Source organism: Haemaphysalis longicornis, unplaced genomic scaffold (assembly GCF_048455015.1).
Source record: "Haemaphysalis longicornis isolate Haplotype H1 unplaced genomic scaffold, Haemaphysalis longicornis Haplotype H1 scaffold_5, whole genome shotgun sequence".
Lineage (NCBI taxonomy): Eukaryota > Metazoa > Arthropoda > Arachnida > Ixodida > Ixodidae > Haemaphysalis > Haemaphysalis longicornis.
In genome coordinates, this window is record NW_027526385.1 from 62,216,433 (window position 1) to 62,322,642 (window position 106,210).

The following is a 106,210-nucleotide window of genomic DNA, read 5'->3' on the forward strand; positions in this document are numbered from 1 at the left end:
ACAATAATTCGATATACCCGTGTTCGATATATCCGTGTTCGACTGTATATACTAGAGGGAAATCTGGCGCTGCATTCGCGGGCCGCCGTGGGCGGCGCCATTGTAGCTAGCCACGTTCCTCGCCTCCTTGGCTTGGTTAGCCACATGGCTTCTTTTTCGTCTTGAAGCCAAAAGGGACAACATTGTTTTTTTGTTCATCTTCCATGAAGCTTCTAAATAATCCCTGACAAATAAATCTTTCTGAAGCTTTAATTTTATAATAACAGAACAAATTCGAATAACTCTCTGCAGCAATATTGCTGCACTTTTGCAGCCAAAGCCAACTTCTCAGCCTGTTCGCGAGCCACGCCAAGGACAAGTGGAACGTGCCTGCCCGGTACATGACGGCACGCTCGCTGAAGCGCGGCTCCCCTAGACAGTGGCGCCAGATTTTCCTCTAGTATATATTAGTATGAAACTCTATGCCAAAACTACCATTGGCTGAGACGTTAACCATCCCGCCCACATTGCTTACACACCCACTCAGCTGTACTGTCTAGTGACGATGACAACTGCCGTCCCAGGCTCGTGGCCAATCCATCAATGAAGAGTCTTTTGGCACATCGTTCCGTAGCGTGACGCGCCAAATACGCTATTTAATGCACTCGATCTAGCCTAAATTTAACCAATGATAACTATCTTTCCCTTAATTTAAAACTTGCCTAAGCAAACCAGATTGATTTTATTCAACCATTTCTTATATTTTATTTCACCCACAACAACGTAACGCTGTTGAATGACCTCCCAAGAAAATTCTCCCTACCCCTCGCGGTATCTTTAGTGGCGTCTGAGAGTACCATAAGTATTCCACTAAAGCGACGTCAACCGGCGTTTCTTAAAAAAATAAATCCCGCATCTAGCACTACCTCGCTCTCCCTAACATAACGCAACATAGATTAACGTAACGTAAACCTTAAGGGGACTCTTTAACACTACCGATAAAAGCTTTCCCTCTTTCGTTAGCGTCTGGAAGCACTGCGAAAGCTACAGTTATCGCCATCACTGAGCTCGATTTGCTCATGTGATTTGCTGGTCGCTGTAGGTGCGCCTACTGTTTATGCTTTGCTTTTGTGACATTTTTTAAGGAGCTATCGAATAGACGCTACTCCGTTGTAATAACGTAATTCGAGCGCCCGAAGAACGCCAACAAATCCTCTGGGCGAGTTTCGAAGTTGTCTGATGGGCGTAGAGCTGTAATTTTTGGCTGGGGTACTTAGTGAACCATATTCTAAGTACTAGATGTGTTTGTTCCCTTCAGTCTGAAATCATTTATTATTTAGAGAACAGTTGAGGAAAGTGTTCTAGGGTCCCTTTAAGTATTCACATGTCGTCGGCCGGCACTCTGGCAATTGCTGCAGCACTAAGCTGGAGCACAGTCGGACGACACCATAGACACTGCGTTCACCAATTCCCTATGGGCTGTGACATTTTCATACCCAACCACAGTTTTAAAGCGTAGCTTTCTATGCCTCTTTGATGGCGACCGTCCCGTCCCCTAAAGGGACTGCGGGAAAGAGAACTTTACACAACGGGTTTTACAAAAAAACGATGATGTAGTGTCCCCAGATCCCAACCAGGAAGCAGAGATAATTAGAAGGATAGGAATGGGGTGGAGTGCGTTCGGCCGGCATTCTCGGATAATGAATGGCGGCCTACCATTTTGCCTGAAGAGAGAGAGAGAGAAACACTTTATTGAAGAAGACCTCTAAAGCGAGGGAGGTGGCCGCCAGCCGGAGCTGTGTGGCGACCATCGTAGCCCGAGCTATGATGATCTTTTCCGTCTCCGGGTCAGAGCAGCTCAACACTGCCTCCCAGAGCTCCGAGGAAATGATGTTGCACCGTTTCCCGGTCTCCGCATAGTGGGGAAAAAGGCAAAGGATAAACTGAGGGATGCATGTGAATGAGGAGGGCTCTATTTGGAAGGGATTCCGTCAACGGGAGCCTCCATAGTCGTCCTTCCGTGTAAGTCAGTGAGGGGTGGATCGCTGCGTATTAGAGGCAAGAGAGACGGCAATGAGTACTGATTTCATTGTAGCTCGATATGCTCTATCGAGCTGATCTGGCTCCGTGAGAGGCTACAGAGGTAGGGCACGCCCGGGAGGTGAGTGCTTGGGCTGTCGTGTGTGCCACCTCGTCACCCCTAGAGTTCCTGTACATAGCTCCCGCAGGGAGCTAAGAGTTGCGCGACCCTTTTCCACGCGCCGCCGTGATTGCGACACTCCGGTTATCCACGCCGCGCAGAGAAGCCCCCACTACGGCTGCGCCGCAGCCGCCGACGCGGGCGGCACCGCGCCCCGCCCAGGAACAGCAGCAGCAGAAGCGTGAACGAAATCGCAGGAATCCAGCGTAGCCGCCTTAAGGCGCCGCCGACCGAAGCGCCCCCACCGCGCGTCGGCCGCCGTCGGAAGCGTGGCGGCGAGGCTCCTTCACTCGAGACGGGCAACTTTCCCGCAGCAATCCGGATAACAAAGATGGCGGTCGGTCGCGCAACTCTTAGCTCCCTGCGGGAGCTATATACAGGAACTCTAGTCACCCCCAAGCCAAGTGTGAGCAGGAGTCGAAATCTGCTCATCCTGGGTAGTAGGTGAGTTTTAAAGGAGAAGCTTTAGGGCCTGGGGTGAGATGGTACCCGCCGCATAATTTCTAATGGCCGTTTTCGATTCAGAAAATACGATTGAGGGTAGTGGCTGACTTGCAAGGGCTACTTCAAATGCCTCCTCTTCCACCGTGAACGGTTCTGCCGTGCGGATCGTGAGAGAAGTGACAGGGGGTGGGGGGGGGGGGGGGGGGGGGCATTGATATCTGCTATTGAGAGAGAGTGCATTGCGAAGAAAGTGTATGACAGCTGCACCTTACCGGCACTCACCTACGGGCAGAAACTTGGAGGCTCACCAGAACGGTTGCAATTAAATTGACGGCAACTCAGCGAGCAATGCAACGGAAGATGATAGGCGTAACATTAAAGGGGCCCTAAACAGGGTTCTAAAGGTTACGATTGTACGTGCGCAAAAGCTGGAGTACTATCCAACAAACGCCCTGCTGCAAAAATGGTTTATATGCGTTGATTGTAAGCCGAGTTATAGTTTCTTAAAAAGGGCCAGCAATGAGGCCTGAAGCTCTACCCCTCTCATCGCGCCTCCAAAGCACTGTGGAAGCGGTGACGTCACCAACCAGGCGCAAGACCGCCTAGAGAAACAGGACAAGGCTCGAGATGCGCGTAGCCATTTGCTCCGCTCGGCGGTACGTCACGCTTTTTTGAGCAGCGCACGAGGCGCAGGCTCCTCCTTCAACTTCCAAGGGGCGCCAGTCGGGCCGCTCGAACTACGACCGCGGTCCTCGCGTCGGCCGTGGTCGCGTCGCCGCGTCAGTTTTAGAATAGGGGAAACGAGCGTTTGAAGGCTAGATAGGGGAGTTTCAAAAACAACATGCTCGTTCACGACAGTAATTGAAGATTTACACCGACGACTAGCGACACGCTAGCATTTCTGCATGCGGCACTGTCGCGGCGAACAGGTCCCTCCAAGGCCTCGACGGTCGGAAAAGGCTTATTATCGCCGCAGTTATACAGTCACCGCTTTACGAAGCCGCGCCGACGATGATCACCAGCGCAATCTGTCACTCCACTATCACCCCCTCTCACGCACTTATAAACTGAATTTCAGCAAAAGTGTTGCTCTGCCGGGCGGTGACAAGTTTTAGCTGCTGCGGTGTACGCTGTGTCGTGCATACACCGCGCAGTGGGCTCCTTGTCAGCCGCGCCTGCAGATGCTTGCCGTGGTTCCGCCTGTAGCGATGTTTTCGGCTGCAGCGAATGTCCGTGTTTTTCAGCGTTATTCACACCTTGTAAACGACGCGCTATATATCTACAAACTCAGCTAAGCTCGTGTACGTGACGGATAGCGACGATCGACATTCGTCCCTACAAGAATACGCGCCGTGCCTCTGGTGCCGGAGCACCGGTCGCGGAAGCCGCTCCCGCGTTTCCCCCAGAGCCGGGAACGCTGACTGGCTACAGCATTTGAAGGGCCCACCTATACCAGCGGCGTAAGGTTGTTTCAGTGCTTCGTGCGTCATAGCGGCTGCGTCATAGCCAGAACTACGCCAGAGAGAGGCAGTATGGCGGCGAGGAAGCGGTAGGTGAACAAAGAAAGAAAGAAACGACCTTTTTTGCGTATTTGTGCGGAATAACATTTGGTATACGTTGTTGTGAAGGGGTACTCTGGCGATCCCGCGATTGAAACGGTGACCTTTGGAAGCTATTTAGGGCCCCATTAAGGGACAAGAAGTGAGCGGAGTGGGTCAGTTAACAAACTCGGGCTAACGACATATTTGTAGAAATCAAGAAGGAATGGGTGTGGACAGGGCATCTAATGCGACTGCAAGATACCCGTTGGTCATTAAGGGTAACAGTGGATCCCTAGAGAAAGCAAGCGTTGCAAGGGGCAGCAGAAAGTTATGTGGGCAGATGAGATCGAGAAATTTGCGGGGATAAATTGGTCGCAGTTAGCACAGGACCGGGATAGTTGGAAATCTATGGGAGAGCCATTTGCCCTGCAGGGGGCTTAGACAGGCTGTTGATGATGATGATGATGACTATGATGGTGGTGTGATGATTAATATGACGGTTGTGTGATGATGACGATGACGACGACGACGATGATCATGATGACGATGATGACAAGCTAAGCACATCGAAAAAATACTCAAGAGAAAACTTCCCGCGGTCAGAATCGATCCCGGGTGCCTCGCGTTAGGATTTAAAGCGAAGCTTTCTTGGTCTGACTAATAGCGACCGTCCCGTCACCAAAACTCCGTGACCCCTAAAATCCCACCGAAAGTGAACGAGTCCCTCACGAGAAATTGAGCATTTCAACCATCGTTATGGCAACACAAAGGGGCGTTTGCGTTTTCACAGCGAAGCTTGCTTTGTCTAACTAATGGCGACGTTGCCCGAAAACGCACTGCAGAAAGCCAACTTTTTTGCGGTGATGATGATCGTGAGTGAAGTGAAATATTGTTACAATGCGAAGCATTGTCACGTGTAAAGCCAATGTCTTCAAAATTCGACGTCAAAGTCGAAAATACGAATCTTTATGTCCAAAACGCACTGCAGGAAAGGCAAGTTACACAACCGGAATTTACAAATGCACATCTTATTAAAAAACGCTTCCAGTGGTCGGAATCAAACCTGGGTCCCTCGCTTGATCCAAAATGCCACTTTGGATCATTGACACAACCTGCCCAAAGGCGGACTTTGTGAAGGAGTTACCGCCTTCGACTTAAAAAGCGTCTACAATTGGTGCATGCACATCGACGTACTAGGAGTTTGACGTTGCCTGGCCCGTCGTTCGGTTCTACGACAAGGCAACCACATTATGATGATGAGGAGGATGATGATGATGACGACGACGACGATGACGATGATGATGGTGATGATATGATGAACAACTTTATTTGGTCAGAAACTAAGGCAGACAGGTAGGGAGTGAAAATTCCCACAAACGCATCCCGTCCGCCGACGGTCTTCACGGCAGCCCGTAGTCGTTTCTCACAAGCGGGGCCAGAGGACACTTGGACGCGAGCTTCTTGAATGCTAGCATCGGAGCAGGGCAGACATGTCTCCCACTGCTCTAGGGAAATGATCTTAACGGCTGATCTAAGCGTGGAGAGACAACATATCTCCAAAGTTGGAATGTCCGGGATTTACTACCGGCTGTGCTGCATTCGATAGCGCGTATAGATCGCATTTATTGCACGACTCACGAAAAGTGCTTAGGTTTCCTCAAACCAAGGAGTGTGCGCCTGTAGGCAACGGCTGGGCAAGTTGCGCCCCGTTCCATAGCACGTGCATCGAATTCTGCGAGTCTGCAGACAGACAGGCCACTCGGCGCGACAGTACATACAGTAGACGCTATGGAATCCAAACCATCGACGCCATTGTTGGCCGCAACCTCGGCAGAGTTGAAACGTGGCCATCCATGCAAGTACACCTCAGGCTACGTGAGTGAGCGGAAGAGCGCTGCGAAATGAGCCAATATTCATGTAATGAAATCCCCCATCGCACTGCTTTAAAATAAATGCAACCGAATTGCTAGCAACACATTTTAAATGATTGCGGTATACAGACCTAGTGAAACGTTCCGTATATACGTACGAACTTGATATGTAGTGTAGCTTGCTGGGCCAGGTGGTGCATTCTGACATTTTGGAAAAACCAGCGAAAAAAAAACGAAGGCACGAGGCGAGGAACGGACAACACACTCCCAGTTTCTCAGCGAGTGTGTTGTCCTTTCTTTGCGTCATGTCTTCGGGGTTTTCTTTCGCTGTTTTTTTTTACGGAGCATTACGCACCTAGGCGTAACTAGTGCAGATAGCCTTGTCAAAAGCAAAACAATGAAGCCATTTGTCATAATGGAAACTTGTGGCCCAGCTTTCGTGTTCCTGTCCTAAGTTAAAGTCGAGGTACGGCACCATGTGTTTTCCTTCTACTCTGTATGTTCGGAATTCATACGGACCACAATTTCGCGTTTCTGGCAGTCGTAGAGAGAATAAACTAGTGTCAATTTTGTAGCGTAGTACCGTATCCTATTTGTGTTGCGGACACGTATTCTCGTTTTTGTTCAGCCGGTCCGTCAGCAAAAGTAAAAATTTTGTATTTCTATATTTCCGTACATACTGAACGTTCAAGGAGGGAGGCAACAAGGTAACATGAAAATTCCGAAAAGTAACCCGCACCAATTCCTTCCCAAAGCTTGAAAACGTACGTCCCGATACATGTCTAAAAAGCATGACCCTCGTCGAAAAATTCGAAGTTGCCCTCAGTGGCGTTTAATTAAATTTTTCTCCACATTCACAACTGTTCGTTCCTTTGCGTTTGTTCCAATCCTCCTCCTGAATCTAAAATGTTCGTTTCATACCCATGCGCTACTTCTATCATCCACATGGTTCCTTAAGATGACCTAAGTTATCTTTTATGGTGTCTGCAAAATGTTCCCGTATTTCTGCTCCATAAATCCTTCCTGCACGTGCACACGTATGTCATTCTTTAACGCTAACCTCGGAATTGTTATGACCGCTTTACACAACACAAAACAAAGTCCAAAGAATTTCTCCCTTCTTCTCCCACAACCTGAGTGCTAAAGTACGCAAGCATCGTACCGAGGGCGTAAACTTCCGAATCCCTCACACTTGCCCACCGTAAGATTCAATTCACCCACGCAGGGTGCAGCACATGTGAACCTCTACGCGACAAAACAGTAGTTCGAACCAGTCACACATATCGAAAACACCGCGAACAAACACCAGAAGACGTCGCAGTAAAATACCCTAGAGTTCCTGCCAGGCACTCTGTTCGCAAACCTGCGTCGGTTCCTATTCCAGTGTGAAACTCCTTATCCCGTAGTTCCAGGATGACCGCGTCAATTAAGTGACTGGGATTGGTTGAATCATTCACAGTAGTCTTTGTGAGAAGTAAAGAGGTTTAATATTTTTCTCTTTCTCCTCCACCGTACCCAACCACGTCGCAATTCAGGATGGACTTTTTTTAACGCATACATTGCTCCAGGTGCGTCTGAAAGTCCCTACTCGTGTTCAGCCAATTGGGCCGTGTGGTTGGAATGAGGCCTACAGTGACCAACGCCGCCAGTCGCAAAGTTCTCTTCCGGGTTGTCCAGGGTGCATTGGTAGTTTTCCTCGCACACCTCTTTACTCAAGCTGTTGCAGGTTTCATTCGCGCACTGAAAGAGAGAATGTTGCATGAAGGTTGCATAAGTTTTATTATGCCGATGAAGACTGAAATAAACATTTGCTTTACAACACAAACTACTGCTTCGAAATAACGCTAGGCCAAATATTAACACAGAATTTTAACAATTAGGCTATGATAACCGCTAATTAGGTGGACGAGTGGGCGCTCCCCATTTCGCCAACAACTTTCTCTCACAGCCGCTATGTCATCACAGGGATTATTTTGGTGGTAGGCTGCTGACGACAAAAGCTACCACCGTGAACATGTACTGTACAGCTGTAATGGGGTCTCTATTTCAACACGAAAGTGTTTAGTCCTGGATACACGAACATTTTGCTGATGTCATATCCGTTACGGAAGTGACGCCAGTACAACGAAGCAAGCAGACTGTAAAGGGTGCACCCCCGCACGCATCTTCTCCTTGCGGGGAAGCAACCTTTGGTGCTAAAGAGTACGTTATACTTAAGGTTGTTCGTCTTCGGTTTTTATATTTTAACACGAAAGTGTTTTATGTCGCGGTACCCCAAGTCATATCCGTCACGGAAATGATGCCAATAAACCTTTGCCGAAGCGACCCGCCGGCAGGACATCGCTCGCCAAGCACAACCACAAGGCAGCCGACGACCGAAAATCATGCTCAGCTGCAGATTTTACTACACATTTCACTTTCGCGTTTTACTGAATCCTATGACAGAGGAATCAACCACAATTTTTTTTATCACACCGCTTGAATGCTCCCATGACATTTTCTAGCTGGCTGTACCGCTGTTAAAACCTTCTCGCCCCTCTCCTCCTCAATTACGCCGCATTACGGGAAATTTGATTTTTTGGTGGTGTCGACATCCTTCAGCGCTGGAGTGGGGTTGAGCGAGCAGGTTTTAGCGATCCCCGTGGTTTTAGTGGGTGCCGCAGGTGGCCCTAAGGAATTTCTCGCTTACACCAATTTTTTTATCACAGTCCATGGCCCCGATGACACAGGCTCTTTTACGAAAAGACACCCGTAATGTTACGTTTGAAAGAGAAAACCAAGTGCTTAGGGGAGAGCCGACTAAAAGCCTTGCTCCTGTGTACTGCCATTCAAAAATGATATTCAAGATTTTTATTTTTTATATTGGTAGACGTCTAATGACCCGCCTTTTTTATCTTTGATCAATGCGCATATTTTTCGACCTCATTTGTGCGTAAAATCTACGGCATCAAGTTAACGACACAGTCAAAACCGAGACATCTCCTCAGTGCTTTTCGTGCTGGCTACTTTTGTTTCCCAGGTCAATTCCGTTAACCCAGCTGCACATCGAAAACGCTACAGCAGTTGTGTGGCGTTATTTATCGTCCACTCACCTTGTAGCAAATGTCACAGCATCCGCAGATACCCTTGTAAGTTCCGCAGGCACATGCTGGCCAAGGCCGCGGACAAGCCACTTCGGAGCACGGGAAGGTATCACAGTATGGGACAGATGTCGCAGACACACTAAAAAAAACAATATATTGGGACATTGCTGTGAAATCATTCTAAAAGCTAGAAGCAGTACAGCTCCAATTGTTAAAAAAATTTGTGTCTTTGTCTGCCAGTGCCTCTAGCAGGCAGTATGAGGAACAGAACGTGACCTAGCTGTTTATGACGTTCCTGAAATTAGTCGGGAAAGAGAAAAAACTTCAATACCCTTCATGAGAAGCCAGATTGTGATCCCACATTTTAGGTTGCTGTTCACGGCAGAAAAAAAACATGAAGCCCTCGTAGCCGCTCGTTACTGCAGCCCGTGTACTTTTTCCTGAACCGCTTTCTAGGTTCACCTCAAAATAATTCGTGAGCGGGCCAATTTTTTTGCATCTATTGCACGATGGGCTTCAAAAACGGTTATACGAAAAGGGTACTTCACTTTGAATGGGACAATCAATGTGCGCCCAAGGTGATATTCCTGAGCAGCATCCAAAATGTTGCCATCATCAAAGCCGCTTTGACGTTCTTGACGACTTCACGTTGCCCATACCCCTCTGTACAGATTGACGAACGGTGTTCACTCCGTCCCACTTCCCTGGATTTGAACATTTTAACCGTTAGAAATACCTCATTCATACCACTACGGTTTACGTGGACGCCGCTAGCTATCGACGGCAGGGCGCATACGCCATCTCACTAATTCGGCGCATCACCAACCTTCCTCTAACTCTCTAACACATCTTGCACACAGGCTACCTCCTTCAGCCATCCTCTAGAATTCGAAAACAGCCATTCAAAATTTCCCCAGTGGCATGATTTCTCCCCTGGCACTCAGAATTCTCACTCAAAAGTCCTCCAACCATCTCCATCGTGCACATCTGGACTCCGGCCCACACGGGCGTGGGGGAAACGGGGCAGAAAATAAGGCCACTCGAGAGCTCACCGTCGAAACAAGCCCTAGCCTAGAACCCTTTACGGAGCCCTATCAGCTCCAGACAGTCTCTCAACCTTTCATGCCGCAATGGCACATTACGACAACCGCCTGCCTTCTTCCTGCACACCCGGATTCATCCAAGACCGAATAACAGCTAAGACGACTAGTGGAAACCCAACCGTCCCTTTTCACTACCGCCTGCACAGTATCTATCCTTCCATCTACACCTCCCCCAATTGACCTGCCTGTGGAACAATGGGAACACTCGAACATCTCCTTGGAATTGTTCCCACAACCCCTTCCCCCTTACCATAAGGTGGCCGCTTCGCTGAGGCTCTGGGCAGCTCTGACCTGACCACCCGGGTAATTACGGCGAATTCAGCTGAGGTTACCTGTACGCCGGTCCCAACGCCTCTTGAGGGGACATGAAACGGCTCAATGAAACGTTTCTCTATCTGTCTAGCTGAACAAGTAAACAGATGCCGGAAAAAAACATATTCAGATTACGTTTTAACCCCTACTCCCAATGCAAACCAGTGAGAGAACAATGCAACGCCCATGGAAATCTCCGAGAGGGCAAAATGTCGCAGTCTCGCTGCTTGATGCTCACTAGTGCGTAGTAACCCCGTCACTACTTCGCCCCACTGACGTTACAATTGCTTACCTGTGACTCATTCCGTGAATCCCGTTTCTGTCACTCATGGGTTAGGGCTGAATCGCCAGCGTCACGTACACCAGTGAAGCAACAATAATTTAGGGACACATAAGCAAGCAGACCCCTCAGCTCATTAGTGAATGACTTACAAGTGAGTCAGCTAATCCTTTGGCGGGAAGCTGGTGACTCACCAGTGATTACTGACCGGTGTTCCACTAGTGTTCCACCGCAATACTTACTGGTGCAGGTTGCACACCAGTGACCCACTAGTGAGTCACAAAAGTAACTAGGGTACGTTTTCGGTCATCACTCGTGACCCACCAGTGATGACATACCGGTTGGCCACTAGTGGCCCACTAGGATTGCTGCGGCAGGTTGTGCACCAGTTGCCCACGAATGAGTAACAAGTAAGCTCTAATGAGTCACCGGGGGACAACCAGTCCCAACCCCCCGGTGCGCCACTAGTGCGCCACCTGAATACTTACGGGTCCATGCTGCACACCAGTGACCCACATGTGAGTCCCAAATATAACAGTGTAAATTTTCGGTGGATCCTTGTGACCCACCAGTGATTACAAACCGGTGAGATCGCTAGTGGGCCTCCAGAATGCTCACTGGGGCAGGCTGCAGACCAGTGACCAACGAATGAGTCACAAATGTAACTAGTGAAAGTTTTCGTCGGGTCACTGGTGATCCACGAGTGATGACAAACCTGTGGGCCACTAGTGGGCCACTAGAAAGCTTACTGGTGCATGTTTTACACCAATGACCCACAGGTGAGCAACAGGCGGGTTTGTGTTGTTCCTGGCGGACAACCAGTCACGACACACCGTTGGACCACTAGTGTGACACCAGAATATTTACTTACGCAGATCGTACAACAAATGGCCACGGAGCCTGTAGCACAGAAATTACGCCGAGTTCGCTCCAAAATATTCTAAGAGGGAAAGGTGCAACTAAATGTCGATTTTTTCTAGTATCTACCTTTTGTGGGTCCCTGGTGGGTCAGTGCCGGTGCAGCGTCTAGTGTTAGTATCTACTGGATCGGACTTTTCGTTGTGTCTGGTTGCCGAAAAGTCGATCGAGAGTACTCAAGCTGCATAATGGCGAAGCTAGGTTTCATTCTATTAAGATATAACAAGATAAGTAGCTAAGTAAGCTGACTCGAGGAAAGCATAAGCGAGAACACAAAATCCCATTTTCGTTTAAAGTTTGAGCAGGGAAAAGCGAGTGCCTTCCTTAGATATTTTAAGATGTCTATAACACCATACATGGCGTGTATATACACCTGTTCCTCACGTTGCTTTCCAGCGTAAGAATATCAGTTGCTTGAAACGTTATCGCTTATGAAACGCTATCGCTCCGTTTAAAACAGCTGTACTTAAGCGACAAAACAGCACAAGTTCAATTACTTCCAAAGGCTCCCCGAAAACTGGAGCTCTTAAAATCGACAACCCAACAGCTTACGTCGCCTAACAGGCTTGCTTCACTAATTCAACAATATGCAGTGCAACATTCTGTTGCATGGATACCCCAACTAATTGAAACAAAATGCATTCCGCGGCATTTCTCCTCCGATTGCATTGATATACCCCGCTTTAAAATATGGAGGCGTGACAACATAATTCCTTAATTCACTGCTGCCTGAAGAAAAAAATGTTTCTGATAACCAGAATACTTATAGCTGTGCCGTAGAAATTTTGAAGACAAGCATGAATTATAAAGAACGATCGTCTAACATGTGTGTTCAAGCTCGCCAATAAAATGATACCTTTGTTCCCCGTTTCAGCCATCACAAGGAGATTGTGGTGTCAGGCAGTGCTTAAAATAGCAAAAACTCATCTGTGTCCTTTATAACATTAACAATTTTGTTATTGCACAGACATTTGTCTACAGGTTCTGTACGTCAGTAAACTCTCTCAGCATGAAATGAAATTTCAGCACTGAAAGCGCGTATGCAACGGCAAACTGAATAACCTCTTTCATGGCTACGCCAAGATGTCCCTCCGACGGGTCGGCTTAATTCCGGACCTTTCATGTCACCCTAGTCCCATCTTCTTGCCCGTAGTACCAAATAGGGCTAACCATTTAGCAGTAGCCGAGAGATAGGGAGGCAGACAAACCGCACAAGGAAAAAGCCAAACCAAATGCTTCTAAAGTACCAGAAGCGCTTCCGTATCCCTGTTGCAAGGGTTCTGCTAGCTAATAATGCAGTGCAGCAGCACACGCGTACAAACTAAGCATGCTGCTTCCAGTAGTAGCAGGGCAATTAAAGAGACCTCAGCGAATTGTTGTGGGTACTCACCCAATAATGGCAATGGCGACCGCCAAAAGAATTACTGTAAACGCGTTCATCTCCCCTGCAATTGAGAGGCGTAATGTTAGCCATGTTGCTGAGTAATACATCTAAATCCTCATGTGTTTAAGAAAGTGAAGGTGCACGAAAAATATATTGGCCCTGAGGAATGTCTGTCTCGGGCATCGTCACATACGTACCAAGCGGGTCCACGTTGGTGACAATTTTCCTGGGCCTCCGTGTGACGTCTGGCTCACTGGGGCCCTCGCAATAACGGTTTGGGTAAACTCCAAGCCGGAGATACTACTTTTTATACAGTCTAGTAATCATACAGACCCGGCTGGTGCCTTTAACTTGGAGGGCCCAAACACGACCAGTTTAGAGTCGAAAAACTGCACGTCAAAGACAAGGCTATTACAATGGTGACAGGACGGGCGCAGAATTGCCCCCGTCCTGTCACCATTGTGCCAGTCTTGTCTTTGACTCGCAGATTTTCTACTCTTAGAATGCTGTACCAGCTAGTCCAACAACATGATGTACTAGCAGTTCAGAGCAGTTGGCCTGCTCTCTTCACCCCACGCGGCCTCTTACGCTTTCTCAAGGGGACCACCTGTCTAATTGGACGAACTGACAATCTGAAGTTTGTCCCAGGCAACAAACGCCCTGTTTTCTACTCCCATTTCCCCCCACATGACCTAGGGTCCCCTTCTGCCCAAGTGAAAGCTATCTTCTCCCTCGAGACAAAATAACGGAGCTGAAAACGGCCGAAGTCATGGCAAAGCACATTCACTTAGAAGTAAGAACCAATGCATGTTGACCTGATCTCTCTCCCTCACCATCATCTGACCTAAAGAGTACTGGCACGTACCCGAGGGCTGGAGTAACCAGGGCTTTATACCTAGTTCTTTGTGTTGTAGCAGTCCACGTTACTACAGACGCTTTTGGCCGCAGTCAATGCTGAGGCATGCACCAAGTAATTCGTTAATCAGTAAACCAATTACTTAAAGCTCAATAGGAGGTGGACCACCATAAATACGTGCGCGTGCTCTCAAGCCTACCAACCTGTCACATAGCCAGACAGTAGACATACCGACAGTGGGGCAGTGGCAAACGCTTTAGAAGCAGCAGTCGGTGCTGCCTTTGCATATCACGTTATTTGCACCCATAAACCCATGTGTCATTTTTTGCAAGCATCCCAGTATTGCTTTCGCCGTAAACAATGCCGCCCTATTACCATTTTTCGACTAATGGCGAGAGGCTTACCACGTTGTTTTTCCTTCGTGCTCACTCCTTGGTCAAAATATTTTTCTTGTGCCCGGCGCTTCGCTCTTAGACACTGCCAAGAAAATCTGTCGCGGGGTATTTTCAGCTAGCGCTTATAAAGAACTCGCCACCAAGTGAGCGTTGTAACCTGAGGTCGGAGGCGTATCTTCAGCGTGTTATTTACGAGGCCCTAAACGCAACTTGAGAAGCCTGGATTCCTTTTGACACAGATAGCGAAAGCTGCGCAACAGTCGCGGCTTTCCAAAGTGTCTACACGAATGCTGCGTCCCCGCTAAAACAAAACAACATGTGTCTTGCTGCGGTGCTACAAGGACGTATCCTTTCGCAATCAGAAATTCCCAAGCTGGCTAGATATGCAAATTTGCCATCCAAATTTTACGCCAAAAACCACCTCTTCACCCCGTGGTCTTGTGGGTCCCCGCCCATACGGGAATAGGCGCCAACGAGGCAGCCAACCGAGAAACTCGAGCTATGACTACCCGAGCAGGCCCTTCGTTGGAGACCAACCACGGCCTTCCCAGCTCCCGGGATATCCTCATCTCGTACCGGGAGATCACACAACATTACCGCCTCCCCCGCCGCCACTATCCCCCCCACCCCCCCACACCCCAGCCTAACAGAGAAGGAGACCAGAACCTGGCGCCTCCTCCAAACGCACTCCTTACCCTGCAGAGCCTTCCTCTCCGACTCACACCCTTCTCTCTTCCCCTCCTCACTCTGCCCACTCTGCGGCGCCCGGGACTCTCAACTACACTCTCTCTGTGACTGCCCGCGCTCCCCTTTTCCCCCTTTCCCAACACCCACCAACTGGGAGCAGGCCCTGCGGAGCTCAACCCTGGAGACCCAGACCACCCTCTCTAGGACTCAACAGGTCGCGGAGATCCTTTGGGCCCCCGCCACTTCCTCCCCCTGACCCAGCCGTAAAATAAAGTGGTCCTCTCTCTCTCTTCGCGGTAACTTACACAGAATCCCGGACCCTCGCTTGTTTGCGCTCTTATTTCGACCTTCTCTGTGTCACTCAAGTAACGTCGGTGTTGGTGAAATGTTGTCTTCCAACTTTGTTATTTTGCTAGGTTTCCATTACGTGAAGCATACTTGTATACGCCTCGAGCTTTGCGATCGCTGAGAACCAGAGAACCAGAGCACTGCATAATCCGTTCTCCGCTGCGCTTACGGGATGACTGCTGCGCAGCTGAGAACGGATTATGCAGTGCTCTGGTTCTCTTTCGCTTCTTTTTGCCTTGCCGCGCCCTAAACGACTTGTCATGGTGATGTCTGTAATCAAATAGTACGTTCAGGGCACTTCAAAAAACAGCTGCGTCCTGATAGATTGCTCGAACGCCAAGAGCTATCCGGGGACACGGAACTGCACGCTTCTTCGCCGCTCTTACGGCCGTCGGCGACGGTAGCAGCGTATCACCACTCTCACCATTGAATACTCCAGGCAGAATTGCGTTCTATTGTCGCCTTGTTTAGACCTAATACTGGCACAGTGAGAGGTTGGTTTCGTTTTGCAGCGCGGACAACGAATGCGGCTTTGGTTCGATTATATATACGTCGTAGAAAAATATGTTTCGGGGATGTGATTAACCAATACCTCACAATAACTTGGGCCTTTTATAGGAGTATAAGACACGCGAAACTGTTAAGCATATTGCAAGGCTCTGCGTCGGGAAATGTTTGCCACTCGTGCCTTATAGCAAGAATCTAGGAAAGCAATGAAACCACAGAAAAATAAATGGTATGCGTCCGAAAGAAACAGAATAGCTCATACGGGAATAAAAAAAACCCGTGCCACTTCGGAAATGCTAGAGACGTTCGTCTTAACAGCAGGTAGGACTCGCTAGACCAACCAGGTGCGAAATGCACTGATATTTTCAAAGACAGGTGGGGGGAGTGGAGGGGGGCGCTTAACTATCGTTGTGTACAAATGCGGAGCGAAATCAAGTAATGACCGTTTTAGTAACCACACGCACAAGCTGCGCGTTCACTTTTTTTTTTTACTTTAAGGAAAGGCTGATCACACGGCGGACACATTTTTTAAATTATACAGTAGGTAAGTGCACATGCGATTAAAGGTGTCGTTGGAAGGGTGTGGTATCTGATAAGGCGCTCTGATTTCACTTTTGTGCTAGATTCTGCAGACTCACTGTGTCATATGACGATGTTTCGAGGAAGCGTTTAGTCGCGGACGCGGATATAAGCAGAGGATATATGTAACAGATGAATATTTGCGAGGGCTCACCTCACGACAAGACATCCCAGCAGTAAATTCTTTGTCGTGTGCTGACTCCCGCATCTAATTTTGCATTATTCATCGTGCATATTACGTAGAATTTCCGTGAAATTTATGCCAAATTGGCTTGTTCAGGGTAGTGATACATATCTGAGATATGAAGCGTAACTGGCGTGCTGCCAGATATGAGTGGTCCGCTAGATTATGCAAGCACACGAAACCGATTTAAATCGTAGTGTATAGCCGTAGCATAAGCATCTGAACGAACGCTGCTTGCGGAGGTACTGTTAGTAAATTCCAGGGCAGTGGAATTGCAATCGGCTCCATGCATATTCCGGTTTTGCGACGCCGGGCTGTGACACACACCTGGCGCTTATACAGCCCGAATGGAACACACTAAGATCGCATCCGAAGCATTTGCACTTTCGTAAATACACCACATTTGTGAACAGATTGATTGCTCCACATAAATATTTATTTTCAACGCATGCAAACGGAAAATATCAGTCGCGAACGTGCCGCAAAAGCAACGGCGACAGTGGCGAGCGGGCTGGAGACTCCCGCGACTGCTTTCTAAACGGGCCGCTAGGGGGATTTCAGTGGCGCCCCTACAGGCCGCGCTCGAGGCGTATAATACCGAACACTCGCAAATGTTCCACCGTGGTTAGAGATAGAAAGAGGGGGGGGGGGAGAAAGAGAGAATAAACGCTCGATAGGGCAAATGGTGGTTATTGAGCCGTTACAAGACAGAATTGGTTAGCCTCAATCCAGTTGCTTTTTGCTCTTGGCTACACCCTCAGTATGGATGGCCCTGCAGGTTTGACCAACGGGGTCGGAGCTGGTCAGCAGGTCCTCCCACTACTCTGGAGAAGAGCCTGAAAGGGGGGTGAGAGAAGGGGTGTGTTGGCAAGTTCGCACTAGCGTGACTAAATAAGCTACGCTTAAGAGTACCGCCACTTCGTGCCACGGAAGCGTGTGGGGCCCTTTTGTTTCTGGCTTTCAGTGTTGCCATCTCTCCCAACGAAACTGCCACCGGTTGTGACGGGCAGAGTGTGACCGGCGGCGTTAGCGTCCGAGCAGCAGAGAGAGAGAGGGGGGAGAGGTGCCCAGAAACAAAATGGCTGCGCCAATATGTAAACAAATATCACGTGGTGCCGACTGACCAATGAAAATCCTGGCGGCACATCACAATGAGAGAAAAGAGTGCCGATACTCTAAAAGCCTTGATTTAGTGACGCTAGTTCCCACCATGTGGAAGGTGGCCTTAGGAGAGGGCAGAAGGGACAGTGACAGGGGCATAGGGTGGGGTAGATAGACTATAGGATTTGTGCGTCGTTTGTAATTGACGCCGGATGAATGCTTCTTTCCTCGTTAGTTGGCTTGAATTTTTTTATGACTGCGACAAATGCGTAGGCAGCGGTGGGAAGAGAATTCAACATCAACGTACTTTTTTCGTAAAAGGCACGTTTGTACTTTCTCGGACGTCATATCACAAAATCATTTTAGTGTCCTCGAACAAAATCTCGCGTGCATTGGCCGAAAAAATATGAGCAATACAAGTAGCTAAACAGAGGCGCACAATCATGTCGGCCTACTTGAGCAGACCTGTATATATAAGAAGTGTGAGCGCGAAAAAAGTTCATGAACAAAATTTCGGCCCGAGCTCCCTATAGCAAAATCGGCGCATACTGCGTAGCATTTATTGTTGAATTGTCTTCGATGCATTTTCCCTTCGGGTGGCGGAGAGAAGTTGGCCGGATTTGCAAGCAGTTGTATTATTTGTGTTGGTTTAGTTTGGCGCCGCTCGCGACAGCGCGAGGCAGAATCTCTTGAATGCGCAGCATTTCTCTGTGGTCTCGGCGAGAAAAACCTCTCTGCCCGTCTGTAACGTTTCAAGCGTCACATTTTCCCCGCCCAAAAACAATGATCTATAGAAAAAAAGTGCGCCGGCATTGAGATTTCAACCTGCGTCTCTCGGGTCTGAATCCAGCATTCAAACCGTTCTCGAAAGTAGCGTAGAACTTCTCCGCGTCTATCGCGTTTCCAGATCGTAGCAATTCTGTAACCAACCATAGCACCGCTGCACCCATAGCAGCCAAGGCAACCATGGTGTTACAGTTGAGCGCGATCATGTCATTTGAGCTCCGCCGTTCACGCAGCTAGGAGTGATTACGTGGATGAGGTAGGCGCAGCCGCCCGCTGCATACCTGCGGAAGCTATTCGATCGTCCCCCGACCTTGTGGCGCCGCCCGTGCTCCAGTTACTTCAAATGCACTGAGCCGACCATGGACAAACGCTCACCAGTAAAGAACGAAGACGCGTAGAAATGCCCAGCTGAGCCAGCATGTCGTCTGAGAAAAAAACTTAACGGAAGGAGGCAGAAAACGTACCGTCTTTTGCCCACAATAAAGGATTTGAAGAGGAACGGCGGTGTTTTAATGCAGCCAGGGAGGGGTGCCTTACGGAAAGCAGCAATGCAGAGGTATATACAAGCGCGCTATACTAAATACCATCTTGACGCATGAGTTCGCTTAGATAAAAATGAGGCACGATCGCAAAATATGCTGATCGCAAAATAGAGCGAACAGTTCAGTTAGTCCACGGGTGTCAAATCCGCATAAGTGAGCGGGCTGCGGTCACAACATAGCAAGGGCCGAGACCGCAAGGAAGGTTGAAACGAAAGGGCGGTGGGGTAACAAAATCACATCTAATGCTGCCATTTGAAAGAAACGGAGTCATTTCCCACGTCTTGTAAATATATCTGGTTACTTATTAATAGAATTTGGCGTCAGAATTGGAGAAACTTATCGGTACGTAGCACCTGGATGACTAAAATCTGGACGCCGATTCCGAAACACAAAATACTTGTTCCACGGTGATGCTTCAACACATGGTGACCGCAATGGGTGGCTCACGTGCTTGAGGCGTCTGTGTAGCTTACCAGGACAAAGCGCTATTAATCGCAATAGACGAGAGACTAATGCGAGTACCTGTTAGGAAAGCCACAAAACTTTATTCCTTGAGAAGCGCAATATTGTTCTAAACATGCTGGCTTGATGCCTGGCAACGATTGGCTACGACGAGGGAAGAAATGTCCCTATGAACTTCTTGCACAGAGGCAATCATCATGGTCGATCGCAGGTGTTCATCAAGCGCGAGACACACGCACGACTGCGCCGTCGTATGCGATGCACGACTGGTCGGAAATTTGGCGGCCGTCGACTGGTCATACGCCTGACGTTGAGACACATGGCCCGATGAGTGGGTGCGATGCGCCGTCGTCGTCGTTCCGCCCACTGTTTTCGCTCCGCGGTTGCGTCCCTGTCTAGAAACGACGAACTGAAATCTAATGGGAACTTCAGTCAACCCCATGGCTGCTTTGCATACTACTCAGGGTTCCCCTACGGGAAGATGGTGTAATTTTTTTATAGTGGACTACGCTGACGTCAGCCCAAACGCTGACGGGGCTGAAGAGACGCGCATGCGCAGTAGAGTGCGGACGGCGGACAACGACAACCACAAAGACGGAGGGAGGAATACAGCCCCGAGCATGAGATACTTCGCATCTAAAAAGCTATTAAACTGAGCGTGCTTTTAGCGTGAGAAGTTGGTGGCCATTGTTATCAACCCAGCGACGACCGAGGCGGCCCTTGCGATCAGGGAGATCTGTACCTCCCGGTCGTGAGATGTCAGTACTTCTCTCCACTGCTAAGCTGTCCAGCCACCCTCAGCTCAACTGCCCAGCCACCATACCCCACACAGAATGTGGGGTAGGGTGGCTGGGGCTGTGCAGAAGGCGCAGTTCAGGGGTGGTACTTGTGTTGGATGGACCCTACCCCACACAGAATGTGGGGTAGGGTGGCTGGGGCTGTGCAGAAGGCGCAGTTCAGGGGTGGGACTTGTGTGGGGTGGATTAGGTGCAGGTGGGTTGGTCGTGGGTACGTGTTTGTTTGTACGATCCTCCAGTCTTGCTCTTAGGCTGTTGTGAGTCCCGGGTGCGGGAGTGGTAGCTTTCGGCAGCAGAGGCTGTAATGTTCCGTAATATCGGTATATTTAAGGAGACTGTCTCTGGATGACCTTGCCCCGTGGGATGGGTCGGGTGCCACTCCAGCTCGGAGGGTAAGATCTCGAGCCTGAAGAGAGTGTGCGGTTTCGTTCCCTTCCTGTCCCGCGTGAACCGGCGTCCAGAGTATGTCACTGGGGTGAGGGGGGATTCTTCTGAAGAATTTTGAGTGCCAGGGATGAAAGGTTGCCTTGCGCACAATTTTGAATAGCGGTTTTGGAATCTTAGATAATTTGGGGGGGGGGGGGGCGTTGCGTCAGTGCTACGGCTATTGCTGCCTCTTCCACCTCTGCGGGGTTTTTTGTGCGGGTGGTTATTTCATGCACTGGTGGTGCGTCTGTGCCTTTTGTTACAACAATGGCGGATGCTGTTTTATGTCGGTATTCGGCGGCATCCACGAAGATGGTGTTTTGATTTCAAGGGTATCTTTTTTGTATGTATTGTGCCCTACGTTTTCTTCCATATTGGTGATGTGTTGGGGGCATATGCTTCGGCAGTAGTTTTATGAATAAATTGTATCTTATTTCTAATTGAATGGGCTCTCTCTCACCTATTATTGCCGGGGTTTGATTGTGAGCTGTTCTAGTATATGTCGACCTGTGGAAGTTTTGGTGAGACGGACTGATTGATTAGTTAAGTGTGCTTCAATTAATTCCTCGCAATTTTCGCATATACCTCGCACGTCGAGTCTAGCGTTAGATGTACTATTATGAGCAATATGAAAGGGAACACAGGAACGCGGGGCAAACAGCCTCGAAACAGCGATACGCGGATGGCGCTGTGAAAACCAAAGGGGGAAGAAGGGCGCTCTTCCACTAACTGTTGGCACTCCCACCACGCTGGCATTCCAACAAAGCAGCAGCTTACACCATTTCGCCGATAATATAGTATCGTCTGAAGGCCGATAAGACGCACGGCGGGAATGGGAACAGTCGTTGAACAGCGTCGCCCTTTCCACTTTGTTTTTGACGGCGGCCGCTGCGTATCACTCATAGCTGGGGCTGAGGGTGTTTTCTAGGCGTTCCTGTGTTCCCTTTCATATTGCTCATAACAGTACTTAATGGTATTCGTAATGCTTCTTCGTACGCTTTTCTAATTAGTGTATTTATTGTTTTCATATCTTGGGTGCTTAGATGGAGGTAGGGGATGGAGTAAGTAATTCAGGTGATTACAAATGCTTGAATCAGGCGAATTCGGTCTCGCTCCTTAAGTCGTGCTCTTCGATTGGTGATCTTTTTATGAGGCATATTGTTCTGTTTACATGTGTTGAGAGATTTTTAATGTGTATTGTGTTTGAGCAATTCGCTTGTATGGGCAATCCTAGTGTTCTGATTGTTTAACTATGGGTATCTGATGTTGTTGAATGTGGACTAAAATCTGTGGAGGTGTTTTCTCTTTTTTTGGGGGGTGGCAGGAGTAATTCTGACTTGCAAGGTGAGCAGGTTAATCCTGCTTCGTTTTCAGCTTTTGAGACTGCCTCTACTCTTTTTTGAAAAGTGTGTTCTATGTGAGCGTCGCTGCGTCCACGTATCCACAATGTGATATCATCCGCGTATAAAGTGTATTTCAATGTGGTTATTTTGTTTAATTCTTTTGGAATGTTTAGTATTGCTAAGCTAAAGAGGAGTGGTGATAGCACGGCCCCTTAGCTGGTAGTGTTTTTGTCTGACTGCACATCTCCTACTGATATTGTTGCTGTTCTAAAATTTTGGATGTATCTGTAAGTTCTTTGTCCGGGGTTTGTTTCTTGTAAGTTGTTTAGAATAGGTGAGTGTTTAATGTTGTCGAATGCTTTGTGGAATTCTAGGGCTAAAATTGCTGCTGCGTCAAGGTGATTTGCTGGGGTGATTATTCCTTGTTTAAGTTGCAGTAGTATATCTTGTGTGGAGAGTCCAGCTTGAAAACCTATCATGGTTGGTGGTATGATTTGAAGTCTGCGTATGTGCTGTGTCAATCTGGCATGTATAATGTGCTCTAATAGCTTTCCCAGGCATGACGTTAGTGATATCGGTCTTAGATTCTCAATTTTGAGGGATTTTCCCGGTTTCGGTATAAATGTGACCTTTGCATATTTCCACTCTTGGGGTAGTGTTTCTGTTGTCCAATATGCATTAATAAGGGCTTTGAGGGTTAGTATTGAAGTGTCGTCTAGGTTTCTGAGGATTTTGTTTGTGATTGTGTCTGGTCCCGGTGCGGACTGTGTGCGTAGTTTGTGCAAGGCTCCTCTTACTTCCGATTCAGTTACTTCTTTCTCTAATTCGTAGTTTACTTCTCCTTTGTAAGGGTGTATTGGTTCTGGTAATGCTTCTGGGAAGTATGTATTTTTAATTTGGCGGATGAGATCTTCCTGTCCTTTTTTATGGCCTTGTACTAAGTGCGTTATGTTTGTTGTTTTTGATTTAGTGCTGTTGGGGTCAATGAAAGGTTTTAAAAATTTTCATGCCCAGGTTTTCTTGCATTTGGTTGCATATGTCATCCCATTGGGTTTGTGCGAGTTGAGCTGTGTCCTTTTGTATTGCTTCGCCCAGCTTTGCTAGTTTCCTGCGTAGGCGATGGTAGAGTTTATTTTTCCGCCATCTTTTTTGGGTGCTCTGATATGCTTCTCTAAGATGTAGGAGATGGGGGTCCATTTTTTCATCCGGGAGTGTTTCATCTGGCGTTTTCGTATGTAGCTTGACATCCTCTAGTAATTGCTGTGTCCATCTCTCTAGAGATGTCGTTTCTTGTGATTCCTGTTGGTTTTGTCTATGAAGTCTGAAGTTTGGCCCGTCTATTATGTTTGGTGATTTGCGTAGTTGTCTTAGCTTATAACCTATGGGTATTGTTATTTGTATGATGTAGTGGTCACTATTTATTGTGTGTTCTGTAACTTGCCACATTGCTTGTTTTATGCGGTGGATGAAGGTGAGATCGGGTGTAGTGTCTCTCTGTACGCTGTTTCCTATTCTGGTGGGTATCTGGGGGTTCTTTCGAGTGTTAGATGTAGTTTTTGTACCTGTTCCCATAGGTTTCTTCCTTTTGCTGTGTCTGTAGGATAACACCAGGCTCGATGTGGTGCGTTGTAGTCTCCTGTTATAATTAGAGGTTGTGATCCCGCTGCATTTTTAGCTAGTGTGAAGAGGTTCTTAAAATTTTGATGGTGCGTTTTTGGGGAGCTGTATACGTTAGTGTGGGGAGAATGTCTTCTTGTTTTTGGGTGGAATGAATGCTAACAAAGTCGTGTTTGCCGTCTGTGTTTTCGAACTGTTCCCTTACTGCTGAGATGTTGCGGTGTAGCAGTATTGCTGTGAGTGGACTGTTCCTGTTTTGAAATGCTCTGTACCCAGGGAGAGAGACCGTTTTGCCTGTATCCTGTGGCGTTATAATTTGGGAAGGGGATTGTTGAGCTTGGATGTGCAACTCTAGGCGCTGCTTTTTTTTAAGTATCCTCGGCAATTCCATTGCCATAGCGTTATATACATTTTTCAGGGTTGTCCATTAGGAGCAGGGATTGGCATCTGATCTTGGCACATTATTGTTTGGATTGTTTTGAGTACTCGTTTAATGCCCTCGTGTAGTTCATTTCATAGTACCTCAAGGTTGGCTCTAAAGTTGCTGCAGGTTGATTTACATTCTGCCTTCTGTCCGTAAACTGTTTTGTAGGTGTTGCTTAAGCTCTTCTCAACAACGGTAATTCGATGGTCAAGTGACGGTTCGGGTTCGTTATGGAGTGGATCCGCCGCTTTGCGTTTTTGCGCGGGAGGGAGATCTGTGTCCATTTGTGCGTCTGGTTGTTCGTTTATAGCTTTAAGAGTGGTTATTTCATTTCTGAGAGCTTGATTATCTGCACAAAGTGCCTGTATTTCCCGGCACATAGCCTTAAGTTCTTGGAGGAACTCAGGGGGTATCGCGGCTGGTGGTGGTGGGGGGGTGGTGGGGGTGGCGATGAAGGTTGGGATGTGACTTTGAGGGCTGAGCAACAGAAAGAAGCAACTGTGTGGCTCACCTCCGGGTCACATAGTTTGGTGTAGGTTGAATGCATAGCTGATCTTGAGGGTTTTGGGATATTTGGGCTGCTTGAAGTCCCGTATCTGCTAGTGCTGCCGGCGTAACTTTGCGAAGATCAAGTCCCCTTCCCCCCCCTCCCTCTCGTGGTCGGAGCACTATCTTGATGTCGTCGGGCGGCAGCGGAGCGGCCGCAAGGCCACAGCGTAGCGGCTTCTGCAAGCGGCGATTTTCCACGGTTGAATTCTTTGCAGGTTCTTGAAGAATTCGCTGTCTGCTGTGCATAGTATTCCAATCCTCGTGAAGAAGTTCATCCGGGTTGATGGGCTCACCATCGACGGCGATTGCCTCCATGTTGGTAGCGCTGCGCTGAGGCTCGGCGACGAAAGGTCGGGCGAGGCCTAGGCGTTAAGCCTAACCCCGGCGTGGTCTTGGGTCGATCGGCGATTCCGGCACGAGAGGTGTAGAGAGCCACCAAAAAGGATACTTGGGGTGGTCCTGACGCCTTCCGAAGTCTCTGGATGCTGAAGTCAGATGGATGGGCCTGGAAGTTTCGGCTCAGCGCATGAAACATGACGGAGCCCATACGAGGCACTCCGAACAGATTGAGCGATCGGAGGTACCAATCGTCCTTGCTTACCATTACAAAGGCTTCATGTTAGTAGGCGAAACGGGGAGAAGTTCGTCGAGCGAAACAATGTCGACCGCACTGCCCGTAAAGCTGCGGGTACGAATTGACGGTGTTGTTACGCGGCGACAGGACAACTGAGGCGAACTAAAGTAGATGAGGTTGAAGAATAAATGGGCGTTTGTGAGAATGAGAGTACGAGCCGTGCTCCGCCCTGGTCGGCACCTTTTATTATTCGGGGGGTATGGCCTGGAAGTGGACGCCGCTACCTCCCTCTGCTTCTTCTCGTCACAATATTCCTTGTGTTAGGCTTAACGTCACACCAGCACATACCCGCACTTTCATAACCAGGCAAAAATATCATTTAGCGGGAACGTGCTTTGTTACCTTCTGATTAGTACTTCAAGGCCTTTGCCCTGCAGTTGGGGTAGACAGGCTGGTGACGATGATGATTAGTACTTCTATAATAAACATGCTTAAATTGCTAAGGTAGACCTTTGTACGTGTCTGTAACACACGTTACTATATCGAAGGCTGCATCTCATTCACTGGACTTCCGTCAGTGGGAGCCATCGAGAGATATTGGCTTTGAGCATGAGACTGGGTTCCATTCACGCTCAGCCAGAATTTCCCTTTTTCACTTTCAACATTTTTATTTATTTTTATTTAGTTTACGCCATGGGCCATTTTGTCTGAAATGATACGGTGGCGATGACGCATGACATCTCAACTTCGATCCACCGGGTGATCAAAAAATTTACTATTCCTTTCTGAGGAAAATTGAGAAAAGCGCGAAAGCTTGCTCACGTCAAAACTGCGTCAAAAGGACGTCAAAACCTTCGCTAAAAGTGCGTTAGATCGGTCGTCAAGCCCTCAAATACCCAAATAACAAGCAAAGAACGAACCCATGCGACGATTGTTCACGCGGTATACGTAAACTCTTCTACGAACGATCTAAATGTATACTGATATCTGGTGTATGAGATAAAGGTATACTATTGTCTCGCGAAGACAAAGGAGGCCGCAGTATAGGGCATGCGGGTGTGGGCCCGACGATGAACGACTACGGAGCGGCTTGCGGGGCGTGCAGCCTGGGCGAACGCTGTGTAACGGTTCTCTTGTAAATAATGTAAACACACCATTTCGTCCTGTAAATAGATCGATTCATCGTCAACCATGGTTCGCGTCATCTGTTCTACCGCCACGTAACACTATTGTACTCTTTCTTCGTGATCTATGCGTGTGTTGTCTAATTCAGAACCGTTACTTTTTCTCGATTTTCAAGTATCCGTGTTGACGTAACGGAAGCCTGGTTTCACGCACGCGCCGTGTGTCCAGAAATCTTACCAGAGCTTTTCGGTCGACCAACCGATCTATGAGGAAGTGCTTTAGTTTTTTTGGCAGGACGTGCTTGGTCTGACTAAGAAAGCTTTCCGTTTAATAATGCTTTACCGTCAAAGCAAAAGACAAGGCGCAGACGCCCGCGCCGCCGGCGGATCATCCAATGAAACGAATGACAATTCAAAACAGTTTCTTAGTAGTGTGTTTATTGAATGACTAGCTACACAAGTGCACAACTATTCGCTCAGCAGCCGACCTTTGCCGAAAGAGCTTTGGGGTTACAGAAGAGGTGCGTACTATTTCCTCCCTCACACCGGTCATGTATTTCATGTAGGGCTCATATCTGGACACCCCTCAACGACATTTTATGGGGTATATGCCCGAAAATCGCGTACCCCTTAAGCAAATGCTTTATTTAAAGCGGCCCATCTCCGGGCTGCTGAATATGAGGCAACCACTGTTGACGTGTTGTTTTCCATTCGTTCCGCTGAAATTATTGCAGGGGCCTCAAGCTAGGTCTCCCGCCCGTAAATTCTATATTTTAAGGCTACTGGTTGTTTGGTTTGTCTACTTTGGTCTTGATTACGTTGAATAGCAACGCTTTTTCAAACATATTAGGGTGTGAATTTATTTTTGATGAGCCAGACGACTTTTGTAACAGATAATCACTTGTTATTCGTTTATTACGCTACAACTCAAGCAAGGCTAAAGTGAGGTGTCCATTTTTAGCGCTTTCGTGTGCGCTAAATGTGAGATAAATGGGTATAAATGGGAGATAGGAACAACGTAACAATGGGGCTAGGCGACAATACGACCACTCTTCCTAGCCCCAACAAATATAGAAGTCCTGTGACGGCATACAGCGCGCGGGCGCCTCATTCAGTGGGGGGAGGCGGTGGTAGCGTGCTCGTCTTCGTGGTGGTGGTGTTCTTCGTGCACATGCTCGGAGTCGGGCGCCCCGGTACCGTGGGCAGCGGTAGTGTCGTGATGATCGGTGTGGGACTCAGCCGCCTCACAGTGACCAGCTAAGGTGTGAAGGTCGGCCTCACCAGTCGCTTTCTGCACGCAGTGGAATCCCTCGGCGCACCGATCATTGTGTTGGGGATGGCACTCTTCGCCGGCGCACTGGAGAGAATTCGAGATCAAAATTAGAGCTTGTACTCAATCTACTGCAATTTATATTTCGTTCAGATTAGTTTTCACAAAGAAAAATGTTCGGCATACAGGTCTCGGCTGAAAACTGAGAAAGAAGAATTTCAGCAATAGCTGAGGAGCTAAAATAAAATTTTAAGGTGCAGCAACAAGCACTCGCAAACCACGAAAAGTTTGAAGAAGGTCTTGAATGGCAACTACCGAACCTTTTATCACTACAGTCGACTCCCGTTAATACGAAGTCCACGGGGACCGCAAAACACGGAAATAACAGAACTTCCAATCAAACAAAATGCACACTGTCCTTAGTCCACCACACATCTCTCTTCTTTATTTCGTTCGTAATCTCGACTTTCGTCGCCAAGCCGCCGTACGACATGGGTTGCCCTGATAGCTAAGATTTATCGCCAAAATCGAAGCCTGAAGCACCCACCACACAAACTGCTTACTTAACGGTGTACGCAACAACGATGTAGTTGTTAAAGCGGTGGCACAACTGGCTCGCCGAATAATCAACTGGGCGCTGCCTTAGTGGCGATGGCGCTATTTTGTTAGTGCAAATGGCAATAAAGAAAAAAAGTGACGATGACGCCGATATAGCACAGACCACGGTGGTGCTTTGGTTCTTGAAAATTTCGGATTTTTTCGACAAACGACGGGCACCTAGATGCGTTTTTTTCTCGAAACACAATACAATGAGTTTTAGCTGGGGATTATTGAGCAATTTCTATTGAATTGCATAAAGTATTTCCAGGACCAGCACAGCACTTCTGATTAACCGATAATTCTAACAAGCCGACTTCGAATAATGGAGAGTCGAGTGTAATATTTCGTGGGAAAGTGACCTGGGGGTGTGCTTGGAGAGCAAGGTGCAAAAGTCAGCATGTACTGCATAAATTCGCAATAAATACTTGTCAAATCATCCCTATTATTTTGTAATATATACAACGAAAGGTATGTGACTTAAGGCCACATTTCCGTCCATACGGCCACCTTTTACGCCTACGCTGACATTCTTAGGCAACCTGGTCCGTTTATGACCTTATGGGGAACAATAAAAGTCGACGTTGTCCTCATAAGTTTGGGGAATGGTATTATGCTTGTCATGTGAGAAAGTGTACGTTTTTTGTAAGAACTTCCAATGAGTAATGGTGTAGAGGAAAGTAACTGCTAGCAACATTTGCAAATATAATGGAATTTCTCCTTAGAAAAACATTGGAGCATTTATTAGTCTAACCAGCATTGGAAAGCTATTTGGGGTTGACAGAAATTGATTGATTGATTGATTGATTGATTGATTGATTGATTGATTGATTGATTGATTGATTGATTGATTGATTGATTGATTGATTGATTGATTGATTGATTGACTGACTGATTGATTGATTGATTGATTTTTAATAGAAGGAGGGAGGAACCACCGGAAGCACACACATAGGAAGTTTCAAAGCAGCAACTGAAAAGCCAATCTCAATTTTCCCTCTCACCCTTACTGACCAAAATGCCGCTTTTGGCTGCAGTTGGAACTTCCGAAGTATAAGTGCTGTCATACGATAAGGGCGCGACGATGCAGAAAGCTCCGTGTCCAGGTTTCGGATTGATTGTCCAGAAAAAAGCCAATCTGCATCGTTTGGCATAGGCCATTCTCAGGAAGAGATCACCGGGAAGGTAATTGAATGAACGAAAAACTAGAAGGATTTGTAGATAAGGATCGAGTTCAATAAATTCTATTGGGCTCTGACTTGAACATTTTACGTTCTTGTGGTGGAGTACGCACAGAGAGAAAACCAAGTCTATCATCACCATTCCACTCATTTACATGAAAATATGAAGCGCCATTGTTTCATCGAAACACCTCCATTCCTTTCTGTCCCGTCATTCCTCAAGCGGCTTTGCGAGATTTAGCCAACAAAACTGACCACATCTACGCGCCTAGAAGATCACACCAGTGCGTATACACCTTGCGTAATACACCCCATTGTATACCTTGTTGCAGAAATCGCAGCAGCCGCAGGCATCCTTGTGGCTTCCGCAGGCGCACTCAGCCTTGGGGCAGGTTTCGGGGTCACAGGTCACGCCCTCGCAGTGTGGCTCCGACGTTGCAGACACGCTGCGTAGATAAGCGGCAGTGTAGCGAGCATGACTCGTTAGGGGCTAAACTCATAAGCATAATTTGCCAGCAACCTCATTTTTCCTAAAGAAGTTGAATGACAAGAGTGTACTATGGTTCAGTCGTGAGCCTCATGAATGCAGTAGATGTCACACTTATCAATGCGAGCCGGCCTAATTGGAACTGATGCATCTTGACAAATAGCGCGACAAACGGTACAAGAAAGGAAACACGGACAGGTGATGTTAACAACTGAAATGTTAATTGAAAAACAGACTTTTTATAACCAAGAGTGCTGCGCACAACAATGCAAGAAACCATTAGACGTCGCCGACATGAAAACTTGTCCACTTTCTGGGATTTCATAAGCACGAGAACAGCAATGACATCTTCTTATCTGACAATGCTGAGAAGGGGAGACTTACGCCATATTCATTGTGAAGGAAAATGCTGATTGATTGATTGATTGATTGATTGATTGATTGATTGATTGATTGATTGATTGATTGATTGATTGATTGATTGATTGATTGATTGATTGATTGATTGATTGATTGATTGTAGGGTTTAACGCGCCGGTGCAACGCAGGCGATGAGACACCCCATAGTGGAGGGCTCCGGATTAATTCTGACCACCTGGGGTTCTTTAACGTGCGCCGAAATATCGTACACACGGGCGTTTTTGCTTCTCGCCTCCAGCAGAAAAGCGGCCGCCGCGGCCGGGAATGGAACCCGCGTCCCCGTGCTCAGCAGCGCAACGCCTCAGCCACTGCGCCACCGGTGTGCAAAGGCTTTAGAATTTCTCTTCATATTTTATTAGGGGGCATGAACAGGATGACAGTGTTATCAAAGAAGAGTGTGATTCCACACCCTTTGCAATGTGACGCAAAATGTGTGCGGGGGCTTCTTTTTAGGCTGGACAATTGCTCTCTTAATCTTGCATAAATAAGAAAATTACAATGTCAAAGTGGTCTTTTCAGCAAAAAAAGCAAAGTAGAAAGTGTTTGTCGCACGGTAAAACAAAAATATGAGAGCAATTGACGAAGTAAAGGATGAATGTACTGTACGCCGTGACTACATGTTCGTTGGCTGTGTAAGAAAATGTTCTGTACAGGGTGCCGATGGCGTGCGGTGACATGTACGAAGGGCAAACTGGCGGGTGTATTAATACAATATTAAGAGGACACTTGTCCATCCTGAAAGGCATAGAGTTTCATACTAATATATACTAGAGGGAAATCTGGCGCTGCAATCACAAGCCGCCGTGGGTGGCGCCATTGCAGCTAGCGACGTTCCCCGCCTACTTGGCTTAGCTAGCCGTATGGCTTCTTTGTCGTCTTGAAGCCAGAAAGGTAACTTTTTTTCTTCTGCATCGTTCATAAAGCTTCTACATAATTACTGACAAGTACATTTTCTTGGAAGTTCAATTTTGTAATAACAAAACAAATTTAAAGATACTTTTAGAGTAACATTGTCGCTTTTTTGCAGCCAGAGGCAACTTTTCAGCCTGTTCAGGAGCCATGCCAAGGACAAGTGGAACGTGCCTGGCCGGTACATGACGGAACGCTCGCTGAAGTGCGGCTCCCCTAGACAGTGGCGCCAGATTTTCCTCTAGTGTATATCAGTATGAAACACTATGCTGAAAGGAAGCCCGTGCCCACAGTGATAACACTGTCATCCTCTTCGAACACTATAATAAAATATCAAAAACAATTAGAGGCTTTTAACATTTTCCTTGACAATGAAGATTATGTAAGCCACCCATCTTTAGCCTTGACAGACAAGATGTCATTGCTGTCCTCGTGCTTATGAAATTTCTGAAAGTAAACAAGTTTTCATGTCTGAGCCGTCGAATTGTTTCTTGCGTTGCGGTGCGCAGCACTGTGGGGTACGCACCATTTCATCCGTTAATCTTAGTAAGATCTACACATGTACCGGGCTGTGTTGCGCATGCGAAGTGACATCTTCCTGTCGACTGCGCCCATTATAGGGCTGCTAGCACAGCCCACTGATAAAATGGCAGCGCCCAGAATGAAGAAGATAAAAAGGTCTACAAAAAGTATGCTTTTCGATTAAAATTGCAGTCGTTAAAAGTGCCTGTCCGTGTTTCCTTTCCTGTCCCTGGTTGTGTGCCATATTTGTCAAGACGTTACATTTAGTCGGCCTATTGACGCAACAAATTATTCGACCATCCAAACAAATATATTTTGATGTCGTCAGAGTAGAATTCCTCCACGGCAAGAATTGAGGCACAGAATGACTCGGCAATTTTTGCTGCCCTAACATTACACCTTAAAACTTCCTACAGTGGTGTTCGCAACCGAATCTAAAAAATGAAGGAAGGCTATGAGGATGTATATCGTGCTCGTTCACGTCTATATTGCTTCCTATTTTGGCATAGACCCAATAGTGTTAGTTTTTACTGAGGCTTGTGAGTCCCACACAACTGAAAAATTATCCGACTATGTCATTTCAGCTATCTAAAGCTCTCCGAAAAGAATGCAGAGTGGCAGCTGAAGGTATTTTTTTTTTCAACTATCTCTGACACCTCTAATGCGGAATGATTAGCGCTTAGCTTCAGCTAGACATCGGGACGCATACAAGGTATACCCCCGCAAGCTACGTGCTCGGGTATTACACGTGTGTGTGACACTGCACGTGAATTGACGTAAACAGCAACGCTCAATTTCGCAAGAACCAGGCATTTTTTTCCTAACAAGTTAGCCCAAAACAGCAAGAGAAAATGTTTTTCTGTGACGACAAGATAGTTTTTTTTTTTTATTTCCAGCAATGTTTTTCGCAGCATTCATAGACAATACTACCACCTCCCACGCACCCGATATACGGACGCATCGCCATACCGCCACAAATCTGCACAACCCGCTAGCGCGGTCAATGCCAAAGGAACTGAGCTTATTCCTGTCACTGTTTTCACCAACTCCGTCGAAACAGCTGAAGAGGTTGCCATCGTCCATGCCGCCACAACAGGCGAAGAATTTTTAACCCTTATTACCGACTACCGAGTCGTTTGCAGGAACAACCTAAAAGGACGCATATCGCCACCAGCCTTGACAACTCTACAACAAGCGAAACCACTCCCAGAACTGCAAATAATTTGTTTGGACTCAAGGACACCAGTCCCTCGGGGGTAACGAGGCGGTACACACAGCTGCCCACGCTTATTCACACCGGGCCGTTTCCAACGAGGGCCACGAACCCCCCTTTCAAGCAACAGTTAAGCCCACCCCACTGAAAACATACGCAGAAATACTCGCCCACTATAGGAACGAGCGCAGCGAATACCCATTACCCCACCCGAACCTCTCTCGTGATGAAGCTACTACCTTTCGACAACTACAGACTAACTCCTGCCCACATAACACCCTTCCACATGCCATGTATCCTACCTTATACTCTCCCACATGCAAATCCTGCCCCCAACCAGGCACCCTGTACCACATGGTATGGGAGTGCCAGCAATCCCCTACCCTCACCCCTAACGCCAACCCTACCTATGAGCAGTGGGTGGGGCTGCTGACCAGATCCGACCTCTCACATTAGCGACGATTGGTGGAGAGGTCACGGATGGCCAGCACAGTCCAAGGCCTCCCGTACTACGGAAGCCTCCCGCAAGGCGGCTGGCTTAACATTAGCACCTCGACTCAAATAAGGTTTATTCCTCATCATCATCACCATCATCTAGCAATGCTTCTAAAATCTTCGTAGTTAACCGTCCCACCTTTGTTAAAGTAGGGGACTTTTGTTACGATAGGCGCAAACAAAAGCGCTGACTTTAACCAGACAATGCCGATGACCTGACTCACCCCACCGCTGCGACAGTCACAAGAAGGATGGTAACCAGAGCGATCTTCATCTTGGCACCGAAATGGGCAACAAATAGTTAACGTCCTTGTAGCAGGTCTCGTAGTTTTCGTATCACCGCGCTGTAATGTGCACATGTTACGTGTTATATTCCTTACAAAATATTTCTTGCCTCTTAGGAATAAGCGCAGTTCATGATTTTTGCGATGTGGGAGTGCTGCAGCGAAAAAAGTGTGTATCTAATGCAGATTCGTGTTAAAGACATTGCACATTTACAGCCAATATTTGATACGATTTTGAAAATTCAGCAAAATTTTCTGCGCAGTGAGCAGTTAAAGGATAAAGTATTTAGAAATCCCACTTCAAAAGGCTTCTTGTGCAAGTTTCGATAACCATTTTTGCAGACTAGCAGCTTCGGTTCAAAGCTAAAGGTTGGCGCTTCGTGCATAAGTGAGCTGCTTGTTCACGCGAAAGATGGCTGTCTGAAATGCGTTTAATTTGCTTTTGAAAAGCCTGAAATTAGGGGTAACCTTAAATTTTGTTTCACTCGTTCTTTCCTTCTGCGTAAAGCTTCAGAATTCAAGCACTTTGCTCACAAAGTGTTGCAGTACCAGAACCTGTACACAAACTACAAAAATTTATTAAAGTTCTCTTGAAAACATATCGCTACAAATAGACTTTTCGTGGAAAGGCCAATAATATAAGATTGTATTTTCGTTAAATCAGTGTATATTATAACTGGCTTTGGAGCTTTCGTCATCCATTACTGCCTGAGTACGGGTTCTTGAAAAAAATTGTTTTTGTCGCGCCGAATAACTGAAGCGAATACAGAACCTACTCAACATCATGTGCTTACGAGTCGAACTCTTTCAAATCTGAGTGCTAAGAAAACAAAAATTTCAGACTTACGTCTCCAAAGTTCAGGAAATTCAGTCAGATCGGTACCGCGGGGTGAAGACAACTGGTTATGCGAAACAAGCCAACCGCCTTTTATATAGCGACACTACGCATCAGTGTCACTCAATGGGAAATGCCCTCCAAGAGCTTTGCGATAAAGATGTCCACACCCACGTCATCACCATCTCGATAATCTACAAGGTCTCAATAATCCACAACATCTCAATAATCTACAAGGTCATAAAGTGAGTAGCTTGCGAAATACAACAACAGAAACAACCAACAACATAACGGCGAAAAAATGCAAGGCTACCAGCCCTGTCGTCTGATTACGGCGACGAGGTCTCATGTCACTGGCTTCGTAGAAAGCTGAAACCTGAGGCATCTGACGCAAAAACAAGTCGCCCTGGGGCAAGGACAGCGGGACTTCTTTTAAGATCGCAGAACAGCACCCAAGATATTGAACTAGCTTCGCCGAAACCTTGTTTGTTACGCCTTTCTCTCGGTGCTCTAATACAGCACGTCTAATACAGCACTCTTCTGAGTTGCCAAAACAGTAGGAAGAAAGTATGGATCAAGCTGACCAATTATTTTACGAAAAGAAAGAAATCGTAGCGAGAAAACATATGGGCTTCCTTACTTGACGGTACCACGACAAAACATGGGCGCGTATTTTTATCTTGATCCGCACTGTTTTGGTGATTACTATAGGAGGGTTGAGTTGCTCTTTAACTGATCTTGTTGCGAGGACACAACTGTGACCGTGCCAGTAGCTGTAATGCTTTTATTTTTGTCTGTTCAAGGACAACGTTCTTGGTGGTTTGTGTTGTGCTGCGTCCCTCCACAAAGACTATTTTTTAGTTCAATAAAACGCATTCTGCATGAAACGTTTGCTATGTTGTAGATATAACAACTTTTTTTCCCGCAAGGCGATTTCTCGCAAAGAAAGAAAGAAAACGCCCGGCCTTGTCCTTTGCCCAATTAACGCACTCGGTTCCTTAGGTTGGCCATGCTGGAGGGCGATAAGAACTCCGACTAACAGGGGCTAAGAATAGTAGAAGCAACAGGACTCGAATTTAATTGGAGGCTAAGGAGAATGTCCAAGCGAATAACAAAAGTAACGGCGTGTTTTTTGCAAAAAGCCGTTATTTTAAAAACATCTATGGAAGAAAATATCTTCAGTTTCTTATTTTGTTGATGCATTAGGAAAATTTACGGCCCTTGTTCAGAACAACAAACGTTCCGTAAAATTTGTTATTTTGTATAAACGAAGTAGCACACATTCGGTTTCTCAGAACAACCGCCTGCCTACATTTTGCATTCTGAAACGGTAACGGTTGCACTGATTTTACTATCAGTTTTCGCAAAAAACGTCACAGCCCAACCTCCGTTTATTGGCGTTGCTAAACGGGTTACGTTTCGCAAGTTTGCAACAACAAACACTGTCTGTAGTTTTGAGATACCGAATAAGGAATTCCTTTTCACCATGGTGCGGAGAGATGCTGCAGTCGTACGAACAGGATGGGTTACGTGCTTCTATGACATAAAACATATTCTGTATTCCGGTTATATAGCGAGTACATGATACGGGACATCTTTGTGGCAACAAGGTTCGAACGCGCTTGCTGTACTTCTCAAGCATTTATTTTCTCATGGTTGATATGTTCTAGATTTTGGTGGTACATTTCAATGTAAGATCTGTTTTTATTACGCCATATATTTGGCCAATAGTTTTCACTTTAATTGCCAGTGTTGTTTCCTTTTCGAAGGGCCTCTATTACGATTTATGGGTGGTCTCGCCAAATTATCTGAATAAGTTCGGAGTTGTAGCCGTTTCCTTTTAAAGGCGTCATGGAGAACAATTCGAAATATTCGTGTTTTATAGTTTTCCCAGCGCTTGTCCGGCAGCAAATTATGCCGTCTTCACTGAGAAATAATCAAGTTAGGTTAAAATTGTGATTCTAACGCTAAATCGTGTGTTTACGTGACGTCCGCCATGAAGTCATAAGTGCGCGTATTCAAACGAACTTCCACTGCGTCATTCGCTATGCAGCCTTGTTTGCCTTCAGTCCTCCCAGATGACGCTACCATACTCAGCCACAGACCGTTGTCCCCCGTTGCAATGTTTTTGACTGTATTTGCCCCTGGCTTCGTTTTGTTACGGTAGAAAGTAATCATTTCGTGAAACATGGGGTATGCTTGACAAACAGGATCACGCAAGACAATGTCGTTTACGCCAATCGGCCAGTGTCGTCTGAGACAACCCCAAAGCGGCGGACTGCTGTGCAGCTAAAACAAGCATAGTGCGCCCAGTACCAACAGCAGTGCGCATTGGTACTTCTATGCTTACGTGTATTTTCGCCGCTTTCATTATTTACCGCACCATTTTTACTCCTGTAGAATTAACATGCATTCATTTAAGCGCAAGTAGCTCGTTTGGCAAGCTTATAAGCCCTGCCTAATTTGCGTTTGTTTTTGCCGGCCTCAACCAATCGCGCAACTGGGCATATGACATCATAGGTTCTGTTGCCGGAAATGAGCCTGTCGCCATCCCCTTTTTTCCAAATTATATAGCTTATTTGAGCGAAGTGCGCGTTAAAAGTGGTGCCAGTATAATTCTAACGAGGCACTCTTTGCTGTGAACCAAACTTGTGTTCCGTCTGCATGGCCCCTTCAAGTTTTATTCTAATTTGCGAGCATTGTGAGCGAGTAAAGTTGCCACAAACGAGAGGCTTTTCAATCGTCCTCTTTTTGAAGCTGTTGGTGATTTATGCTCTCACTGCACAATCGAAATGGCTCAAATGGACATTTCTCGAATTGAAAATATGCTCATTCCACACAAGCGGAAAAAGCAAAAACTAAGCTTGTACGATTGATTGATTTATTGATTGATTGGGAGGTTTAATACACCGGCGCTATACTGGCGATGTGCCGCGCCGTAGTGAAGGGCTCCGGATTAATTTTGGCCACCTAGAGGTCTTTAACGTGCAACAAAATCTCGAACACACGGGCGTTTTCGCCTCTCGGTCCCATTAGAAAAGTGACCGCCGAGGCCGGGAATTGAACCCGCGTCCTTGAAGAACCAAGCTTGTACAAACACGAGTGAACGTCAAAATTTAAAAATTGGGATAACATAGGACACATTGCAAACTCATGGGTTGTCGGTGAGGTAGTTGTTGTGGGATACCTGGTACTTTAACACCTCCCGAGCTCTAAAAACAAACTAATGCTTATGGCTGTGCTATATGGTGAAATAACGTATCGCCTGAATTGAGGTACACAATTATGGGGGAAATTAATTTTAATAAACGTCTTCAGTGTTAGTTTTATAACGCACACAGTGGTGCTCTTGCCAGCTATAATGCTGTTCTGGATGGGTTCATACGGCTGTCGTAAAACATTCAAATTTTAACCTAAATGTTTTTAGAAATTTTAACTTAACATGAAAAATTTTTACATTAACATTAAAAACAGGCTGTCGAACCGAAAAAAATACCGGTTCGATTACGGTTCGGGTTCGGGTGAAATAATTTCGTTCCGGTTCAGTTCCGGTTCGACAAAATCACGTACCGAACCGGTTCGCGAACCGGTTCAAGCTCCCGAACTGGTTCGCGAACCGGTTCGATGAGTTGAATTATCACTGAAATTAGAAACAAATCACTTAGTAGTTTAAACGACAGTCAAATCAAAACACAAACAAAAATTCAAAATGCTGCTGTTCCCCAAAGGCAGCGGCGCAATTGCAAAGCAAACTTTAAACAATCATGATATATTAGAAAAAAAAATTGGCCGCGTATCTGCTTCTTTCGTTGCAAATGTCGTCAAAATACGATAGTCTTTATCGACTTTTGCCAAGTAAATGCCTCCCTTCGCTTTCCCGCTCACCTCTCATGTTGTTCCTCTTGCGTCGCGCTCCCCAAGGTAAAGACGCCAAAGGTTTGCTTAAATAATTTTAAATTTGCCGCGTTCCACTGCTCCAAACCGGGTGTCTCGATGCCAACGCTGCCGTACGGCGAAGACGCGCGTAAATCAAGGCGCCCGACTTCAACGTTTATAGAACCGCGTTTCCCTACTCCACGTGCGTTGCAAGCAGAACGTGGAACCTATCTAGTGGAACCTTTCGTAACTGTTGCCAGTTGATTCCTTAAAATGCCGCAAGAAGCTATAGTGGCCCGGGCGACAGCAGGCGACAGCGAAGTGATTTTTTTGTCTGGAGTTGATGAAGTATTTAATTTCGCCAAAGTCAAGCATGTATGATTTTTTATAAAGGAACACTGCAGACATCACTTCTGTATAAATTTGTTGTCTTATATTTGCGTAATGTCTTGTTCTTCTTCAACAATGTTGACAGGTATGAACATTACACCGGACGGGTAGATTGAGCTGTGACTATATAAGACTATTGCGCAGGCGTAGTTTTACTTTGGCCGGGTGGCTGAATCGAGTCACAGACAGACAGACGAGCAGACAGACAGACATACAGACAGACCAAAATTTCTGGGTTTAAGTAGCCCAAGAAAGACTATCGTCTTTAAAAGATGAAGCGGCGACGATTCACCCCCTACTTTCTAGCTCAGACTTTATGTTGTCCTAGCGACTATTCATAAGGCCACCGCCAAGAGATATGACGGTGGGATATATTTTCTGCCCCTTCCTTTTTTGTTGAAATCGCAATCGCCACTATGAAACCGCCCATCACGTTAACCTTGAAGCCTTAAATTTAGGCCTGCGTACTGGTTCGTTCAAATGCCAGTGCGTGCTTAATACCAATGACGCACATTTTTGATATTTCTAACAAAACAGAAAAATCCTACAACAGGCACATAAATACTCCTAATGAATTAGATTATTTGGTCACCCTGAATAATTTGTTAGCTGTCACCTTATCGAATGTGTTAGCCACACTTTTGTTAAAAGTAAGCTTTAGTTAACGCTCAGTCACTACATTATTGCTCTGACCACTGCAATTCTTTTTGCGATAGCTATACCGGATGCGTGCATTACAATCTGTATGTCATCGTACCGCCTGACCCCGGCCATCGTTCCGTGTGCTACATTGCGGAATCTTATAACAGATTATGCTGTTACAAAATGAAAGGGAAATTTGACGCGCGGAGTATGGGATGGAACTTTTTTGTTTAGGCGCTCTTTAATTCGCGCACAGCAGTACTCCCCTCCGGAACGAGTAGCAGTAGAAGTAATGTAGCGAGTTGGGCAGTCAGTACAAGTGCACCTTCGAAAAAAGCAGATCTGAAAGAGACAAAACTGCAGAACAAGCAGAAAAAATGATCGCTGGGCGAATGGGACAGTGTGAGGTACCGGCCTGCCTTTCTGCACGTGTCATCTGCTTTGTTACTGTTTCTGCTTCCAAGACAAGGTCGAGGGCTGCAGTTTCTTGCCAAGGGATTAAGTGCGCACCTTAACAGTTTTCCCTGACATATCTGTTGTTATTTTCATCTGTAAAAAACGGAACTTGTTCACTGTACTGTCCCCAAAAACTGACCACGGAAGTCACTTTCTTCGCATTGATGACACGTTTGGTTGTGAAAGGCAGGGCAAAGAAAAGTATAGAGCAACATCCACGTTTTGGAGGTTTTTTTTTTACATATTCGGTTTTACTTACTTTTTGCTTAATATTTTAAAACAACGTGATTCGCATTTTCCTTTTTGTTGTTTTCCGCGTAAACACATTAAAAAAACTGGCGAATTTGATGCCTCGTGCTATATCTCTGCTTCGAGGCGCAGCTTATGTTGCAGGCCAGCAGACTTATTTTAACCAGCTGGTGATATTAAACGTGGATCGAAATCTCGATACACCGACGTTCTCGATTTCCATCTACTTCAGAAAAACGGTCGTGGGAAGGCAGATCGAGGCCACTTGTGGTCAGCAGCAAACGGCTTAGCCACTGAGCAGCTCCTGCGGTCACACTTGTCAAGTATTAACAATATGCAGGTGTCGGATCTTTTATACAAATTATGAAATGCAAAAGGTTTGCACACATCGGGTGTGTGCTTTCGCTGTTGCGCAGTGCAGCACTCCTGCAACCTGATTGGTCCGATAAAGTCGCAGCTAGGGAAGGACAAAGTCGTTTTATATCCCCTGCAAGCTGCCGAGAATTAAATTTCGTTTGGTCAGCTTGCACTATGCTCGCGGCTTTAGCAGTAACAGACCATTGCTACATTGTTTCATAGAGCGTGATAGTGCCCAACTGTCTGGCGTGGAATGTGCGCGAGCGTTTACGAAGTTGATGGTACGTGAAAGAAAAAAGACCTGAATTGCATTGACTGTGCAATATCAAGAACTGAGGGTCGAACCGTTTCGGCATGAACCGGTAACCGTTATTTCTTTTTTCGGCTCAGTTCAGCGTGCTTAGTTCAGTTCAGTGGTTCGGTTCAGTTCAGTTCAGCGTGCTCAAAAAATAACGGTTCGGGTTCGGGTTCAGTTCCGGCAAAAATACCGGTTAAGTTCCGGTTTTCGGTTCGGTTCCGTTCCGGTTCGACACCCTGATTAAAACATTAAAATTGACACAGTACCAGGTAAGATTAGAAACCCCACTGGTTTTTTACTTTTGGAATAGCGTTTGTTTTTCTTCAAAGGCCTTGTTGAAGGCGCACTGCAAAAAAATCAGAGCCAGCGGGTACAAATCCTTGCATATAAAGCCTTCGAGGGTGTGACGGTGTGGGGACAGCTCCATCTTAGTCTAAACAGATGTTGCCTGTAGGGCTACCACATCCACAAGCCACAAGGCAATTACATTGGTTCTGTAAAATACTTACAACATCAAAGTGTAGGGCTAAGGGGAAATGCCCGCGAGACCGTGTAGCGTAACAACCAAAAATCTTGTAGAGACGCCAAGTGAAAAATATCATCAAACAGTTCGGCCAAAACTGCACGACAGAGTATACAGGCGCAGCCTCCCACCTCGGACGAAGAGCCATCCCCTCTGTTGTGACTAAAACTGAAATCCTCCTCAAAAGAGCATCAACGCCTACCACCCACGCCCTACAGGCACAAGATGTGGCCATAGCAATTGCCCAAGCCGCTGCGGAGATCATTATCACGGACTGCCAACAAGCGTACAGGACTTTCTCGAACGGCTTCATCTCACAGCCCAGCATACCAATTCTACCGCAGCATTCTCCTCAACACTGCGTAAGGATCACTTCGGCTCCAGCCCATGCCGACGCGCCTGGCAACGAAGCTGCCGACCAGCATGCCCAAGAGCTGACACGCACGGAAAGCCGCGTTCGGTGAAAAATGGTAGGCCTGTCGCCTCTAGTCCTTCGAAGAAAATCACGCAGCATTATCGCCAGGAGCGAACGATATATTCCCCTCCGCACAAACACCTCACGAAAGAACAAGTCTGTCAACTCCAGGGCATACAAACCAACACTTTTTCCAACCCAACTAGAGCCCACATCCTGACTCCTACTCAATGCTCCTCTCCACGCAACGCCGCTTCTGCGAGCCTTTCGGTACCCTCTACTATGATATGTGGAGCTGTGATAAAAACCCGCACTTTATCCCCTATTATTCTGTACCTGCTCTGAGCACTCGGAGAAAGCCCTGTACAGCTCGGGCCCTGATGATTAGCTTTATCTAGGAACGAAATCCCAAGACACCAGGCGGTGTCAAGGGGTCCTGGCTTAAGGTCACTTCCCAATAGCTTAATATGCTCCATAGAGGCGTTTAGTGGTTCCCGACAATATTCCCTGCTTAATATCAACTGCCAGCCTTGTGTTTGTTCGGGAACATTTTTGTAGATTCCGCCAGCAATGTATGTAACACAAGCTTGTGTTATCTCTACGTGTATAGTAGACACACATTATGTGAGGAAATCCTAAGGGAATCGGCGTGAAGTAAACAAGAACTTTAAATAAACTCGTGTGTTTTGACTAACCACCCATCTATGCTGGAAAAAGGTCAATAACATCGGCTACAGTTATTAAATGTTCGCAGGTTCCCACACCATATTTCTAACATGGTAATTGTGCAAAAGATATAAATCGGAATTGTATTGGTTTAACGTCATATGTATGCACACGTAATTTATGTAGTTTTTCAAACATTTATAAAACCTAACTTGTTTTCTTTTTTGAAGCAGCTCGCAATGTCAAGTATGGGTTTTTTGGCGGAAGGCCCTGCCAGCGCAAGAACTACGGATGTGCCATTTTCCCTTTTGAAAAAACAGGATAGTATTACCCGCAGTGGTCGCTGTTTTGTTAAGACATTGCGCTGCTGAGGCCAAGGACGTGGGTTTGATCCCTGCTGTGGTGGCTGCTTCACAGGTGGAGGCGGAAAGCGAAAACGCCTGTGTGTCGAGATGTCGACGCACGTTAATGGTCCTCATGAGGTTAAAGTTAATCTGGAGCCCTATAATACAGAGCGCCTCGCGGCTCAGGTGCAGTTTCGGCGAGTTGACCACAATTAATCAGTCAGGCAAGTTTCATGTCCCGCTAGTCTCACTGACACGAGCAGTAGATTGAGGGGTATGGATGTCCGAGCTCGCGTGTCTGGTATCCTATTATATGGTTGTTAGGAATGCTTTACAAAAAGAAGTTCACCATAATTTCTTTTATTTGTGAATAATCTCCGCCACGCCTAAGGCGTTCGTACGCTCTTCTCAGGCTTCTGTCGACGTCTTGAAAAGATGTGGGGAAAATGGCTGCTCCTTTCGTTGCAAATGTCACCGAAAGACGTTAGTCGACTGGCGCCCCTGCCAAGTAAAGGCGTTCCTTCTCTTTCCCGCTCACCTCTCTTGCTGTTCCTCTCCCATCTCGTTCCTCCCAAGATAATACGCTAGAGGTTTGCTGAAGTAAGTTTAAATTTACCGCGTTCCAAAGCTCCACGTCGGGTGTCTCGGTGCCAGCACATCCGTACAGCGGTGACGCACATGAATTGAGGCACCCTACTACAACGTTTACAGAACTTCGTTGACCTGCTCCACGAGCGTTTTAAGCGGAACGTGGATCCCAGCTAGTGGAATTTTTCGTTGCTATTGCCATTTCATTTCTAAAATGCCGCCAGGAGGTAGCACTGGCAACAGCAGGCGACGATTTTCTGCCGTTGATGGAGTATTTCATTTGCTCTCGCAAAAACCGAGCATCCATGAATTTTTTTAATAAAGGAACACTGCAAACATCACTTATGTATTGATTTACTGCCTTATATTTGCGTAATGTCTTGTTCTTGTTCAACAATGTTGACTAGTATGGACATTGACACCGGACTTAAGCATTTAGATTTGGCTGTGGGTATATAAGACTATAGCGCATCTTCTGTTTCACTTTGGCCGGGTGGCTGAATCAAGCCACCGACAAACACACCATAATTTATGTGTTTACGTAATCCAAGAAAGACTATCGTCTTTAAAAAGTAAGAGAAAGAAAATTGACCGGCGACATGCATGAAGTTTTATCTTCAGCCTTTATTTCGTGTCTGGTTACATGGTGGGGCGACACTTCAAGACGCATCGAGGTGGGGAGGATAACAGAAGGTGGAAATGGAAAAGGACTCCCGGTCGCAAACAGCGGCGTATTGTTGAGCTAACCTTTTCAATTACTCCAACAAACCAGCGACAAATCAACCCCTCAAAACCTCCTTGGCGCCCCCTAACTATTACACCCTAAAATCAACTTAAGGCACATTGACTTCAAGGTTTTATGTTTCTGTGCTTCTGGTTTCCAGCTCCTAAAGAGGCACTCGAGCCATCTCATATATACGCGGCGTTTATTTTTGCATATTAACTTGAATAGGAAGAGCGCCAACAAACAGACCGTAGGCTTTGGCACTGTCACAGCAAACTACATTTTCACACATACCCCTCCCGCGCATCTCCCCGCTTGAGGATATGTTTAGCGACTTTAGTGACGTCATGCATAGGCCGATATCCCATGGGCGTGCTGGTCGTGTTCGGAGTGGCCGTTGTTCACTGGATGCTCTCCCAGTCAGGCGGGCCCCGGGCATCACGGTTTAATGATGTGTGGCTTTGTGAAGAACATCCCTGGCCGTGCAGCGGCCTGGAATGGCGTTGACGTCCACCTCGCCAATCACTGACCGCACGCAGTCCATCCCATCACCGCAGCGCTCGTTACGCTCGGGCCAGCACTCCTCGTCGGCGCACTGGGTCGAAGTCAATGGCGGAGCAGGGGTTGGCAGAGCGTTTGGGGCCAATTTAGAATGATTTGTCCGATCAACAATTCGTATTTCGAATTATTCGTTCCAAAGACTGGAAATGATTGGAGCCACCTTCCAGCCTCCGTCGCTGCTATGGCTGACGCCGCTTTGTTTAAAAGCGCACTCTGTAACCATTCCAATCGTAACTTCGCCATTTCAACTAAGCTGTCGTTTCTGTTTCTGTTCGTGTATTGTGCGTTTGTGCGTTTATTTTATGCAGGCAATCACGTTGAATATTGTTGATATTGTTTCTGATTCTAAGACTGTAACCGTCATGTTTCTGTTCATTTTGACGCAGTATTTCTTCATATAGCTTTCAGACTGCCATTAGATGCATACATTTCTTATCTGCAGCATTTATTAAACAAACAAACGAATATATATATATATATATATATATATATATATATATAAGGTTAGTAGAGACAGAGACACACGAGAAAGACGTAGAAAATTAGAAAATAGAAATATGTTTACTGACGTTTCAGGAAGAGGACTTCTTTTCTTCAGAGTGTCCTCTTCCTGAAACGTCAGTAAACTTATTTCTATTTTCTACGTCTTTCTCGTGTATCTCTGTCTCTACTAATCTCACTTTTTCGCGCTCTGTGAGTTTTTATCTTTCCAGACTATATATATATATATATATATATATATATATATATATATATATATATATATATATATATATATATATATATATATATATATATATATATATATATATATATATATATATATATATATATATATATATTCATTCCATGCCGGGAAAGTGCGTTGCACGTATGTTAGGTAGGTAGGTGCCAAGGGATCCCCCCAGCTTAATCGCTCCAAAAAGCTGAACCCTCATGTAAGAATGGTGTTTATACAACGTTGGCGTCCCATTACCTCAAACAAGGCCTGGAAAAACCAAGCTGATTCATTTAAGCACACGTGCGCGCGTACCTTGTAGCAGTACTCGCAGCACTCGCAGGTGTCCTTGTAGCTCCCGCATGCACAAGGGCCGCTAGTTGGGCAGGCCAGCCCTTCGCAGGCCCCAGGATCACAACGTGGCACCGACGTCGAGGACACGCTGCATGTGGAAGTGATCGTGCGAGCGATTTTTATATGTAAAACCTCGTTGCCGCAAAACCCCCATGACAGAGCATTGATTTTGTTAAAAGTGTTACTTTGTTGAAAGCGAGATTTATCTTCGCTTTATTCACTGTATTGAGGTGAGGACCCCTAAACACTTCGCATAAAGCGATATTTTTAATAAAGTGATTTCGTTGTAACGGGGCTTTACTTTCCTAAAAGTAAAATATGCATTTCCTCCTGTGTACATTTTTTCCAGCTGTTATAAATCACTTTGTACTGTTAGAAATCACTTTAGTGCTACAATATACCGTTTCCTGTTAGTATGTACTGTTAAAAATCACTTTTATTTCTAATGTCAGTTTCATGGTTTGCTTTATGCTGTTAGGTTGGGCTAGGGTAAGCTAATCTAGGCCAACAAGAAAGCCGAGGCACAATAAGAGGCCGTTGTTTTTAAGCACGTTCATTACTAAGGAAGCGTTTGCTCTGCCAACGGCCTCGTCTTTTACGATCAACGAATGATTGGAGCCTCAATGATGGCAGCTCAGATCGCCGTATATGAGAACTGCCACCACACGAGAGTTTTTGCGCAGGCGCACTTAGTGCACGGAGGCATACCGAATCAGGGGGATCTTGAGGTGATCATGACGATTTATGTGGCGAGATATGCGCTGTTACTGCGGTTCCATTTATGTGGGAGATTTGTGCGGTCGAGATTAATACACCTCCCTCTCTCTCTCCTCCTTGTCCGTCCTCCCACTCCCCTTCCACTCCCTTCACGCTCCTTGCCACTGTGTCCTCCTCTGTCCTCCGCATCTCTGGTGCCTACTCATACAGAGCTCCAAGTCCCCGCAATGCGTGGCCTTTCTTTTGGTCGCCTAAAACGCATCATAACATTTATGTGTATGGCCTAACGAACTCTAAATAACGTAAAACCAAAATCACCACCTTCATATTCAGTACAGCTAGTATTCTGACATCCTCTCGTGCAAAAAAAAACAGGTTGCGCGTTCATAGAAATTTTCCAATATAAATATCTTGCTAAAGTTTCGGTTAAATATTTTTTGCGGTGAATAAAATGGGTGACTTTTTTCGTAGATGAGAGGCGAAACGGTTTGATTGTGAAAGCAGGGAGCTATTTTCGTCAATTTAAAAAAAAACCCGCATAATCAAAGTATACGCTACCTAATGCGGAATTGAGATTATTTTAAAGGTGGTTTAGTAATTAGCACGAATAATATAATAACTTAAGCGGACCGCTCAATCTTGTTACTATTCTTCTTGATTTATCTCAAAAAAGTCGCAATGAAACAAGAAAAAAAAAACCCGACACTGGACAATCAGCTGCCGGATTCACTTGGCAGTTCTGTACTATTCCGGACGCAAGGCCGTTATGACGGGGCCGGTAAATTAGGATATACAAGAACTGTTTCGCGAATGGCTTCTGGAACCCCCCTTCCCACCGTCTGAAAAATTTCGCTCAGTTTATTATTTATTTATTTTATTTATTTATTTTATTTATTTATTTATAATACCCGTAAAGGCCCCAGTGAAGGGGTATTACGTAGGGGTTACATTTGCACATATATTGCAGGAGCATAACAAAAAGAAAAAAACAAGCAAACCAAAAGGGAATATTCAAACTTAGATCGCAAATATATATGCACACATTGTAACCTGGAAAAGAAGGATAATGCAACATTGCATACATAATAGCAATGAAAAGAGACACAAATACAATACAAACGGTTCGAATTCTAACGCTAGCACAATTGACAACCCATCATCACAGCAAAAAGAAAAAAGAAAATGGAAGATACAGGGAAGAAAAAAAACCGCACGTTTTGAAAGAAGGAAAACAAAAAAATCACACATCTCGACGCCGTGAACGATGCCGAGGGTGCGAAGCAGTGGGGCGCAAGTTGTGTATTGCGTGTGTGATGAGCGTCATCGTCCGTGTGTGCTGATGCACTCAGAGGTTTAAATGATTTTGAGGTGCAGTAAATGCACAGTAAATGACAAGCGCCACACGAAAGACAATTCGCGTCCCAGTACTTCGCACACTCGGCATCGTTGACGGCGTCTTTTTCCCCGAATTATTGTTAGATAGTTTAGGGTTTTGGCTTTGTTTTTGCGTTTTCTACCCATTGAACTTCGCCCTCTTTGCTACTGTAGTTACCGGCGCTCTCCCCAGATGGCGCGTGGATGGTACTACAGTGTGCGCCGCTCTCGATAGATGGCGTACAATGCTGTGCGCACGTAAAGCCCCTTGCGCACGGACATCGCCAGACATCGGCACGGACACTGCGAGGTCCTAAAGGGCTTCGCCCTTAAAACGCAGAATGAGAGCAAAGCGTTAGATGAGCTCTTGGATTAGTTTCTGAAATTTCGTGTTGTCTTTTCGAGAGGCGATATGCGATGGTAGATTATTCCCTTCGACTATGGTACGTGGAATGAAAGACTGTGCAAAAGAAGATGAGCGGCGATTTGCGCGTTTAACTTTGTAGAAAGAAAATTATCATTGGCCTTATGGCAGTTTGAGAATACTTCAGCAACATTCCCAGTCAAACAAACAAAGTGAAGAAAATTACTTTTGAACTCACCAAACAGCCGCTACTGCGACGAGAAGAATGGTGACTAGAGCGACCTTCATATTGGAACTGAAAAAGCAAAAATGGTGATTATTTTTAGTAAGGCTCCGCACCTGGTACACGGCCTAAAACATCGCTAAACGCCAAAAGAAACTAGACGGCATGAATACTACGCTCGTAACCAAAAAAAATTCCTACACTTTTTATATCTTGCGTTTCAACGCAAAAATATATCTTGAAGTTTCCGTTGATATAATTTGAGCTGAGGAATATTGCAGACTGTTCTGGTGACTACTGTGTGTGTGCTTGAAGAATTGTGAGCACATACTTCGAACTCGTAGCACTTTGGAGCTCCGTTGATCATCGCGTTATTACTTCAAGCATCTCTGATAAGTACTGATTCGTTTTCCTTTCCTTGCTAGCTTGCGACTGAATTAGCAACAAATCATGGGTACTCATCCCGGCGTTGGAAGGCACGTCCGAGTGCGGCAGTCTCACTCAGACGTTTCCAACAAAAAAAAAAAGAAACAAATTGTGCCCCCTTCCGAGGCCTTACGGAACCATATCATCATCATGATGTCACTCTCGTAACGAACTCTCCAACTCTCGCAACGAAGGTGCACAAAAACTGCACATCAAAACTACGTAAACGTTTTTTCGAATTTTGTGTAGTTGACCGCTGAAAGCGTACATCCCGTAAGTTTCCATCAACACGGAACCTCAAAGAACCATTTTTACATTTTGGATACAAGACTCAAATCCAGGATAATTATTACTTTCAGTAAATATGCAATAAATATTTATAAGACACGGGAGAACTTCTGATAAATTATCGGAAAGATACGGTTACGTCTGGAATTGCAGGGGTGTGTCTCTCCCCATCGGTTTGTATTCTGTGCCTTTTTCCCGCGAAAAGTTTGAAGAAAAAGTTAAAATATTTCAGTCGCCAAAGCAAAAAGACCTAATGAAAAAGGCAGTAAAATACTCGAAAGAAGTGGCTTCACAACCAAAGAAAAGTTGACATGGCAATATCTTCGCAGAAACGTCACCCGCACGAAACTCCGCATGATGCGGTTACCCAAAAGCAATAACACACGTTCGCTTAGCCCGTGTCCATTTTTTGCGGCATTCGCAGTTTGCGCAATAAGGCTTACCAGCAGTCAAGTCGCTTACGAGCTGTATGATAGGCATGAGTGAACACGTGACGTATAAAAGCTATAAATGCGAGCGCAACGAAGTTACAAAAAAACTTACATAAACGATTTTCGGGATGCTGAAAAGCAAATGGTCAACTCAAAAGTGGACAGAACACGAACTTTGGCAACCTAAAGAACCACGCGAGCCGCCTTTTATATAGCGAAACACCCCCTTCCAAAAGTAAAATGAGCCAAAAATGTGGTCTGGTCAGCAAGTATAGGATGAATACCGATTAGTTTGGAGGTCGTGTAAAGTTAGACTTAAACAAGTAGCTGAAACAGAAACAGCAACAAATGGCGCGAGTACTATCCCGCTCTCTGCTCAGGGCCGCAGAGTGTCACGTTGCTGTAGCTTATAAAAGCAGGGACGGCCAAGCCCTGAAAAACAAGTGGGCTTCTTGCAGTATAGACGCCCTTGGGCAAAGGGTCATCCAAAGATGCCAACTGCTCCCCGTCCTTTTTTTTTCTTTCTTTTTCCAGGCCAAGGGTTTCTCGATTTCGTCGTAGGGCTATCCGTTAAGAGCTTCTTCTTCTTAACTAAGTCCAACTAACTGTAGCTTGCCAGAATATATCTAATATTTTTACAAGCAAATAAAGATACGGAGGCTGAAACGAAGTGTTGATCGGCCTTCGTCGTCTACGAGATGGCGGCTAAAAATACAACCGCGTGTTTTGACGCCTTTAGAACGTTCTGTCTTGTGAGTTAAATGCAATAAGGTGTATGGTTTCTCTCCTAGTGATTGCGCGGCCCCCGAGAACAACGCAGGGTAGTGTCAACGATGGTGTTGATTTTGCGCCATCAGGGACAGTAAAATACAAACAAAAAACATAGAAGTAGTTTTTTTCCTACTTGGGGTGCTTCCAACGCTGCTCTACTTACACTTTGTCGTTGTTTTTTTTTCCTTGTGAGATATCCTCTGGGAAGAACACATGCCAAGACTGCAGAGCGGGGTGCAACCAAAATGCAAGCAAATGAGACGCCCCATAATCCAATTAGCGCTCAGGGATATGCGTGAATTTGAAGAATGTTGATATCCAAGGTCTTTGTTTTGTATGATAGACCTTAAGAACAGTTGCTAACTTGACTGCTGTCATCTTCCTTCAACATAGAGGCATGGCCTGACCTCCACAACCTGAATGACTTTCACCCGAAGGTACATGCTTAAAAATGATGCTCATTTACGACTAGGGTTGCTTGCTTCGCACAGCGCAACCAAGCTCGTTACGTCATCATTGTGTTGAGAAACTGATATGCAGCAGGCTTGAATGTTACATTGCAAGAAAGAGCCCGTCTTACAGTTTCGACAGAAGTAATATTAGGCCTTTCGTACAGAATAGGGATACAGAATTTGCTACTTGGGTGTTCTTTATAATACCAAGGGAGTACTATACAAAGTCTTACCTGGTGTTACCGTTACGTCGCCGAGCATCTCGCACGGCTCTACACGTAACGTCAAGCACTGTAGGGTGTGAAAATCTATTGATAAAGCAACATCAAGTGATTGCGTGTATGTCTCTCCAATGATGCAGACGTGTCCGGAGGCGAAGCACGGTGTGCTCAACATTCACATGGTTCCCTACTGGCGCCTGGACGCATCCGACACCTTTGACAACCTGTACGAGAATTGGGCCAAGCCAGCGCTCTCTGCCGTCGTCGAGGAGCTCTCTCCAAACTCTCCCAGACGTTTCTCCTTCGACCAGGTGATTCCACGATTCACACAACCCACGTAAAGGGACATAACTGCAGCAACGACACTAGTATATAACATTCCCTGTATGCAAGCCGGACTCTCCGCGGCTCTTCTCTGGGGAGAAAATACTTGGCCACTTGCCTTCTCCTTGATCTACGCACAAGGTGACAAAAGTGCTCCTGTGCTTCCTAAAAACGGCGGAATTGTACAGGAGACTGTAGTACAAAAGACTGCACCCTATGAACTAACTGAACTCTATCTTCTATAGTGTCCTAAGATTAGTTCCATATCTCTGCGCTTTGTCCTAGCATTTTCCCCTTCTTTTTCGGCTTTATTTTTTTCCCCATTGTTCTCCTCTCTCACGTTAGGATAGCAAACGAGGCCATAACCTGGTTAACATTCTTGCTTTTCTTTTACCTTGTTTTTCTTTCCGTCCTTTACTGTCAGGTCACTCTTTTTCCCATTGATAGACGTACACTGTAAATTGATTTACACCCTTTTTGTTTACTACTAACACGCTTGCACCCTATGAAAAAACTAGGAAAAACACCCTTTCAAAGGGCGTAATTGAAGGTAAAACACCCTTCAAAAGTGTGTATTCTAGTGGTTTTGCTAGGGCGTAAGGGTAGTATCAAAGACAAGATACCATTAGGGTGCTTTCCTTTGTTTTTGTTTTGTAATGATGTAAGGGTGTTAGTTATAGACAGTGATTTAATGCCCTTAAAGGTGCAGATCTTTTTACAGTGTAGGCGCGTGTATGGCCTGTCCTCCTGTTGGCCCACGCTTCACAATTTATTTATTCATTTATTCAGGTACCCCTAAAGGCCTTCCGTACGAGGCAATTAAATAAGGGGTAGCGTGTGCATACATCAAACAAACAAAACATAAATGGGTGCAAACAAAATCCCAAATTACAAATACAGAAAACACAAGCAATAAGAACTCATCAAGAGAGCAAGGCAATAATAAGAACAAGGCAAGTAAGAACAAAAAAGAAAGACACGCAAGCAGGAACAGATTTAGGTTGTTTCATTCCTTATAAAATCCTGAAATTTTGTTATTTTCGCTTTTTTGGCAATGTGCTGTGGTAGGTCATTTCATTCTATTATTGTGCGTGGAATGAATGAGTGTGTGAGAGACAGAGTGAGAGAGAGATAAAGAAAATTTTATTGCATAACAGCCGGTAATCCTAGACGTCGGCCAAGAGCCCTTGGGCTCTAGAAGCGTCTTCGGCTAGCTGAATGGCCCATGATACGCTTAACTTTAATAAACGTAATAAACCCTTAATGAAATAAAACAGTGGCTGAGCGAAGGAAGTCGTCCCTTAGGCGCTCATGATTATACAATTTATGAAAAAGTTTTAGGCGACCATGTTGGCGGTGAAGTGATAAGGAACCAACTCGGCAGGATTTGTTAGTGCTGTGACGCTTGCATAAAGTAAATAATCAAAAAAATTACAAGAACAGCACTGTTTTGCAGCGAATCAATATCGCGAGTATAGTATTCCTCACTTAAATCCCAGGTGGCAGATGCATATTCAGTTTTAGGACGGATAAAACTCACGTATGGGTTTTCTAGTGTGTGGTGGGGCCTGCTTTAAAATATGTTTTATTACGATTTTATACTACATATTCCTTTATGAATAGACGACTATGGCGCTTAACACGCCGAATCAACACCTGGGCTATGATTCACGCTGCAGTGGGGGGCTACTCCGGATGAATTTCAACCACACGGAGGATTTTTAACGTGCGCCGAAATCTCGACACACGGGCGTTTTCTCTTTTCGCCTCCATTAGAAAAGCAGCCACCGCAGCCGGGATCTTTATGAATAGTGCGTTGACGGTTGAAAACCTAAAGCTGCTGTTCTTTTAGGCGGCTGAGCCCCGCCATATACTGAACCTCTGCGTGCATTATGTCCATCTTTATCATAAAATGAACCGTTTACGTATCTTGTTATAGCTGAACGTCCTTAAATATCCACAGGTAAACGTTGTCAAGCAACTAAAAACAGCGGGTATTAACGGGTCCCCAATGTTATCTACTTGACTTCTGCTGGTAAGCGCCCGTACAAATTTCTTGCCCTCATTACCGGCGTCCCCCAACCATTGAACGCCGTTCAAATATCGCCCGTCATCTCGGAGAAGCCATGTGTGGTTCAGCGTGCACCCAGTCACCGAACGCACTTCAAATTTCGCGCGTCATCTCGGGTACTGTGCGCAGAAATGTTGTAGGAACCATCGTGTGGTTAAATACTCCTTTTAGTGAGAAAATATTTATTGTGCACACTATAAGGGACAGAAAAGAACTCCAAACTTCAAAATGTCTTTCTTTCATCGGCTTGAATGTTTCGCCCCCCTGCAGGGACAGCAGCAATGCGTCTCACTAGAGCAGCCAACAAAATCTAATCCAATGCAATCCGCTTCAGACAGCGAGCAGCGGCGTTCCTCAGTTCCCCTGTTTCGCGTGTCCCTGCACTGTCAAGTTGCGTTGCGCTTCTTCGGCTGCTATTCCTCAGCCCTACCAGTCGTATATCCATGGCTAACGAGCGCACCTTCATCATGATCAAGCCGGACGGCGTGCAGCGAGGCCTCGTCGGCGAGGTGATCAAGCGCTTCGAGAACCGCGGCTACAAGATCGTCGGCCTCAAGTTCATGATGGCCTCCGAGCAGCTCCTGAAGGAACACTACGCCGATCTCGCGGGCCGGCCCTTCTTCAACGGGCTGATCAAGTCCATGCAGACCGGACCCGTGGTGCCCATGGTCTGGGAGGGAGCCAACGCCATCCTCACGGGAAGGGACATGATCGGCGCCACCAACCCGCTTCAGGCCAAGCAGGGAACGATCCGCGGTGACTACTGCATACAGGTGGGACGCAACTTGATTCACGGCAGCGACAGCGTCGAGAGCGCCAAGAACGAGATCGCGCTGTGGTTCAAGAATGACGAGCTGGTCGGCTGGAAAACCCCGCTGCACCCCCTCTTCTACGAATGATGCGGACTCGGCCTTGTTTGTTACTTTTGCGTGCTCGTAATTTAATCGTTGCGACCTGCTCAGCGCGCTTCAATAAGCAAAAATAAAGTTGATATTTCATTTCACGATGCGTTGCGTCTCCTTAGTGACAGTTTTCGCTGTAGGCTGCCAGCGGACGCGCAGAGCGTTTCGCGGCCTTTTGCTTCGGGGCCAAGCGTCTCACTCGGCTCGTTCTTTGATTGGCGCCGTCCCCGTAACGCGCACTGTGTGGCTCTCGCCGCGTCACTTCGGTCCCAGCCGAACAGACGCTGCTGGCACGTGCAGGAAGAATGGCGAGAGCGCGTTCTGCTACTTCTGCGCTGGTTTCTTTGCAGCGCCGGCTACGCTTCCTTTTGGTCTTCTCTTTTCTTTAAAACTGATTATTTTTCGTATCCGTAGAGACGCATGAGACGCAACACCTTCGGTTATTTTGTGGGCTTCGTTGCCGGAGAGGACACGGAGAGGCGTTCTCTGGTGGGTGACCTCGTCGCCTTGCGGGGCCCTTCTACACGTACACTGCTGCATCCCGGTAACTGCAGGATATGTCGTTAAAAACAGATTGCATAAAGCGGAAGGCCATAGAGTTTCATGTTAATATATACTATAGAGGGGAAAATGGCGGCACTGTCTGGACGAGCCGCGCCTCAGCGAGCGTTCCGTCATGTCCAGAGGAGGCATGTCGCGCTTGTCCTTGGCACGGCTTCTCAACAAGCTGACAAGTCCACTGTGGCTATAAAAAAAGTAACAGTTTTAGGGTGAAAGATTATGTAAATGTGGTAAATTATGGTAAAAATGGAATTCCAAAAACACATTTTTGAGAATATTTAACAGATTTTATTATATACGGGCAAAAAAATGTTACATTCGTTGTTTATTTCGGTTGCAAAACCAAAAAGAAGTCATGTGACTAGCAAAGTCAAGCAGCTGAAGAAAGTTATAATCGTTATCATCAACGTCTGTCCTGCTATGGCGGCTCTAACAACAGCCCGCGACTGCAACGACAGATTTCCCTGCAGTATATATCAGTATGAAACTCTATGGATAAGCCCATTCTGCCTGCTGTCACCCTCCCTGTATTTTTAGCGCTCCGCCATTTCGTACTAGTCACATTGGGATTCCATGACGTGTCCTTTTCCGCGGCGACTGCTTGCAGAAAGCGTTTGAAGATGTCGGGAGTTGCTGAAGACGCTGGGCCTTCAACCTTCGCATGTTTCAGGTGGAGTCGCAGATTGATTGATTGATAGAATAAACTTTATTCAAGACAGCAAGCGCGAAGTGAAGGCGCCCGCACGGTGAGAGGCGTCCTCAGTCTAGGATGCCTTGCATCCTGGAGGTGACCCGCTCGCGCTGCCCTCTCTACCAACATGAGCAGGGCAGAAGGTTCGGAGACATTTCACTCTTTTAACATCAAAGCTGTTATTACTGGCCGTAAGTTCGCTTTTGCAGGGGAAAAATATGAAGTAAATGGCGAGCGATCGTGAGCGCTTGCCCCGCGGCGGCCGCAGAGCGTTCTCGGCACGCGAAGTGGCTTTAGCAAAAAAAAAAAAAAAAAACTTCAGTGCTGTCAGCAAGCGCTACCGGGCATGTAACAAAGAAACTCCAGGGCTAATTCTAAAGCTGAAAAGACAGCCTGCTTGGGAGAGGTCACCGCGGCCGCCGCATTCTCTAGAAACCATTGGAGACATGGCTACGATTGTGCCAATCCTTTCCGAGATGACTTGTAGATCCCGCACCGCTGCCTCAAGTCGATGGCGAAGACCTCGTGGAAGACTACCCACCCCTCACCGCGAAGAAGAAGACGACCTCCTCGATACATACGACGACGATTACTAGCACCGCAACCACGCAGATAAACGATGATACTGAAACTTAACTAAGTGTACGGCAATGTTTACTTACAACAGTTTCACCAATGAAGTATTGCGCGGGAGGAGAAACTTCCCTGAATTTTTGAATAAAGGAAGGTTGCGTATGATGGAACACGATGAAAATTTGTGTGGAACCATTCATGCGTTTGCACAGTGTTTTTTGTTAAAAGTAAGTTTTAGGGCGAGGTTGCCCCATCATGTCATACCAAATACAAAATATTACCTGCTATGGTTCAGTGTCCCCATCAGGTCGTCGCAGCCGATGTTTTATTCGGCGTTGTCACCAAATCCTATCACGGAAGTGGATAGCAATACCCGTTTACAGATTTGATAGTCATGTCAGCGGCTAGGCTCCGTGATGAAGGCCAAGGGAACTTGAGAAGTTCCCTTCTGCCGGAACTTTGACACGAAGCGTCACTGGTACACGAGGAGGGGTTCAGCGAGGATTGTAACGAAAACAAAAACCAACTAAATAATCTGAGACACTTATCACATTCTATTTGTTAAGATAATAGCAGTATATCGGTGGTAGCAGTAGTAGTTTTTACCGCTACTACTACTACTAGTAGTAGTAGTAGTAGTAGTATAGTAGTAGTGTTGGTAGCAATAGTATTATCGGTGGTTACTGACACAAGGTAAAGAGAAAAAAAACCAGTGGACCATTTCATTCCATGTAATGGGACACCGTTTGATGGGTGGGGCATTAGATGCACTTTGATGTCCCGTGTGACAGACATTAGATGGGCCTTTGTCGAAGTAGTAGATTGGGATAAGGAAATATGAAGTCGAGTTAAAGATGGATGAATGTACGTCAAGAAATAGGTGTACAACAGAGTATGTCAAGGAATAGATGTAGACCCAGAAAACAAAAATGGCAGCATCTCCCCACCGTGGATGATGGCGAGGGTGCGGAGTATGGGCACTCGAAATGACATCCAAGTTGCGCCCCGAGTGACATCCGATTTGCGCCCCGACCGTCATTCGATTTGAGCCGCGGTGTTGCGCCTTGATTATTACCTAAATGAAACTGCAATTCACGGCTCAAATCGAGTTTTGCTTGATTTTCGCTTGATGGTGGTGTGCGCACGGATGAATGCGGACGGATATTGGGAGGTCCTAATGTACTCCGCACCGTTGCAGGCGAGGGAGTAAGCGGTTTGTCTCTCGGGTGCTAACTCACGGTCATTGCCCAAAGGGCAAGACGACTGACACTAACCGTGTCTGGTCTACCAGACACAGGCTCGAACTGTGCCCGTGCCTGTGTGATTTTTTGCGATTGTAAATGCTACACGCACGGATGCGGGCGGACATTGTGCGGCCCTAAGGTACTCCACACCTAAAATACTGTTGACGAGTCAGTCTTTGTTGAAGCCCCGTTAAATCAATGTAGTCCGTGCGAAAGGCCCTTCGCCTTCAAATGGAGGTGCACTGGGCGTGTTCTTGGCCAAAGTGCCCGGGGATAGTATGTCCCATCTCTCCTCTTTGACGCCGCTAACGTGATACACGCAGGTGGCCTTCATGTCTCGCTGGTGGGAGGACCAGAACATGAGCTCGCGCACCCGCCTGCGTCGCCTGGTGGACACGGGCCGCCTCGAGCCCCTGGGCGGCGGCTGGGTGCAGCCGGACGAGGCGAGCTGCCACTACTCGGCGCTCGTGGACGAGCTGACGCTGGGCATGCGATGGCTCCAGGAGAACCTCGGGGAGTGCGCTCGGCCACGAGCCGCCTGGCAGATCGACACATGGGGACACTCGCTCGAGTTCGCCTCGCTGCTCTCGCAGGCGGGCCTCCAGGGGCTCTTCCTCAGCCGCCTCCCCAACAACGTGGCGCCGCAGTTCGTGTGGAAGGCCGACGCAAGCCTCGGTGAGCTCGACGTTAAGTGTGCGATAGCTGCGCACCTGTGGCTTAGCGCGACTGAAGTGAAGAATTGGGGGGTTCATTTTACAAATTTGATCACCTATTTCGTGTTCACCAATTTTGGAAGGAAAATGTCAAATATTATGTACGTGTGAAACGAGAGAGAGAGAGAGAGAGAGAGAGATACAGACAGAGAATAAACTTTAAATCAAGGAAATGCTTCAGACAGGCGGCTGCATTATAGGATGGCTTGAGATCGGGCCGCGTCGACAGTCCTTTCGATCGGGCGCAGCGGATCTACGAGGTGGATGTTAGGGGGTCTGGGGTAGACTTGTTGCAGCCGCCCACTATGTGTCTGAGAGTCCCGGGCCCTCCACAGAAGAGGCAAAGTAGAAAAAAAATTAAAGCCGTTCCACTCAATGTAAAAGCTGTCGGAAGTGCAGAGCAGTGATTCGCCATAATGGGCTCTACCGCCGTTATCCGCTTACTGCTACCAATGCATGCAATTCAAACTTCCCGTCCTCGCAGGGCTCGCGAGCCCCCTGCCAAAATTTGTGCCAGCGGGAGTTCTCTTCTCTTTGTGCTTTTCGCCTTGCACGTGCCGGCGTTGCACTGCCACATTTTGCGTTTACTATCGTAAAAATAACCCAACGGGCGTCCTTAACTAAAGGAACGTGGGCGCTGCCGGTTAATTACGTATATTTTTCCTCAAACGTACCCATAGTTTTTTCTTGCGCTATAACGGGAAGATGTATGACAAGCGCCAGCGTTTCACGAGTTTCTAACGCTTATGGCTATAAAAACCGCTTGGCTTTCGAAGCCTCTGGGGTACGCCGCGAACAGCGTTACCCCGGGACGCCGCCTTGGTGCTTCATATACTTGTGTCGAGCGAGCGAGCTAGGACGACAAGGCTAGCGCCTAAAGTGCTCTGCACTGAAAAGTGTGTCCGATCAAAGAGGTAAAGTCTGGTGGGATGTGGGAAGGTGTTGACCTGAAAGGCATAAAATAATCCGCAATAATAATGTTACGGAGAGAGGAAGAGAAGCGGCAAACGACGTGTTAGAAGAGAAGGCGTGAGGGGCAGAAAATGTGGAGAAGGTGAAGCATCCGAGGGGAGGGGAGATTGGTGAGGCGGGAGGTAGAACCGGCAGAGGGTTGGGGAAAGGGGAAATGTGTAGGGAGATAAGGATGGGTATAGAGGAAAGGAGTACAAGGAGGGCCAGGGGGCAAGAGTGGAGCGGGAGGGGAAGGTTCATTGGAGGGGCGCGGGGAAGCGGATGGAAATAATAGCGCGCAGAAGATTGGAGGGGACGTAAGGCGTAAGACTCAGGTGTTCCGAAGGAAAGAGGTACAGAGGGTCTGTCTAATCCGTCTCTTTTGTCGCATATATCGCATGGCACTAATTGGTTTCGACAGATAGAGTACACCAACCGAGACAAGCTTAAAAAGCCAACTGCGTATAGAAATACCTATGTTTGGACAGTTTTCAAATGCACGTATAACATTCTGGCACCATTCCAACAAAAACTTTTCCGGGCTATCTCTAAATGTACTAAGCTGAAAAGCACAACGGCCAACCTTTGTCTTGTTTGCCGTAGTTTCCGTGTCACATCATAACTGTTGCGGCACCGCACCTGCGCGAGTCAGGGATGGCGGTTTGTACCCCACGCATGGCTCTGGAAACTGCAATCGCAAGTCGGCCTAAGTAATCTATTTACGCCCTTATCGCTTGGTGCCCCAAATGCTGAGGAGCTCCCGCACGAGTGCTGACATCTCAACCTCCTATTGTCAATGTTCTTGTTATCTGCAGGTCAATATGGGGAAATTTTTGCGGCAGCAACTCCTAGGGGCTGGCCAGAGGGATACTGCTTCGACGCCGATTGTCCCAAGGATAAGCTCACGGTATGCGACTTTTCACATTGTTCTCTAATTGTTCATAAGTCTTTCAATAGGCGCTCCTCCGCAACCAGGACCCCCTACTCCAGCGTCGTCTCCCGTGTGGGCTGTCTCGATCACAGTCTACTCTACTTTGTAGGTTGTGGTTGGTAGTGGCCTTCACGAAATCCTACTCCTTCCTCATCGGGGTGGCCAGTAGTGCCCACTGCGACGCCTGCGAAATTGAAGAGATAATCGAACATGAGCTTTCTTGTTGGCCCCAGTATCCATCGGAAAGACGCGCTTTGGCCACCGAGCTCAGCCGATTGGAAAACCAACCGTTCAATGTAGAGACTATTCTAGGACATCGATACCTACAATTAACTACGCAGAAGGCAGCAAAAGCCTTTCTGCGTTTTATGAAGGACACAGGTTTAGCTGAGAGACTCTAGTGCCCACGAAAGGATTAAAGTGTGTGCGTGACCCCGCTCCTATCCCCTCTCTTTCGCCTGCCCTCTCTTTCACCCCTGAACAACCCTTCCCCAGTTGCGAGTTGCAATCCTTGCTCTAAGCCTGAAAAACCTATCGGCATTTTCTTTCGCTTCTCTCCTCTTCCTTGAATAGACATTGTAATGCATCTAAATCGGCCAATCGGCTGATAAATAAAATAAGTAATAAATTAAGTAATCACTCAATTGATTATAAAAAATGTGGTTGATTTCTCTATCTAAGGAATCGGTAAAACACGAAAGTGAAATGTGTAGCGAAATCTGCAGGTCAGCGTGATTTGCGGCTCGCCGGCTGTCTTGCGGATGTGCTTGGCGAGCGACGTCTTCCTGGCGGGTCACTTCGGCAAAGGTGTACTGGCGTCATTTCCGTCACGGATATGATGTCAGTGAAATGTTGGTGTATCGCGGCATAAAACATTTTTGTGTTAAAAATTAAAGCCAGTTCCACGACCAAGAAATCTGCTGAGACATCAGAGAGCTACTTCAGCACTCTGGCGGCCAACTCGCGCTGGGACGGGGGCCGCTCACAATGCCGCACGCCGCGATATGTGCACTCAGATAAATGAAACGCGAACACGAAAATATGAACCAGAAGCACAAATAGCGCGATTTCTTTACATGCAAGTCAAAATTACGCATGGCTTAGATACAAAAACAAAGTTGGAAATTGTGGCTTTCCAAATATGCCAATAGCCGCCATTATTGGACATCCACGAACAGTGTTCGACTTCGCACACTTCGAACGACTTCGCAATGTAAGTCCGTTGGCGTCCATGCGCACATCAGTATAAACCAAATACGTATATGTCAAACCACCTAAAAGGTTGAAAAACACGGCAGAACAACAAAAACCATAACTATGAACGCTAATTCGCCGAAAAAAGGTTAGAGAATAAGAGAGAAAGATAGAAAGAGATAGAGATACGCACAGCACCGTGTGAATCGAAGCATCTGTGAACAAAAGGTTCACAAAAGGTTAACTGCAACAAAATAAAAGGTTCACAAAAGGTGAGAGAGAGAGGGGGAGAGAGAGAGAGACGCACAGCACCGTGTAAATCGAAACATAAGTGAACAAAAGGTTCACAAAAGGTTAACAACAACAAAATAAAAGGTTCACAAAAGGTGAGGACAGAGAGGGGGAGGGGAGAGAGAGAGGTTGTGCAGTTTCGTGTGGCTCCTGGAGAGCCGTGCTGCGCATGCGCGAGGACCATTGGATTGGATTGAATTGTATTGGGTTGGATTTGGATTAGATTGGATAGGATTGAAATTTATTGAATTGAATTATATCAGATTGGTTTGGATTGGAATTGTGTATACTGTACATACGCCCAATTGCTACTCATTTACATGCGCGAGTGGGCAATGTCACGGGGGATTTACGGTAAGAACGATCCCCAGTGCTTCGCCCACTCGTCATGATTCACTTCGTGGAGATGCGTGCATTTTTTTTTCAATTTTGCGTGGTCTGGTTCACATTTTCGCGTCCGCATTTCATTTGTCCATGATTGTACATACTCGAAGCTCAACCGCGGAGGTCTGGTAGTTTATCGACGCATATATGTATTGTAATGAGGTACCACGGGCTGCAATAATTAGGAACTGCGGGAAATCCCTTGTAATGGCTATGTGTCATCGGACATCGCCATGTTGCTAGCAGACAACCAGCCGCACGTGTGAACGAAGAAGAAGCTCGGTCTGCGCGACTTTGGGTGCGGTCGTTTGTCGGCTCTCTCGCTCTCTGTGGTTCTGGACCTCTGCGACCATCTGCATCTACCGGCAAATAAACCCTCTTTCATTTTGGTGGAGGTTGCGGTTCTCCAGCTACGTCCGTCTGGGTTCCTGAAGCAATCCCCTCAAGGCTCAAGGATCGCATCGGTCCGCGTCGGTCGGCGTCCCTGACCAAGCCCTGGAACTACGCAGCCGCACCATACCAATGGCCATGCCTGGCGGTAACGGCACGCCCAGTGTGCCTCCGGGCCCAGCTATCATCTGCACTGGCGCTCCCCGTGAACGTGAACCTGCCAAGCTCAACGGCAATGAGGAGCAAGACGTTCAGGACTGGTTGGCGTCCTTTGAACGCGTGAGTACGCATAACCGATGGGATGACGCCATGAAACTCAATAACGTCAGCTTTTCTTTCACCGGTCTCGCCGAGGTGTGGTTCAACCACCACGGATCCGGCATAACCGCGTGGCCGGCCTTCAAGACGGAATTAATTGCAGCTTTTGGCCGTCCCACTGTGCGGAAACTGCTCGCCAAACAACGCTTGCACGGCCGCGTCCAGAAGACAGGCGAGACGTTCACGAGCTACATCGAGGATGTTTTGGACCTCTGCAAGCGTGTGAACCCATCTATGACAGAGCCTGAGAAAATCAAGCACGTCATGAAAGGCATCGACGAGGGTGCCTTCCAGATTCTCTTGGCGAGAGGCCCGGGCTCCATTGCTGAACTGGTGAACCTTTGCCAGAGTTACGACGAGTTTCGTCGACGCGAGTGTGCACACGATGCACCTCTGTCCAAAACGACACCATAGCGAGCTTGGTCCGTGACCCGACAACTCTTCTGTGCTGTTTCAGATCAAACAGCTAGTGCGGGAAGAAGTCGCCCGCCAGCTCTCCCTGCTTCCGTCGTATATATACATATATATACGACGGAAGGGGAACCTAGATAAGGGGAACCTAGATATATAAGGGGAACCTAGATCGCGCACTCGAAAGTCGTCGAGGCGGTGGTGCCATCTGTCGGCACAGCGGGGCACCTTCACCTTGGGTGATGGGCGTCATCGACGGACATTGAGACCCCCTAAATAAGTTCGCTGTTAGGAAGGAAACAGTTGCAGGGAAACAGTTACAGTGCAACAGCAGTTTTCGCGCTCTGTCTGGTGCCTGTTGCGGGCGACAATGTTCTTTCTTGGAGTTGTCAACACCCCTCCGGTTAATTTTATTTACAATACTGCCAGTATTTGGTCTAAAGAGGCCATAGCAGGTGGGCACTACAATATGCAAAATTGTGAGCAGCTACTTTTGTTGCTTTGGTTTGATCTCATTTACAACAAAAACGGTATAAGTCGGGGTGGTGAAAAAATATGACAGAGCTAAGTTGTCTTTAGTTTCCATTTAACGTCATCTACTGCCTAAATTGTGTGTTTTATGATAATAAAAGAAAAATCAAATCAAATCTTCACCTGGACATACTGTAAATGCAAGCTGCCGTTTTTGTCGAAATTACGTGGGCCAAGCCAGAAACGTGCCGGGTGCAAAAATTCAATGCACAACCTTACATCCCGAGGGAGGCTGCAACTTATGTAGGAAAGCTAGAGAAAACACCTTTTTTTTCCTACTGCATTAAAAATTTTTTCACATTTAAAGGTAAAGCCGATTCTTTGAATTCTTTGTGGTCGATAAGCCTTAGGATTGGCCCACAAAATTTTGGCAAAGGGTGTACATTACGCCCACGTGGCTGACTATCCCAACAAAGCTTCTTTGCGGCGTTTTTCCAATGTTAAAATTTTCCCGCCTCATCCCTGCGCTCTCTCACAGCCACGCAGTTCCCTCAAATTCCATTCTGCTGTTTTTGGAAGAGTTCATTCTGCAGCGTGCTGTAGCCATGCGAGATAATATTAACCGTCTTTATTTCGAACGTCTAGGTGGCCAACGCCGTCGCCAGGGCGGAAACGTTCATCAAGAACGTCGCGGTCAAGGCAAGTAAACTTTTTTTGTGATTGCCTCCAATAAGTGCTCATCTGGAGCCAATAGACCAGTATAATCAAGAAATGATGCTAGTGGTGAAAGAAGCGCATACAAGACGAAGACAGAGAAGGGAAAACGAAAACACGGCGCTCCTCTGTCTTCCCTTCCCTTCTCTGTCTTTGTCTTGGATACGCTGCTTTCACAATGAACATTCACCAACTTGCCCACTTCGAGAGAGAGAGAAAGAGAGAGAGAGAGAGAATGCTCTTTAATGTGAACTGGTGAGGTCAACCGTTCTAGGGACAAGGCTTGATGCACCATATGAGGGGTGACTACGTTGATGAGTGGTGAATATCATACATTAAAGTTACAGCAGGAAGAAGACAAACATGAAACGTTAAAAAAAGGTCAAGAAAAACAAGAGAATGCTGCCAGCAGAGTCCGGACATAAAAATACAATTGAAAAAAAATCGTTAATCGAAACGCTAAAACAAAATGAAAAGTAAACGACGGGAAAAAAATGAGTAACAACACCAACCCAAGAAAAAAAATAGATGAACGCCACAGTGCGAAAGAGTAGATATCGTGACACACTTTCTCTGTCTGTGATCTAGAGAGATTTGTCCAGTTCAGTCTCTCGTAGGAACTGGAGCAGGACTTTTGTACCAAAGGTACTATCAGCACTATTGGCCCAGGGGCCAAGAAAATTAAAATTTCGAGACTGCCTCCATGACGTACACGAGAGAGGGAGCTGGCTGCAGTTTTTCATGCAGCAGCGTATAGAGCGCAGACGCACAGCAAGTGATTTACAGTCTCACGCACAGCGCAAGTCCGGCACAGGGGGGAATCTTCCCAACCTATCTTAAACTTAAAACTCCGCGTAAACGCCACATTCAGGTGCAGTTGGTGAGAGAGAGAGAGAGAGAGAGAGAGAGAGAGAGAGAGAGAGAGAGAGAGAGAGAAAACTTCTATTGCCGCAAGGGCTAATTCTGGGGAGGGGTGGTGACCGAGGGAGGAAGGTCCCCGGTGACTTTGGCAGCCCGGACGACGATGGCATCTTGCACCGCCGAATCCGAGCTGCCCAAAGCCCTCGCCCAGTGCTCACCGTCTCGATATGGGGAGAACTGGTTATGGGGGCATTGCCAGAAGAGGTGATTCATGGTTTGGACCCCATTCACCTTTCACCCCACAAGCGGGGCAGTGGGGTGAAGGGTACCGACCAGGATACATGCGGTGCAGGCAGGACAGGCGAGGAAGGGTGTACGTTTGCACTAAGCGCCATAGGCGTTCTTCGGTGTGAGAGAGCACCGGGTGTGCAGGGGACAGTAGACGGCGGGAGAGGCGGTAATGAGACGTAATCTCATGAAAGGAAAGGAGCCGATCTCGAGCTGACAGGCTCCATGGAAGGGTTCAAGGCTAGCACCCGCTCGGAAGGTGAGCTCTCGAGCGGCTCTGTGTGCTGCCTCGTTCCCTCCCACACCCGTGTGGGCTGGGGTCCATACCAGCTCGGTGGGGGAGTCAGGGGGATTTTGAAGAAGGATTTTGAGTGCCAGGGCAGAAATGCGGCCCCGGGCGAAATTTCGAATGGCCGTCTTCGAATCAGAGATTATGATCGCAGGGGAAGGCCGTAGTGTTAATGCAAAAGCAACAGCCGCCTCCGCAGTCGCGGTTGAAGAAGTGCGAAGGGTGAGGGTGGTAAGAGAGGGACTGCTGGGGGCGTTGATGATTGCGACCGCGTAGGCGTCGTGGTGTCTGTAGCTAGCCGCGTTAACATAAACAGTTGCCGGGTGCACTGGGTATCGCTTCGTAAGGGCCCGCGCACGCTGCTCCCTGCGGGCTCGATTGTGCGTCGGGTGCATGTTACGGGGAATGGGCCGAACGATGAATAGGTCATATATAGTGCTACGAATGGCAAGAGAGGATTCTGTAGCGAAAGGGAAGTTGATTGGAAGTCGCCGGAGGAGAGATTGACCTGTTGAGGTTGTTGAAAGGAGGGCGTACTGGCTCACAAGATGAGCTGCCAGGAGCTCAGATGCGGTGTTGTAGACACCAAGCGATTCTACACGAGCGGTGGCAGCGCTCTGCAGAGCCCTGAGCGCCGTCTTGTACACTTTTCGAATTAGGCAATCCACCTTTTTGAGTTCCTTAGAGGACGGTGCTAGATAAGGAAGAGAGTAAGTGATGCGACTTATTACAAAAGCCTGTATCAGCCGCAATCGCTCTGCCTCTGTGAGCCCTTCGTGGCGGGTGGTGATGCGGCGGAGGAGGTTGATAGTCTGATCGACTTGGGATGTTAGGTTGGCGCAGATTGTGTTGCTGCCTATCCTCGTGATGTCGGTTTGACTTGTTCGCCGGAGAAGGCAGAGCTGCTGCTTCTCTTGCCCAACAGCCCGAAACACTCCCGCGCAGCTCCGAACATTACCATCCGGCTGGATGATCACCCCGTTGCCCGAGTGCCCTGCCTTAAAATCCTAGGCCTCAATATCCGACAGAACCGCGCCAATACCACATTCCTCGCAGTTGGTGAAAAACTCCTTCACACCGCTTGTGGAGGCCGCGTGGAAAGCGGAAGTCACAGTGCGGGTCAATAGCGTGCAGTGGTAGATACCTGCGGTGAGGGTCCTGCCACTCCGACATTTGTGCAGCCCATCCACTTGCGAGAATAGGGCGTTGCTGTCCTCTCGGGAGAAAGGAAGCTGGGTCGTGTAGCTCATTAGGGTGGTATGCGCTGGCGGCTGCGTCGGATCTAATATTGTCTTGTATGTCCGAGTGACCAGGCAGCCACTGAAGAATGAAGTCATTACCTTCGCGCACTGCCATTGTGTGAATTTCGGCAATTTCACATGCAAGCTGACTGCGGTTGTTGTGAAGCTTCCGGAGCGCTTGTAAGGCACGGGGCGAGTCGAGGAATATTACCCATTGCCGGGCATGATATCCGCTGATGTAATGAAGTGCAGCTGCCAGCTCGGTAGCAGTCGAGGATGTTTCGTGGCTAAGTTTTCTTTCGATAGTGCACCGGGCTGATGGGATCCACACGCCGATGGCGGATGAGCCCGGACGAACCGAGCCATCCGCATAAACATGTGTGTAGCCTTTGTAAGTGCTGGAGATATACTCTAGTGTGAAGAACTTGAGCGCGGCCAGAGGCATGGCAGACTTTTTGCTAATTCCGGGTATTGTCGTGCAAATTTTCCATGGTCCCAGTACCCACGGTGCTGCTACCGACTTTTGAGGTCTTTGAAAATTCGCCGGAAGCAGGTGTCTTGCATACTGTGTGGAGAGGTCTGTCAAAGGATGCGTATGACACCGAGTCAAATGGCCCAAAGACGTTCAAAGCCCCTCTTGGCGTTGTAGCACTGTGGCGGAAAAGCACCGAGCTTCGCAAAGAGTTCCAACCGTCGATGTGCATTTAGGTAGACCCAGGCAGGTCCGCATAGCTTTTGCCAGCACTGAGTCCATGACCTTCAGGCTTGTAGGCGATATCTGATGTAGGGCCGGCAGGCTATAACGCAAAAGGCCGAAGTTCGCCGCATTCGTAACGTGATGCTAAGTTTGACCATGGCCACCCCGTTGTAGTATCTTCCACTTTAAACGTACAAATGCTGCAGTAGTTCCACATCGCTAAACCAAAGTGATTAGGAGGTTGCTGAAACGCTTCTGTGAAATGAAGCATTAGCTTTTCTGGGTTACATTTGAACTACCACATGTCTGGATTTCTTTGTCTGGACAGACTGTACACAGCTGCACCAGTTCTTTCTAAATGATTTGTGCGGAACATGGGCGCTCATAAGGAATGTAGGTTCCTTGTGAAGTGAATAATACCATAACTACTTACTTTCAGAGGCGAAGCGCCTCAGGGGCTGGTGCTTTTGGCGTCTCATGTCGTCATAAGCATCGTCTCATGTAGCCACGTTACAAAAATGCCGGGACACTCGTTTACGCCTCGCGCTGGAGAGCTGCGTGCTTCAAAGACAAGAGACTTTTACAGCAAAGCTGTACAGCAAAGCTGTATACCTCTACCCCCAATGGTTTCATTTCCTTTGGCAACAAGAATACACTTTAACACTGCATGCTTCACCCCTCCCCGGGTATCAGGTTAGTGAAGATGGCCTGGGATTTTTTTTGTGAGCAGCTCTTGACTGAACTGAAAAGCCTGTTGTAAATTTCAATATTATATGTCGTGGAAACCTTGTGATAATCCTATTATTTACACTTTCGTGGCTGTAAAATTCTTTAGATAATACTCGAAGCAGCAAGTATAATAAAGCTTTGCTAACATGTGTGCCATATCGCAAGAGCAGCAGCCGTTCCATATTTCTAAGTTATGAGCACAACCTAGCTGTTTCAGAGTTAAATGTATGAGGTCATGCTGAATGTCCACCACCTTTCGTAGCAACGCTCTAACATCTAACACGTGCGCGTACCTCCGCTGTGTGGCAGATATCGTCGCAGAAGCACAAGTCTAACCACGTCCTCATTTCGCTCGGTGGCGACTACCAGGCGGCATCGTACACCTACGAGAACATCGACACGCTCATGCGTTACATTAACGCCAAGGTATGCGACCACTATCCCAGCTATTCTTGGGGACCATGCGTCATCCCTGAACAACGCAGGCGCACTTTTATTCTGTAGATAATGGGAGGGAAGGGAATAGAGCAAGTACTCTCTCTAGCGGCCATAGCACGAAGCGTAGTTTTCTAGTTTGGGTGTACACACGCGTGCGCGCGCGCACGCGTGTGTGTGTCTGTGTGTGTGGGTGTGTGTGGTGCTTGCGTGTGCGTGTGTGTGTGCGTGCGCGCGTGCGCGTGCGTGTGTACGTGTGTGGGGGGCGCGTGTGTGGGGGTGCGTGTTGTGGGGAGGAGTGGGTGTGGGTGTGTGGGAGGTGAGTGTGTGTGAGAGGGCGAATGTGTGTGTGCGGGCGTGTGTGGGTGGGTGGGTGGGTAAGGTGTAGGCACGTGGGACTGTGTGTGGGTGTTATGTGTGGGTGGGTGGGTGTGGGTGTGGGTGTGAGTGCGTGGGTGTGCTTGGGTGTGTGGGTTTGTGGGTGGGTGTTTGTGAGTGTGTGGGTGTATGGGTGTGGGTGCGTGTGGGTGCTGTGTGTTGTGTGGGTGTGTATGGGTGAGTGAGTGGGCGTGGGTGGGTGTACGTGTGTGTTGGTGGGTGTGTTTATGTGTGGATGTGTGTGGGTGTAGGTGTGTGAGTGGACGTGGGTGTGTATGTGCGTGCGTGTGTGCGTGCGCGCGTGTGTGTGCATGCGTGTGTGTGTGCGTGCGTTCGTGCGTGTGCGTGCGTGTGTGTGTATTCGTGCGTGCGTGCATGCGTGCGTGTGTACTTGCGTGTGGGTGTGGGTGTGTGCGTGTGCGCGTGCGTGTGTACGTGCGCGTGTGTGTGGGTGCGCGTGTGTGGGGGGAGGGGTGGGTGTGTGGGTAGGGGTGTGGGGTGAGTGTGTGTGAGTGAGAGAGTGCGAGTGTGTGTGCGGGCGTGTGTGGGTGGGTGTGTGGGTAGGGGTGTGGACTGGTGTGACTGTGTGTGGGTGTGGATGTGTGGGTGGGTGGATGTCTGTGGGTGTGCGTGGGTGTGTGGGTTTGTGGGTGTGTGTGCGTGTGTGTGGCTGTGTGTTTGTGTGGGGGTGTGTGTGAGCCGGTGTGTGTATGTGTGGATGTGTGGGTGGATGTGGGTGTGTATGTGCGGCCGTGTGCGCGCGCGTGTTTGTGTGCGTGTGTGTGTGAGTGCGTAAGTGTGTGTGCGTGCGTGTGTGTGCGCGCGTGTGCATGTGCGTCTGCGTGCGTGTGCGCGCGTGACTGCGTGTGTGTACGTGTGCGTGAGTGCGTGTGTGTGTGCGTGTGTGTGTGTGCGTGTGCATGCGCGTGTGCGTGTGTGTGCTTGTGTGTGTGCGTGCACGCGTGCCTGTGTGTGTGCGTGTGTGAGTGCGTGCTTGTGCGTGTGCGTGCGTGCGTGCTAGCGGGCGGGCCGGCGGGCGCTGATTTTCCACTAACTTACTTGGAGCAGGACACAACATACACTCCAAGCATAAGAGTGATTCTTGCGCGCTGCCAACAAATCAAATTAGGCTGTTGACTGCACCGTGCATATTTGACCATTTAAATCTCCTGTGGCGCTAGGCACGCTTGTGTTGCGTAGTGACACCGCGCAGGTCACATTTTTTCAGTCGAATGCAGTGCACGTTGCAGTCATCGTCGAATTTGTTGGCGACACACATCGATCACTCGCGTGCATTGGGGTGAAGCTGTAATGCTGCTTTGACTTGGACTGCACGTACATAGAACTGTCTGGTCATGTACAATACCTGCCATTAAAACCTAGTACTGTACTCGCATGGTCGCTCTCAGGCGTCAACGGGAAAAAACGTGGTATCTTTAGTTTTATATCATACGTGGAACAGTTTTCCTTTCAGTGCAGAGTGGAGTAGTTCAGCGATATACACCTCAGGATACGCGTGCTTGTTATCCCTCTATTCTTTACAGCACCAAAACTTGCCAAAAGTGCGTGCCTTCTACTCGACGCCATCCTGCTATCTGCGGGCCCTCCTCGAGACCAACGACGCGTGGAGTGAGCTGGACGAGGAGGACCTCTTCCCGTACACTGACGACATCCCGGGCAGCGGCCCCGCCCACGCACCCCAACAGTCGGCCTACTGGACCGGCTACTTCAGCACGGAGCCGACCTTCAAGCGCACCGTGCGCCGAGCAAACGGCGTACTGCAGGCATGCAAGCAGCTCGCCGTCCTGGGCTTCGTTCACAGCAAAGACATCCGCACGTTTCGTGAGCACCAACTCCCAATTCTCTTCTACTATTTTCTGCACTCTTCTACCCGTTTAACGTGGTTCACTGATACCCACGATGTTGTGGTTCGAAACGCGGCCGGTGGTTGTTCTGTCTGAGATTACGAAGTGTGACTGTCTCGAAGCATAAATTGGCCGTACGTACCCAGACCGCTGCTCATCATCAACATAACCATCTGCACCGCGGAATGCTGCAAAATGATGAGGCCTATCGCACTGCTCTTCCAGGTAACCTCGGAAAGGGCAGCCCTGCTAACGGCAGGGCTGCCGTTAATATGGTCAGTAAGGGCTGGCCAATGCGCTGATGTTCCATTTGAAACGACGCGTCACGCTTTGTGATCGAGGTCATCTGAGTAATAATTGCATGACCGTGCGTCATTAAAAATTGCGCTCCACGAAGCTCAAGGAGACAACACAAACCACTCGCGCATACCTAAGCCTAATTTTTCTCACCTAAGCCTACTTCACCTCGTTTCCCTTACAGAAGAGAACGTGGCCCTGGCCCAGCGCAGCGAAGTGATAGCGTATGTGGGTGTGGATTCTTTTCTTCCCCTCACAATTGCGCATGCAGTAGAGCCGACTGCACGCACGGGTGCTTTTCTTGATTGTGGAAACAACCCGCTCTGCCACAATCGCAGGGGCGGCGAAAGACCCGAAGTGCTGCTGCAGCATGAGGCGCTGCTGAACAATGGCATCTCGCTCTGTCAGGTGAGCTCGTATTGTCACGCGCGCACAGGCTCAGGTAGCTCACGAATCGGCTTGGTGTGTTTGGCCTACTAGGCTGAATAGAAGAGTTAGCCTTGTTTCGGCATAAAGTTTCCAGCCTCGTCAGAAATAAGGTTTTGTAGCGAAAGCTACAGTACGCTACCCCGGGCAGTCTTCGCGGAGTGACCAGTTTTGACCTTAAGAGCTAGAGGTCAAACCGCACCCCCTTCCGCGAGCGCCCGGATTGGAACAGCGCCCGATGGCCGGGAGAGATAGGAGAGGAGGGACCGGAGAAGCGCAAGGGACCCGTTCCGCCACGTGGCGGAGGAAGGCGAGGACGCCGCCGCCCCGCCGCAGCGATAAGTGCGCGCGACGAAGGAAGGCGACGTAAGCGCAGAGCCGTGAGCGATGGAGTAGGGCGAACATTCAGCTGTGGTACCTCGTACAACGGCGACGCTTAAACAACGCCGTGAGGCAAAAAAGAGGAAACGCACTGCTGTTGCCACCAGCTTCGCAATCTTCAAGTCTTTCGCGTTAGTGTGAGCTTCATTCATTGTCTCCCTTTCTCTCTCTCTCTCTCTCTCTCTCTCTCTCTCTCTCTCTCTCTCTCTCTCTCTCTCTCTCTCTCTCTCTCTCTCTCTCTCTCTCTCTCTCTCTCTCTCCAAGCTCTAAAATGTTGTTTTACTTGGGGAACACCATCCCCTCCAAAACAGCTTTCTCATGTCAATTTAAGCAATTAGATTGTTCCAAAGAGCCGCCCTGTTAGTACAAATGCGCTACACCTGCAGGGGTAGCACGTTGCTACTTTACTCTCTCCTTCGGCTTGTTTACGACAACAAATTCTGTCGGAAACAATAGTAATACCTCAGAGAACTTTCCTCAGATCTCGTTCACTGCATCTTACGGGTTTCTGTTTTGCATGTGTGCTTGACCGTCTCTTCCACCGACAGGACACCGTTGCTCAAAAAGACGGTTCCCCTTATCTCTGACGACAAAAAACACAGATATTATTAATGACTTGGATGCTATACGACGTTAGTGCACGATTAGTTTTGGCATATTTTCTTGCCACGTTGAGTTTGCCATTCAGTCTATTAATTTGTAGTTCATCTCGAAATAGTACAATCGAAACCCAGCAGTAGCACTCGCTCGTCTTCGAGATATACGTTTTGTAGACATTGTAAAAAATATACATTTATTCTTCTACTTATTTCACAGCCGCAAGTGCTGCTAATTCTTGCCTTGTAACAACATTTTGGTTTGATCAATCTCTCCTTAATTAGATAAGAGTAACAAACCATGCAAAATTAACGTGACAGAAGGTTGAAGAACACGCACGACACAACACCTGTTGGTAGATGTGTTCTCAACCTCCCATACCGTTTTATTTAGTTTTTCATGGCACACTCCTCTTCATTTTTTTTTTCACCAGTTGCGTCGTACTCCCATGCACTTGTGGCAAGCGTTGGTGTCAATTTATCAGGAAACGGTGGCCTTTTAACAGCGGAGCTGCTGTACAAGCCGTAAGCTCGCCGTTGCAAGAAAAATACCAAGAAAACGCCGAGTGATCGTGAGCGCGTGCATATGCCTCAAGGCGACCGCTGATCCCAGGCTCGCGCAGTGGCTTTAGCAAAAAAGAAAGAAAAACTCCAGCGCTGTCGTTAAGCGCTGACGCACATGTAATGCTTAGCATGAGGAACATGACGATATCAATGCGTAGAACGATGACTACTACTAGCACACTGCAACGCGACGACGGAAGATGTAAATAAACAATTTAAAACTTGTACAACTGCGTGGTGATGTGTTTTTCCGTGCTCAGGTATAAAGAAATGCTGCAGCTTTGCTGTGGTTCAAGCCTTGCGCTATTAGTGCAAGCTTCGCCAGTTGAGCTGATGGAAGTCTACAATGCTGAGGATGACTCTGCATGCACCACTCGCCGCGAAGAAGACGACAACCTCTTCGATGCATATCACGACGATTTCTAGCACCGCAACTATGCAAATAAACAATGATACTGAAACAGCTGTGTCCAGATATGCTCACCTACAACAGTTTTGCCATTCAAGTATTGAGCGTGAGTGCAAGCTTTCCTGAATATTCTGTGATGAACCAATCTTGTATTTTGTCTTTATGTCTCTTTAAACCGGAGCGATTGCGCCGAGCTATTGCTTGGCCTCGTATGCGGAGGTACCAGGTTCGAATCCGCGTACCGCTGGGCCCCCATGCATCTTTAACCAGTCGACTGCGGTCCCTTGAAGGGACCATGCAACACTTTCGACAAACGCTTTCATTCTTTCCTTTGCGTCTGGAAGCACTACGAAAGCTACCGTTGTAGCCAGCACGGAGCGGCACCACGTGACTTGCTCGTCGCACCATTAACGCCTTTCGTTTATGCTTTGTTTTTCTGCTTTATTTTTAAAGTTGCTATCGAAAATAGTTCATTGTTGCAACTGAAGGAAAACCGGCCAACAGCCGCTACATGGCCTCAGTGACGTAATTCGGGCCGTCGAAAACGTCAATACCGAAAAAGACAGAAAAATCTTTTTGGCGAGTTTCCGAGTTATCTGACGGGCACAGAGCAGTGAATTTTGGCTGAGGTACTTTGCAACACTCCAAATCTAAGTATAGGGTGTGTTGAGTGACTAGGTTCAGCAGGGAGGAGGAGGAATAAACTTTATTTCTATATTAGTTCTGGAGTAGTGGCAATGGGGGGTCTTCTCAGTCCAGAAGTCCCCGAGCGGTCGCCGCCAGGTGGGCCCTTTCAACCAGCCGAAGCTGATCGCTGCACTCCGGGCTGGCTAGCATACCTTCCCACTGCTCATGGTTGGGGGACGGAATAGGGTGAGGGATGGTGTGTGGGAGCACGCCCAAATCATATGGTAGAGTTTGCAGGGTTGGTGACAGTACTTGCCGGTGGCGGAGTAGGAGCTGGGGTGGATGGCGTGATGGGGGGTGCCAGTGCGGATAGGTGTTGGTTTGAAGGAGGCGCTAGGTGGTGGATTCTTCCTTAGTCAACTTGTCGTGGGGCGGTGGAAAAATGCGGCGTTCCAGGCGGTAGTGTTCGAAGATGTCTGAATTTTTGACGTACCGAATGGTACGCTTCCGACGGTGATGCTGGAGTGTTGGAGGGGAGCGCGCCCGGTAGATGTGCGCGCGGGCGGCAGCATGAGCCGCCTCATTGCCCTCCAGAGGCTCAGAGATTTCAAAAAAAAGTTGGAAAAAGTGTTGCAGGGTCCCTTTGACACGGGAATCAAAGCGTGCAAAGCTGCCTCTATCATTGCGACGTGCCCCTGACCCTTGTTGATCTGTCGGGGGCCCCCGACCTCCTACAACACCGCACTTCCAGGAGTGAAAGAGTGTGGTGGCATGTGCTTTCAACGAACCAAACTTCTATCCAGCCTTCGTGGACCCTTTAACCTCTTGTCTCATTCGTCTTGCATCGCACTTACCTCCACATTTATTATTTGATCGGTTAATGTGTGTTCCCGTGCTCTTGTGTCAAGCGGCCTCGTCTCCTTTCTCTTTGCTGTCGGCGATAGCACGTGATGGACGAGGCTCTGCGCTACCTCATGTGGGACGGAAACTCCATGGGCCAACTGCAGTTCACGCACTGCCTCGAAGCCGAGGACGACTGCAAGCCGCCGGAAACCGACGAGGCCTGGCTGCTCGTCTACAACCCGCTCGCCTACGCCTACAACACGCCCTTGCGACTTCCGGCCAAGCGGGGATACTTCTACACCGTCGACGGCAAGCCTGCCCAGGTTCGCTCTCTCCCCCGCGCGTTTTATGTCACAGCAAAGCTGTATACCTTTACCCCAATAGTTTTATCTCCGTGGGCAAAAACGCCAACGCGGAAATCCCTAAGACGCCTAGCGGCTGAGTCAGTCTAATCAGGCACACAGAATAGAGCTCATACTTTGTTCAAGGAAACCACAAAACAAGCATCGAAACCACATCATAGGGGATAACGCGCCTGTCAACAATGCGACTTTCGCACCTTGAGTTCCTGACAAAGATTATGTTTGCAGATTTTCTTGGAAGACTAGGCAGGACTAGTGTTACTACATAGAGCCACTCTTGCCCAAGACGCCGAGCACATGCGTCAGGCTAGGCCTAGGCGGGAGCCACAATTTGCGCCAGAGAAGCCGAGCGTAGAGTCAGCAGATAAGGTATTAGAGTACCGCCAGTGAGGCACGCAAGGCAGTAGCGGCGGCCACTTTGGTGTTTATCAGTTTTGCAAGATTGGTGCATCTACGGCCTCGCCATTAACTTCGACTGGGTCGTTTGTTAACCACACTACCGAAGATGCAGCAAAACGGCATCTTCCGACACACTTCTGCTGCTGAAATGCTGTTACACGAGTTTTCTGATTCGCATTCGGAACGTCTTTAGCCGCGTGCAGCCGCAGAGCGGGGAGCGGAAGCTAAGCCTACCAGAGTTGACCGGCTACAACGAAATGGCAGCGCCCATGAAGTGTCGCAGTGTACACAAATGTCCCGTAATGCGAACTGACCAATGATCCTGGCGACGGCACGGAACAAAAAGAGTGCCGATACTCTGTACCGTTATCTAGTGACACTAGCCGAGCGCTAGCGACAAGCTCGCCGAGACGGCGAGAAACATTTCATACCCTCCTCCTTCACCAATTGTAGTGATTTATAGCAGCACTGCTGGACATCCACTTTCACAGGGCGGGATGACAACGAATTTTTGGGTAATTTCTGAAAATATCTTTTGTACAAAGCGAGACACGGGTCACAAGGATTATTTTATGAAATACAGTCAAACCCGTTTATAGCGAATTGCAATATACACCGCGATTAGTTCGATATATCCAATAGTTCGATATAGCCGAACCCGGCTATAACGAACTTATCGTTACAAGTTCACAATCCGCGGGAGCCCCCTCCCCCTCCGCAACTCCACCATCCCCGCATTCAAAAACGAACAGAGTAAAGTAGCCGTTACCATACCAAAATAGTCCATTTATTGCAAGTATTAAAGCTACTTTCCGCCTAAACTGTCTACTTTGCAAAGAAAAAAGCGGTGATTTTTGTTTCCACTTTCGTTTTGGCGGCTTCAACAAGCATAGCATTCTCTACACGAAACATTATTTGCACCAGTTCGAGTCCGCGTCCTCCAAAATCTAAGAAGCATTGGCGGAGCACACTGACTGCCGAAAGCGCTTCATTATAAGCGTCGGACGGCTTTCACTCGCGACATCATCGGGAATGTGGGGGAGCTCTTCCCACAGTTCACCGATGCTGCTGTCTTGGTCCGGTCTCGCTTCTGCGCGGGTTCCGTCGTGAGTCCCGCGCGTCGGAAACAGTTACGGGAAGTTTCGGGCGTCATGTCGCTCCGTGCGAGGCGCAATGTCTAAGTCGCAACTCTTGCTCCGTGGTCGCGGCCAATCCACATCTCAATCGCCGCTCCGAGAACATGCCTTTCGGCGGACATTCTAGGCGCGCAGAGTTCGATATATCGGATGTGAACTTCGTTATAAGGAATATGTTTCCCATGTATTTCCATAACTGAATTATTTTTGTTCGATATATAGCATAATTCGCTCTATCCGGGTTCGTTATAGCCGGGTTTGACTATAACTGCTAGAATGCTATTTCCCGTAAGGCCCCATGACAAGTAGCATGGCTAATTTTGAACTGCCTTTGAGATCAGCCACGTCCCACCGCACATGTCACTGCGTCAGTGCACACCAAACGCGCTACCTGCCAACCTGCATTGCGTCACCAATTTCCCAACCAATCAAAAAATTGCTCGCTCGCTCATTCACTCACGCACTCCTCTCCTGGTTACTCAACAAGTACAGTTTCCCCACACTGGCTTTATGAAATTTGTACAGGGTAAACTGACAGAAAAATGGCAGTCCTCATGGGGTGGGGAAATCCACAACAAACTTCACATAGTTAAACCCACTGTAGCAAAGGGGCAATGAAGTGGACATAAGAACGCTTCACGGTAGTTATTCTATGTCGTCTCCGCATTACAAATACATACACATTTGACCCATAACTTTCTTCTAATAAATCAGGATAAACCGAAATGTGAAAAATGTGACCAACAGCTAACCGTAAACCACATCTTACTTTCATGTATCTTACTTTCATGTACGAAATTTGAGTTTCTGAGAAAAACATTCTGTGCTGTTCTACAATGAACACATTCCATTTCACCCAAGTCTACTTTTGGGAGAGAATGCTCTTGCGAAATTTCCTCCGTTTCTAGTTTTTCAAAAGAAGCAACGCTCTTAAAAAAACTATATAGCTATAGGACAATGAGTCATCTAGAAAACAAAACAAAACACAATACGTGATGTTTGGCGCATGATAGCCTCAGTTGCTTATGTGCCACAAAACACAGCTCAACTCACAACACACTCACTCATTCCCTCACTTACTCACCCTCTCACTCACTCAATCGCTCCCTCGTTCACTCACTCACTCACTCACTCACTCACTCACTCACTCACTCACTCACTCACTCGAGTCCTCTAAACTGTGCATCGGTTCTGCCAACGGTGCAGATCCTGTCAACCGAGGACAAGGTCGACGAGCTTGTGTTCCAGTCGCAGCTTCAGCCCCTGGGAGTGACGGCGCACTTCGTACAGAGGACGCAGGAGCCACCAGTGAAACCAAGGCAGCCCCGTATGTCCAAGGTCGAGAAGTCCATCAAGCTCACCGTCATCAGAAACAAGGTACGTCCTCGGGAGAAAAAAAGTGAAGGCTCGCATCCGAATGCCAATATAGAGCGATGCATATATGTTGGCCCGACTGTGCAAATCTCTGCCTATTTGCAGAGAGTTGCAAAAATCTTTCTCTCTTTCCTCTCTCTCAACGAGCTGCGCCTTAGCTCCGCAGGTAATGATGGCGCCATGTGGTCAACATGCAAGGAAGAGCGCCGCAGATATATTACGTGAATTGGGCCTTTTCGGCGGGTCGCAGGGAAAACAACGCTGAAAATCAGACAAGTTAAAATCTGCTTGGTCTTATCGGAGGAATGCGTTAAAATAATAGAAGTTGTTTAGTATCTACTCATTGAGAAACTTGGCCACATTGTTATTGGCCACAAATGTTATTAGCCTTACCAAAGAGCTAGCTGTGGAGAAAAAATATAACTTTGTTCACTTTCAAAGAATTAGCCCTTGGTGACCCACTCGGCTCTATACAGCTACGAAAGACATTATTTTAACCAATGAAATGAAAGAAACATTCCAAACTTTCAAATTTCCCGCTACAGTGACGTAATATGGTCACGAGTGACGTATTACGGGTAGCACTAAAACCATAGTCATTGTCTGTGTTACCTGAACGTTAGAGTTAAAGTGATGCAATAAAACGGTACTAGAGGCTCCTACCATCCGCCATTCGCACAAACAAGGTTTTGTGACGTCATTGAAAAACCACCTAAATTTGTCTGGGGTGTCGCCACTGCTTAATCTGTCTTCCCACCCGCCGCGGTGGCTCAGTGGCTAAGGCGTTGCGCTGCTGAGCACAAGGTCGCGGGTTCGATTCCCGGCCGCGGCGGCCGCTTTTCTGATGGAGGCGAAAAGCAAAAACGCCCGTGTGTACGAGATTTCGGCGCACGATAAAGATCCCCAGGTGGTCAAAATTAATCCGGAGCCCTCCACTACGGCGCGCCCCATCGTCTGCGTTGCGTCGGCGCGTTAAACCCATCAATCAATCAATAATCTGTCTTCCCCAATATCTCGATTATTTGTTTGAAGTTCGCGCTACAATCGGTGTCATTGTTCTCGGGGCAAAGCAGTCTTTTATGAACCAAATTTGTATTTTTTCTTCACGGCCAATTTAATAAAGTAGTCGTGAATCTGCGCAGCGGTACCGTCTGCTGGTGGACTCGGCGACGGGCCACATCCGGGGCCTTATGGTCAAGGGCGGACTGCAGGTGACGCTGCAGCACAAGTTCATGGCCTACCACGCCTACCAAGGCAGCAGCCGCAAGGCCTCCGACAGCCGAGTGTTGAACCCGGTCACTGACGAGCCCTTCGACCTGGGACACAACATCACCTACACGCTCACTCGGGGCACGGAGGTGCGCAGGTGGCGAGGCTTAAACCGTGCGGCGATATTTCAGCTACAAGGGAGGGACAAGAGAACAGCAAATTACTGAAAATACTGCAATGTTATATAGTCAAATTTTACACAGCAAACCTCGCTGCTTCTTCAGTACACAGCTTTCTCTCTCTCTCTCTCTCTCTCTCTCTCTCTCTCTCTCTCTCTCTCTCTCTCTCTCTCTTTCTCTCTCTCTCTCTCTCTCTCTCTCTCTCTCCCGGATGACTGGAAAAAGCCCAGGTTGTTCGAATTTTCAAATCGAGTAACCCTGTAATACCAGCGACTTATCGACCTATCTCTCATACTAGCATCGCATCTAAGCGGCTTGGACACATCATATGCTCTTACTTCATGACCCATCTAGAATCAATCAAATTCCTTTACCCACACCAAAATCCGTGCAGGGGCTAGCATCACCCCCTACGATGGTGCCCGATTAGCGAGGGACCACCTAATCACCTATCATGACATCATCATGCATTCGCCTCACCCACCGCCATTATCACCCCGCTAATCCAGGGCTCACCAACTATCGTGGACGGCTCTGGCGACTCCCGCAAGCTAATACCCTTACTTGCCGCGCAGTACTCCATCGCATGTACCCAGATCAGTATCCCTCACCGAATTTCCTCCTTTGTGGCGCCCCCGCCACACTTGTCCACTCTGTGTGTGCATGCTCCCAAAATCCCCTCCCTTGTGTAAATAGTGATCAGCAGTGGGAGCGTGCGCTGAGCAGCTCGGACCTGGACTTAAAAACACTCTTGGTCACAAGAGCTGTCACCGCCAGACTTCAACCAGCGGCCACCACGCACCGCTAAACCACAGGACTCAATGAAACTGTTTTTCTCTCTCTCTCTCTCGAAAATTTTTCTCGTGTGCATCCCATTAGCTAATTTACACATGACTAACTACAATATATGGACGCCAGTCTTCAGATTGATGCCGTCTTTCTAGACTTTTCTAAGGCATTCGACCACGTTCCTCACAGCCTCCCGCTCCACAAACTTTCAATCTTAGTATTCCCCCTAACATAATTTTCTGGCTCAAACATTTTCTTATCAATCGTATACAATTTGCAACAGTCAATGACCAATTCGTCTCTGACTAATGTAACGTCGGGCGTCCCACAGGGTGCATGACTCCCTCCACCGCTTTTCACAATTTATATTAACAACGTACCAAATAATATTGTAAACAAGTTAAGACTGCCCGCGTACGACTGCGTCATTTACACCATCTGCAACCCTGAAGACAGCATTGCTCTTCAGCAAGGTCTCACACATATTGCAGCACCTTGCGATAAATCATTAATGCCATTAAAAATTGACAAATGCAAACTAGTATCAATCATAGCAACAAAGTTCCCATACAAAATTAACTCATCCCTGATTACACCTGCACAATCCTACATATACCTCGGAGTTTAACTCACATCGGCCCTATCATGGGTATTACAAATTTGAACTATCTGCTCAGACGCGGAGTGCACGCTCGGATATATCTGCGCCAAAACCTGAAACGTGCATTTCCTGCTAGCCTACGTAACATTTGCGCGACCTAGGGTCGAATACACATCGTCAATTCGGCATCCATCACTAGCATACCTCACTCATAAATTAGAAGTCATACAGAAAATTGCTGCCCGCTTCATCTGCTTTCAGTACTCCCCCCCCCATCATCAGCGTCACGGCTGTAAAGCAATCTGAAACCCTGCATTCACTTCAGGCACGCCGGATCAGATCACAACTCTGCTTGCTTTATCCTTTTCATTGTCACCCAAAGACCCGACAACCTCTCTTAAACTGCCACACCGTACCTCGTCCCGTACCAGCCATAGCAACGCCATAGCACGACTTAACAGCCGCACTTCGTCAATACTGAACTCATTCTTTCCTCAATAGCCCTCTGCAACAATCTACCCGGTGCCATCGCCCCATGTTGCAAACGCAAACTTTTCCACGATAAATTAATGACTCATATTCCATATCACGTACCTTGCAAATGTGTTCTTACATTCTGATGCTGAGGTATCATTTGTACTTTATGACTGCATTCTCTGTATACTGCAATTTTGTGTGGTCTTTATGCCACCTATACCTGCCGTACTTTCGTACATTCATTTTGTGTTTTCTTCCCTTTATTTTCTTAAGGCTGTGCAATTCATGTCTGCACGCGCACTCTTACGTAATAGTCCTTCGGCCTTTAGGGTGGGAAAAAATGAAATTAAATGATAGTCACGGCAAGCTTTCCACAAGAGCGAGTGCTAAGTGGAAATTTAGAGGCAGTCAGGTTGATGTGGAGGTGTGTCGTAGACCGACTGCTTCTATGATACCGTGCTCGGGTATAACCTAAAGGGACCCTGCAACATTTCCGATAAGCGCTTTCACTCTTTCCTTCGCGTCTGGAACCAATGCGAAAGCTATAGTTATCGCCAGCACGGAGCGGCACTGCGTGATTTGCTCGCCGCACCAGATACGCCTTCCACTTCTGCTTTATTTCTGTAGCCTTTTTTAAGTTGCTGTCGAAAAGCGTTCATTGCTGCAACTGAAGGAAAACCGGCCAACAGCCGTTACATGGCCTTAGTGACGTAATTCAAGCCGTTGAAGAACGTCAATACCGGGAAAGAGAGAAAAATCTTTTGAGCGAGTTTACAAGTTATCTGATGGGCATAGAGCAGTAATTTTTGGCTGAGGTACTTTGCGACCCCCTAGTCTAAGTACTGTGTGTGTTGGGTGACTACGTTCTCCAAGCATATAAAATTTCAAGAAAACGTTGAAAAAAGTGTCGCAGGGTTCGTTTAAGAACGACAATGGAAGTTGCTCCTGCAAACTCATCACCGCAGCCGGCTGTTCCTCGCTCGCGGCTAAGAGTGCGTTACAGCAAGCATTTCGAACGGGACACGCGTCGCTTCCTTGATTTTTTGGGCTTATTTTATTTATGAAATACTTCAGCGTTGGCAAACTGCGGGAGAAAAAATTAGTCTTAACATTGCGAACGCTGAGGTTAACAGCGAAGCCGCCTGACGTTCCCTAATTGCAAGGCTATGCTTCATGGAACTTCTTAAAGCCAGTAGATCAATTCCCGTTCGCGCCAATTCCTTTTTATGCCCTCTTCCACTATTCGCGCCATCTATTGGATTCTTTTGTTAGTTTAAAACTTGGACCACTGCCACAAGAGGGCACCGCGAGCACTGTTTTATTTTTTTCACGCCGTATTTTTTATTTGCTAGCGGAAAAACCGAGCACCTATGTATTGTTGTTTAAAATAACAATGCAAATATCGCTTCTGTATTGATGTCTTGCCTCAAATATGCTTCGTGTTTTTTTTTTCTTTTGCTCAAAATCTGACAAGTATACACATTGCCACCAGATTAGTAGTTTAGCAAAGCTTCACCAGAATCTCGTTGAAGCACTCTATTGACTTGCTGCATATGTGCTTGATGCTTGTCCTCCTCCTCACTAAGCTATGCCCTCTCCACATCACTGGGTCTGCGTTACCACAGTTCGTCCCATGAAAGCCTCGACCAAGAACGGGTTCGCTGGTAAAAGCAGACTATGTCACGCATTAAGCGCAATCTGCTTCAAAAACGCGTGCGCGCGGGGACAACCTGGTCCGTCGCTATAGCGGAGTGATACACTATATGACCTATTGCCATTCTTAACTTGCTACCAAGTAAAGCCAACGCTTTTTTTTCATAAGCAGAAATTGGAAATGACAGCTGCATACTGCTGGCCTAAAAGCTGACTGTACATGCAAGCGGAAACGAAAACTCGCCATAGGCATGCCTGATTGCCAGTTTCTTCCCTACAAAATGGCTCAGAAACTAAAAAATCTTAAAATAAGGCTTTTCTTTTTTTTCAAAACTGTCTGAGAACAATATCGCAACGGCTGACTTAAAATATTGCTGTTTCATTTAAATACCCAATATCATAATACCTCGCATAGTATATCATGCACTTCGTCCCACTATAGACAACACTTCTGTATTATATATAAAAACCGGAACTTTAAGAACTGAAGACCTAGGTTTAAAGCGCCCCCAATAGCCACTGAAAAGCGCCATTCAGGCATATGTAGGCGCAAAATAGTCTCGTTTAGGCATGTATAGGCTCCATTCGTATTTACTTCAACAGAGTATGTTAGGAGAAATTTTTCACTTGCAGTGAGAACAGCGAACAAATCTTGCGCTGTTGGAAAGAAATTTTATTTTCTTCATGAAAATAGGCCGCACATTTGCTATTTTAAGTGTTATGTGTAATTCAGAGTGATTCGACACCAAAATAAAGGGCTTGAAAACTATGACAAACCAAGCACACCTCAATGATTTACTGCTTGTAGTTCGACCTCCTTTCAGTCAATACTCAGTGATTTACTGCTTGTAGTTCGACCTCCTTTCAGTCAATAATTCAGTCAACAGTTCCATCACAATTTATCAGAATGTTTGCTGCTGAGAAGCTTCGGCAGTCCTTTTAGCTCATTGAATCCAGGAATTTTATGTCAGACGGATTTAGGCAACCGCTTCATCGGGAATGGTGGCGGATCTGTCCTGGACCTCTTGAATGCTCTCGGAATAGCACCCGAGCTCGTATCTTCTGAAATACGTTCTGCTAAGAGTGTGCAGAGAAAATGATCACACGAATGTGCCATGTCACGTTCAAGTGTAGTGTGGCGTACATAATTTCTGCGACGCTTTTGTCGACTGCAAAGATGCTATTACCACTTGACTGTTTTTGTAGTGGTTTTTTTACCCTTAGCTTAGTTCTCTAATGTGTAATAACAAGCTTCGTGGAAGAGGCACAATCGGTAACTGCTCCTTGAAGACACAACTGCGCTTGGAAGAACGATCTCAACAGCAACTGATTATTCCTTGACAGAGCAGAATGACCTTCTCAGCTCATGACAACACCGATGGATCCTATGGACAGTGCAGTGAAGTGCAATAATTCTGTAGAAATAACTGAGCCATACTGTCCTGCAAAAGCTGATGATTAGTAAAGCTGCGGGAATGACACCATTCGGTACCTTTGCATTATATACCGATAATCAACAGTAGACAGCACTCAACATTAAGAAGTTTTAGCATATCGTTACCGTGTTTGCGTTACGGTTTACCGTGTTACCGGAAGCGCTGGCGACGGTGAAGCCTATGCCGGTAAGTTACCGTTCGCGGTAACTCTCGCGCTGCGCAGTCAACTCCCGCAAACATGGTAAACGGTAACGTAAACACGGTAACGATATGCTAAAACTGTCTATTCTATGGAACTAATTCCCTTAATGCTATGTTTAGGTTTCCAAATGCCCTTAAAGGCTACCGGGCACGACAGATGATGGCTGTCACGACTAGGCTACTTGTAAAATACAGAGATGCTCTCTCCTATAAGCTCCGTTTTATTATTGCGCTATTTTGCAACAGGGCATCAAAAAAACGTAAAGATAAAAAAAGGAAAGTGACGGGAAGCAAGAGGCTTCATGCACTTCCGAATGCTGTAGAGGCTAGTCTCAGCAAGAAAGTCCAACAGCTGCTCGTAAAGACGACCAAGCGTCCACACATGAACATCGGGTGGACGGCCTGGACGATGTCCTGGAGCTACCATGTGCCGGGTTCGGGCTGGTTGGAATGCTGGGCATGTCCCCAGGAGGTGGTCCAATGTCGCTTCTGCAGCAGAAGCAGGACAGTCGGGGCAGGTTGCGTAAGGCACCGTAAAGCTAGAAGCCCATGTTGCACGAACAGCAGGCGCCAGTGCAACGCCCAGGCGCATTCTCCGGAGCGTGACCGCCGTTTCTCGTTCCTTCTTTGTGCTACGCGTGCTGCATTTCGCCGGCCGGTGGTGTTCCCGTGATCGGCGACTGACAGTGCGTGTGCTCGTAGCATCACCTTAAAACTTTGGTGTGGCAGATTTTCACGTGGTTTTCCCCCAGGAGATGCCTTTGAACTTGAGCGGCATGTACACGGGTGTGTCATGTTCATTTTTCTCTTTGCTTGTTTTTTTTTATTGCGCTGAAAATGGACAGGGCACGTCGGCAAAAGTTTTCGCCGTCGGTCCACGGACACAGCACTCCAGGAGGACATAAGATCTCGTGCGGGCAGGGGTGTCGTCGGTTAGCTTGACTGCGATATCGCTGCGCACGAGCCTCTGGCGGTTCGGCCGATGTGGAAAGTTCGAGGTAGAGGCGGCTTGAGCACACGGTTTGCGCTTCTCGGCGCGTCTGGCACGCCGCGCTGATTTCTTTCGCAAACGGCGTGCGACAAACGCCCTGTTGTGAGCTTCAAAAGAGGGAACAATCCTTCCAGAACAACGACTCGAAAAACCAAAAAAGGCATAACTAACACCGAAAAAGCGTTTTTAGGCGCTAAAAACACCATATAGGCTCATATAGTCAAAATAGACGCTAAAAAGCCCATAAATTCAAAATAAGCACGATAAAGTATTGCTTAAAGTGCTCCTGTTCACTTCGTTTATGCTTACATGTCAAATAGGCTTGAAAGGGCTCAACTAAACATAGGAATTCTGCCTGAAGTTCCGGTCTCTAATAATATGTATTCACAGCATGAGCTAGGTGGGACAATACCGACAGCATGACGAAAAACTGCGGGGAAGCGATGAATTTCCGGAAACGAGACTGCGAAACAGGACCAGCGATCACATCTTTACCGCTGTGGGCGGTTGGGTCATCCATTGTTCATGAACTCCTTCTCGCCCTGTGCAAGTGCAGGTGCAGGAGTTACACCAGCGTTACTCCCCCTGGCTTAGCATGGTCGTGCGGCTGTACGAGAACGAGGAGGCAATCGAATTCGAGTGGACGCTCGGAGCCGTGCCACTGTCGGACAGCAAGGGCAAGGAAATCGTGCTGCGTTTCGACAGCAGTGTCCAAAGCGGGCAGCTCTTCTACACTGACACAAACGGACGGCGCAGCATTGAGAGGAAGTACGCATGCGCTATGCTATCATTAGTACTCATGAAACGTTATCATTACTCAAAGTGTGGTTTGTGCTCCTTTACCACATTTTACGTTCAAATCTGCACTAATGCTATAATATATGCCATTGATATTAACTGGTTTCATGCTGTGAGGCTTCCGTAAGACACTATGATGTTCACGGTTAACTGGCAGCAAAAAATGCAGGACATAGATGGCAAGGGACAGCGTGACTGCAGAGATCAATTTGTTGGTTCTCTCTTGCGTCCTGCCCAACCACTTAAGCATGAATATCTAACAACTAGCGAAACTTTCGATCAGTCCTTTGGCTACATCTGCTCAGAACCCTCAACACATACATGCGAAAAATTCACGGATTCTCCACATTCGAGGGCATCATTACAAAGGTAAAAAAATCGTGGGTCTGCGAAGGACCCGTGATATTCGACATTAAGTATTTCCCCTAAATCTGGTCAATTAATATCATGGGTCGTGACGGGAGTGATATCATATAAGACAGTGCTCAAACATTTTTTTTCTGTAAGCTTAGTCTACTGTTGTTTTTGATTGTCCTTTGTTTGTATGCATACTTTGACTGAATTCTTTTTTGCTTTCAATTTCTGTGTTTTCAATGTATGCTATGTAACATGTCAAGGTTAATGTGTTTCTGTTTAGTGTGCTGTGTGATTTGTATGTATCCATGCTTGACATTCCTTGAATGTCAACCCCTGTAAAGCTCCAAGGCCAACAGTGTCCTGAAATAAATAAAATAAATAGATATACATGCAAATTAAATGCAACAGCACACGTTATGTCATTTATATATCTATATATGTTACACAATATCAGTATATATATATCGTGGGTCACCCCATCCCGTACAGATATTTTCAGGAATGCACGCATGCTTGCATAGACGTCTTAAATGAATGGCTTACCAATTTATAAACCAAAGAAAAGGGTGAAAAGTGGTTTTGTTAATCGGTCTCTTTTTACTCCCACTGCCATGCTTTTCTCCCGTTTCCCTGCTTCAGGAGAGTGGAAGGAAGCCCCGTGGCGTCCCATTTCTTCCCTGTTACATCGTGGGCATTTGTAGTGGTAAGTTCACAGTGGAATTCTTCGATCAGGAACCAGATTGCTTCTAACAGTGTTTTGTAATTGGCCACTGCATTATTGGTCGGCACCCAGCGCCTTATAAAAACATTTTCAAAGCACTACGCCAAACAGAGAGGATAAATTTTCAAATGCGCTTCCGAACTAGCACCTTCGTAAATTGCCTGTTTTCTTCATTTTTATGCACAATTTCCAATGTCCGATATCTAAACTTTCTGTCTAGAACTACTCATGGACATATATCAGTTCTTTCACCAGTCATTTCTAATGGCAAGGGCCATTTGTATGGCGCTTGCTGTGGCCCACTAATATATATGCCGGGGATGAGTTATTACTAATTCATTGGTCAGTTAGTTCAAAACAGTTAGTTCTGTCACCCTAATGTATAATAATTATTCGTTTGGATGATTTCTGGTGTCTTTGATATTTCTTGCAGTAAGGCATCTTACATTGTTCAGGACGAAATTATACATCTCCAGGTGATGTCACTAAATTAGGTCAAGCGCACTGAGGGAAAGCTAGCGAATTACTTTAGTTTTAAACTGCTGTAACCCAAATAACGCGAAAAAACAGCGCAATTCATAAATTGAAGGTAAATGGTAAGCATAAATTATACCAACAATGCAAAGAAATTGCGATTAATTGCGGATAGCATCCACCATTGAAGAAAAAGAAAACGTGGCGCTAAACAGACGTGAACGAAGAAGACGAGATGCTATAGACGCATCTTGCCTTCTTATTTTTCTTCTTCTTTATTTGGTAATAACATGTACCCACTGAGCAGGATTGGCCATGGCTTGAGGTTGTCTTCGTCTGCGTCTGCTTAGCGCCACGTTGCCTTTTTTTTTTCAAATATGTACCAATTCGCTCAGCAACAAGTTTTTTTAATAGTATCCACAAAAAAATTGGCTCCAATTCACGCTGCGAGCTTTAAACGACACCCACAACAATTGCCCATGCGGCATCACTTGAATTCACACACGTGGCTTTACAAAGAGTGAAAACAGATTATGCCAGCCGTTACCTGGAATTCACGCGGGCGGCGTCTCGAACGCAGCAGCGTCGGCCATGGCCGGCAGAAAGAAAACAGAGAGGGGCGTCATTCGAAGGGTGAGACAGCGGAACCTAGCCATCCTGATGTGCTAGCTCGGGGCTACACCACCGCGCGACGCAAGCGCAGACACCGAAACAATTCCGCATATGAGCTTAATGATTCCCATTTATACCGATTTAAACTAGTTACTTTAGTAAGTTTGAGAATTGCGAGAAAGCTGAGGGAACTTTTGTAATCGCTATTTATCAGAACCAGTTGCTCCTTTCGCCTTTTGTAATACCCATTAAAACACAACCAAATCAGTATTCACCAATTTAGAAAACGGAGTCCCGTTCATGGCCCGGTAGCGTTTCTCTAGCGGCCAGATGTGTGTATGCGGTTTGTACGTTTTGTTTTCCCGCCCTGCAAACCAATCCTTAACGTATCCTTGCCGTGCGACCACTTAATTCCGTCAGGTGCGGGTTACCCAGGAGGTGCTGTCGAACAAGTTAATCAAGCCGTGCGAAGCAAGCGCACAATGGGCGCGAAGCTGCGCCAAAACAGGCCCAAAACAACTGTCGCTAAAGCAGACGACAAAGCCGTACTGCCGACGCGCCCACTGGCGAGCAGGCACTTTCACGCGGGGAACGCTGGGTAAATTTGCCGCGCCATCTACAGTGCGCTCCGTGAGTGAAACTTTCCGCCTCGCTCGTCCCCCGCCGCCGCCTCCGCCGAGTTTATTGTCCCGCACGCCGCGAAAGAACCGTTGGCTGGTAGAGGTAGAAAGCTTTGCTTTAAAAGAGCTCTGTCTGTCTGTCTGTCTGTCTGTCTGTCTGTCTGTCTGTCTGTGTATGAGTGTGTGAGAGAGATAACGAGTGCAAGCGTGCGAGCACGCACCTTATTTGCTTCACTGGTTCATCGACCCCGCGTTTTTTGTTCCTTCTTTGCCCCGACCTCTCAAGGGCGAGCAGCAGGATACCCAGCTGACAGTGTTCCCGGACCGAGCCCAGGGAGCCGCAAGCCTAGCCCCCGGAAGCCTCGAGTTCCTCATTCAGCGCCGCCTTCTGGGTGACCGGGGCGTCCCGCTTCGCGGCCGACACTGGCTGCACATCGGCAGGGTTCCGGCGTCCCAGGTACCCGCCTCCACAAACTTCCTTTAAGGATGATAGTCTTTCAATTGAGCTACCCGTACGCGGAACTTTTGCTCTCTCTGTGAAAAGAGAATTTATTACAATCCACATATCAGGGCGCAGCGACTAGTGGTAACAGCGCTGCCCTAAAACCAGAAAAAAAACCCAACCAGTTTCCAAGTGCTCCCGCAATTCAACACTCTGCACAACAAATGTCTGTGGTGGTGAAACAAGCTACTGCAAAATCAATCCAGAGAAAGTTCACAGGTGTCCACAGAGAGAGTTCAGAAACTAGCTGAAACTCAATACGGTACAATAGGTATGCTCAGCATGTTGTTCCTGACTACTATGAAGCGCGTGGACCAACGTAACAGAAAGGCTTCTTCTCCTAGAACTGCCAACTCATTTTCTAAGTGACTCAGAAGGATTGACCGCACACGCCGCAGCAGTGGAAACATACCCCGTTGTGGTCGGGCGCCGAGACACGCGGCACCACGATTTCGCCACAATGCAAAAGCACCAGCACACATCAGGAAGTTCACCAACACGTTATGTGAACGTGTGCTCATTCGAAGTATGTCTGTCCCTCACTTTAGCCGACCGGCCAAAATCTACGATGATTTTAAGACGAGACGCTTATACAGGCAAAGCATTTCCAAATTTCTATATCTGGTGGTAGAGTTCAAACAAACAACATTGCTCCGCAAAACGAAAACATTAGGCATATTTGAGGCAAAACATGAACACGTAACTGATACTAGCTGTGCTCATTTAATTGAAAACAGACGGGAACTTGACATATGCGATATGATTTTTTTTAAATGCGTTAAGTATAACCCCGCAGTGCTAACACGGGAAATTTTAATTGTGTTCAGCAAACCTCGATTTCGTTTATTGTGGAAGGACCGAGACAGTTGGAGAACAGCGCGAGAGGTGTGCGGGGGAAGGAGAGAGGCAGTTACGTGGTAAGGAATGCAGAAGACTATCGTCTTTCGACAACATATTTCGCGAAGCCAGCAGATATTCAGCTAATTTTTGCGCGTGTGTGCATGTGTAGTGAGCAAAACCCCAATGGGAAAGACAGAGAGAGATACACGACAGGGACTGCGTCGAACTATCAACTGGTTTTGTTTTGAAAGAGAGACAATATATATATAGCCGTCCAACCTAAGGTTTATCTGCGCATGCGTAGAAAATCTAGTTCTTTCTCATACAGGGTGATAGAGGCCCTGCTGACGCATTCCTCACTAGGCGTTAAAATCTGTTGTGATCGTACAATTTCACCTGAGAGCCGTGGTTTGGACTTTCTAATGATGGAAGTGTGTTGCAATTCTGGCTTCCTTCATTTCTTTCATTAGAAAGTCCAAATCGCCGCTCTCACGTGAAATTGTAGGATCACAACAGATTTTAACGCCTAGTGAGGAATGCGTCAGCATGGCCTCTATCACCCTGTATGAGAAAAAACTACATTTTCTACGCATGCACAGGTAAACCTTAACTTGGATGGCTATATATATATTGTCTCTCTTTCAAAATAAAACCAGTTGATAGTTCGACGCAGTCCCTGTCGTGTATCTCTCTCTGTCTTTGTATTGTTTTGCGCTGTTTTGCCTAGATTATGTATCAACACGCCCAGTTTTCCACGCGAACCCAATGGAAAAGCCATTTCACAAGGTCATGCTGCTCAACGCGTCGTCTTCAGGTCGACGATCGTATTAGGCAACTGGGAAGCACCGGCGAAAGTTTTTTCACCCAAGATAAAGGCTGAATCCTGGCTCAGAGGAGGGTGAACTGACTGCTTGTTTAAATGCCGCGGTGTTGTCCTATCCTGCTTGATCACCGGGATAGTTGAACCCCTAACTGCAGATTAGAAAACTGTAGCAACGGAGAAGTTAGTTGGGCTCACTGGCAATGTCTTTTGTTGTGTTTCAGGAACACCTTCGCGTGTTCGCCAACCGCCTGATATGGGCCCCTCAGCTTTTCTTGGTGGATGCCCACCAACCGTACTTCACGAACCTCACACAAACGAAGGTGGGCTTTCGGACGTTGTAGGAAATCGAGGGTGTTGTGCATGATTGCTTGTGCCATAACATTGACAACCTTGCGACTTTTATGAATGCTAATGAATCGCTAGCTAAACGAGGTTTGAACAAGGTTGAAATGATGACATTTCATTTCATTTATCGACTAAAGGCCCCAGGGCATTACATGCCAGCGTAGGAGGCATCTAGATCTCAGCGTTTTCTGCAATAAGACCAAATCTTGGGAAAACACTACATCCGCCTTGGTTTTGTGGAAATCGACGAAAATAAATAAGCATAGCTAACTCTGGCTGTTTACACGTAAAGTACCTAAAATGTATGGTTTACGACCAAGCTTCTCCAAGGATTCTCCAAGCAAACTGCCTCCAAGACAATATTAAACTATGTGTTCTGAGGTGTTCCTCGAGAGCGCCGCCCATCTGTCCCGGTTTGCAAGCCAGCGATTCGTTAACAACTGATTTGACTGTGGGTTTTAACCCGCCGACGCTTCACAGGCGATAAGGCATGCCGTAGAGAAGGGCTCCGGATTAATTTTGACCACCTGGGGATCTTTAACGTGCGCCAAAATGTCGAACACATGAGCGTCTTTGCTTTTCGCCTCCATCAGAAAAGCGTCCGCCGCGGCCGGGAACCTATTCATTAATAACACGCAGCCCCGTTGGTTACCGTAGTTGCCGCCACAAGTGCCTAATGCCAATTAACGCAAACTTTTTTTTTTCTTTTTGGCGCGTCTAACCGTCAGTACTTCAATATAATGAAACCCAATTTGAAAGTACAAATAATATATGGTAAATCAGAAGTATTGCTGCCTCGCCATTTACTAAAATGTTCCAGCGTTTCTGAATAATATGTAACGGGTGGGTTGCGTAAGAGTCCGTTAATTGAAATTTACATGCTTGGTTCCCTTGCGCACGCCAACAACCAATTCTGGCAGTTGGGAAGACTGCATCCTACCGGTACCGATTTCCGGTAAACTATGGCACTTCAATCATAGCACCAACAGCCCTACTTAGTGCACCTGTATCCCCTATCCTAAAGTTCCTAAACAGGACGTCGATAATGGTCAAAATTTAGCTTCCAACCGTCGAACGCGCAGCTGTAGCTGAAATATTACGACCACAAATTTATCATAACAGAACGAATAAAAAGATACATGAGCAAGACAAAATACTAAAACGCGCAGCACGATTTGTGCAGGTCGGTTAAAGAGCGAGTACCACGTAATCCGGTCTGCAAATTCCTGGAAAGTGTCCCGGTACAGCAGCCAAAAATCAATCGGCGTCACTGATTGTGCTGTCCTGAATGTAATCTTTGCAAACACAGTGGAAACTACAGTATACAGGGTGGTCGTACCGGGACGAGTTATCTCTCCTGGTGTAACTATGCGCCTTCTGGAAAGAGTGATCTTACTCAGGATACGGTTCTGACGCAGCAAGAATCCACTTTACGATCTCACCAGTATGAAAGTAGCCATGAAGACAAAACACAAGTCTGGATTTTTAGAAAAGATTGCTTTGTCCCGATAGTAAGATCAATTTTTTCGCGAACTTCAAACAAATAATCGAGATGTTACGGCAAACAGATAAAGCAGGGGCGAATCCCCAGTCACTTCCCGGCTCTCTGACGTCAGGACGACACTCTATGACGTCACAGAATCTTGTTTGTCCGACTGGCGGCCGCCGAAGAAACCCGCCACCACGAAACATGACAAGACGGTTGTAGTAAGACTTCTAGCTTGTTTCCGTTTGATCACTTCAATGCTAACGTGCTGTTAACGCACCTGCCGCGATGGCTCAGTGGCTAAGGCGTTCTGCTGCTGAGCCCAAGGACGTGGGTTCGATTCCCTGCAGCGGCAGCCGCTTTTCTGGTGGAGGTGGAAAGCAGGAACGCCCGTGCGTTCTACATTTAGACGCACGTTAAAGATTCTCCGCTGGTCAAAATTAATCCGGAGCAGTCCACTACGGCGCGCCTCATAACCAGAGTAGTTTCAGCGCGTTAATCCACAGTTAAGCTTTCAGTGCTGGCTCATATTACGTCACCCCTGTCCATTTTGCCCCACTGTAGCGCCAAATTTGGAAGTTTCACAATAATTGGTGTTTTTTTTTTTGTAAAGAAACGTCTTTCCCGACTGGAATGGAGGAGAGGCTAGTTCTTGCAATATGAAACGTTCCTAAATAAAATAATTGCGCAAAAAGGGGACACACGGACCAAGTGAAGATGGACACACACGGCGTGTCTCCCCTTTTTTCGCAATTATTTTATACAGTCGCGGAGTACCAACAAGCCCAGGACGCTACCCTTATGAAAGGTTGGACTAGTTGGTACATCGCGGAAGATTAGAAGCGCACTAAGAACGGGACTTCAAGACAGGGCACAAACAAGCGCTTACTTGCGAAGTTTAGAGTAAGCGCTTGTTAAAGTCCTTTCTTTTCACTCCCGCTCTTTGAGCGTTCGTTCTTTGAAACTGTCAAACTTGCATTTTGTTTTCATGGCTTCTTTAGGGAAAGCAAAGCGCACTCTTATCCCTTGTTCCGCAGTGGATGGGTCTTCGGACAGAGCTCCCCAAACACGTGCACGTGCTCACGCTGGAGCGGGTGGCGAACGACCGACTCCTGGTGCGAGTGGAGTACCAGACGCCCGAGATGCCGGACTACACCAACGCCACCAGGATGCAGATTTCGGTGATTCTGAAGCATAAATTATAGCGAGTTTTCTCCTGTGTGTGCGTGGGCAGCTATGACAACCAAGTAATCTGAGATTATGGTAGCTCCCGAACTCTGAACAGACGCGCCTGCCCTTCCGTAAGGACAAGCACCGGAACTCCGCTCACTACGTTGCGGCCCGCCTACCGGTAATCTTACTACCTGAATACATGTCTCAGTTTCGAATTCTCCAAAAAATGTTACCATCCACTCTTTAGAAGTGCGAAAGCTTTCTCAGATCAAAACTGCGTCAGAACATTCGCTGAAAGTGCGTGCAACATTCACTGAAAGTGCTTACAATCGATTGTTAAACTATCAAAGACCCAAATCGCGAACGAAGAACGAAGCGCCATGCGACGACTTTTCGCGCACTAAGTAAACACTGAAGCAAAATGGAGAGACGAGCTAGTTAGTGAACATCCATGAGTGAAACTTAAGCGCGAACAGACGCAGGGACGAGAAAGGAAAAGGGAAACGACACCAGCGCTGGTGTCGTTTCCTTTCTCGTCCCTGTGACTGTTCGCGCTTAAGTTTCACTCATGGTAAGTAAACACATCTTCAAACGCGTGTAAAGGACATAGTAGTAGAAATTAAGAATAATAAATGGGCGTGGGCAGGGCATGTAATGCGAGGGCAAGATAACCGTTGGTCATTAAGGGTAACAGAGTGGATCCCTAGAGCAGGCAAGCGTGGCAGGGGGCGGTAGAAAGTTAGGTGGGCAGATGAGATCAAGAAGTTTTCGGGGATAAATTGGTCGCAGTTAGCGCAGGACCGGGATAATACGAGATCCATGGGAGAGGCTGATTGATTGTGGGGTCTAACGTGCCGACGCAACGCAGGCGATGAGGCGCGCCGTAGTGGAGGACTCCGGATTAATTTTGACCACCTGGGGATCTTTATCGTGCGCCGAAATCTCGTACACACGGGCGTTTTTGCTTTTCGCCTCCATCAGAAAAGCGGCCGCCGCGGCCGGGAATCGAACCCGCGACCTCGTGCTCAGCAGCGCAACGCCTTAGCCACTGAGCCACCGCGGCGGGTCCATGGGAGAGGCCTTTGCTCTGCAGGAAGCGTAGATAGGCTGATGATGATGATGATGATCACCATTATGTGTGAAGCAAGTTTGCCATATTCCTGCATACTTATCTGCCCAGTAGTGCGTTGGTGTTGTGCGGTGTAGTATTCATTGTAGGAACATGTGCTTCTCGATTTGTGTTTCTGTAGGTTTTTGCTGAACGTCCGAAATATTCAATTTCGGATGTCCGAATGGACGTATGGAAGCGTCCAATCCACACATGCCACCGCGACGTCCGGATTTAACGGACATCCAGCGGACGTCCGCTATAGAGCCAGAATGGACGTACGATGGACGGATCGACAGACGTCTGGTGGTTGCTTGTGTTATGACCCCAATTGCGCGTATCTATTGGGTTGCGTCGACAAAGAATCGCACGCGCTCGCTTCAGAAATAGTAGAAAACGCTCTGTAGCTCTTGAACTAATTCGACATCTTGGAAGAAAGCACGCTGAAATTGGCCGCTAAGACTCTATTACGCCGAGTTACTTGTTCTAATTAGCTCACAAGGAAGTTGTAAAGGCTACAGAATTCCTTGCTGCTCTGAATACACGTGGCCGTCTCCCGGAGGCAGGAGTATCGCTATAGAGAAAACTACTGACTCTTCTTTTATCGAAATTACCCCGAAACAAATTACATGTGAAATAATTTAGAACAAATTCTGAGGAAGTTGCATGTATGTGTCTTTATTCGATTGACACAGCAAGTCATCATACGGAACTCAATAAAGTTATACACCAACACAACTCCACCAGTCTTACATCTTCACAGTAGTGAAAGGGCTCAATGGGGGGGCACACACTTGAAGGATTGGCAGAACTTGTTTTGGTAAGCCCACTTACAGCGAACCCGGTTTGAACGATATCCCTTATATAAGGAACAAATCTTCGTTTCCTGTTACGGTTTGTATACATATATTTTATGTCCAGATATACCGGAAAAAGTATATAAACAAATGATTTCCATTTACGGATGTGTTCGTTATAAGCAGGCTGGACTAGACTTTGAAAGAAGCCTTCCAGCGATTTTAAATGTAACACCACCAGTGCACACGACTCAAAGTTGTCTCTACACGCTCTTTTCCCCAAATGCGCAGCGCATCTTGAAGAACCAGGTACTGTACCACATCCTAGAGACATCCCTGGGATCGACCCAAGACAAGGAGGACGTTATGCACTTCGTGTGGCGACGCCGTGGAAGGCCAGTTCCGGCTGTAAGCCAAGAGCAGCGCATGCGCGTTTGGCTCAAGCGGGGCTACAGGCCCCGCTTCGAAGACACCATCTCGCTGCATCCGGGAGAGATCCGCACCTTCGTGGCAAAGGCTGACAAGGTCCGTCCACTGCCGGACAGCTAGAGACCATCTCCTGGCTTCTGCCCAATGTGGAAACGACAGTGGGAGGCGAGGAGTTTTTTAATCTCGAAATGTCCTTACGAATGCCTCTACTGACACCTACGTGAACTATGGCGTATTTTTTTCCTTACCGATTGAAATAAATGAAATGACTTCTCCAGCGTGTTTCAGATAAAAATCACGTATGTCCAGATACAATATAGCTGGACAGCTATAGGGTTACTCCCAGTTTCTACAAGGGACCCCCCACGTGAAGGACTGTGGGAGATGTGAAATCTTCTGTTCGAGAGTTGTCCTTACGGAGGAATCTGTACTGACATATATGTCAATAATGCCGGATGTTTTCACTTTATGGATTGAAATAAACGAAATAACTTCCACAGTGTTCCGGATAAAAATAAAAATACAATCTTTTTTGCATGCGTCAGGTCGGCATGATACTTCTGCGATGTTTGTGATTTCAGAATGTGGAGAAAATTACCATTGTGGTCAGAAAGCGGAGAAAGCGGCCTTCATGGCCTAGGCCGACAAGCTCTGTTCGTGGCCAGACAGAGGATTCCCTGTATTCTATGTATAGTACCTCTTGTGGAAAGAACGCTGGGAGCCATGGAGTCTTCTGTTCTGGTATTGCCCTTATGTAAGCCTTTACTGACATCTACGTCAATTATGCTGGACGTTTTCCTTTTAGTACCTGAAGTTGATTGATTGATTGATTGATTGATTGATTGATTGATTGATTGATTGATTGATTGATTGATTGATTGATTGATTGATTGATTGATTGATTGATTGATTGATTGATTGATTGATATGTAGGGTTTAACGCGCCGACGAAATAACGCAGGCGATGAGGTGCGCCGTAGTGGAGGGCTCCAGATTAATTTTGACCACCTGGGCATCTTTAACGTGCACCGAAATCTCGTACACACGGGCGGCCGCCACGGCCGGGAATCGAACCCCGTCCTCGTGCTCAGCAGTAGTACCTGAGTTACTTCCGTAGTTTGTTTCATATAAAAATGCACCCTTTTCTCAAGATGGCATGCCATAAACTCCTGGTTTCCAGGTGAGACCGCACGCGCAAAGGGCTTGTAGAAGGCGTGGAGTCTTTTGTTCTAGAACTCTCCTCACAGATGCCTCTGCTGACATCTAGGACAACTACGCCGGTTTTATTTCTTTTTGCCGACCGAAAGAAATTAAATGACTTGCCAAGTGTACCCAGGATTAAAATAACCTTTTTTGCACGGCATCACGTTAGCAAGCCAGCTAGAGCGATGTTGGAGATATCAAAACACGGTAAATTACCTTGTTAGAGGGTATATTGAAGAATTAATAAGTTCAGCTTTGTTAGCAAGTTTCAATTTCGACAAAGTTCGTCAAAGTTTGTCGACAAAGTCTGTCGACAGAGTTTGCTGGCAATGTTTCGACAAAGTTAAATTGTCCGCTGCCAGACAGCTAAAGAGGACCTTCCAGGCTCTGCCCAATGCAAAAACGACTATGAAACATGTGCAGTACCCTGCTGTAAAATACAATTGTCGTTATGGGAGCTAACATCACAAGAAAATGTACTGGCTGCTTTCTTTTGCTACTGATTGAAACAAATGAAAATACATTTCCGTCCTCATATGGTGTCCAGGATAAAAATGGAGTCTTTTTTGCACGCCCTCAAGGTAGCATGCCCGTAGGATGTCCGAGTTGCATAACGCGGCGGAAATTATGTTGTGGTTAAACACCATATTACACAATTAGAGCGATTGGCTTTTAGAGAGTTCCATTTCTGGAGCCACGCTTTCCAAAAAATTAGGCCTCATTGAATTGCTTCACAGCCAATTATATTAATTTCATCATCATCATCATCATCATCATCATCATCATCATCATCATCATCACCAGCCTATCTACGCCCACTGCAGGGCAAAGGCTTCTCCCATTATTCTCCAATTACCCTTGCCGTGTGCTAGCTGTGACCAATTTATCACCGCAATGTTCTTGATCTCATCTGGCCGTCTAACTCTCTGCCACCCCCTGCCACGCTTGACTTCTTTAAAGGGGCACTGACACAAAATTTTGAAGGCGAGATAACTTCGGAGATAGATTGGTCTCGAGCGTCGCGCGTCGTTCTTTAGCCGCGGTAGCATTTGCACTCGCAGCGCCTGCGTCACATCCACGGTCACTTTTTAATTAAGCGCCTCACGAGATCATACATGGCGGCATTCGCAGAAAGTGCCGTCGATGCGGATTCGACAGTGCTACGGCGGCTCTGCTCTGTGATATCCCTCCGACGGTCACGGGGTCAGCTTTGTGCACACAAAATCCATCGTTTCGCGGCACTCGCTGAAACCGAAACTGCGACTGGCCGCATTTAAAATGCCTCTAATTAAACAACCGTCGCACGTTGAATCAAATGAGGTTTCTACAGGTTATAAGTAGGTCACTAGCTACTTATCGCAACAAAAAAAAACAAGATGCAAAATTTTTGTGTCAGTGCCCCTTTAAGGATCCACTCTGTTACCAACGGTTATCTTGCCTTCGCATTAGATGCCCTGCCCACGTCCAGTTCTCCTTCTTAATTTCTACTAATATGTCCTTAACACGCGTTTGTTCCCTGACCCACCCCGCTCTCTTCTTGTCCCTTAATGTTACACCTATCATCTTCCGTTCCATTGCTCGCTAAGTCGTCCTCAATTTAAGTTGAACCCTCTTAGTGAGCCTCCAAGTTTCTGCCCCGTAGGTGAGTACTGGTAAGATTCAGCTGTAAAACGCTTTCTTCTTCAAGGACAATGGTAGGCTGCCATTCATTATGTGAGAATGCCTGCCGAAAACACTCCACCCCATTCTTACCCTTCTCATTGTCTCTGCCTCATGATTGGGATCCGGGTCCGGGGTCACAACTTGGCCAAAGTAGATATATTCGCTTACCACTTCCACTGCCTCGCCACCTATCTCAAAACGGTGTGCTGTCCCCAGGTTATTGATCAGTACTTTAGTTTTCTGCATATTATAACTTTCAGGCCCACGGTTCTACTCTGTCCAGTGCGGTGAGCATGCTTTGCAATTCTTACGCCAAATTTCGGGGCCCCATAAATCCTACTTTCATAAGGAATAGGTAGACGCATCAAACTTGCTAAAGCGGAAACATTGTAGGCGAGCAGGTTGCTGAAGCAGTGAAACATATCAAAACAGCATGTTAGAGACGAGACATAGAAGAGGGCACAAAATACTAGTGCTGGACATCAACTAGATTTTTTCCACTTTCCCCAAAAAATTCAGCTGACGTCCAGCACTAGTCCTGTGTCCTCTTCTGTGTCTTGTCTCTACCAAGCTCTTTTCATCTCCACGAACATCGACATATAGCCCTGCTGTTCTTTTCAACAAAACGTGTCATGACAATACCATTACTTCCAAAGGATCACAGGTACTAAGTCGAAGAAAAGATGCACCCATAAACCTCACATCTCTGCGCAGCGTCCATGGGTAATGACACTTTGTAAAGACATGCTGTAAGAAAGTTCACAAAAATAGCTTAACAGAAAGTAGTGCTGCCTGGTACACTACGTTCAAGGCATTGATTGCAATCGATATGAAATATACGTGGACTTTTGTTAAGCATGGTAGCAAGGGCGTCCGCAGAACTTTTTGCTGAATTAATGTGTCGATGCGATCTAGTTGGTACTTCATCATGGGAACAGGTTAAGCGCCAGGCACAACTGGAGGAAGGAAAACAGACAGGAAAGAGGCGCACTAACAACTGAGCTTTATTCGCTCCGAAAGCGATTATAAAGGCACGAAAAACACCATGTGATACTAGTTGCACCACGTACGTGTGAAAACGGTTACAGCTGCACCACGTGTGAAAACGATTACAGCTGCCGCACTCGCCTAACTAATTATCCATATGATCCACCTCACTCGCAAGAAGTTCGACTGAAGGCTTGCTGACACATCGGTCCCCCATCTTTTTTATGACGTAGGCCTCGAACCCTTCCCGTTCTTCTTTTTTGCGATATGAATGCAGCACTCGGGTCCTCTCGAAGACTGGTTTGCAGCCCCTTGGCTTGCAGCCGGACCGAGACAGCAGCATCGGTGAACTGTGGGAAAAGCTCGCCAACGTTGCCGATGATGTCGCGAGTGAGCCCGTCCGATGCTTATAGTGAAGCGCTTTCGGCAGTCGATGTGCTCCGCCAATGCTTCTTCGATTTTGGAGAACGCAGACTCGTACTGCTGCAAACAATGTTTCGTGTAGAGAATGCTATGCTAGTTGAAGCCGCCAAAACGAAAGTGAAAACAAAAATCACCGCTTTTATTGCAAAGTAGGCACTTAAGGCGGAAAGTAGCTTTATTACTTGCAACAAATTGATTATTTTGGGTATGGTAATGGCTACTTTACTGTGTTCGTTTCTAGATGCGGGGATGGCGGAGTTGGGGTGGGGGGAGTTGGGGTGCTCCCGCGGATCGCGAACTCGTAACAATAAGCTCGTTATAGGCGGGTTCGGCTATAACGAACTATTGGATATATCGAACTAATCGCGGTGCATATTGCAGTTCGCTATAAACGGGTTTGACTTAGTATCACATGGTGTTTTTCGTGCCTTTATAATCGCTTTCGGAGCGAATAAAGCTCAGTTGTTAGTGCGTCTCTTTCCTGTCTGTGTTCCTTCCTCCAGTTGTCCCTGGCGCTTAACCTGTTCCCATGAAGAACTTTTTGCAAGGGGGGCATCCATTAGCTGGGGGTTACGGTTGGATAGCACCAAAAAGGCGCTATTTGTGGTTACAAAAATTACAAACAGCGAATTAGAACCAGACTTGGAGAACATAGATTAGATTTTATTACCGAACAAAGAAATAGAGTTAATAAAGAAAATTCTAAACGTTACTGTCACTTTGTACGTAAAGAAGAGTGGTCAGTCTCGCTGCGTGAGGGTTCTCGACTCACGCCCACCGATCACCAGCACACAGTACAATACATTCACACACATAGAACTGCACTCCGTCAATGTTCCTTGAATAGCAGCTGCAGACTCCTCGAGTTTTTCTAAGCAAATTGTGAGATGACATGTACGATGAAGTCTGTTGAAGTGGCTCACACAATAAAGATACTACTGGCCTCCCTGACTTTCAATGCACTACAGGCGTACAAGCGTTTTGAGGGGCTGATTTATAGGTTTTGTTTCAGGGCTTGGGTGGTGCCAACATTTCACAATTTTGAAGAAAAAGGTGTACAAGGTGATGGGACGGCACGGGACATGGAGGAAAGAAAAGGTTCTCCATGGCACAGGAGGATGTTGCACTCTCCCTACTAAGTGTATCGGTGAAGATTTTAAGCTAGATATAGCTGCAAATTTGTCCGAAAATTGGTGTTTTTGCAGTAAGGCTGCATAAATCTAGATATAAGAAAAAAAAAAAGTTAAGCCTTTCAGAATTCAAACAGCCAGCACAGGCAGTCTGTTTCACTGCCGTCACATGACCGGCAATGTCAGTCAGTGGGGCTCTTCGATTTACAGTCTCGGACTCACCGCGGAGAGTCCGTGGGTTAGTCCGAGGATTCCCCGAAGCCATAGGTATACATGGGAAAATCTAATGCCGGACTGCTTCTCGGAGAGTCCGTGGCAAGTCTGAGACTGTAAGTCGAAGATCCCCACTGTCTAAAATGCAATGTTGACCGCAGTCCTGAAGGGCGTTCCATACAGATACGCAGGGCCTGAGTGTGTTATAATCATTTGAGTAGCATGGATTGTTGGGCTAGTTGGTACACGCGCATAATTAAAAAAACTTTGCGCTAAAGGGCGGGTAAAAGGAGAGAACGTCGGCGTCATTTTCTCCTCTCTTCCGCCCTTCAGGGCAAAGTTATTTTAATCATGGGCCAACCAAGCTGTGCAGCTTTTTTGTAGTGCATAAAAATATCCGAATCTCCAAGAGGGGGCAGTTGCCCCCCCCCCCCCTTGCCCCCCCTTCCGGACGTCCATGCTTGGTAGTTACACTTTGTAGGACATAAATGGAGCTCTTTCGCTTACTTTGCTTCTGTAGGAAGTACACAGGAACAGAGTGGATACTGCCTTCTTGCTTTTGATACCTAACTTGGAACCCTTACCAGCATTCTCTACGCATGACAGCTCTGATCAGCCTGCCACCCCTGTGAATAATACCAGGTCCAAAATGCCAACTTGGCATTGCTGAACAACCCAGGAACATTTTTATTTCTTGCGCTTGCCACAAGCACGAGGTAACTGCACTTGTGAGTTCACTTGCACCTACAAGTGCACTCATATCATCTACGATCTATATAATACTGATCAGTCTGTACTGCAGCGCTAGCGAAGCAGCTTGCCTTAGAGGAACGAAACCGCCTCTGGTCTTTTCCCAAATGAGGCTCCCAGAGCGAATCCCACGTTGACTTGAGACGCTCTGCCATCGGCTGCGCCTCAACGCAGCACTTACGAACTCTTACCGACATCGCCTCGGTCAAACCACAAACCGTTACTGTGGTAACTGTGGTTTGCCAGAAACTGCTGAAGACGTTTTATTAGTGTCCGGCATACAACCAGGAAAGGAACCATCTCGACAAGAAGATCGAGTGCCTCAACAACTTTTTATCATTGAAAGCTCTTCTTGGACCATGGTCATCTCCATCATCCCAGCGAAAAGTGTTAGATGCACTGTTTGACTATTTACACGACATCGGCGTCGCAGAGACACTAGAACTCTACATGGTCATCCTGTGAGACCACCTGGACTTTTACGTGACCCACGGAACACTCCATGTTGCCTTCTTTTTTACCTCTTCTTTTTTCCCCTCTTTCGCCCTCCTTCCTTTAGGGCCTTTACTCCCTCCACCCCATCCCGCAGAGTAAGGCGAATACATGCCTCCAGACCTCTCTGCTTTCTTCTAATAAAGAGTTCCCTCTCTCTCTCATCATTGGACTCAGATTCAGCCTCGCCTCTTTACCTTGAGCCTGCTCTCACCCAACATTAAACCCACCTGAACATGACATACGGACCACCATTAAAAATTCAGCTACAAAGTTCTGCTAATTTCAGTTACTAATGCCTACACATTGTAAAATGGTTTTACACCCTTTTTGCCTAACACTAACTAACTAACCCCCTTTGACCCTATCAAAAAACAAAAGAACTCCATTTGAAAGGATGTAAAAGCCATATCAAACAATCAGTGAGACCGGCTTTTACGAGTTCCATTTCTAGAGCCACTCATTCTTCAGAGCCAACTATGCAAAGAATTTCGGGGCCCGTAAATCCTGCTTCTTACTTCCATGAGGAATAGGTGAGCGCATCGAACGTGGCAAAGCATAAAACACCCTTTAAAAGTGTGTAGTATTTTTGTTTTTGCTCGTGTGTAAGGGTGTTATAAAAACAAAACATTAAAGGTTATTTTCTTGTTTTTTTTTGCTAGAGGTGTAGGGGGTTTAGCTATTGACAGTGATCAGGGGTGGAACAGCTAGGGTCCATGGGTTTGTGAGCAGTCTTGGGAGCAGGCAAAAGTGCCTTTTGTAGTAGGATTGGAGCAGCCAGAAAGGTCTTTTTGAGCAGGTTTGGACCACCCAGAAATTTCATTTGGAGCAGATACAACACTATTTTACAGCATTATGGTGCTTCCCTTATCTACCAGCCCTGTGCTAGCCTCCTGCGATGCAAGTTTTAACTATCCATCTTGCGTTCTACGTGCACTAGAACATACTCTGAACTAGGATCACAGTTCTTGTACTATATCTGGAGGTTTTCAACATGCGGAGTTATCTAGCTTCCGTTCCAGTGAGCAGGCCACATTATTACCATTCGAAGGCCGAACCTCATGCGGCGAGTCGAAGTAGGCAACAGGCCTTGCTTCATGTCCGGTAAGCGGCAGTGTTTATGCCAATTCATGGCAGCATTCCGTAAAAGGTGTTTGCTTGCAGTTTTTTTTATCCAACAGTGGTATCAGTACGTGCTAAGCTGAACATGGCCTTGTCTTTGACCCTCACAGCGTTGCGAGTTGAGGAACTTGTGCCGTAGAATACATAACTAGAGCGTGTTAAAAGGCATGAATAATGTTGGACCATCCTCCACCAAGCAAAGCTAACCCCAAAGTTCGCAGGCAAAAATGAGCAATTAACTTGCAACAAAAGCTTGTTCAATACATGCAGCAATAGAAAGTTGCAGACAGCATTTGATGTTCACCACCAATAAAGTAGAACATTTCATGCGAATATTATTCAATCTGCTTGCGATGAGACACAAAAACATTTCACTTTTGATTTTCCATCGATTGTAATGCTGCGGACACCGGCAAAAAAAACAAAAAAAACATGCAAATTCAACACAGAAGTCTCAAGTGAAGCACAAGAAGGCGCATAGTGGCTAAGCCAAAGCCAACTTTCATAACCGCTCAGTCTTGGAGAAACCTAAACCGTAAACACCTTGATGAAACTTGAAAACATGATGTTTGAGACAAGTTTTCAGACGCTGGGCACCAAGGCGGTGGGAGTAGAGTAGCATGCTTTAAACCTGCACCGTTCTGCAGTCTGCTAAAATAACCCAGCCTGCTGGGTTCCTGGTGTGGAGATGCCTCATTCGGCTCGCATGTGAGTGACACCCAATTCGTATCATTTGGTATTTGTATTCAGTAAAGCTTGATGTCGGGCTAGTTGGTGTAACATGATTTTGAAGGTACGTTGCGCTTGCTGTGAAGTGCAAGTCATTGTGTTCACAGCAAGCGCAACGTACCTTCAAAATCAGGTATTTGTATCTTCATTGTTCCTCACAGTGGGACAAAATTTTTCCAAACGTGAATTTGCATATGAAAATTTTGGTTTAATGATTTTAAAAAAGTTGGTTTGTTTTACACCAGCGAATGTCCCTTTCAGGTTATCACTCCTTACAAGACTAAGTGGTCTTCATTATTCACATAAAAATATGGCAAACACTGTTCAAAAATAATGCGCGGGTTTAACAACCTTATTCTAACACTGATGCAAGCTTTTCGGAACGCATTAGAATATAAATGCTTGTCGCATATTCATGGTGCTAAATAATATTTCTTAGCTTATAAGAAATAAAGCCAGGTTTCGCAAAAGATGGCTATTAAAGCCAAAT

General features: G+C 47.1%; 4 protein-coding genes and 1 pseudogene across 5 annotated transcripts; 2 read left to right on the forward strand and 3 right to left on the reverse strand.

Moving 5' to 3' along the window:
- Positions 1 to 7,499: 7,499 nt before the first annotated feature.
- LOC144138314 (uncharacterized) lies at positions 7,500 to 14,499 on the reverse strand. The gene is made up of 4 exons (XM_077670531.1): positions 14,376 to 14,499; positions 13,122 to 13,176; positions 9,128 to 9,257; positions 7,500 to 7,775 (listed from the first exon to the last, which is right to left on the reverse strand). Exons 2-4 carry the CDS (start codon positions 13,169 to 13,171, stop codon positions 7,620 to 7,622), a joined length of 336 nt encoding a protein of 111 aa, XP_077526657.1. The 5' UTR covers positions 13,172 to 13,176; positions 14,376 to 14,499; the 3' UTR covers positions 7,500 to 7,619.
- A 12,334-nt stretch (positions 14,500 to 26,833) lies between these two features.
- Positions 26,834 to 34,766, reverse strand: LOC144138315 (uncharacterized). 2 transcript variants are annotated; one of them, XM_077670533.1, is made up of 4 exons: positions 34,642 to 34,766; positions 33,735 to 33,854; positions 29,787 to 29,910; positions 26,834 to 27,773 (listed from the first exon to the last, which is right to left on the reverse strand). In XM_077670533.1, the coding sequence occupies exons 2-4, from the start codon at positions 33,782 to 33,784 to the stop codon at positions 27,528 to 27,530; spliced, it is 420 nt and encodes a 139-aa protein (XP_077526659.1). In that variant the 5' UTR covers positions 33,785 to 33,854; positions 34,642 to 34,766; the 3' UTR covers positions 26,834 to 27,527. The 2 variants fall into 2 exon arrangements, with proteins under 2 accessions (XP_077526659.1, XP_077526658.1); XM_077670532.1 differs by having other exon boundaries at positions 33,735 to 33,791; positions 34,642 to 34,742.
- Positions 34,767 to 44,045: 9,279 nt separating this feature from the next.
- Positions 44,046 to 49,867, reverse strand: LOC144139259 (8.6 kDa transglutaminase substrate-like). The gene is made up of 4 exons (XM_077671666.1): positions 49,726 to 49,867; positions 48,484 to 48,540; positions 45,752 to 45,878; positions 44,046 to 44,752 (listed from the first exon to the last, which is right to left on the reverse strand). Exons 2-4 carry the CDS (start codon positions 48,531 to 48,533, stop codon positions 44,603 to 44,605), a joined length of 327 nt encoding a protein of 108 aa, XP_077527792.1. The 5' UTR covers positions 48,534 to 48,540; positions 49,726 to 49,867; the 3' UTR covers positions 44,046 to 44,602.
- Positions 49,868 to 51,191: 1,324 nt separating this feature from the next.
- Positions 51,192 to 97,482, forward strand: LOC144138318 (lysosomal alpha-mannosidase-like). The gene is made up of 17 exons (XM_077670535.1): positions 51,192 to 51,368; positions 57,747 to 58,098; positions 59,903 to 59,994; positions 64,123 to 64,164; positions 68,606 to 68,722; positions 70,654 to 70,951; positions 71,456 to 71,495; positions 71,610 to 71,679; positions 75,219 to 75,440; positions 78,221 to 78,391; positions 79,531 to 79,746; positions 86,481 to 86,692; positions 87,719 to 87,782; positions 89,793 to 89,963; positions 91,893 to 91,991; positions 94,540 to 94,683; positions 96,872 to 97,482. Exons 1-17 carry the CDS (start codon positions 51,192 to 51,194, stop codon positions 97,127 to 97,129), a joined length of 2,745 nt encoding a protein of 914 aa, XP_077526661.1. The 3' UTR covers positions 97,130 to 97,482.
- LOC144139260 (nucleoside diphosphate kinase A pseudogene) lies at positions 53,764 to 54,436 on the forward strand (annotated as a pseudogene).
- Positions 97,483 to 106,210: the final 8,728 nt, after the last annotated feature.

Excerpts from the sequence above, each read along its gene's own strand:
- LOC144139259 (XM_077671666.1), bottom strand. The coding sequence starts at position 48,533 with ATGAAGGTCGCTCTAGTCACCATTCTTCTCGTCGCAGTAGCGGCTGTT. Across the intron at positions 45,879-48,483 it reads GTCGCAGTAGCGGCTGTTTG|CGTGTCCTCGACGTCGGTGC; the intron begins GTGAGTTCAAAA and ends TTCCACATGCAG. Across the intron at positions 44,753-45,751 it reads GCTGCGAGTACTGCTACAAG|TGCGCCGACGAGGAGTGCTG; the intron begins GTACGCGCGCAC and ends ACTTCGACCCAG.
- LOC144138314 (XM_077670531.1), bottom strand. The coding sequence starts at position 13,171 with ATGAACGCGTTTACAGTAATTCTTTTGGCGGTCGCCATTGCCATTATT. Across the intron at positions 9,258-13,121 it reads GTCGCCATTGCCATTATTGG|TGTGTCTGCGACATCTGTCC; the intron begins GTGAGTACCCAC and ends TGTTTTTTTTAG. Across the intron at positions 7,776-9,127 it reads GCTGTGACATTTGCTACAAG|TGCGCGAATGAAACCTGCAA; the intron begins GTGAGTGGACGA and ends TCTCTCTTTCAG.
- LOC144138315 (XM_077670533.1), bottom strand. The coding sequence starts at position 33,784 with ATGAAGATCGCTCTGGTTACCATCCTTCTTGTGACTGTCGCAGCGGTG. Across the intron at positions 29,911-33,734 it reads GTGACTGTCGCAGCGGTGGG|CGTGTCTGCAACGTCGGAGC; the intron begins GTGAGTCAGGTC and ends TTATCTACGCAG. Across the intron at positions 27,774-29,786 it reads GCTGCGATTTCTGCAACAAG|TGCGCCGGCGAAGAGTGCCA; the intron begins GTATACAATGGG and ends AATTCTCTCCAG.
- LOC144138318 (XM_077670535.1), top strand. The coding sequence starts at position 51,192 with ATGCAGACGTGTCCGGAGGCGAAGCACGGTGTGCTCAACATTCACATG. Across the intron at positions 68,723-70,653 it reads TGCGTTACATTAACGCCAAG|CACCAAAACTTGCCAAAAGT; the intron begins GTATGCGACCAC and ends TATTCTTTACAG. Across the intron at positions 86,693-87,718 it reads CGGCGCAGCATTGAGAGGAA|GAGAGTGGAAGGAAGCCCCG; the intron begins GTACGCATGCGC and ends TCCCTGCTTCAG.